The sequence below is a fragment of the Oryx dammah genome, unplaced genomic scaffold, assembly GCF_014754425.2.
Source record: "Oryx dammah isolate SB20612 unplaced genomic scaffold, SCBI_Odam_1.1 HiC_scaffold_10, whole genome shotgun sequence".
Taxonomy (NCBI): Eukaryota; Metazoa; Chordata; class Mammalia; order Artiodactyla; family Bovidae; genus Oryx; species Oryx dammah.
The window spans coordinates 65,848,298-65,992,476 of record NW_024070194.1 but is presented as its reverse complement, the minus strand read 5'-3'; the positions used below and the strand labels follow the sequence as shown (position 1 = coordinate 65,992,476).

At 44.4% G+C, this 144,179-nt stretch overlaps 1 protein-coding gene and 1 pseudogene across 1 annotated transcript; both read right to left on the bottom strand.

Annotated features, from left to right (window-relative positions):
* Positions 1–42,402: 42,402 nt before the first annotated feature.
* Positions 42,403–45,043, bottom strand: LOC120869263 (annotated as a pseudogene).
* A 5,305-nt stretch (positions 45,044–50,348) lies between these two features.
* On the bottom strand, positions 50,349–139,586 carry CCDC3 (coiled-coil domain containing 3). Its single transcript, XM_040248466.1, has 3 exons — positions 139,198–139,586; positions 135,214–135,388; positions 50,349–52,163 (listed from the first exon to the last, which is right to left on the bottom strand). Exons 1-3 carry the CDS (start codon positions 139,569–139,571, stop codon positions 51,888–51,890), a joined length of 825 nt encoding a protein of 274 aa, XP_040104400.1. The 5' UTR covers positions 139,572–139,586; the 3' UTR covers positions 50,349–51,887.
* Positions 139,587–144,179: the final 4,593 nt, after the last annotated feature.

Sequence of the window (144,179 nt, the reverse complement as noted above, 5' to 3'; positions counted from 1 at the left end):
ATCCAGATTCTACAATATCCAGTTAGCCCCAGGAAAGCTCGCAATCGTTTTCGAGTCTTGGGGGAGGGCAACTGGAGGATTCCTTGCACTCGATCAGAGGACATCCTCCTGGACCCGTGTGTAATCTGAACTCCCAGGTAAGTGACCTTTGTCTCGACCATCTGTGCCTTAGCATGGGAGACTTTATATCCCCTTTCTGCCAAGAAGTTTAGAATCTGAATTGAATGTTGTTGGGCACTTTTCTCTTCTGGAGAGAAGATTAGTAGATCATCTATGTATTGTAATATTTTTCCATTAGGTCCCAGGTCCAGATCTAGGAGATCCCGGCTAAGGGCCTGTCCAAACAGGTGGGCTTCCCATAGTTTTTGGTCCCTCTCTATTGAAGGTGTAATGGGTTCCTCAGTAGTAACCAGGAGCTGTAGAGCTCTAGGGGCTGAAAAACTTTTCATCACAAGGGTGGTCCCCAGTTTAATGAGTATATCTCTTCCCAATAAGGGAGTAGGACACTTAGGGAGCATCAGAAACTGGTGGGAAAATATTTGTCCATCCCAGCAACAAAGAAGTGCTCGGGTGAATCTTTTAGTAGTTGCTTTTCCTGTAGAACCCAAAATGGTACAGGTTTGGGAGGAGAAGGCTCCGGAGTAGGAAATGAAGACAGAGTAGGTAGCCCCTGTGTCAACTAAGAAATTCTCGGACCTACCTGCCACATCCAGTTGCACCCTTGGCTCCAGCCCCGTGATGGTTATCTGTGACAGGTGGGCTGGCTGGAGTGGGCCGCTTCAGTCCTCTTGAACCATCGTGAGGGTAGGATTGGTGCTTGACCTTGAGGCCCTTGGGTCCCGAGGGCTTAGTGCCACCCAATGTCCCAGTTGATGGCATTTGTGGCTTGTCGAAGTTTGGACACTCTTTGGCCCAATGCCCCGCCTATCTACAGATCAGGCATTTGTCTCATGCCTTGTCCTTCAAGGACTCGGGGTTTGCCATGGGCCTTCTCTGGAGGGCGGCCAGCATCTGGGCATGCCTTGTCTCTTTCTCTCCTTCTCCTGGGCCTTGGCCTCCTTCTCCTGTTCTGTTATAAAAGGTATTGGTGGCTGTCTGGACCATCTCATCTAAAGAGGCAGCGGGGTCCTGCTGTTGTAGCTGTTGTAACTTAATTCTGATGTTTGATGCACATTGGGACAGGAATTTTTCCTTTAAAATCACCTGTCCCTCATAAGAGTCTAAGTCTAGATTGGTAAACTTTTGGAGTGCCTCTTTTAGCCTTTCCAAAAAGGCAATGGGGTTCTCATTGGGCTCCTGAGTTACTGCTGAGACTGGGCACAGTCCCACAAGTAATAGGCTTCCTTCTGTTTCCATAGGTAGACTTCCTTAGGGGTGAGTCTTTCTGAAGCTTATCCTACCCAGAACTGTTACAACCTGAGAGCCAGGCGTCCCCGGGTCAGAGTGCAGATCCCGAGGCAGGCTGAGGCATGACAGCCTCCTAGAGATCGAATTCCCAGGCAGGTCGAGGTGTGACGGCCTCCCGAGAATTGGGTCCCTGGGCAGGTCAAGGCGTGATGACCTCCTGGGACCCCCAGGACTAGTGGATCCCCGAGCAGGTTGGGGCGTGACAACCTTTCAAGGACCAGATCCCTAGGCAGGTCAAGGCGTGATGACCTCCTGGGACCCCCGTACTGGAGTTGGGCATCCTCAAGATCTCCAGTGTGACCAGTGCTGGGTAGAATTAAGGGGTTTGTAACTCATTGCTGGTTTGCCCACCATGGACGGGAAGAGATATGATGTAAGCTCATCCTACCTAGTACTGTTGCAACCTGAGAGCCAGGCGTCCCAGGTCAGGGTGAAGATCCCGGGGCAGGTCGAGGCGTGACGGCCTCCCAAGAATTGGGTCCCTGGGCAGGTTGAGGCGTGACGACCTCCTGGGACCCCTGGGACTAGCGGATCCCCAAGCAGGTTGAGGCGTGACAACCTTTCGAGGACCTGATCCCTAGGCAGATCAAGGCGTGATGACCTCCTGGGACCCCTGGACTGGAGTTTGGGTGTCCCCAAGGTCTCCAGTGTAACCAATACTGGGCAGGATTAGGGGGTTGGATATTATAGAGTATTCCCTCCCAAGGCCAGCTATTTTCTGGTTGTCTCTCCAGAAGATTGTAGAGGCAACCTTGTGGGTCTGGATGGGGCTCAGGCAAAGAGCATGAAACAGGAGGGAAGGGGGCAGAGCACAACTTTTGAAAGAATGACATAGCACAAGGGGATAATGTAAACCAATTAAAACCAACTGGGTCCAAGATGAAAAGTAAAATTCAAGTACTTAATCCCCAATGTATAAGCCAACAGACACACCCAGAGGTGGCAGGACAGCTCCAAGGCATGGTCAAAAGAGGGAGGAGTGGGTGGTTCCCGAATGGTAGGGATGATCCTCCCACTCATTAGCATATGAATTCCATCACAAAACCTAGCCAGGCCTAATTCAGCCCTTGCCCTTGGCATGATCCTAACAAATCCACCTCTTATTGCTTTGTCTCTCAATGAATTTTTGCAATGAGACATCAGGGCCTGAGTTTCATTAGTTTTGGCGGAGCTTGAGTCCTGGGAGAGAGCTGAAGGGCAGGAGGAAAAAGTGGGAGAAAACGTGCCAAGGAATCCCCTTCATAGCCCGCTGGAAAATTTGCTAAATATCTGACCGGTGCTCACAGTTTCATTGGTCTGATCCTTGGCACAGAGAAGAGAAAGGACAGGAGAACCCCCACCGGCTTGTGTAACAGCTACTGGGGCTCAGCAGACAGCGCCTTTGGGACATGCTGAGGAGCAGCCTCTCCAGAGTCCCTCAGTTGTGCCCCCTGCCGCCTGCCTGTTCGCAGGAGGTTTGAGGGAACAAGAAACAAGAGATTGTAAAGGAATTAAGATTTCCTCAGGCATGTCCCTCCAGCGAGGACCTCTTACCTTAACCAGAGGTCTTCTGGGATCTGAGACTGGGCCACGTGAGCTTTCTGCCGAGTTTGTTTTTCGCTGTCCCAGTTTCCAGCACGATGGGCCTTCCCCTGTGCTGGATTTTCTTCACATTCCACCTCTACTGCGGGAGCTTCGCTGAGTTGGGCTCGTGCTGTGCCTGGCCTCTTCCTTGTGGAGGTTGTTTCAGCCAGGTTACATCCGAGTCACGGCACCATATATGTCAGGCAAGTGTATGTTCCTCGGTTCTCTGTCTCATCACAACAAAGATTTGGAGCGACTGACATGAAAGCCCTTGGCGCGTCACAGCTCTCAGGTCTTGGACAAACTGTGTTATAGCTCTTAGGCAAATCAGTGTTACAGCTCTGTTTTATTTAGAAGATAGCAGGAGAATCCATCCTTGAAGCATGAGGGCATGCCAACCTAAAGACTTGAAGAGAAGAGAGTAGAGGAGAGAGAGAGAGGGAGAGAGAGCGCACGCTTTGGCTCTTCCTTTTATATGTTTTTGCCTCCACCTGGGCCTGCCCTATGCAAATTGGGCTTAGCCAGGAGTGCTGTTTGTTCTACCTGAAGTCTTCACTCTGGTCCTCGGACCTTCCTTTGACTTTCCTTGTTTTTTAGCCTCTGCCATTTTGGACTCTGTTTCCCTGTTCTACCTACCTAACACTTATTATTTTATATTTGCTTTTCTTACCTTTGCTTTTGGTGCCAAACTGAGAAAATTATTGCCAAGACCAGTGTCAAGGAGCTTACTCCCTATCATTTCTTCTAGGAGTTTTATGGTTTCAGGTCTTACATTCAAATTTTTGACGTACTTTGAGTTTATTTTGGTGTATGGTATAAGATAGTGATCCAGTTTTATTCTTTTGCCTGTTGGTTGTCCTGTTTTCCTGACATTGTATTTTGAAGAGACGATCCTTTCCCTGCTATATACACACGGTTCCTTTGGCATAAATTAATTGACCGAATATGCACATGTTTATTCCTGGGGTCTCTGTTCTCTTCCATTGACCTGTGTGTCTGCTTTTATGCTGATACCATATTGTTTTATTACTGTAACTTTGTAATATAGTTTGCAATCAGGAAGCATAATGCCTCCAGGTTTGTTCCTGCTCCAGTTCCTTTGACTGTTTGGGTCTTTGTGGTTCCATACAAATGTTAGAATCCTTTGTTCTATTTTTGTGAAAAATGCCATTGTACGGATTGCACTGAACTTGTAGCTTGCTTTGAATGGTCAAACATTTTAATAATAATTATTATTTCCATCCAGCATCACAGAATATCTTCCCATTTATTTGTGTCTGTATTTTCTTCTATCAATGTCTTACATATTTCAGTGTACAATGCTTTTGCCTCCTTGGTTAAATTTATTCCTAGGCATTTTATTCTTTTTGATGCAATTGTAATTGACATTGCTTTCTTAATTTTTCTTTCTAATAGTTTATTATTTATGTAAAAAAAAAAAACCAGATTTTTGTATGTGAATTTTGTATCCTGCAACTTTACTGAATTCATTTACTAGTTCTAATAGTTTTTTAGTAGCACCTTTAGAATTTTCTACATATGGTATCATGTTATCTGCAAACTATGACAGTTTTGTTTCTTCCTTCCCAATTTGGATTCCTTTCATTTCTTGTCTGATTGCTGTGGTGAGGACTTCCAGTACTATGCTGGATAAAGGTGCAAAAGTGGACATCCTTCTTCCCGATCTTGGAGGAAATGCTTTCTGTGTTTCACCACTGAGAATGTTGTTGGCCATAGGTTTGTTATTATGTTGAGGTATGTTCCCTCTGCACCCACTTTGTTAATAGGTTTTAATGTAATGGATGTTGAATTTTGTCAGAAGCTTTTTCTGAGGCTATTGAGATGATCATATGATTTTCTTCAGTTTGTTAATAGTGTCACATTGACTGAGTTGCAGATACTGATCCATCCTTGCATCCCTGGAACAAATCCCATTTGATCATAGTGTAGGATTATTTTAATGTATTTTTGAAAAGGTTAAAATCATTGGCTGAGGACCTACTAAAGGTCAGGCATGTGGGAGGTTCTTTACATACATGACCTCATGGGCTCGATGCAGTGCTCTGGGCAGCTCTTATTATTTACATCTCATAGGTTTCTGTTCCAGAACTATCTGACCCCAAAGCCTTGCCCTTTCTGTTAATCTAGTCTGCCTCCTGCTAGAATTAAGGCCAGACTGTCACTATGCAGGGCTACTAGGAAAGTCACATTTCTGAAAGTAAAGATGACACATCTCCCATTGTCACTATTAATATCATTCTGATAGTTTTTGTAAAAAGGTAGAAAGACTACAGTAATGGAGTGAGCAAGCCCCTGAGGTCCTGGGCAAAAGCCTCAGCTCTGAAATTTACTATTTGTATGACTCTGATAATAACAGCAGTCATGGACTAAATTGTGTCCCACACCCCATTTCACAAATTCATATGTTGAAGCTCTGATGGGTTCTTTGGGAGGTAATTAGGACCAAGTGAGGTCAAGGATGGGCACCTTAATCTGATGGGATTAATGGCTTATAGGAGACACTAGAGAGCTCTCTATCACCCTGTGCAGGCACAGAGCTAAGGGCATGTGAGGACACAGTGAGGAGGTCAGCAAGAGAGCCTGCGCCAGAAAGTGAATCTTTTGGCACCTTCTAGTGTCCTTAACTGTGAGAAGGTAAGTTTCAGTTGTCTGAGGCACTCAGTCTATGGTATACTGCTATGTCCTTCCAAACAGACTGATAGAAGAGCCAACACCATCATAAGCATTTTGTAAACATCAGCTGTTCCGTGTACACCTCTGAGGAAAACACTGCATTTCATCATCTACATAATACGGTTGTGGTGCTGGAGAAGACTCTCGAGAGTCCCTTGGCCTGCAAGGAGATCAAACCAGTCAATCCTATAGGAAATCAACCCTGAATATTCATTGGAAGGACTGACGCTGAAGCTGAACCTCCAACAGTTTGGCCACCTGATGTGAAGAGCCAACTCATTGGAAAAGACCCTGATGCTGGGAAAGACTGAAGACAGGAAGAGAAGGAGGGGACAGAGGGTAAGATGGTTGGATGGAGTCATCAACTCAATGGACATGAGTTTGAGCAAACTCCAGGAGACAGTGCAGGACAGGGAACCTGGCGTGCTGCAGTCCATGGGGTCACAAAGAGTTGGACACAACAGCAACTGAGCAACAACAATAACATGATACAACTGAGAAACCTAAAGCTTAGAGAGGCCAGAGACCTTGGTAGTGAAAAGTAATTCAGGCACCAAAAAATAAGTGCACATATCAATGGAAAGAAGATCAGTAGTTTCCCTGTGCCAAGACAAAGGAGACTGCCTGCAAAGGGACACAGAGAAACTTTGGTGGGGGTTATAGAAATAATCTATATTTTGTTTTATATCAGAGTGGAGTTCCATGGTTATATATATTTGTCAGAACTCATTGGACTATATAGCTAAAATGGGCACATTTTATTATATGTGATTTATAACTCAGTAAAGATGATTGGAAAATCTTTAAGGAAAATAAAAGATTCTTATTGTTAAAAGAAAAAAAAAGATAACTAAAGTCAGATCACTTGGGTCTGAATCCCAGCATCATTACAGATTCGTTGTGTAATTCTGATCAAGTTACTTGATCTCTCTGGGTCTCTCAGCCTCTAGCTCCTCATCTGTTAAATGGAGATAAAATGTTCTCTTAATATATATTTGAAGACTGTCATAAAAATATTTTGCACTATTTATACATTCATCCAACAAATGTATGATGATCACCTTCTACATGTCATGCACTGTTCTAGGTGGGAAGGATGGACCCAGCCTTCTGGGTGGTATTGTTGTTCAGCTGCTGAATCACGTCTGACTCTTTGTGACCCCATGGACTGCAGCACGCCAACCTTCCCTATCCTTCACTACCTTCCAGAGTTTGCTCAGACTCATGTCCATCGAGTTGTTGATGCCATCCAACCGTCTCATCCTCTGTCACCCCCTTGTCTTGCCGTGATCTTTCCTGGCATTGGGGTCTTTTCCAGTGAGTCAGCTCTTTGCATCAGGTGGCCAAAGTATTGGTGCTTCTGCTTCAGCATGACTCCTTCCAATGCATATTCAGGGTTGGTTTCCTTTAGGATTGACTAATTTTGTCTCTTTGCTGTCCAAGGCCATATACAAAATAGACGGGGTTCCTGTCCTCCTGGAGCTAATTTTCCAGTGAGGATGGGGAGACCATTGACAAATTAAAATAATATAACTGTGGATAGAAATGGAAATATGTTATGAATTAGTATAGACAAAGTAATGCAGTTAGCTAGGGAATAAATTAGAGAGTGTACCCAAGGAAAGGGTGCTGAACCAAGGGGTGACTGAACCAAATTTTAAGGTGGAGTAGGAGGAAGTGGAGGAGGAGGCCATGCAGAGATCTGAAGCACAAGAACTCCAGGCAGAAAGAGTGACACGTGCAAAGGCCCTGAGGCTGGAATGACCTTGAGTAGTAAGGAATAAAAAGCTCAGAATGACTGGAGTGAAGTGAGCAAGCTGACAGCCAGGAGCAAGGAGTATGGTCTTAGGTCTGAGGATGGCAGTGATCAGTGGCTTTTCAGGGATTATGAAGGCCATGAGAAGCCATTGGAAGGTTTACAAAAGGGATTAAGAAAACCTGACTTCACCTTACAACAATCACTCTATGCTGTGGAAAATTAGCTGTAGAAGAAACAATTGTAGAAGAAAGGAACCTCATAGGAGGCTGTTGTAGCAGGACAGATGCTGAGGGCTTGGACTGTACAGGCTGGTGGCCTTGGACCATGATGGTGGCCTTGGAGAAGGAGAGAAGTGATGATTCTGGACATATATTGGTGATAAGCTCTTGCCAATGTATTGGATGAGGGAAAAGAGAGAAATAATATGCATCAAGAATGACTCCTGTGTTTTTGGCTTGTGCTACTGGGGCAGATGTTGGTGTCTCTTGCAGTAAGGGAAACTCAGGCAGAAAATTAAGAGTTCTGCTTTGGACTTGAAAATATGGACCTACACATTAGCCAACCACATGGAAATGGTATGTGTGTAGGTGGATCTGAGTCTGGAGCTCAGGGGCAAGTTGAAGTTAAAGATAGAAGGCAATGTCCATAGCAGTGTATTGTTACTGCATCTCCTTGAAACTGCAGTGGGCACCCTCTCTCCTATCTCCCTCCAAGGTCTAGTTCAGTGTCTCTAGGTGTCTACACGAAGCAAAGTCCAGGGACCAGGAAGGGAAGGCAAATATAGAGATGCTTCTCAATAGACACTGATAGCCAGTCACCACATTCCGGTGAATAACTCCCTTTCCTGCAGGATCATATGTATGTTCAGACTCCTTCTAACCCCCCGTTTTTCAGGTCGTATGTTAAAAGTCACCTTCTCAGAAAGACCTTCTCTAGCCTCGATATCTAAAATAGGCCTCCTCTCTTGGTTTCCGACCCTACTGCAGCCTTTCCTTACCCAGCACACCGTTAATTTCATTCCTATCATTCATTTATAATTATTAGTTTATGTTTTTTATTTCTCCCCTCCACTGTGGAAAGAATTAGACTGCATAATGGAAGGAGCCCTACATGTGTGGTCATCACTATCAGCCAGAACTCACACCATGCCTGGCACAAGATAGGTGCTCAATAAATGCTTGCTGAAGTGAATGAGCTGCTCTTGCCAGAGACGCCATGAGTGGATTAACTGATGCTCCAAGCATGGACCAGAGTAGCCATTACTCGAGATCATCAAACCCTCTGCCTAAGAGGAATGGGTTTGGTTTTGTTCATAATAAAAACATTTAACATGAGCTCTATCCTCTTAACAAAATAGTCATACTCATAGAAGCTGAGAGTAGAATGGTATTTGGCAGGAGCAGGGACATTTGTAAGTCATGTCTGACTCTTTGTGACCTCATAGACTGTAGCCTGCCAGGCTCATCTGTCTATGGGATTTCCCAGATAGGGATACTGAGGTGGGTTGGCATTTCCTTCTCCAGGGGATCTTCCCAACCCAGGAATTGAACCTGCATCTCCTGCATTGGAAGATGGATTCTTGACCACTGAGCCACCAGGAAAGCCCAAAAGGGACATGGGAAGTGGCTATTCAATGGGTATAAACTTCCAGTATGCAAGTTGAGTCAGGTCTAAGGAACTGCAGTATAAAGTCCACACAGGGAATAATCACCAGGTAGTGCAGAGGCAAATAGCATGGCGGAATCCCAAGACATACAGGCGTGGGTGCCACTGGCATCCATCAATGAGCAGGATGGCATATACACCCTTATCAGCAGGATCATGGCCCAGAGATGGATGGATCCACTGTAAGTCCCTGCTAAGCTCCTGAAACGGAAGATCTATGTAAGTGTTTTGAGTTATTCTCTTGAGATGTCAGGGCCAGCAAGCTGAAAACCCATGTGGCTGTTTGCCAGCTGCCAGGTTTAAAATCTAGTACCTTCCATGTAAAGTGAAACTGAGAAGATATTTAAAGGTTTCTAATCAAGAGCTGTCCCCTGCAGGGGAAGGCTATTTTTATGTTCCATGCCAACAAAGTGGAGAGTTCTGGGAATGCAGCATGTACCCAGCGTTTGGGAGAGGAATGGGAAGCTCAGTGCTAGCTCTTCTAAAAACAAGGCTGAAAATATCACAGAGCTCTGCTTCCTGGCAACATCTGTCCTCCAAATCTCTGGAGAGCTGGGAAGAAGGGACAGTGGGCCCAGCAAAGAAAATATGCAGTGAAGTGGCAGTAAAAGTTATAAAGGGAAGTTGAAACGATTGAGACTTCTGTTACTCTTAACTAAAGGGTATTCTTTTTTATTCAGTTGAAGTATTGTTGATTTACCATGTTGTGTTAGTTTCTGGTGTACAGAAAACTGATTCAGTTATATATATACACACAGATTTGTTTTCATATTCTTTTCTATTGTGATTTTTTTAAGGTATTGAATATAGTTCCCTGTGCTATACAGTAGGACCTCAGTGTTTATCTATTTCATATATAGTAGTTTGAATCTGCTAATTCCAAATTCTTATTTATCCCTCCCTCACCCCCTTTCATTGAGTTAGACAAGGCTGTGGTCCGTGGGATCAGATTGGCTAGTCGTCTGTGATTGTGGTTTCTGTCTATCTGCCCTCTGATGCCCTCTCTCAGTGCCTACCATCTTACTTGGGCTTCTCTCACCTGGGATGTGAGGTATCTCTTCACGGCTGCTCCAGCAAAGCACAGCCGCGCTCCTTACCTTGGACATGGGGTGGCTCCTCTCTCCGCTTACTCCTTGGAAGGAAAGTTATGACCAACCTAGGCAGCATATTAAAAAGCAGAGACATTACTTTGCCAATAAAGGTCTGTCTTGTCAAGGCTATGGTTTTTCCAGTGGTCCTGTATGGATGTTAGAGTTGGACTATAAAGAAAGCTGAGCACCGAAGAATTGATGCCTTTCAATTGTGGTGTTGGAGAAGACTCTTGAGAGTCCCTTGGACTGCAAGGAGATCCAACCAGTCCATCCTAAAGGAAATCAGTCCTGGGTGTTCAGTGGTAGGACTGACGTTGAAGCTGAAACTCCAGTACTTTGGCCGCCTGATGTGAAGAGCTGACTCATTTGAAAAGACCCTGATGTTGGGAAAGATTGAGAGCAACAGGAGAAGGGGATGGCAGAGGATGAGATGGTTGGATGGCATCACCGACTCAATGGACATGGGCTTGGGTGGACTCCGGGAGTTGGTAATGGACAGGGAGGCCTGGCGTGCTGCAGTCCATGGGGTCGCAAGAGTTGGACACGACTGAGCAACTGAACTGAACACCCCCTTTCCCCTTTGGTAATCATGTTTGTTCTCTATGTATGTGAGTCTATTTCTCTTTTGTAAATAAGTTTGTATCATATTTTATATTCCACATATAAGTGATATCATATGGTATTTGTCTTTCTCTGTCTGACTTGTCTTTACTATGATAATCTCTAGGTTCATCCACGTCGCTGCACATGGCATTATTTCATACTTTTATGGCTGAGTAGTATTCTATTTTATATGTGTACCACATCTTTATCCATTCGTCTCTTGATGGACATTTAGGTTGTTTCCATTTCTTGACTATTGTGAACAGTGCTGCTATGAACATAAGGGTGCATGTATATTTTCAAACTATCGTTTTCTCCAGATGGATGCCCTGGAGTAGGATTGCTACTTCATATGGCAACTCTATTTTTAGCTTTTTAAGGAACCTCCATACTGTTTTCTATAGTGGCTATACCAATTTACATTCCCACCAATAGCCTAGGAGGGTTCCTAAAGGGTATTCTTGGGAGAATTGATGCTTTCGAACTGTGGTGCTGGAGAAGACTCTTGAGAGTCCCTTGGACTGCAGGGAGAGGTGAGATGATTGATAGCATCACCCACTCAATGGACATGAGTTTGAACAAACTCCGGGGGATAGTGAAGGACAGGGAAGACTGGAGCTCTGTACTTCATGGGGCCACAAAGAGTCAGACATGACTTAGCAACTGAACAACAAAGTATTAATTTATGCATGTGAATTAGCCATTAGGGAGGCATGAAGGCAAAGGGAAAACCTGACCAAATTTCCATTTTTCTAGAGGAGGCCAGAGTTCATAGTGTGAAAGAAATCATGATCCATGCAGGGAAATGTTAGAATTTACTACTCTTTTGAAATATTGTTTATGCCTCTTTTTAGTCTGATGAGAAATTATCTCTTTCTCACTAAATAGTGTGATAAAATGCCAGAAACATCTGCATATATCAGTCACAGTATTTTGAAAGGAAAATCAGGAAAGGGAGGGCTTAGGACTTTGCAGCCTGAGTTTCCAGGAAAGAGGAGCTGGTGACCCTCCCGGCCCAAACCTTGCTGATATTTGATTGAGAGCCAGAAAATGGGAAGCAGTTGATGTGTACAAGTTGTTGTCTTGTTGGCACTGGTGTCTGACACCAAACTGGTAAAAATGAGAGTAGAACCTTTTCCTTGAGGTGTAAGAATAGTTATCTGTGAAATGTTGTGTGGTTATGTTTTCTTTGTTGTGCTTTGTGGGTTATAATTTTCCTTCTTCTCCCCACTACTACCTACAAAAGAAAAAAAAAAGAGAGAAAATAATTCCATCCTTGAAAGTCCCAGTGCAAAAGTAAAAATTAAAAATGGCCAAAAGTATTAATCAAAAGCATGTATAATCATGACCAACATGATTTTCAAAGTAGAAATAGGTTCTATGTGATGGGGGTTAGAGCTGTGGGAGAATCCTTTTGTTTTTTAGCTAAAAGCCAGTTGTAGCTCCCCTACCGTGAGGCCTCCCACCCCCACCGGTGACCCTGTTGCAGTCACTGGTGGGCCATCCATCACTGCGGGTAGATGGGGGTGGGGACGCTGCAGGCCCAGCTTCATCCTGCCTGCTGGGGTGGGTGATGGATGGGTGAGCATTATGGCAGGTGGGTGAGTGTTCTGTCATGATGGCAGGACAAATATTCTTCTCATCATCACCGAGGCTCATGATCAGCACAAGAAAAATTTGTGAGGATTTAAAAAAATTCTGTCTCTCAAACTGCTGTGTTTTCTTGTCAGCAGTTCCCGTGGTGTGTACAGATCTTAGCAAGCAGGCAGACTGGGTGGGTGTGAAGGCTTATGCCTCCAGGACACTGATAGGGGTTACCTGGAGGGGAGCCGTGAAAGCACTGGGCTGGCTCCCTCCCTGCATTCAACGTTTAGAAAGCTTTCACTTGGCCTTGGATTGGGTAACTCAGAGATTTACAATGATCTACATCTTCCAAAATAAAAACTTGGGTCTGAGTTATTAACTCCAAGTAAAAAACGGCCTTGGGGATCCATCTTAAGAAAGCCAGCTTTCAGTGCCGCTTGCAGACACAGGGTGGGTGTAGGCAGAACTGCTCCTTGGAGGAGATCCATGGACTTGAGCAAGTGTACAGAACCCATCTTCTTGATGTGTTTTCCAGGGCTATGTTGGAAAGAAAATATAAACATAAAAAGACTAGGTAGGTTGATTTTTAATTTTACTAATGGGGACATTAGTACAGAGAAGCTGAATAATCTTCACATTACTTACAAAAGAACAGTAATAAATCTCAGCACCGTGGGTTTGCCTCTCACAGTGAGGGCCTTCTGTTGGGGAAGCATTCTCTCCATCACTGGAAGTTTGCCTGCGGATCCTGAACAGCAGTGGAGAAGGCTACAGACTGAATATGTGTCCCCCCACCACACACACACCCAAATTCATTCATCAAAACTCTGATCCCCAGTGTGAAGATATTTGAAGATGATGCCTTGGGGAGGTGATTAGGTCATGGGGTTGGAGGCCTCATGAGGGAATTAGTAACCTTACAAGAAACTACACAGAGATCTTTCTTCCTCTCTGCTTGCTGTCATTTGAGGATTTGAGAAGATGATTACAGTCATCTGTAATCCAGGAAAAGGGCCCCCACCAGACACAAGATCTGTCAGAGCTTTGATCTTGAACTTCTGAGCTTCTAGAACTGTGAAAAGGAAGTTTCTTGTTGAAGCCTCCTTGTTGTTCAGTTGGTAACTCATGTCTGACTCTGTGACCCCATGGACTGCAGTACACCCAGCTCCTCTGTCCTCATCTGTGTCCCAGAGTTTGCTCAATTCATGTCCATTGACTTGGTGATGCCATCCAACCATCTCATCCTGAGCTGCCGCCTTCTCCTTTTGCCTTCCATCTTTCCCAGAATCAGGGTCTTTTCCAATGAATTGACTCTTCGCATCAGGTGGCCAAAGTATTGGAGCTTTAGCATCAGTCTTTCCAATGAATATTCAGGGTTGATTTCCTGTAGGATTGACTTGCCTGATCCCCTTGAAGTTCAAGAGACACTCTCAAGAGTCTTCTCTATCCATACATGACTACTGGAAAAACTATAGGCTTGACTATGTGGACCTTTGTTGCCAAAGTTGTTTCTCTGCTTTTTAATACACTATCTAGGTTTGTCATTGCTTTCCTTCCAAGGAGCAAGCATCTTTTAATTTCATGGCTGCAGTCACCATCTGCAGTGATTTCGGAGACCAAGAAAATAAAATCTGTCACCATTTCCACTTTTTCCCCTTCTATTTGCCGTGAAGTGATGGGAGCAGATGCCATGATCTTCGTTTTTTTAATGTTGCATTTCAAACCAGCTTTTTCACTGTCCTGTTTCACTCTAAAGAGGCTGTTTAGTTCCTCTTCACTTTCTGCCTTTAGAGTGGTATCATCTGCGTATCTGAGGTTATTGATATTTCTCCCAGCAATCTTGATTCCAGCTTGTGCTTCATCCAGCCTGACATTTCTCATGATGTACTCTGCATATAAGTGAAATAAGTAGGGTGACAGTATACAGCCTTGACGTACTCCTTTCCCAATTTGGAACCAGTCCATTGTTTCATGCCTGGTTCTAACTGTTGCTTCTTGAACTCAATACAGTTTTCTCAGGAGATAGGAAAGGTGGTCTGGTATTCCCATCTCTTTAAGAATTTTCCACAGTTTGTTATGATTCGCACAGTCAAAGGCCTTTAGTGTAGTCGGTGAAGCAGAAGTAGATGTTTTTCCTGGAACTCCTTTGCTTTCTGCATGATCCAACGAATGTTGACAATTTGATCTCTGGTTCCTCTGCCTCTTCGAAACCCAGTTTGTACAATCTGGCACTTCCTGATTCATATACTGCTGAAGCCTAGCTTGAAGGAATTTGAGTATAACCTTGATAGCATGTGAAATGAGTACAATTATATGGTAGTTTGAACATTCTTTGGCATTACCCTTCATTGGAATTGAAATGAAAACTGACCTTTTCTAGTCCTGTGGCCACTGCTGAGTTTTCCAAATTTGCTGGCATATTGAGTGCAGCACTTTAATAGCATCATTTTTTAGGATTTTAAGTAGCTCAACTGGAATTCCATCACATTCACTAGCTTTAATCATAATAATTCTTGCTAAGGCCCACTTGACTTCACACTCCAGATTGTGTGACTCTAGGTGAGTGACCACACGATCATGGTCAGACCTTTTTTGTATAGTACTTCTGTGTATTCTTACTACTTTTCTTAATCTCTTCTGTTTCTGTTAGGTCCTTACTATTTCTGTCCTTTATCATGCCCATCCTTGATTGAAATGTTCCCTTGATATCTCCAGTTTTCTTAAAGAGATCTCTAGTCTTTCCATTCTGTTGTTTTCCTCTATTTCTTTGCCGTGTTCTTATAAGAAGCCTTTGTTATCTGTCCTTGCTATTGTCTGGAGCTCTGCATTCAGTTTGGTATATCTTTCCTTCCTTCCTTTTCGTTGACTTCTCTTCTTTCCTCAGCTATTTGTGAGGCCTCCTCAGACAACCCCTTTGCCTTCTTGCATCTCTTTTTCTCTGGGATGGTTTTGGTCCCTGCCTCCTGTACAATGTTATGAACCTCCATCCATAGTTCTTCATGCTCTCTGTCTACAGATCTAATCACTTGAATCTATTTGTCACCTCCACTGTATAACCATGAGATTTGATTTGGGTCATACCTGAATGACCTAAATGACCTAGTGGTTTTTTTCCTACTTTCTTCAATTTGAGCCTGTTTTTGCAATAAGGAGCTCATGATCTGAGCCCTAGTCAGCTCCAGGTCTTATTTTTGCTGACTGTATAGAGCTTCTCCATCTTTGACTGCAAAGAATGTAATCAATCTGATTTCACTATTGACCATCTGGTGGTGTCCATGTGTAGTGTTGTTTGTTCTGTTGTTGGAAAAGGGTGTTTGCTATGACCAGCATGTTCTCTTGACAAAACTATGGTATTCTGCTATTATAGCCCCAAGTAAGAGAGGGCTGAAGGAAGGTCTTGATTATGGAGTTGGCCTCCAGAATCCTTAGTTCCCTTTCACCCTGGATTTGTGTGTGCTTTTACCTGGCTCTTACATAGATTTTTTTGTTGGATGTTGGACTACATCAAAGAGACAATAAAAGATTTATCAGTGCTTCTGTGACTTTCAGCTACTTTCAAGGTTACCAGTTGTCCTTCATAAAAATACTCAGCCGTAGAAATGGTGGAGACAGTAATTTAAAATATGTCAGTAGGACACAATAAAGACCATCTGGGACAAGCCCACAGCTAATATTATACTCAACAGTAGAAGCTGAAAGCTTTTCTTCTAAGATCAGAGAAAAGTATGCCCATTCTCACCACCTCTAACTAACATTACATTGGAAGTCATAGTCATGGCAATTAAGTAGAAAAAAAGAAAAGGTATCCAAAAAGGAAAATATGAAGTAAAATTATCTGTTTCCAGATGACTTGATCTTAAATATAGAAAACACAAAGACTTCACTAAAAACCTATTAGAACTAATAAATGAATTCAGTAAAGTTGCAGAATATAAATCAGCACATGAAATCCAGTTGTGTTTCCATATACTAACAACAAACTATCCAAAAAAGAAATTAAAAAAAAACTAGCACTTTACAATGGCATCAAGTACAACAGACTTCTTAGGAATATATTTAACTGAGGAGGTGAAAGATTAGTACCATGAGACATTGATGAAAAAATTAAAGAAAGCACAAATAGATGGAAAGATACCCCATGTATATGTGTTGGAAGAATTAATATTGTTAATGTGTCCATACTACCCAAAGCCACATACAGGTTCGATGCAGTTCCTATCAAAATTCCAATGGTACTTTCATAAAAATTTTAAAAAATCCTAAAGCTTGTTAAGGAACCACAAAAGTCCCCATGTAGCCAATGCAATCTTGAGCAAGCCAAACAAAGCTGGAGGCATCACTCTGGCTGATCCCCAGCTCCTGGTCTTTATGTCCTGTGTGTTGCCCTCCCTTTGGGTGTGTGCAGGGCCTGTGACTTCTCACCAGTGAAATATTGTAAAGGGATAGGATTGCACTTTCTTGATTAGGTTAGATGAGACTGTAGCTTACATCTTACTCAGGGGCTTCCTCTATTGCCCTCTTGGCTTGTATGCTTTGATGAAGTAAACAGCTGGAGCAGGCCACTTGGTACAGAACTGAGGGCAGTCAACAGCCAGCTAGGAACTAAGGGCCTCAGTTCATCAGCCTGTAAGAGACCGATCTTACCGTACCCACATGACCTTGGAAATAAGGTCAAGCCTTCAGATAAGACCCCAGCCCTGGCCAGTTCCTCAATTGCAGCCTCTTGACAGTCCCTGAAGCAGAGAAGCCAGCTAAGCCATGCCCAGACTCCTGCCCCATGGAAACTGCAAGACAATAAACATGTCTTACTTTGAGGCAATAAAGCAATGCACATGTATTAGCTCATAGTTTACTAAGTCATTAGTAGTTACACAGTTATTACTAGGTATATGGTACTTTGTTATCCAGCAGTGGGTAGCTAATGTATCAGTCTAAACTATTAATATTTGTATTTGGATTAATTTACTGATATTCAGAGGTGCTCCAAGTACCTCAATATCTTCTTACCCAGGGGGCTCCCTGAGATAGTTACTCCTAGAGTTGTTTAGTCGCTAAGTTGTACCTGACTCTTTAGTGACCCATGGACTGTAACCTGCCAGGCTCCACTGTCCATGAGATTTCCCAGGCAAGAATTCTGGAGTGGATTATTATTTCCTTCTCCAGGGGATCTTCATGAACCAAGGATCGAACCCATGTCTCCCGCACTGGCAGGCGGATTCCTCCCCACTGAGCCACCAGGGAAGCCCAATTACTCTTAAAGTACTTACTCTGAAGGCTAATAACTTATTTTACCCTCAGAGCAGGCAGTGAGCGTCTCAATTCTTGCCACATTTTATCATATGGAAGGTGTTTTGTTTTGCTTGGCTTGATTTGTTTTGTTTTTAAAGCCGATGTTGCTGCCCCATTCAGGTAAGAAGGAGGCAGATTGGCAGGCATCTTTTTATTTACAGCTCTCCAGTTGTTCCTAATGGGCTGCCAGGGTTGAGAACCATAGATCAGAGACAGATTATGTAATTGTCTGGCACTTCTTTGAATGGTAGTTTTTTCCCTGTTTCCAACATTTAAAGGTTCAGAAATATTGAAGTTCACTCTCAGAGTACCCAGCTACACAACTGAGAAATGTTTTTAATAAAAGAAAAAGACATTTCAGGGTCTGGTTTGAGTTTTCTCATTTTACTGGATAGGAAGAAATGAAATGCCAGGCCATCCAGTTCATGCATGGCCAGCTGGCAAATGGGGATTCATCACTTAGGGACACAGTGATGCAGCCAACTCATGATTCCTTAGTGGGGAGCAGGATTAATTGGAAAAACACAGATAATCAAAAAGTTTCATTTCAGTTTCTTGGTTCAGCCTAGTCTCTGAGCCTTTAGCAAAGGCTGAAGAAAGCAGACAAACTCACGGGGCTTTACCCCTTCACTGTCCTCAATCTCCACTGCCAAAGACAGCAAGTTCTATAGACATGAAGGGGATGGAAGCAGGGGTAAAGAGGCAGGAGAGGAGCCAGAAGCTTTTTAATCCCCTCCTTGGAGGAATGGTATCTGGATAACCCAGAAATGATTTACCAAGTAGGTATTTTCTTGCATGTTGGTTGTATAAGATTGGTGAGCAGATATAAGATGGAAAGCAACATACGCAAGGATGTTTTCTAAAGTCCAGGAGAGTTGAAAGCTAGTTGAAAGCTCTTCATACACAGAGCAGATAGCTTTGGACAATGGCAGTTCAGCTACTGTAGGGTGTTAGCCGTGGAAGAAACTGTCCTGGAGGTAAGAGTTTCCATGAGGCCAGCAGCTGACAGGACCTGGAACCCATGGAGTGATCCCCTTGGTCCCTGTGGTTGGCCAAGGCTGGAGTGAGAAGTTAGACCAGGATGTAGAGGAAGCGGAGGCAGCCTGGGTGATGAAGGCAGTCATCCTTTGCTTCTTTCTCTTCATGTCTCTGGTACTCACCATTCTGGGTACATGATTCTGTCTTCATCTCTTCATTTTACCCTCAGCATGCATTCAGTTAGTTTCACTTAGAAATCAGAGAGGGAAGCCTAGATGTTCATTAACAGATGAACGGCTAAAGAAGGTGTGGTACATATATACAGTGGAGTATACTACTCAGCCATAAAAAGGAGTGAATTTGAGTTCATTGAAATGAGGTGGATGAACCTAGAATCTGTTATAGAGGGAAGTAAGTCCGAAAGTAGAGAAGGAAATGGCAACTCACTCCATTACTCTTGCCTGGAAAATCCCATGGACGGAGGAGCCTGGTAGGCTGCAGTCCATGGGGTCGCTAAGAGTCAGACACGACTGAGTGACTTCACTTTCACTTTTCACTCTCATGCACTGGAGAAGGAAATGGCACCCCACTCCAGTGTTCTCGTCTGGAGAATCCCAGGGACAGGGGAGCCTGGTGGGCTGCCGTGTGTGGGGTTGCACGAGGTCGGACATGACTGAAGTGATTTAGCAGCAGCAGCAGCAAGTCAGAAGGAGAAAAACAGATATTATATATTAACGCATATATGTGGAATACAGAAAAATGGTACTGATGAACCCATCTGCAGGGCAGGAATCAAGACACAGACATAAGAGGATAGACTTGTGGCCCCAGCAGGGGCAGGAGAAGGTGAGATGAATCAGGAGAGGAGCACTGACGCACATACACCACCACGTGTGAAATAGCTGCTCTATAGCCCAGGGCGCTCAGCCCGGGGTCTGTGATGACCGAGAGGCGTGGGAGGAAGGCTCAGGAGGGAGGGGATATATGTATACTTACAGCTGATTCACGTTGTTATACTGCGGAAACCAACACAACGTTGTCAAGCCGTTATCCTCCAATTAAAAATAAATTTTAAAAAATAGATGTTGAACTGAGGGGAAAAACATTCAGAGATGAAGTCACAATAAGCCCTGCCCTCAGGGATCTCGCAAATTAGGGAAGGGAACAGAAACAAGAGCTAAACAGAAAGAAAGCTGGTCAAACCCTAGAATGGGATGCTATGGGATCACAGAAGGAGGGGCGATTGATTGCAGTTAGGGGGGTCAGGAAGGCTTCACAAACCAGGATCTAGTGATGCTTAGCTGTTTTGCAGTGTCCTTATAACACTACTGCAGTGTACTCTTAAACATGGCTAAGGTGGTAAACACTACGGGGTTCTTTTTTTAACCAAAGTTTTTATTTTATTTTATTATCTTTTTTGTGTGTTCTTTATTTTTTTTTTCTACTTACAATACTGTATTGGTTTTGCCATACATTGACATGAATCCACCACAGGTGTACATGAGTTCCCAATCCTGAACCCCCCTCCCACCACCCTCTCCATATCATCTCTCTGGGTCATCCCAGTGCACCAGCCCCAAGCATCCTGTATCCTGTATCAAACCTAGACTGGCAATTCGTTTCTTACATGATAGTATACATGTTTCAATGCCATTCTCCCAAATCATCCCACCCTCTCCCTCTCCCACAGAGTCCAAAAGTCTGTTCTATCTGTGTCTCTTTTGCTGTCTCGCATACAGGGTTATCATTATCATCTTTCTAAATTCCATATGTATGTGTTAGTATACTGTATTGGTGTTTTTCTCTCTGGCTTACTTCACTCTGTATAATCGGCTCCAGTTTCATCCACCTCATTAGAATGGATTCAAATGTATCTTTTTAATGGCTGAGTAATACTCCATTATGTATATGTATCACAGCTTTCTTATCCATTCGTCTGCTGATGGACATCTAGGTTGCTTCCATGATAAACAGTGCTGTGATGATCATTGGGGTACACGTATCTCTTTCAATTCTGGTTTCCTCAGTGTGTATGCCCAACAGTGGGATTGCTGGGTCATAAGGCAGTTCTATTTCCAGTTTTTTAAGGAATCTCCACACTGTTCTCCATAGTGGCTGTACTAGTTTGCATTCCCACCAGCAGTGTAAGAGGGTTCCTTTTTCTCCACACCCCCTCCAGCATTTATTGCTTGTAGACTTTTGGATCGCAGCCATTCTGACTGGTGTGAAATGGTACCTCATTGTGGTCTTGATTTGCATTTCTCTGATAATGAGTGATGTTGAGCATCTTTTTCTGTGTTTGTTAGCCATCCATATGTCTTCTTTGGAGAAATGCCTATTTAGTTCTTTGGCCCATTTTTTGATTGGGTCATTTATTTTTCTGGACTTGAGCTGCATAAGTTGCTTGTATATTTTTGAGATTAGTTGTCTGTCAGTTGCTTCATTTGCTATTATTTTATCCCATTCTGAAGGCTGTCTTTTCACCTTGCTTATAGTTTCCTTTGTTGTGCAGAAGCTTTTAATTTTAATTAGATCCCATTTGTTTATTTTTGCTTTTATTTCCAGTATTCTGGGAGGTGGATCATAAAGGATCCTGCTGTGGTTTATGTCGGAGACTGTTTCGCCTATGTTCTCCTCTAGGAGTTTTAGTTTCTGGTCTTACGTTTAGATCTTTAATCTATTTTGAGTTTATTTTTTGTGTATGGTGTTAGAAAGTGATCTAGTTTCATTCTTTTACAAGTGGTTGCCCAGTTTTCCCAGCACCACTTGTTAAAGAGAGTATCTTTACTCCATTGTATATTCTTGCCTCCTTTGTCGAAGATAAGGTGTCCATAGGTGTGTGGATTTATCTCTGGGCTTTCTATTTTGTTCCATTGATCTATATTTCTGTCTTTGTGCCAGTACCATACTGTCTTGTTGACTGTGGCTTTGTAGTAGAGCCTGAAGTCAGGCAGGTTGATTCCTCCAGTCCCATTCTTCTTTCTCAAGATTGCTTTGGCTATTCGAGGTTTTTTTGTATTTCCATACAAATTGTGAAATTATTTGTTCTAGCTCTGTGAAAAGTTTTTAAAATGATGCCTCACAAGACTTTCCAGTTGAGGTTAGACTGAATAACCTAAGGCTTCCCAATAGCTACCCACTTCCACACTATAAAATTTTGAAGAATTACAGCAGTTGCTATGGGAAATGAGAATCATGACAAACTTTGAGCAGATTCTGAAACTTGGATAAGGTTTTTTTTGAGACAGAGGCGACAGAGACCAGGGTAAAAAGCATGGGAGTAGTATAAAGCAGAGACATTGGGTGCTGAGTGAACTGGACCAGTGTGGCTTAGGATGAGGGGGTGTAAAGCAGGAAGAACTGAGATGTGGTGATTTCTTTTTATTGAAGTAAAGTTTATATAACAAAAAATTCACTATTTTAGCCATGATAAGGTGTAATTTTTTTCTTTAGTATATTCATAATGTTGTGTAAACAACACCATGATCTAATTCCAAAACAGTTTTACCACCCCAAAAGAAAACCATTTCCCACTCACCCCAGCCTCTGACAACCACTAATTTAATTTCTGCCCTTTTCATCCTCCTCTTCTGGGATTCTCACTGTGTGTGTGTTGGTAAGCTCAGTGGTGTCCTGCGGGCCTCTTAGGCACTGTTCATTTTTCTTCATTCCTTTTTATTTCTGTTTCTCAGACTGGATAATCTCACTTGACCCATTTGAAGTTCACTTATTATTTATTCTGTCTGTTGAAGTTGCCTGTCGAACCCCTGTAGTGAATTTCTCATTTCAGTTATTGTGTTTTTCCCTTCCAGCGTTTTCCTTTGGTACCTTTGTATGATTTCTCTTATTGATAGTCCCTATTTGGTAAAAGACTGTTGTTATGGATTCTGGTTTATTTACTGTTTATACACTTCTGCATTGCTTAAAAGGAGAAGCTTCAGGGTTTCCTCTTGACCTTCCCTGCCATCACAGTCTTAACTGTGAGGTTCAGGCGTCCAGTGTCAGGCCCCAAGAATGTCTGTTCCAACCACATACTGGGGAGCTGGGGAAATAACTGCAGAATGGGTTCACAGACCCGTGCGATTTACTGTGACATGGACTTGGGCCAGAACATCATTTGCAGTGGGACCCCAGCCCCTACAAGCATCCCCTCTGACTGATACTCAGTGCTGTCATCCAGTCCTATAAAGGCTTTAGGATTTCCCCTTCTCTGGGGCATATTTACACTAGTTAGTACCTGTGATTTTCTTCAGAATTCTGACCCCCTCTTTAGTCAAAGGACTTTATGAACTGTCTCAAGTCGTATAATCAGTTGAGGGACTGTTACTAACTCCTAAGGCAGAGACTCAAGGCAGGCCTCTGTTTGAGAAAGATATACACACACACACACACACATATATATCTAATATGTATATTTACATACACATATATATATATGTAGTAGGGTGATGAGAATAAAGGTTGTAATAGTGGGCATTTTATTTCATGGTTGTGATGGTGATAGTGTGGTGACTACAGATGAGCTACAGATGAATAATATAAATAAAGTAAGTGTTATTACAATATAAATTAGTAGGATTGTTATAGTTGGATTATACAATATAATGGCTATAATTCATCCTATATGGGCAATTGATGAGTAAGCTATGATTTTTCATAGTTTGGTTTGCCTTAGACTGCCTCAGTTCAGTTCAGTCGTTCAGCTGTGTCCGACTCTTTGCCACCCCAAAAATCGTAGCACACCAGGCCTCCCTGTACATCACCAACTCCCAGAGTTTACCCAAACTCATGTCCATCCAGCCATCTCATCCTCTGTTGTCCCTTTCTCCTCCTGCCCCCAATCACTCCCTGCATCAGGGTCTTTTCCAATGAGTCAACTCTTCGCATGAGGTGGCCAAAGTATTGGAGTTTCAGCTTCAGTCCTTCCAATGAACCCCCGGGACTGATCTCCTTTAGGATGGACTGGTTGGATCTCCTTGAGTCCAAGGGATTCTCAAGAGTCTTCTCCAACACCACAGTTCAAAAGCATCAATTCTTCAGCGCTCAGCTTTCTTCACAGTCCAACTCTCACATCCATACATGACCACTGGAAAAACCATAGTCTTGACTAGATGGACCTTTGTTGGCAAAGTAATCTCTCTGCTTTTGAATATGCTATCTAGGTTGGTCTTAACTTTCCTTCCAAGGAGTAAGCGTCTTTTGATTTCATGGCTGCAGTCACCATCTACAGTGATTTTGGAGCCCCCCAAAATAAAGTCTGATGCTATTTCCACTGTTTCTCCATCTATTTCCCATGAAGTGATGGGACCAGATGCCATGATCTTCATTTTCTGAATGTTGAGCTTTAAGCCAACTTTTTCACTCTCCTCTCACTTTCATCAAGAGGCTTTTTAGTTCTTCTTTACGTTCTGCCATAAGGGTGGTGTCATCTGCATATCTGAGGTTATTGATATTTCTCCTGGCAATCTTGATTCCAGCTTGTGCTTCCTACAGCCAAGCATTTCTCATGATGTACTCTGCATAAAAGTTAAATAAGCAGGGCCACAGTATACAGCTTTGAAGTACTCCTTTTCCTATTTGGAACCAGTCTGTTTGTTCCATGTCCAGTTCTAACTGTTGCTTCCTGACCTGCATATAGGTTTCTCAAGAGACAGGTCAGGTGGTGGTCTGGTATTCCCATCTCTTTCATGATTTTCCACAGTTTATTGTGCTCCACACAGTCAAAGGCTTTGGCATAGTCAATAAAGCAGAAATAGATGTTTTTCTGGAACTCTCTTGCTTTTTCCATGATCCAGGGGATGTTGGTAATTTGATCTCTGGTTCCTCTCCCTTTTCTAAAATTAGCTTGAACATCTGGAAGTTCACGGTTCACATATTGCTGAAGCCTGGCTTGGAGAATTTTGAGCATTACTTTACTAGTATGTGAGATGAGTGCAATTGTGCGGTAGTTTGAGCATTCTTTGGCATTGCCTTTCTTTGGGATTGGAATGAAAACTGACCTTTTCCAGTCCTGTGGCCACTGCTGAGTTTTCCAGATTTGCTGGCATATTGAGTGCAGCACTTTCACAGCATCATCTTTCAGGATTTGAAAGATCTCAACTGGAATTCCATCACCTCCACTAGCTTTGTTCGTAGTTATGCTTTCTAAGGCCCACTTGACTTCACATTCCAGGATGTCTGGCTCTAGGTGAGTGATCACACTATCATGATTATCTTGGTCGTGAAGATCTTTTTTGTACAGTTCTTCTGTGTATTCTTGCCACCTCTTCTTAATATCTTCTGCTTCTGTTAGGTCCATACCATTTCTGTCCTTTATCGAGCCCATCTTTGCATGAAATATTCCCTTGGTATCTCCAATTTTCTTGAAGAGATCTCTAGTCTTTCCCATCTGTTGTTTTCCTCTATTTCTTTGCATTGATTGCTGAAGAAGGCTTTCTTATCTCTCCATACTATTCTTCGGAACTCTGCATTCAGATGCTTATCTCTTTCCTTTTCTCCTTTGCTTTTTGCTTCTCTTCTTTTCACTGCTATCCTCCAATTAATAGTATGGATGTAAATATTAATAGTATGGATGTACATATTAATAGTAGTAAGTTTAATGGATGGTAAAATTCAGTGCAATACTGGTGTGAGTTTGTGTCCTGTTAATAAAACTGTCTGCTATTAATGAGAATTCAGATAGGGAATGGAGAGAGTCCTAGTTTTTGATTAGAGCTATTTCTATGACTTTTAATGCTGTTGGGGTAAAGATTTTTTATAGTTCACTGGCTGGAATATAATGGATTAACAAGAGCAGCTATTACAAATAATATTGATGTGGTGGCTTGTGTCAGAAAATATTTAATGGATGCTTCTATGGCTCATGGATTAAACTTTTTTGTTATGATGGGAATAATGGCAACTGTATTTATTTCAAATCCAATTCAGATAAGCAATCGGTGTGAGTTAGTTATTACAATTACGGTTCCTGATATAATGGTTACAATAATGATAAAGATGATAGGATTTATTAGTATGGGAAGGATATAAAACAGCATTTTTGGGGTATGGGCTGACTAGCTTATTCAGCTGACCTTACTACAGAATGTAGTGTTATGCAGTAGCAGGAAGAATTTTTGAATTCTTAAGGATAGGTTCAATTCCTGTGATTCTAGAAAATAGTTTAAACCTCTGTTATTTATTCTATCAAAGTAACTTGTGTCAGACGTGTTTCTTACATTGTAGGGGGATGCTTGCTGTTAGGATAGCTAATGAGATGTGTCATATGCACAGGGCTAGTGTTCCTTGTAGGAAGTTTTTTCAATTTGTTGAAAAGTTGATCATACCAGAGTCAAGGATTGTTGTTGTTGTTGTTCAGTTGCTCAGTCATGTCCGACTCTTTGCAGCCCCATGGACTGCAGCATGCCAGGCTTCCCTGTCCTTCACCATCTCCCAGAGCTTGCTCAAACTCATGTCCACTGAGTTGGTGTTGCCATCCAACCAGCTCATCCTCTGTCATCCGCTTCTCTTCTTGTCTTTAGTTTTTCCCAGCATCAGGGTCTTTTCAAATGAGTCAGCTCTTCGCATCAGGTGGCCAAAGTATTGGAACTTCAGCTTCAGCATCAGTCCTTCCAGTGAATATTCAGTGTTGATTTCTTTTAGGAGTGACTGATTTGATCTCTTTGCAGTCCAAGGGATTCTCAAGAGTCTTCTCCAACTCCACAGTTCAAAGGCATCAATTCTTTGGTGCTCAGCCTTCTTTATGCTCCAACCCTCACCTTACATCCATACATGACTACTGGAAAAACCTTAGCTTTGACTAAACAGACCTTTGTCAGCAAAGTAATGTCTCTGCTCTTTAGTACACTGTCTAGGTTTGTCATAGCTTTTCTTCCAAGGAGCAAGCATCTTTTAATTTCATGGCTGCAGTCACTGTCTACAGTGATTTTAGAGCCCAGTAAAATAAAGTCTCTCACTGTTTCCATTCAAAAAACTAAGAGCATGGCATCCAATCCTATCTATTTGCCATGAAGTGATAGGATTGGATGCCATGCTCTTAGTTTTTTGAATGTTGTTTCTTTTTGAAATTTTGTTTATTTATTTGGCTGTGCCAGGTCTTATTTGTGGCATGTGGGATCTAAATCCCTGTCCAGGGATCGAACTCAGGCCCCCTCATTGGGAGCACAGAGTCTTAGCCACTGGACCACAAGGGAAGTCCTGAATGTTGCATTTTAAGCCAGCTTTTTCACTCTCCTCTTTTACCTTCATCAAGAGGTTCTTTAGTTCCTCTTCACTTTCTGCCATAAAGGTGGTGTTATCTGCATTATCTGAGGTTACTGATATTTCTCCCAGCAATCTTGATTCCAGCTTGTGCTTCATCCAGCCTGGCATTTTGCATGATGTACTCTGCATATAAGTTCAATAAGCAGAGTGATAATATACAGCCTTGACGTACTCCTTTCCCAGTTTGGAACCAGTCCATTGTTGCATGCCTGGTTCTAACTGTTGCTTCTTGACCTGAATACAGGTTTCTCAGGAGGCAAGTAAGGTGGTCTGGTATTCTCATTTCCTGAAGAATTTTCCAGTTTGTTGTGATCCACATAGTCAAAGGCTTTAGTGTAGTCAGTGAAGCAGAAATAGATGTTTTTCTGGAATTCGTTTGCTTTTTCTATGATCCAGTGGATGTTGGTAATTTGATCTCTGGTTCCTCTGCCTTTTCCAAATCCATCTTGTATATCTGGATGTCCAGTTCTTGGTTCGCATACTGTTGCTGCCTAACTTGGAGGATTTTGAGCATGATCTTGCTAGCATGTGAAATGAGTGCAGTTGTGCAGTAGTTTGAACATTCTTTGGCACTGCCTTTCTTTGGGATTGGAATGAAAACTGACCTTTTCCAGTCCTGTGGCCACTGCTGAGTTTTCCAAATTTGCTGGCATATTGAGTGCAGCACTTTCACAGCATCATCTTTCAGGATTTGCTCTAGGTGAGTGATCACACCATTGTGGTTATCTGGGTCATTGAGATCTTTTTGTGTAGTTCTTCTGTGTATTCTTGCCACCTCTTCTTAATATGTTCTGCTTCTGTTAGGTCCGTACTGTTTCTCTCCTTTATTGTGCCCATCTTTGCATTAAATGTTCCCTTGGCATCTCTTAATTTTCTTTAAGAGATCTCTAGTCTTTCCCATTCTATTGCTTTCCTCTATTTCTTTGCATTGCTCACTTAAAGACTTCTTATCTCTCCTTGCTATTCTTTGGAACTCAAGGATAGGATGCTCGACTTCACTGTAAACAGTGTAAAACTGTTTTTACACTGAAAAAACTAGAACAATGGAAAAACTGTAAACAATAGTATTTTGATAATAAAGTTGGTTGTATATAGTTCTAGTGTGGGGGGCTGTGGAATTCTCCTAGAAAAATGATTATTTTGGAAAATTTTTTTAATGATGATGTTGGCATATTCTGTGAAGAAAAATATAGCGAATGGGCCTGCTGCGTATTCTATGTTGGAAACCCGATACAGCTTCAGGTTCTCCTTCTGTTAGGCTGAAGGGGGTTCAGGTAGTTTCTGCTAGAGTAGAGATAAGTCATATTATGACTAGGGGTCATGATGGGAAGATTATTCGTAAATGTCCTTGAGATGAGGGTTGAGAGCGTAAAGGATCCATGACTTTTATTTCGCTGTCTTTGGCTGTGCTGGATTCATTGCTGTGTGCGGGCTTTCTCGAGTTGCAGCGAGTGGGGGCTACTCTTCAGTGTGGTGTTTGGGCTTCTCCTTATGGTGGCTTCTGGAGCACAGCCCCTGGAGCACGCAGACTTCCGTAGTTGTGGTGCACAGGCTGAGTTGCTCTGCAGTATGTGCATCCTCCTGGACCAGGGATCTAGTCCATGTCCTCTGCATTGGCAGCGGATTCTTAAGCACTAAACCACCAGGGAAGTGCCAGGATACACTTATTAGAAGGACTGCTGAACCACCAGGGAAGTGCCAGGATACCCTTATTAGAAGGACTGCTGAACCACCAGGGAAGTGCCAGGATACCCTTATTAGAAGGCCTGATGAAGAAGAATCACTAGCTTTACTTCACGTGAAATTACTGGTGCTGTTGCTCATAGAGTTCCAATTAGTGCACATTTTGCATTGGAAGCTCTTCCGGATCAGTGTCTAGGCTCAAGCCTAGGCAGTTAGGCTTGACGTATCTGGTATAAGTATCAGTAATACGCCTCTAAATTTCTGTTAATTAGGGGATAAGGTACAGGCTGCCCACTCCAATATTCTTGCCTAGAGAATTCCATGGACAGAGGATCTTGGTGGGCTACAGTCATGGGGTCACAAAGAGTTGGACACGACTGAGTGACTGACAGTACTTTCACGAGATACAGGTCAGGGAATTTGTATGGTTAGAGCTAAGATTAGGGCTAAAGTGGGTGTGATAAATATGGAAATGGAAGATGTAGCTGGTCATGGTGCTCCCTTAATGAAAAATTTGACTACATCAGCAATAGGTCGTAATAGGCCACATGGTACAACATTATTTGGTCCATTTCAAAGTTGCATGTAGCCTAGAACTTTTCATTCGATTATGTGAGAAATCCTATGGCTAGAAGAATAGGGATAGCAAGTATTAAGTTTACTCATTATAAAGTAAACATTTATAAACTCATTATAAAAATTATGAACATTTTGTTAGGGAGAGGATTTGAACCTCTGGCTATAAAGTTTTAAACTTTGTGCAGTTACCCAGCTGTGCTTCTCTAACAAACTCTGTTCTTGGGTAAGGTTTTGTATATATTAATTAAATTAAGATTATATCATTAATTAGTTTTAAGACACTTTTTAAATGTAGACCTTATTTCTCATGTCCTTTCACACTGGGAAAAATATATAGTAGATAGAAAGTGACCTGGATTATTTTGGTCTGAGCTCAGGTTATGTAGGACTTTAATCATTTAACAAATGGATTTTTAATAGTATACTATTGGGAAGTCCTGGCCCAGCATTGAGATGGTTAATCATTTATGACAAATACATTGTTGATATGAACTCTAGAATAGGATTGCACTGCTATCCCTAGGGTAACTTGTTCCATTGATCAATTATTGGATCAATGAATGATATCGGGAGCCCAAGGGAGAGGAAGGGGATGAGGTCAATGAGCAACAGGATGGAGGAGGGAGGAGGAAGAGGAGGCAGCGACGAGATGGGCCCTGCTGCAGGAGCAGCCTCAGCAGCAGGTGGGAGGCTGCTGGGGGTGCTGGCGGTGGTCATTGCCTGGCGGCCTGGGGCAGAGTCAACGGTGGCTGCCGTGGCAGTGGCAGCAGCCATGCGGACTTGGGGCCAAGAGGAGCTGCTCCTCGAATAGCGTCTTTCCCAGGATCAGAGTCTTTTCCAGTGAGTCAGTTCTTCCCATCAATTGGCCAGAGTATTGGCGCTTCAGCTCCACTATCGGTCTATCCACTATCAGTGAATATTCAGGATTGATTTCCTTTAGGATTGACTGGTTTGATCTCCTTGCAGTCCAAGGGACTCTCGAGAGTCTTCTCCAGCACCATGATTTGAAGGCATCAGTTCTTAGGCACCCAAGCTTCTTTATGGTCCAACTGTCACATCTGTACACGACTACTGGGAAAACCAAAGCTTTGACTATATGGACCTTTGTCAGCAAAGTGGTATCTCGGCTTTTTAATATGCTGTCTAGGTTTGTCATAGCTTTCCTTCCAAGAAGTGAACGTCTTTTAAAAAATTTCATGATCGCAGTCACCATTTGCAGTGATTTAGGAGCCCAAGAAAATAAAGTCTGTCAGTTTCCACTTTTCCCCCTTCTATTTGCCATGAAGTGATGGGACTGGATGTCATGATCTTAGTTTTTTTGAATGTTGAATTTGAAGCCAGCTTTTTCGCCCTCTTCCATCACCCTCATCAAGAGGCTCTTTAGTTCCTCTTCACTTTCTGCCATTAGAGTGGTGGTATCTGCATATCTGAGGTTGTTGATATTTCTCCCAGCAATCTTGATTCCGGCTCGTGATTCATCCAGCCCGGAATTATCACATTAGCTTGGGACAGTTTAATACAGAGATGCTTCTTTAGACTCTAGTGTATCATTGGGCTTCCCTAGTACTCTGATGGTAAAGCATGCACCTTCAATGCAGGAAACCCGAGTTCAGTCGCAGGTCAGAAAGATCCCCTGGAGAATGAAATGGCAACCCACTCCAGTATTCTTGCCTGGAGAATCCCACGGACAGAGGAGCCAGGCAGACTATAGTCCATGGGGTCTCAGAGTCGGACACGATTGAGCAACTAACACACACATACAATATATCATTAATTAATTATGTATTCTGCTGTATAACCTACTGTTCTTGATGGTAGATTCATTTTGGAAAAATTCACTTATGTGTGTGATTTGGGAAATCATAGAACTATATACAGAGTATATTACTATATACAGAGTATATTAGAACATAGACTTTGGAGTCAGATGTATCTTCGTTCCCATACTTTATCATATATGATTCTTCATCTCTGACAATGGTAATATCTTGTTTTAAAGGATTGTTTTGAAATTTAAATCAGCTAACATATATCTTCAGTATAGTACCTGTTCAATAAATGTTATTAAATTTTGTTTACTAGAAATCAGTTTAGAGAGATATTCATCTAGAGTATTTGAACATTTTCTGCTGTCAAATGTTAGTATTCAAGATAAAAATAAACTTTGTATAGTTATGGAGTTGGTGGTAAAAAATGAAATGCCATTCTCATTTTCTTCCCATATCAGTCTTTTCATTAACAGACATGTGCTATTTAATACCGGCCACTAGGTACATGTGATTATTTAAAGTTTTAATGGACTATTTTATAGAGCAGTTTTAGGTTTACAGAAAAATTACACTGAAAATATAGAGTTTCCATGCACGCCTTCCCCCACAGTTACACAGTTACTTCATCTTACACTAGTTTGGTGCATTTGTTATCACTGATACACCAGTGTTTACAAGTTATTAACTGAAGTCCATAGTTTATATTCCAGTTGACTCTCTGTGTTGTATAGTTCTGTGGGTGAGACTGTCTTCTTTCACTTAGCAATGTATGTTTAAGGTTCTTGTGTGTCTCTCCATGGCTTGATAGCTCATTTATTGCTAAATAATACTCTGTTGTATGGATAACTTTTGATTTTAATTAACTAAAATCAAAGTTTACTTCCTCAGTAGTACCAGCAGCTACTTGTGGCTAGTGGCTACCAAACTGGAAAATGCAGATACAGCACATTTCTATCATCTCAAAAATTTCTACTGAAGAATGCTGGTATCAACCACAGTCCAATTCTCCAATTATCTTCACTGTCACAGAGAACTTACCTGTTAGCACAGCCTCAATGTGTCCTTAAGCCTACATTTTTAGTGCTTTGGCTTATGCTGCCAACCTAAACTTGACACAATTGAAAATCCTTTACTCCCCCAAAGAATTAGCCTTTCCAGATGCTGCCCATTATAATATGGTTTCCTATCAGGGGGGCATCTTTTACTCCATTCATACTGTCCCTAAAATCTGGAGTCATCTTTTTCTTTCTAATTTTTTCTCTACACCTTTTGAATATTTATCAAAGGTAAGCAGGTCTCAGAGCTAATAACTGGCGGAGTTTAGATCAGAAGGTAGAACTCCTTTTTCTAGTTCTTTCTTGGGATTGCCACTAGTTGGGGCTGCTTTTCCAATAATTTTAAAGTTGCAGTCACTTTTGAAGAGTGTGGTGTTGGAGAAGACTCTTGAGAGTCCCTTGGACTGCAAGGAGATCCAACCAGTCCATTCTGAAGGAGATCAACCCTGGGATTTCTTTGAAGGACTGATGTTGAAGCTGAAACTCCAGTACTTTGGCCACCTCATGCGAAGAGTTGACTCATTGGAAAAGACTCTGATGCTGGGAGGGATTGGGGGCAGGAGGAAAAGGGGACGACAGAGGATGAGATGGCTGAATGGCATCACTGACTCGATGGACATGAGTCTGAGTGAACTCCGGGAGTTGGTGATGGACAGGGAGGCCTGGCATGCTGCGATTCATGGGGTCGCAAATAGTCGGACATGACTGAGTGACTGAACTGAACTGATATGATTATGTACTATGTGATTTATATTATAAACCAAGACTGTAAAGGCTATAGCTATAGATTTAATAAGTAGTGAGGTATCATTCTTTTAAACATCAGAACTTGAAGGAATTTATCTTATTTCACTCTCTATAATTCAGTTATGATGGAAAATATTTTTTCCTCTATGTGTGACCCACTTTGCATAACAAAAATTAATTTCCCTCACTAATATTTGGCTGGTAAGGGTGAATAGAATTTAACTGAACATCGTTGCCATCCAAAATTCTGTATTTATGCTTGTATTCTGTTCAAATACTTTGTGAAGTCCAGTTTGGTTACCACGTGAACTTGTATCTTCTTAAACGCCCTTTAAATTACCATGTTAAAGTTTCTGGAGCTTGAAAAATGGAGAGCTTTGTTTCGGTCTCTTTGCGTTTCTTTCAGGGTAATCTGTACCTCTCCTTTGCTGAAAATAGCATACTGTGTATGGTCTTGATCTGACCTTCCCTGGATACCGGTTGTGCTGTGCTGTGCTTAGTCATTCAGTCATGTCTGACTCTTTGCAACCCCATGGACTCTAGCCCACCAGGCTCTTCTGTCCGTGGGGATTGTTGGTCAAGAATACTGAAGTGCGTTGCCATTCCCTCCTCCAGGGGATCTTCTCAATCCAGGGATCGAAACCAGGTCTCCTGCACTGCAGGCAGAATCTTTACCATCTGAGCCACCAGGGAAGCTCAAGAATACTGGAGTGGGTAGCTTATCCCTTTTCCAGGGGAACTTCCTGACCCAGGAATCAAACTGGGGTCTCCAGCATTGCAGGTGGACTCTTTACCAACTGAGCTACCCAGGGGGCCCATATATTGGTTCAGTTCAGTTCAGTCACTCAGTCATGTCCGACTCTTTGCAACCCCATGAATCGCAGCACGCCAGGCCTCCCTGTCCCATCACCATCTCCCAGAGTTCACTCAGACTCACATCCATCGAGTCGGTGATGCCATCCAGCCATCTCATCCTCTGTTGTCCCCTTCTCCTCCTGCCCCCAATCTCTCCCAGCATCAGAGTCTTTTCCAATGAGTCAACTCTTCGCATGATGTGGCCAAAGTACTGGAGTTTCAGCTTTAGCATCATTCCTTCCAAAGAACACTCAGGGCTGATCTCCTTCAGGATGGACTGGTTGGATCTTGTTGCAGTCCAAGTGACTCTCAAGAGTCTTCTCCAACACCACAGTTCAAAAGCATGCTCAAAAGTTCATTTTTATGGAGACATTCTGTTAAAGAGTACTAGTCTTGCATGTTTTAAGTACTGTATTTTTAAAAAAATCCTGAATTTTAACCTTCATTTTGAAATGGTTTCCCTATAATTACTACTCTTAAAACCCATGTTTTATATGTCAGTTTTTACATTAATTACTGTTTTGATTAAAACTGTCACCCTTTGCTCGAATGTAGCCTATCTTTAAATTTATTAAAAACTTTTTTAAAAGATATCAATAAATACACAAATAATATGTATTAATAAAAATATATCAATAATATATTTTGACTAGTAAGTCTAGATTTTAATGACTCAGAGGCTTTTCTGTTCTCCAAGGTCACCCCAACCAAAACCATCAACCTATATGAAAATTTTGTTATCCCTTGATGGTTTAATTAGTGTCTTGGGGTGAATTAATTAAAACTCCATAGGATCATCTCATCATATTTTGTTATACCTGACTCTTCATGGGAACGTCAGTTTCACTGATTGAAAGTAAAAGACAGTACATATTTTAGTTTATGAGCTAAATGAGTTAAATGAGCTGCTTATAAACAGTTTATTAGAATAAACTCATTGGACTTCCCTCATGATGCAGTGGATAAGAATCCACCTGCCAATGCAGGGGACATGGGTTTGATCCTGTTCTGGGAAGATTCCACATGCCATGAAGCAACTTTGCCCATGTGCCACAACTGCTGAGCCTGTGCTCTAGAGCCCACGAGCTACAACTACTGAGTCTACGTGGTGCAATTACTGCAGCCTGTGCTCCGCAACGAAGAGTAGCCCCTGCTCACTGCAATTAGAGAAAGCCCACACAAAGCAACAAAGACTCAACACAGCAAAAAATAAAATAAATAAAAAAATTTTTAAAGAACAAACTCATCTATGCTGCAAAATGGAGAGAAGAGGTGACAAGCCTCACATGCTTTTGAACTGTGGTGTTGGAGAAGACTCTTGAGAGTCACTTGGACTGCAACAAGATCCAACCAGTCCATCCTAAAGGAGATCAATCCTGGGTGTTCTTTGGAGGGCCTGATGTAGAAACTGAAACTCCAATACTTTGGCCATCTGATGTAAAGAGCTGACTCATTTGAAAAGACCCTGATGCTGGGAAAGATTGAGGGCAGGAGGAGAAGGGGACAACAGAGGATGAGATGGTTGGATGGCATCACCGACTCGATGGACATGGGTTTGGGTGGACTCTGGGAGTTGGTGATGGACAAGGAGGCCTGGTGTGCTGCAGTTCATGGGATTGCAAAGAATCGGACACAACAGAGTGGCTGAACTGAACTGAAGCTGATTTGGATGCTTTTTATTTCTTTTTCCTTGTGTGACAGCCTGGTTAGGATTTACAGTACTCATTTGAATAAAAGTGATCAGAGTGGGTATCCTCGTCTTATTCTTGATCTTGGAAGATAAACTTTCAACTTTCACCATTGAGTGTGATCTTAGCTGTGGGCTTGCCACATACAGCTTTTATTATGTTGAGTTTCAGTCACTCTATAGCCAGTTAATTGAGAGTTTCTATTTTTCTATTATGAATGGATGTTGAATTTTGTCCAGTACTGTTTTCTGCAGTACTGAGATGGTCATATTTATCTTTGATTCTGTTAACGTTGTATATCACATTGATTTGTGGGTATTGAACTATGCTTTTGTAGTCCCTGAAATAAATCCCACTTGATCATGCTTTGCCTCTGCTGCTAAGTCACTTCAGTCGTGTCCAACTCTGTGCAGCCCCATAGACGGCAGCCCATCAGGCTCCCCCGTCCCTGGGATTCTCCAGGCAAGAACACTGGAGTGGGTTGCCATTGCCCTCTCCAATGCATCAAAGTGAAAAGTGAAAGTGAAGTTGCTCAGTCGTGTCTGACTCTTAGCGAACCCGTGGACGGCAGCCTACCAGGCTCCTCCATCCATGGCATTCTCCAGGCAAGAGTACTGGAGTGGGGTGCCATTGCCTTCTCCCTGATCATGCTCTATGCTCCCATTAATGTGGTTGAATATTGAACATTGTTGAATTTTTAGAGGATTTTTGCTTGTATTTTCATGTGGGATAATGGCCTATAATTTTCTTGTACTATTTTTTCCGGTTTTGGTATCAGGGTAATTCTGGTCTAGTAGAATGTTTCCAAGAATTCGCTTCTGTTTTTTTTTTTTTAAAGAGTTTGAGAAAAATTGGTATTAGTTCTTAAATGTTTAGAAGAATACACCAACAAAGTCATCTGGTCTGGACTTGTTCAGAGGTTTTGATTACTGATGCAGTCTCCTTTCTAGTAATTGCTTTGTCCTATCTTCTAGTTCTTCATGATTCAGTCTCGGAAGGTTTTATGTTTCTATGAATACATGCACTTATTCTAAATTGTTTGATTTATTGGCATATAATTGTACATAACAGTCTCTTAAGGGAACTCCCTGGTGGTCCATTGGTTAGGACTCTGTACTGAACAGGTTTTCTATCCTTCATCAGGGAACTAAGATCCCACAAGCCACACAGCATAGCCAAAAGAAAAGTATTTTATGATCTCTGCATTTCTGTGATATTTGTTGTAAAATTTCATCTTTTATTTCTAATTATGAGTCCTCCCTTTTTCTCTTGGTGGGTATGGTTAAAGATTTGCATATTTCGTTTATCTTTTCAAAAACCAGGTTTTAGTTTAATTGATTGTTTGTCATTTTAATCTCCATTTTATTTATTTCTGTTCTGATCTTTGTTATTTCCTTCCTTTTACTAACCTTAGGCTTAGTTTGTTCTTTTTCTAAATTTCTTGAAGTGGAAAGTTGTTTACTGTACTGAGATGTTTCTTGTTTCTTAATGTAGGCATTTCTCACTTAATCTCTCCTATAACTGCTTTTGCTGCGTTTTCATTTGTCTCATGATGTTTTTGTTTCTCTTAATTTTTTTGATTCCTTGATTGTTCAGTAACATGTTGTTTAATCTCCACATATCTGTGAATTTTACAGTTTTTTTCTTATAATTGGTTTCTAGCCTCATACTTCTTTGGTTGGAAAAGATGCTTGATATAATTTCAGTCCTGTTAAATTTTTTGAGACTTGTTTTGTGTGATCTATCTCGAATAATATTCCATGTGTACTTGAAGAATGTGTATTCTGCTGCTGTTGGATGGAATGTTCTTAAATCTCTGCCAAGTTTATCTGGTCTAACATGTCAGTTACGTCTAATGTTTTCTTATTGATTTTCTCTCTAGATGATCTATCCATTGATGAAAGTGTAGTCAATAAATAGAAGTCCCTACTACTATAGTATTGCTGTTTCTCCCTTTAGGTCTGTTAATATTTGTTTGATATATTTAGGTTTTTCTAAGTTGAGTGCATAAGTAGTTGCAAATGTTATGTCCTGTTCTTGGATTGGCCCCTTTATAGTTACATGATGATCTTCTTTGACACTTATTACAAAATTTGTCTTAAGGTCTGTTTAACTATAGCTACCCTAGCTTTGGGGGTATATATTTTTATGAAATATTTTTTTTCCATCCCTTCACTTTTAATTTGTGTGTATAAACCTGAAATGAGTCTCTCATGGGTAACACATTGATGGTTCTTGGTTTTGGGTTTTTTTTTTTTACATCTATTCAGCCACTCTGTATATCTTTTTTTTTTTTTTTTTTTTTGAGAGTTCAGTTCATTTACATTTAATGCAATTACTTGTTGTTCAGTCACTCAGTCATGTCCGACTCTTTGCAGCCCCATGAAGTACAGCACAACAGCTTCCCTCCTTCACCATCTGGAGTTTCCTCAAACTCATGTCCATTGAGTCAGGATGCCAGCCAGCCATCTCATCCTGCACTGTCTTCTCCTGTTGCCCTTAGTCTTTCCCTGCATCAGGCTCTCTTCCAGTGAGTCAGCTCTTCCCATCAGGTGTCCAGGGTATTGGAGCTTCCACTTAACACCAGTCCTTCTAGTGAATATTCAGGGTTGATTTCCTTACGATTGACTGGTTTGATCTTCTGGCCATCCACGGGACTCTCAGGAGTCTTCTCCAGCATCACAGTTCGAAAGCATCAGTTCTTTGATGCTCAGCCTTTTTGATGGTCCACCTCTCACATTCATACATTACTACTGGAAGAACCATAACTTTGACTATACAGACCTTTGTCAGCAAAGTGACTTCTCTGCTTTTACTAATATGGATTTATTGACATTTTCTTAATTGTTTTCTGGCTGTTTTGTAATTCCTCTGTTCCTTTTTTCTTTTCTTGTTCTCCCCCTTTATGATTTGATGATTTTTCTGAGTGGTATGCATAGATTTCTTTATCTTTTGTCTATCTTTGGTAGAGTTTTGTATTATGGTTACCATGAGGCCTACATATAACATCTAAGAGTTATAACATTCTATTACAAGCTGATAACAACTTAAGTTTGAATTATTCTAAAATTCTATATTTTTACCATCTCCTCCCATCACATTTTATGTTTTTTATGTCATATTTGCAACATTTTATCTTTAGTATACTTTAACAAATTATTGTGGTTATAGTGGGTTTTATTTTTTTATATATATTTTTCTTTTTAACCTTTATACTGGCTTTATAGCCCAGCACTATTACAGCATTATATTATTCTGACTTTGATTATATATTTAACTTTATCAGCAAGATTTATGCATGTTTTCCTGCTACTAATTAGTACCATTTTTTTCAGCTTAAAGAAGTCTTTTTAACATTTCCTATAGGGTCAGTCTATTGGTGCTGAACTCCTTCAATTTTTGCTTAGCTGAAAAACTCGCTCTCCAGTTCTGAGGGGCAATTTAAATGCAGTTGATTTTTGTATATAGGTTTTGTATTCTGCAGCTTTACTGAACTTGTTTATTAGTTTTAATAGCTTTTTCTGGTTGAGTCTTCAGGGCTTTATATATGTAATAAGTTCTTCTTTAATTCTTAAGCACAGCTTTGCTGGGTAGATTATTCTTGGGTGGTAGGTTTTTTTTTTTTCTTTCAGGAGTTTGAATACACACTTCAGTCTCTTCTGGACTGCAAAGCTGCTAAAAAAAAATCTACTGGTAATTTTATGTGAGTTTCCTTGTATGTACCAAGTTGTTTTTCTCTTGCTGCTTTTAAGATTTTTCTCCTTGTCTTTTCTGATAATTTAATTATGATGTGTCTCAGTATGAGTCTGTTTTTGTATTCATCCTTTTTGAAAATCTGAGCTTCCTGGATCTGGACATGTTTCTTTCTCCAGGTTGGGGAAGTTTCAGCCATTATGTCTTTAAATTGGCTTTCTTTCCCTTTCTCCCTCTTTTCTCCTTCTTGTGCCCTTCTAAGTGTGTATAATGGTCTGTTTGATAGTGTCCCATAAGTCCCTTACGTTCTCTTGAGCTTCTGTCTTTTGCTCCTATGGTTTACTGTTCTATCTCAAGTTCACGTATCTTTTCTTATAATTGATCTAGTTGAACCCTCTATTGAGTTTTTTAGTTCAGTTAATTATATTCTATGTCTTGTGATCTTATTGGTACTTCTTAATATTTTCTTTCTCTTTGTTGTGATCTTATTGGTACTTCTTAATATTTTCTTTCTCTTTGTTGAAATTCTTTGTTCATGAAAGTGATGATGGAGCAGAGATGCTGCTGACCATGGTGAGCATCTTTGTGTCTGTTAACTGAACTCTCTGACAACTGCTGCTGCTGCTAAGTCACTTCAGTCGTGTCTGTTTTATTAAGACCTGTTTCTGGAGTTTTATCTTGTTCTCTAGTTTGGAACATATTCCTCTGTTTCTTCATTTTCCTTGACTCTGAGTTTGTTTCTTTCTGTGCATTAGATAAAGCAGCCTCCTCTCCCAGTCTTGCTCAAGTGGTTTGTGTAGGAAAGGAACCTTATCTATCAGGCTGGCTCACACTCTAACCTTTGTAATCGTCCAAGCCACCACCTGTGTTCCTAGTACATCCCGGTGGTTGAAGGTGTGCCCACTTGGCAGTGTTCCAAAGGCAGGGGCCACAGTCAGCACCTACATGAAGGCTGGTTAGAAGTTGATCCCTCAGGCAGCAGCAGCTGGGAAAGTATGCAGATAGGTGTCTTCTATGGAGAAATGGGAGGAGGGCGATTCTGCTTGTTCCCTCTGCTCTGGACCCAGGTGTATAGCTGGGTGTTCAGGGATATGCTCTTAAGCCTGTTAACACATTATTGACTGGGAAATTTTTGCAGAAACTAAGGCCTGTGGATGGCAATTTGTTATGTAAGTGAATGCTGAAACACCCACATTTGAATAAATATCATCTTCTTTTGCACTTAATGTATCTCTTTGAAACTTTGTACATGTCTTATTAAAGCATTCTGATATTTTATTAGTGTGAGAGGCAGTGTAGCAAGCGCTTCTGTGCAGGACAGAACATATATTACAAATGCATCCACAAATACACCGTGTTTCACTGTGCTTTCCACTGGAAAGAGCAGGCTCTACACTTTCTGGCAGCTTTTGTTTTTTAAGTGCTGTGGGTATTATTTCCTCTACAATATGTCCTTTTATTTTACCTGATAGTCGACAAGGTGGATCTTTGCAGGGGCTCTTTTAGAAATGCCACAAGAAGGACCAGGTGAGAGACTATACCACTGCATTCACCAGAATCAGTCAGTTCAGTTCAGTTGCTCAGTGATGTCCGACTCTTTGTGACCCATGGACTCTAGCATACCAGGCTTCTCTGTCCATCACCAACTCCTGGAGCTTGCTCAAACTCATGTCCATCAAGTCAGTGATGCCATCCAACCATCTCATCCTCTGTCATCCCCTTCTCCTCCTGCCTTCGATCTTTCCCAGCATCAGGGTCTTTTTCAGTGAGTCAGTTCTTTGCATCAGGTGGCCATAGTATTGGAACTTCTGCTTCAGCATCAGTCCTTCCAATGAATATTCAGGACCGATTTCCTTTACAATTGACTCCTTTGATCTCTTTGCAGTCCAAGGGACTCTCGAGAGTCTTCTCCAACACCACAATTGGAAAAACCAATACAGAATTGTAAAGTAAAATAAAAAAAAATAAAATAAAAGCATCAATTCTTCTGTGCTCAGCTTTCTTTATGGTCCAAATCTCACATCCATACATGACTACTGGAAAAACCATAGCTTTGACTAGACAGACCTTTGTTGGCATAGTAATGTCTCTGTTTTTTAATATGCTGTCTAAATTAGTCATAAATTTTTTTCCAAGGAGCAAATGCCTTAATTTCATGGCTGCAGTCACCATCTGCAGTGATTTCGGAGCCCAAGAAAATAAAGTCGGTCACTGTCCTTTGTTTCCCCATCTATTTGCCATGAAATGATGGGACCAGATGCCATGATCTTCGTTTTTTGAATGTTGAGTTTTCAGCCAGCTTTTTCACTCTTCTCTTTCACTTTCATTAAGAGGCTGTTTAGTTCCTCTTCACTTTCTGCCATAAGCGTGGTATCATTTGCATACCTGAGGTTACTGATATTTCTTCCAGAAATCTTGATTCCAGCTTGTGCTTCATCCAGCCCAGCATTTCTCATGATGTACTCTGCATATAAGTTAAATAAGCATATAAGTTATTTAACTGCATATAAGTTAAATAAGCCTTGATGTACTTCTTTCCCAGTTGGAACCAGTCTGTGGTTCCATGTCTGGTACTAACTGATGCTTCTTGATCTGCATATAAAGTTCTCAGGAGGCAGGTAAGGTGGTCTGGTATTCCCATCTCTTGAAGAATTTCCACAGTTTGCTGTGATCCACACAGTCAAAGGCTTTAGTGTAGTCAGTGAGGCAGAAGTAGATATTTTTCTGGAATTTGCCTGCTTTTTCTATGATCCAACATATGTTGGCAGTTTGATCTCTGGTACCTCTACCTTTTTTAAATCCAGCTTGAACATCTGGAGGTTCTTGGTTCACATACTGTTGAAGACTTCCTTGAAGAATTTTGCACATTACTTTGCTAGTTTGTGAGATGATTGCAATTGTGCAATAGCTTGAACATTCTTTGGCATTCAGCAGAATGGTCAGTGGCTACTGGTAACAAAAATTGCTTGTAAATCATTTTATTACATGTATTGAGGCTACAATAAATTTTAAATGCATCAAATAAACCAAAATTACTCAAATAGAAGCCCATTTTTGAGTTTTCCAGAAGATACTGAAGCTTGCCAGATATTAATCAGATCAATAACTCTTTTCATATATTTATTACACTCTAATATGTAAGTGGGCTTAGTTATCTGATGGCCAGTGTTCCTGTCTCCCTTTCCTGTAGATGGAGGTATTATGAATAGTTGTCACCATGTAGATTAGCCTTTTGTCTTTCCATATAAGAAGAATCACTATTCCTTTCTGTGTGTTGTGCTTAGTCACTCAATCATGTTCAACTCTTCGTGACCTCATGGACTGTAACCTGTCATGATCCTCTGTCCGTGGGATTTTTCCAGCAAGAATCCTGGAGTGGGTTACCATTTCCTTATCTAGGGTATCTTCCCGACCCATGATCAAACCCACCATCTCTTGTGTCTCCTGCATTGCAGCGGACTCTATCCTGCTGAGCCATCAGGGAAACCCTTCTGTAAGAATGTCATTTTTCCACTCTGTAGATTTTTAGATTTCACCTTTAATTTGGTTTAGTAGACCACGGTTCTCTCTTATAGTCCTACAAGCTCTGGATTTATTTTTCAACAGTATTTCAGATGTGGACACACTGTTGGAATAATTACTTTGGTAACCATGGTGCCATGAACCAAGATAAGGTTGCAGGACCGATAATATTGTTTCTTGTGGTTTCCTTCCTTCACCCATGTAAATCTCAAGGTTGCATATATATCTAATTTCACTTACACTAACCATCCTGACCAAACTTCCGTATTTTGTAAGTTTTCTGGATTATAGGTTTGGAATCTGAGTTGTCCTCTTCACCTTATCATTGCCTCATTTAGTGATAACTCTGTTTGGGTATATAGATCAATTGAAATTTTGGTAGAAAATAACCCCAAAGTGTTTTTTTTTTTCTTTTCTTTTCCGATTGAATTCAACAAGTATTTATTAAGTGCCTGTTACACACAAGATTTTGTTTCAGATACTTGGGACACAGCAGAGGATAAAACAATGGTCCCTGCCCTCGTGGAGCTCACAGTCTAGCATTTATGACCACTTCACCTGGATGCCGTGACCCGGGCAAGTCACTGCGCCTCTGTCCTCAGCCACCTGATGCAGGAGTAAGGAGGCCTGGCTCAGGCGCAGGTAACCAGCTGGCTGTGCTGGAGGTGCACAGGACACCTACCCCCAGCCCACCACCCAGACAGTTGACAGGGCTGGAAGCTGGCTTTCAATAATAAAGTACAGGGGCGCGGGGGGCCCAGGGACTGGAGCCCGTAGTCTGCTAGGCTGCTGTCTCGGGGCCTGGGCGTTGCTATACGAACTGCTGCTGCTGCTGCTGCTTGGTGGCCGCCTTGCTGGCAAGGTCCTTGGCCTTCTCTGTAGCTGCCAATGCCGTCTCCTTGGCCTTCTCCTGGGTTTCCTTGGCTGTTTCAAGAAGGGTTTTGGGAGGGACCTCACTTTGCAGCTTGGCCGAGATGTATTTAAAAGCCTTCACAGTCTAGGTCAGGTTGCTTTTGAACCATGTGAAACCAAATTCCTGGACAGCTCTGGAGACGCCAAATAAATAAGCTAGAGGAGACCCAGGCTTCCTGGCAGATTTCAGTCCAGCTGCTGTTATCAGAGTTCGCATAGTAAACACATCGTTCCTCCACCACCATCAGCTGGGCATGGTTGATGTAAAGGTGGTCATGGTCTGGCTTTTGTGGGTCCATAATGGAGTCCTCCAGGAGGTACTCCGAGTGAGCAACACTGGCGGGAAACAGTCGCTCGCTCAGCCCAGCGGGGCACCCTGTTCGTCTTGGTCAGGAGTCGTCCGGACAGGAGCTTCTGCTCAGAGGTCGCCTCTCGTTGCACTGTCTTCCGTCAAGACGTGTTTGCTACAGGGATTCGGGTACCACTGCCAGAAGGCAGCCAACACTGGTCCCAGGAGCTCCGGAGCACGCTCTAGCCCAGGAAATACTTGACCATCATCCCGGCCAGAGCGGGCTCAGCGCCCGGGCAGCAGCAGGGGTGCGGAGCGCACGCGGAGGCCGGGCTGGAGCTCGGCGCGCGGCCGCCGTGCAAGCAGCGGCTCGGTCGCTACAGCCACACCCAACCAGCCGCCGCCATGAGGAATTATCGGAATAACCCCAGCGTGTTTAATTCATGAAAGTCTGTCTTCAGAGAGTGGAGTTTCCAAGTTATTGTTAAAGTGAAGAAATGTCATTATTTGTTCAGACTTTCTTCTCGTCATAACCTTGGGAAAGATAGATGTTTCAAATAATGGATCCAGTGTGACTTTCTCATTTGTCCACCAAAATTATGAATTCAAGAAACTTCTTTAAAAGAAATTTCTTATGTCACTGTTGGTTACGTGAGTCCATTTTAAAGCTTTATCATACTTTTAAACGATTTTTCATTCTGTTGGTGATAAAAGTTTGAGAAGCAACTAACTCAAAAAAGCAGTTACCCAAAATCAATTCTGTCATTTCAGTAACACTTTGCAGGTTATTACATTCAGTCATTATATCTGACACACCTATAAAGTCTTATAATTTTCATGAAATGTCTTCAATCCACTCTTTTGCAGAAGCAAAGGAGCATTCTCCAGCACCGTGAGTTTCATTTTCACTTTCTGTGGCAGTTGGTCACTAAGGTTTTTTGTCTTTTTGTTGATCTAATGTTCAAATCATCTGAGTGCTAACTATACCTGAAGAACTGTCATTTTTTAAATTATTTTTTGTTGCACTGGATCTCCATTGCTATGTGCAGGCTTTCTCTAGTTGTGGAGAGCAGAGACGGGGAGCTGCTCTCTAGCTGCAGTGTGCGGCCTTCTCGTTGCGACGGCTTCTCTTTGCAGGCTCTAGGCGCATGGGCCCAGTAGTTGCAACACACGGGCTTAATTGCCATGTGACGTGGACTCTCCCCTGCATTGGCTAGCAGATTCTTAAGCACTGGACCACCAGAGAGGTCCTAAAGAACTGTCTTCTTCTGTCTTAGCCACTCAATTGTGTCCGACTCTTTGTGACCCCATGGACTGAAGCCTGCCAGGCTCCTCTGTCCATGGGGATTCTCCCGGCAAGAATACTGGAGTGGGTTGCCATTTCCTTCTCCAATCTTCTTCTCAGACACTAAGGTATATGTTGCTCAGACAATCAAGAGAAAGTATCTAAAACTGACTGAAAAATTCTTCACTCAAAATTTGGTGATGCATCATTTTTGAAAATTTTATAGTATTATTAACTTGCATGTATAATATACATAAGGTAGGAACAAAAACCTCACAGAGCAAAATGTGAATAATAACGACAGTCATAAGTTGTACAATGAAAAACATTTGGGTAACAGAAGATGTATTAATATGTCTCTGGTCAATAATGTGTTAAGAACTTCTTTGTTTGCTACATGAATGTAAGTCCTGTTTGCTCTCAGAACCAAGCAGCTTGGGCACCTATCCCTGAGGAGGCAGCCACAAAAGCTGGGGCACAGAGACATGTGTCCAGGCTCCTTCCAGGGAGATAACTAGCAACCTGGGACAGGCTGGAGGGAGAGGTGTCTGCTGGCTTCTCTGCCCTTAAGGGAGGATCACAGTCCACCCCTAGGTGCAGAATACATTAGAAGGCTGACCCTCAGGCAGAAGCTTTGTGCTTAGTTGCTCAGTCCTGTCCGACCCTTTGCGAACCCTGGCAGACTGTCCATGGGATTCTCCAGGCAAGAATACCAGAGTGGGTTGCCATGCCCTCCTCCAGAGGATCTTCCCAACCCAGGGATCGAACCCAGGTCTCCTGCATTTCAGATGGATTCTTTACCATCTGAACCACCAGGGAAGCCCAAGAATACTAGAGTGGGTAACAGAAGCTTTAGAAGTAGGCAAATAGACTCTTTTCAGGAAAGGACTGGGAGTCGAGCATTTCTGTATGACCTCTGTGTGCTAACCCCTTGGGGGAGGAGGGTGTCCAGTTTAAAACCGCCTCTGTTGTCCTCTCTGGCTTCTGAAGGCACGCCCAGGTGGCTGTCAGAGACAGCTGATCTGGGGACCCACCCGCTACCAGTAGCCACAGAGGCTAGGGTGCAGATGTGTGCACAGGTTTCTTTCAGGGAGGGCCTGGCAACTTGGAGCAGGTCAGACAGAGCAGGCAGGGGTGGTGCCTTTAGGAAGGATTGCAGTCAGCGCCTAGATAGGTGCTCAATTAGAGGCCTGACCCTCAAGCAGCAGCGTTTAAAGTACCCAAGTAGACCCCATCCAGAGAGAGACTGGGAGGTGGGCTTGATCTGCGCTGACCTTGAGGGGATTGCTGAGGTGAGTGCTTGTGCCTTTAACAAATGCTTCTTTGCTTCCCGTTGTCTGTGGAACTGGTGGATTCAAACCTCATTGTCTTTTAGAGCTAGGAACTTGTCTGGAGGCCTTTGGGTGGGAATCTTAAAACCTGGAGTTGTAGATATGGGGTCCAGACCCTTCATCCCTCAAGGAGAAACTGGTATTTGGCTATTCCGTTCCAATTGTAGGGCTCTGTGCCACCGCTGGGGTTTTAGCAAGAGCGTTTCTCAGCCTTTCCTACTCATTTCGACATAGGCATTATCTTGGTCCCTCATTTTGTAAGAGGTGCTTAACCAGTGAGTGAGTTTCGTCAGAGAGAGTTGCTCTGTGTAGCTGTCCATTTGGTGTTCACTGGAGGCAGGGAGTCCAGGAGCCTTCAGTGTCACCATCTTTAAAGACAGCCTCAATCCTTTCTAAACTGGTTCTGAATAGCCATTAAAAGGAATGAAATTGGGTCATTTTTAGTGATGTGGATGAAGCTAGAGTCTGTCATACAGAGTGAAGTAAGTCAGAAGAGAAAAACATTGTATTTTAACACATGTATATAGAATCAAGAAAATGGTACTGATGAACCTATTTGCAGGGTAAGAATAGAGACACAGACGTAGAGAATGGACTTTTGGACATGGAGGGAAAAGAGAGGGTGGGATGAAATGGGAGATTGGGACTGACATATACACACTACCATGTGTAAAACAGAAGCTAGTGGGGAGCTGCTGTATAGCAGAGGGAGCTCAGCTCGGTGCTCAGTGATGAGGGAGGTCCAGGAGGGAGGGGATATATATACACCTACAGCTGATTCACGTAGTTGTACAGTAGAACATCGTAAAGCAAGTATACTCCAATTAGGAAATACAGTTTAAAAGTCAGTATCTTTCAACACTAGAGTCACACTCTGGAACCACCAGGTGTTCACATTATGAGAAGCAGCATCAGGGAGACCGAGGACAGCAAAAGCAGGTTCCCGTCTCCCTGTCACCCCGGGCATGTGCTCTGGCAGTGGAGGGCTGGGTGGACGGTCCCTGCCATTTCACGTCTCCCTCTCCATGTCTTGCTCTCTGTTTCCTTCTCGCTCTCTGTCTCTTTTTTGGAGATATCAGCAGATAGGCAAAGAGCTGAATATATTTAAGTCAAAGAAGGTTCATGACATGCTATCGTTGTACCCCATTTGAGTATCTTAACAGCCAGATGAGCTATCTAGGTATTATTATCTTAATCAGTGAAAATACACTAAAGCTCAGAGTTGCCAAGTTTAGCAAAGAAAAATACAGGATGCCCAGTTAAACTTCAATAACAAATGAACAATGAATGAATTTTGTAGGGTAGGTCCTGTGCAATATTTGGGTCATACTGGTTCTAAAAATATTTTTGTTCACTTATAAAATACAGAATCCTATATTTTCCCTGAAAACCTAGTTCAAAGGCATTACTTGGCCTCAAGTCTTCTAGCTTCTGCGCCTTCACTAAGGCTCATGATATTGCACATATTTTGTATGCATTCATTCTGTTTACACATGAGCAGCTTATTTGTCTGCACTGCATGTATGTTTGACATGACTTTCAATTTGTTGTATAAAATTACTTAATAAAAAAGGCAACACACACATATGATGAGGGAACATTGGTGGAGCCAGGTTTTGAGAGGAGCAATATGGAATCAGGAGAAAGGATTTGACCCTGGCTGTGGGCCAGAGGGATGTGATGTTTCTTCCTTTGAGTTGGGAGGGAGGAGAGAAGGGAGGCAGACAAGATAGTGACACACTAGTGGGCTTCCCTGGTGGCTCAGAGGTTAAAGCATCTGCCTCCAATGCGGGAGACCTGGGTTCAATCCCTGGGTCGGGAAGATCCCCTGGAGAAGGAAATGGCAACCCACTCCAGTATTCTTGCCTGGAGAATCCCATGGACGGAGGAGCCTGGTAGGCTACAGTCCACGGGGTCGCAAAGAGTTGGACACGACTGAGTGACTTCACCTTACCTTACCTCACCTAGTGTGGATGAAGAATGTCCCTGGCCATATCAGTAAACAAGGGATGGTGTAGCCAATGGGCCAGCAGCCACTGCAGCAGCCGACTGTGCACCCTGAGGGGATTCAGGATAGAGAGAAATAGGATGCTGGCCCTAGACAGGTAAGATGCTTATCAAAGGAATGATTTCAGTGAGCCCAGACTCTTCTGTCTTCCTATACATAGATAAATGCTCAGTTCATTAACTTGACATGTCTGGTTTTTCCTTAACTAACAGTAATCTTTTGATGGTCTATTGGTTTTGTTTTTGCAAAAACTCATGTATTCTGGCTCCTCCCTTACCTCTTTGGAACAGTCCTTCAGAGCTACCTGAGAGGCACTTCCCAGGCTTAGGTCCTCAGCCTATCCACTGAATAAAACTTGAAGTCTCAAGTTCAGGTTGTGTGACCCTAGGAAGAAGAGGTGGAGAAGGCAATGGCACCCCACTCCAGCACTCTTGCCTGGAAAACCCCATGGATGGAGGAGCCTGGTGGGTTGCAGTCCATGGGGTCACTAAGAGTCGGACATGACTGAGCGACTTCACTTTCACTTTTCACTTTCATGCATCGGAGAAGGAAATGGCAACCCACTCCAGTATTCTTGCCTGGAGAATCCCAGGGACAGTGGAGCCTGGTGGGCTGCCGTCTATGGGACTGCACAGAGTTGGACACAACTGAAGTGACTTAGCAGCAGCAGCAGGAAGGGGAGGAAACACACTTCTGATGGACTATATTTTCATGGTAAATTTAGAGGAACAACCAACTACTGATTGTGAAAGAACAGTAGCTGGTTTAGAAAGGAGAATGGAAAAGAGCTGGGATATGGTACAGTGATTAGAAAGGTGATGAGAAGATCACGTGGAACCCCACCAGTCCTCTTCCTTCTGACATGCAGTGGGCCCTTCTGGTGAGTACTTTACACTCACAGTGAAGATTTGTATTATACCTATTGAGTGTGTATGGGCTCTCAGGCATCATGCTGAGCACCTTTAGGAGTAATTTCAACCTCTTGACAGCCTTTATGGCAGGAGTGAAGCCATCCCCATCCTGCAGGTGAGCACATGCAAACAAAGAAAGATGGACCTGGAGCCTGGACAGGCCACCTGTCCTAGTGTGTACCCTGGGCAATGGAATCTCGTGAAGCCCCAGATTCCTCCTGGAGAATGATAATCAGAATCACTATTGATGAAATTATTATCAATATTAAATGAGATGTGTGTGCAAGAGCCTAAACCATCATAGAATATGGACATTGCTGAGCTAACAACTGATCTGTAGTCGTGTGATAGGAGTTCACCTTCTCTCTTCCCCCAAGGAAGATGGAGACTTGCACCACAGAAGCAGGAATCCCTGTTAATTTCTGCTGCTGGGCAGGTAGCACAAAAGTGTGATGTGTGTTTAAATAAATGACGGGGAGGGGTGTGGGGGTGTGGGGGTGGTGTGCGACAGTGGCCCAGACCCGTAGTCCAGTGAGGGTTACCTTCAGACACAGCCTCACCCCAACACAAGGTATGGGCCATATGCCATGAGTCTGTGACTCCTGGGGACACGGGTTTAAAAGATGCTACAATCTATTGGCCTCCTGCTTATTATATGACTTTGGCAAAATCACACCAAGTGGAACCAAACCCCAGGGCTCAGAGGCCGTGCTGTGATAGGCTGGCTAACGTGTGTGAAGTTCTGAGCAGTTCTTGGGTTTTTCCTGCATGAACAGTTCCTACTCGTGCAATGAGCCAGTGGCAAGGGGGGCTGTAAGATGACAAGCGCAGCAGATAATGGGGACTTGGGGAGTTCCCATTGGCACAGATCAGAGTGCACTTTTGAAGGCACTGATTAATGAAGCTGCGTGTCCCTCATGAGGTGAGGCCAGGATCACACAGCTCGTCTGCAGGTGTGTGGGAAGATGGGAACCCAGGAGACAGCAAAGGTGGACTGCGCTCACTCCCCCCTTTCTCCCAGGTATGACCCGCAGGTGCTCACCCCAGAGCATGGAAATGGCCTTTCCAGGCTCATGCTGGAAATCCCGCAGTCTCCCTGCTCCAGAAGAAACACACATCACTTTGCTGCTGTGGCTGAACTACTGCTCATCTTTATTGAAAAGGCAGAACATAACGCATCTGAAGAGACCCAGCTTCCACAGTGCTCCAGACACTGGCTGTAAATCACCCATGTAAATCACTGTGAAACTGCAGAATGGAACGTCCCTGGGGAGAAGCAACCAGAAGATGCATCTCCTGTTGTACCAGACTGTGAAGACTACGACTAATAAAGTGCAGGCAGAAGCGTGGCAGTGAAGAGCCCTTGAGAAGTCCCCCTGCTGTGCAGACCGGGGCACCAACTTCTCCCCTGAGGCCATCGCCTGCCACCAAGGGACACAAGGCTCCTGCCCCAGACAGTCTCCAAGAGCAAGAAGGACATGATTTTTCTAAAGGCAGTGGATGGAAATCTGAGCATTTCCAGTGGAGAGGATGGCATTATCAGGCCCTCCTGTATCTGGGGTGGTTACGGGGCAGGGAAGGGAAAGTGGATGGTCTACAGGATTGTTAGCAGAGGATAACCAAGGGGTGGGTGACTACTTAATCACACACCTGGGATCTGATCACATGTGGGTAAGTCAAGGGCTCAAGTGTTAGCACTGCAAATAGTAAGTAAAAGATATACCTCTCTCTCTAAAGGTTTCTTCCCAAAGAAGGTGAAGTGATCGTACACAGAATCTACCGCGGTGAGAAGTTGGCCAACACACAAGCACTACTGCGGGGGTCTGTCTGGACAGTCCAGGTAGGGGGAAAGCATTTGTGTAAAGAAGCCAAGATCGGGAGGCCTGCAATAAGCCCTTTCATGAGCAGAGTGCAGACGGTAACAAGGCAAGGTCCCCAGGCCCCAGTAGGTAAAGAAATGTCTTTGCACAACAGAAGTTCACAGCATGTTGGGTCAGCTCACCTCGAATTCGGAGAAGTTGGAACCAAGCACCGAGCAAACAGTAAGTTCGAATTTAGCCGTGGAAGTTCAGGCTCTTCCAACTTAGAAATGTGCTGTGATGAAACACGACAGGCCCATAAAGGCAGTTCCCCTTTAGGTTAAAGTGGCCCACGGGAGTCCCCTGGGATGCTGGGCAGCTGCTGTTGGACAGCAGGTATTATTCACCCTGCTCAATTACCAGTTCCATGCCCTGACCTGTGATGGGCTCATTAAGTCTTAATGACACCAGAAGGTGCCACCACTTGCTTCTTAACCCTCCTCCAAGCTCAGGGTGGTCCTGCCACTCAGAACTGGGACCACACTGCCTTTCCTTGAAAATGGAGGCCGAACCCCTTGAGTCCTTCTGCCCCTAGAGAGATTCTGAAATGTTCTTTCCCTAATAAGTGCACTTCCCAGCTGCTCCTCGATGCCAGGGTCAGGCCCCAGGCATACGGGAGGGCAGGAATCGGGCAGCCACGGAGACAGGAGACTTGCCCTGTAAACCCAGTAGCCGCTACCAAATGCAGAGTAAAAACATCATCTACGAGGGTTCTTGAGCTATGTGCGTGTACAAGTCCCACCTCCCTTTCCGCTCCCTGGAAGGGGCCCCGCCTGCGACCAGGGGAGGCCGGTGCTCCATGCCCGCTAGCCCCGCAGGTAGGGGGCACCCGCGGGCTCGCGGCTCAGCGCATTGATGTGCGGGAGCACGCCCGCCGCTGCCGCCAGCTTCTCGCTCAGCTTGCGGTTCAGCAGCTCCAGGTGGCGCCCGTTCTTCCGCGCCTGCCGCAGGGACCGCTTGACCTTCTTCACCCGCTCCCGCAGCTGCCTGTTCCGCTTCTCCAGGGTAGCGACCTTCTGCTGCAGCTTCTTGACGTGGTCCTCCTCCTCAAACAGGGCCTTCTGCACCGAGGAACACATGAGCTGGGGAGGAAACGCGAGGTGTTGGGGGGCGGGGAGGGGGAGAGAGGCAGGTAAGTTTCAGAAACCTCCCCAGGTAAGCTTCCTGGGGTTGCCAGCCCCGAGGCACAGGCCTCCTGTCACTAATGGCCTGACCCCAGGACAAGGCCAGCCCTCATACCCACTTTTTGCTTCCCCCCTGTGGACCACACTGCAGAGCCCCGCTTTTGCTTTCTGTGTTGGGTACCTAGATAATTTTGCTGTAAAAAGATGCTCCATGGTTTGTCTTAAGTGCTTATCTATTTGCATCCTGTCTCTCCCCTGCTGGAGCAGTCTTCACCTTGTGCTCTTTCACCTGTACAGTTCAAATCTGCCTAGAACAGTTTTCAGGAAAGCCAAAGCTTGAGAATCACCTAGAGAAACTTGTTTCACAGAGGGCCTTCAGCATGTTTCCACCAAAGAGCTTTGCTGGCACCAAGGTGCAAATACCCTCATTCTGGAAATCTTTCTAGTTGCTGTGGGATGGACTGCAAGTGAGTGCCTCTTTTGAAAAATTGAGTTGTTTCTTACCTAAGCCCCTTTGGTTTCTTACAGGGAAAAAAAATTCTAAATTTTGTCACTCTAGCAAAAAGGACAGCTCTAGTGACCCAAAAGAACAAAACTTAAAACAGAAAAATGCACAGAGAATATGGATAGTCTAACGGTAATATACGATTCTCTCTTTAACATAGGAAAAGCTTAACCCTACTCTTAAGAGTAAATGCAAAAAGATCCACAATGGATTCATTTCTTTCAACAAAATGAAATTTTGATTTTACCCTTTGGTAAAGTCAGAGTCCATATTTGGGGAAATAGGCATTCACATATACTGCAGGTGGAGAGTAAACTTCTGTAAAAGACAATCTGGCTGTATCAAAATGAAAACTGCATATAGCCTTGATCTAGTCATTCTGAGGCTTCATCTGATAGAAACACTCCCACATGTGCAAAAATACATATTATATATCATCTAGAATAATGTGATAAATATCAAATAATATAGTAATTGTATTATATATAAACACACAGAGAAAACAACAAACACTGTTATAAGAAGGCTGAAGAATGATATTAGCATCGTGACCACGTAAGACATCCCTCTCCCCTGCCCCAACAAAAAAACTAGCATCTATCCATGAACAAAAGTGACTTTAGAACTGTGATTCACCAGGGGACCCAGGAGGAATCTTGCCCACCCATGCATCCCTGCACACCTCCTCCTGATTGCCTGCCCGTCTCTAGTATTCTGTTGTGTCCACAGAATATGGACACAACAATATGTCCCTGCATATGCAATTTGTATGTTTATAAGTGAAAATGTTAATACATTTTGTTAATCTTGAAGCATTAAAAAAGACACCAGTCCTGGCTATGGTCACTGCAATGGTCCATGAGTTTCACCAGACCCTCTCGGGCAAAGGACCTCAACAGATGTTTCTCCAAAGAAGACATACAGGTGGCCAACTGGTATGTGGAAGGTGCTGGACATCACTAATCATCAGGAAAATACAAATCACAACCACCATGAGCAGGCAAGCAAGGGAAGCTGTCTGTTCTCCCTCCCAACTTCTCACCAGGCCTCTGATCAGTTTCTATTGATTAAGGAGGCCAGGAACCCTGGTTGGTAACACACGTTGTGCGCTCAGTGTGTCCCCTTCTGGGGAGAGCTTCTGGGCACCCCTGGGCTCACTGAACACGTCACCCATGGGGAAGCAAAGAGGCCACCTGCATGCCCCGTTTTAGCATCACCACGTTTGGTAAATCTGCCTTTCTGGGGCCTCAGGACCCTTATTCAGGCAATGCTTCCCTCTCCCTCCCCTGAACTCTACTACTCTCTCTGTCCTCTCCTCCTGAGAGAGCAGGTCCAGCATTACCCCTCTCAGTCTGGGAGACCGGCCCGCTCTGGCCAGCAGTGGCATGAGAGGGCTCTCCTCACGCCATGTAGACCCTGGTCCAGTGGGTTCTCCCTGACCAGAGATTTATAACAGAGGTTCAGACCTCATCTTGTGTAGTAGATGGAAATTCAGTCCTTCCAACATTCTCACCAAGAAAAATCCCACCGGGAACAGGCTGGAGTGGCAGATTTCTATACATGGGTGTATGCATGGGTGAGACTCCCACCTGCAGGTTGGGGACCCACAGACAGCCTCCAAGTGGCTGGTTCCGGGGCTTGACCACCTCGGTGGGCAGTGGACAGGGTGCTTGCTCCCTCCTCCACTGGCCCTTTCTGGAAGCACGCAGGTTGGCTGAAGCAGCAATGTCCTTCGTTTCAGTCTTTTCTCTCCCTCCTCTCTTTACCTCTCCTCCCTTGGTTCTCACCCCTGCACATCCATCCCCTTTACCCTGAAGACTTCTTCCTTGTGTCTGTTTTATGATTGGTATCTTTGTGATGTAGTTTTGTCTGTCCAACTATTCCTGCCAGCCTTGTGAGCACAGTGGAGCTCTTCAGCCTTGAAACACAACCCACACTGCCTGAGACTCCAACTTGGGTTATATAGTGGGATTTTAAAGAAAAAAAAGAACAGACAAACACTTGCATCTTTCTTCTATGTAACTATTCTTCCTGGGCTCTCAGGAACTACCTGATTCATCTGTGGTCCCCCAGAGTAAGGGGGGAAAAGGGCCATTTTTTTAACGGATAAAGGTGTGTTACAAATATAGATAATGGAATATTATTCAGCCATAAAAAAATCATATTAATGCATATATGTGGGATTTAGAAAAAGGTACCGATGAACCTATTTGCAGGGCAGGAATACAAACAGAACAGACAAACTGACTTGTATACATATTATAAGTGCCTGGTGACCTGTGATGACCTAGACAGGTGGGGAAACATTGTATAACTATGGTGATCCACATTTGTAAAGCAGTTATCCCTCCAATAAAAAAAATAATAAATGTAAAGAATGGTGCACAAAGTTCCCAAGTTACACTCAGGTCTCGCTACGACTTCCTTGTCGCTCTCCTCTGTTCCCTTCACACACATGAGAAATATCATATTAACACATATATGTGAAATCTATAAAGATGGTATAGAGTCTCTTCTTTGGAAAACAGAAATAGGGAACCAATGTATACACACCAAGCAGGAAAAGAAGAGGTGCTTTGGGAGATTGGGATCAACATATATACACTATTAATACTGTATATAAGCTAGATAACTACTGAGCACCAACTGTATACCACAGGGACTCTGCTCTGACCTAAATGGGAAGGAACTCCAAAAGAGAGTGGAGATATATACACATATACCTGATCCACTTTGCTGTACAGCAGGAACTAATACGACATTGTAAGGTGACTCTACTCCAATATAAATTAATTGAAAACACAGGCTCTTGGCAGAATGTTAGTGTACCCCGGAGACAACACCCTTCACAGGCATCCCTCAGACCCAGGGGCCAGCTCTTCCCCATTCTTGTTTAGTCGCTCAGTCGTGGCCAACTCTCTGTGACCCCAAGGACAGGAGCACACCAGGCTTCCCTGTCATTCCCGACGCTAAAGACCACCCTGGCAATGGCCTGGAGAAACGAAGATGTAGCCCAGAAACAGCTAGAAGTGTGTGGGGGGATGGATAGAACGACTAGAGATCCTCGGTCAGTGTGTCACTCTTGATCACACGGCCTCCCTTTGACATGGGTAGGGTCCGAGTTGGAGCAGAAAGATGGAGGAGGACTCTCAGACCTTCCTATTGAGGAACTGTATCCATGTTACTGCCTACATGCATATGTACAGAATCCATATGCAACAGAGAATCACCTCTAGATACATGTTTATTCATTCCAGCAAGAAGCATTTATTACACCATGCCTGGTACTGCATGTTGCAAAATTCTTCCTGAATTATTCTGCCACTAAGCTCTGTATCTAATAAACAAAAAGACAGTACATTAAAAATTACTGTTTCATGGCTGAGAGGAGTCTTGCCTTTGCAGCTGTTTTCAATTTAAATAACCTAACCTATAAAGACAAAGTGTACTTTCTGAAATGTTAAAAATGAGGCAAGTCCCAAAGTGGTAACACTGATCAACAAGTTGCCTTTTTCATACTTCACTTCTGTTCTTAAGATTCAAAACAGAGGGGAAAAAGGAGGAAATTAAAACCAAGAACAGAGGTCAACAGACTATGGCTCATGGACCCAATGTGGCCTACCACCCATTTTTGTGAATAAAGTTTTATTGGAACACACTGCCACAGTCTTTTGTTTACACACAGTCTGTGGTTCCTTTCCTGCTACAGTGGCAGAGATGAGTTACAACACAGACTGTGTAATCCAAAAAGCCTAAAATTGTACCTGGCCCTTATAGGAGAAAATTCTGGAACCCTCGTCTTGAGCTCAAGGCAAACCAAGATGCAAAGGTAACAGTTGACAACTGGATGCATTTGGAGGGAAAACAGACAAGGAGTGTGGAGGAGTGCAACGGATGAAAATAGCATTGGGTCCCAGAGTCTGCCAAGACCCTCACTGCCCACCCCCCATCCTTTTCACACCACTTTCAAACACCAAAGTGCAAGCACTACTTTGGACAGCCAGCTCAAGTTCTCAGGGATTCTCTCAACAGACTGCTGCCGGTTTCACACCTCCAGATGGACGTCCACAAAACAGCTCTCTCCAAAATGGTTAACACACTGTTTCTAAAGTGATTCCCCGGGGACACTGGAAAGATAAGCTTTCTGGAACCTGCCACGCACTGCCCAGGAGCATCCACTCTCAGGGCGAGAGGCGCTCTGAAGTGGGTCACTGGTCACACAATTTGTCAGTTCCGCAAAGCTTACACTGCCTCGTGTCTTCTGACCCCGTCAAGGCCAGAGGCCAAGATGCCTCCTTTTTCTGGGTGAAGCAGGGAACTCCTGGGGGTGTTGATGGCGAGCCCACCAGGTTTCAACCCGAGTTCCCTCCAGTTCTCTCGGGCCCTGTCTCTCCATTCTACCATTGTTTTTAAACCTCTTGGAGTGGGACAAGGAGGGGAGCCGCGGAGCCAAGTCAAAGCAGAACGGCTTCCTAAAGGAGTCGACAGTAGTAATTTGGATGATACCCAGCGCTACCGAGAAAACTCCCAAGCCCGAGTGACATCAGGGCAGTTCTACCGCGGACTCTCTGGAGAAGCAACCTGAGGTTCCCATGACTCTGACTTGGCACCCGGTCCTCTGCTCCACCCCAAGTCAAATGCCGTTGTCCCCCTGTGCCAGGAGCCCAGGAGAAGGCAGAGCACACGCCCAGACAGGCTGCGTGGAGGACGGCGAGCAGAGGCGGGGGCAGAGCTGGAGGGGGGTGCTCTTCCCACGGGCGGCACTGGCTCCGGGGCTCCCCCGCCCCAGACATGCCGCAGGATCCGGCATCTCATGCTTCAGAACCAAGCAGCACTGGGACGGCATCCTGGCTGCCCATCTGACTGCGGGGCATCAATGCAGCTGCCTCAGCACCTCCCCCTCCTCATTCATACAAGAACAGTGACGTCTTTGAAGATGAAAGGTTAATAGGAACTTCCTTGGTAGACAAGTGGCTAAGACTCTATGCTCCCAGTGCAGGGGTTGGGGGGCCCGGTTTGATCCCTGGTCAGGGAACTAGATCCCAAATCCACAACTAAGACCTGGCGAAGCCAAATATTTTAAAAGTGAAATCAGATAATAGATGTAAAGCGTTTGACAGAGCACCTGACATACAGTAACCACAACATACGAATCTTTATGACTGTTACTCATCCCGACCTTTCCTGATTGATCTACTTCTCCACACGGGGCTCCTTCAATTATCCCTCAAGTTATCTATGCCTCTGCACTCCTGCTTAGGAAACCTCCACTAACTGCCCCACAAACCCTGAGACGGTTCTTATTCTCCAAGGGTTCAGGGTCACCTCCTCTGTGAAGCCTTCCCTGATTTCTCCAGAAAGAGCCAAGTCATCTTTCCCCAATTCTATTGTCAAGTTTATCACACTGTGAGTCTGACTCTCTGCTGGACAGTCAAAGCCACTCAAGGGCAAGGGCTCCATCTTTTCATTTCTGTATCTAGCACCTGGCATGGAGTACAGCCCTTAATGAATGAAGGGATGCAGGTTGAAACAGAATCAAGTTCAGTGATTTAAAAGTGGGCAACGAACAGAGAAGCAGGAACGACCTTTGGAAAGTGGGTACTGGGTTCCACGTGGCCCTTGTGAAGTCCTGTCCCAAGTCCATCTGACTCCCTGTTGCAGTAAGATCAGGAACTGGCTTGAAGGATCCCTGAAGTTCATGCATTTTCTTTTCTGATTCCCACCCAGGCCCAGCTGACCGGGTTGTCTTGGACATCCCATACCAAACCCACAAGAGTTGCAGGACATGATGGAGATGAGAAAAGACTGAATTTCCCAAGGGGAGTTGCTAGGTTATAGGAACCCAGGTAAACTGGGGAGATGGCGCACATTTCAGAAAGACTCCAGAAATGGTGGAAGAAGCGGACAGAGTCTTAAAAGGCCAGTGCTCAACTCCTGAATTGACCACAGTTAAAACTAGGAAAGATGGCGCTGCTTTGAGTCCATTCCCTGCCACCACAGAGAGGGAAGTTTACCAGTTCAGTCACAGAGAAAGCCAGAGCTCCCAATTAACGCACTTAGAAAGCACTGCCACAGTGAAATCCACATAATGCCCATCTCATGAGATGCTCACATGGGGACAAATGGAGGTGTTTTTTTTGGGCACATAAATTTCAGAAATTCTGCATATTATGTGTCCCTCTTTGATGTGATACACATTAACCTAATTAACCGTACTCACTGGTCTTGTATTAACTCAACCTCTATAACTACACCCTGTCTCTCTCAGCTGTGGCAGAACCCTCCCACAGGCAACAACAACCAATTTCAAGGGTGAGGGTTTCCCATCTCTTCAGGCCTGGAGGAGGCCAGACCCCTAGCTAGTCCACTCAGCTGTGAGCCAGGAAATACTACCCACTCAATTACATGCACGTGGACCTCACTGATGGGAACTGAACTTGTCTCGTTCTGCGGCATTCCAGTCTAGGTTCTCAGCTTCTTCTGGGGGAATCTGCATCTCTCCAGGGAGATCCACAAACATCATTTTCCACGGTGATGGAGGGATGACTGGGAAGCACGAGGTCACGGAACACTGATTCCAACCCCTGAGGCTTTTCTGGGCCTATCAAGGGAGATAAAGCTGAAATCACAGATCCTACGGTGAGAAGGCAGCTGGCAACTCTCCTTCAGTTCTGAGCACCTTCCATGGTGCAAGGAAGAAAAGATCCAGGGAAAGCAGGAAGAAGAGTGCGATTGTTTAGGTTCCAGAAACTCACTCCAGACAGTTGGCATCACGGTAGAAACAGGGGCACCTCCATCTAGTCCCAGTTCTGCCACCGATGAGTCAGTGACTGTGGTGAGTCATGGTCCTCCCTCAACCTCGGTCATAGCCTCAAAGACATCTTCCCAAGTCCCGCGCCTCTGAATGTTTGGTCAAAGCCTCCGTGGGCATTTCAGGCTCTCATTGGCCAGGGCTGGGGTTCTCTCCCATGAAAACAGTGGGAGGAAAACAGGCCCACGGTTGACTTGCCAAAGCAGGGATTCTCTTTGGGGGCATGGGTGCTGTTCCTGGTCACTGGGATCTCAAGGTTTATTTAAAGATCCGGCCGCTGGCCTTCTGTTGTACATGCTCCGCCTCCATGGCTTCTCAGGCTATGAGAGAGGAAGAAGGACAGGGCCTGCTGGTGTAGGCACCTCCCCTAGAACCCAGCAGTTGACAGACATGCTGCTACTGGGGATAGGGGCCAAGTTCATTCCTGCCACAGCCACTGATTAGCTCCTTAAGCTCCAGGCCTTGGGTCACTGCTGTTACCCAAGGAAACAGCACACCAAATTGAAGCTTCCACCTTGCCCTGTGGACCTCTGAACTCGGTCCTAGATGACCTAAAGGCAGCCCCTCTGATCTCAGGACATCTGGGTGAGGCTGCTGAGAGTGGGAAGGCTGGACCATGGACCACCAGGGTCCACCAGGGAGGGGGAAAACTGAGAGCAGAAACTAGCCCCAGCAAGCTGCCTGCTCTGTCCTGCTCTCCCTCCAAAGGCACCATCGTCCTGACCCACCTTGGATTGAGGCTCATCTCCCTGGGGCCTTTCATACCCACAGGTTTTGAGCATTCAGTGTGTAGCCCTTCTCCTAGAAGGAAAGGGCAGTTAAGGACCAGGCTCTACTTTTCCTCCCGATGCCTGGTGTGTTTTCCTGGCATCATCAGTACTGGCTAAAAAAATCCAAAGGGTTCCTGCCACCCGCCCAGCCCAACTGGGGAATGTGACAGAGATTTATAAGCTGTGAGCGCACTCCTGTTTACTTCCCAGAGACTGATGACTTGTCCACACGCCACATCCAGGGCCTGACTCAGCCCAGGGTCTGTTTGCTCCGGAGAATTTATCAAACCCAGATACAGGCTTTTCTGCTACTGAACCAAGACAGATAGCCTGGGAGCCGCCTGTCCTTAAAGGGGCAGAACTGGGGATGGGATTTAGTGAGAGTCAGCTTCAAATCTGGCTCAGGCTGCCTGGCTGTTTCTCCTTTCAGAAAGTAGAGATTCGGCTAATGGTGAGACTGCATGGAGGCATGTGGGAAGCATCTACTAGGTGCTGACCATTATAATTACATACAGGCTCAGTCCCTAACCTCATGTCCCAGCATCAGTATTTTAATAGGTAAAAATATTACTGGAAAATCCTTAAACCATAGATAACAAACAGATACTCAAGCATAGTGATGTGTCTCTGCCAGCTTTCAACCATCCTTCTAGCTTGGTATGTGGCACAAGTCCTTGCAAACTTGAAAGGTTCAATAACATGGCCAGGGCACATTTTACATGTGAAAGGCATTATAGGATCCTACCCACTCTGCATGGTTATGGCCAGACTCTATGACAAATGAAAAAGAAATACTAGCTGTGAGGAGAAAAATTTAAATATGCCTTAATTATTGTCCCATTATACAAACAGCCAGTTATTCCTAGCCACTTCTTTAACAATTTGCTGTTCCATCTTCCTGAAATGCTGTTCCATGACTGGATAGCAGGTTACTTCTCATTCTTCTGATTCCTGTGGCACCTTCTCAGATGTCTTTCCTTGCCACCCTGTAAGTAACCTCTCCTAATGACTATTGGCACCCTGCTCGTATCCCTAGTAGCACGAGCAGATGGCTAAATAATGGTTAATCTCTTTCTTCCACCAACTATGAAACAGGGGCTCTGTGTCTCACTCTTAACTGCTATTACCCCCTAGTGCCTAATACAGTGCCTGGCATACAGTAAGTGCACAAAAGAGTGTTGACTGAAATAATGAATTACAAAACTATTACATGCTAAGTATTTTAAAAATTGGAAACTAATAAAAACAGAAAAAAAAAAGTCACCGCTAAAAGTGACTTCTTTTACTGGTGTGATTTTTTTTAACCCGGTTATAAATTACCCTGTATTTTCAATTTGGCTTTCTCAAGCTTTCATTTCATAAAAGCCTTATAGTCTGAGAGTTCCATTATTCTGATGGCTGAACCTATTTCACTGTAAGATTACTCTTTAATTTATTTAGACACGTTCCTTTAGTTGGGCACACAGGCTGTTTTTATACATTGTGCTATTGTAAATAATGTTCCAGAAAATAAAACGCCACATTTTTCTTCATTGGGATTATTTCTTTAGGGTTGACACTTGAAAGTGGGATTATTAGGTAATTAGACTGGAAGCACAGCACATTTATAAGAATTTTGCTCTGTGTTGCTAAGTTGTTTTCCAAAAGTATTATACTGATTTAAGGTTTACTTTTTCATATTCCTTTTTTTAAAAAATTTACCTAGAATCTACTTGGGTATATGGTATGATGTGAGTACATAAATACAGTTTTTTTTTCAAACAGCAAATGAATGATTCTTCCACATTTTATTAAATACTCTTCCCTGAGGACTTCCCTGCTGGCTCAGTAGCTAAGACTCCACGCTCCCTGTGCAGGGGGGCCCAGGTTTGATCCCTGGTCAGGGAACTAGATGCCACATGCTGCAGCTAAAGATCCTGCATGCCACAACTAAGACCCAGTGCAGCCTAATAAATATTTTTTAAAAACTACTCCTCCCTTTCCCATAGATTGTGGTACCTCCTTTCTCAGGATTCTGACTTAGACACTAAGATCTGATTGGACCAACTTTGTCCTGTTCAGCTATGGGGTAGTACACCAATCTCATGGGGCTTTTGTATTAAAAGTATATTACAAGATATGATCTTCCTTTTCAAAAATTTCTTGGACAAACTTTTAAAATCCAGAAGGATTCTATACGGATCTTAAAACATACTATGAACCCATACAGCTCTAAACATATTTTGAATAGATCAAAAACTACTGACTATTATTATCTAACTTTAAAAATTGCTTCAAAGTATATGCTTTTCTGATGCGTCTTCCTGCCCATTGTTTTTTCCTTAAATAAACCCTTGATTCAACACTGTCTTATTCCTATTCAGGGAATAAAACCATGAAAGTTTATGTTTCATTCTGGATTTAACCTATAAAAGTTATATGTTCCCTTCTTCTCATTCAGTTCAGTCGCTCAGTTGTGCCCAACTCTTTGCGACCCCATGAATCACAGCACACCAGGCCTCCCTGTCCATCACCAACTCCCGGAGTTCACTCAGACTCACGTCTGTCGAGTCAGTGATGCCATCCAGCCATCTCATCCTCGGTCGTCCCCTTCTCCTCCTGCCCCCAATCCCTCCCAGCATCAGAGTCTTTTCCAATGAGTCAACTCTTCACATGAGGTGGCCAAAGTTCTGGAGTTTCACCTTTAGCATCATTCCTTCCAAAGAACACCCAGGACTGATCTCCTTCAGAATGGAGTGGTTGGACCTACTTTCAGTCCAAGGGACTCTCAAGAGTCTTCTCCAACACCACAGTTGAAAAGCATCAATTCTTCGGCGCTCAGCTTTCTTCACAGTCCAACTCTCACATCCATACATGACCGCTGGAAAAACCATAGCCTTGACTAGACGGACCTTTGTTGGCAAAGTAATGTCTCTGCTTTTGAATATACTATCTAGGTTGGTCTTAACTTTCCTTCCAAGGAGTAAGCGTCTTTTAATTTCATGGCTGCAGTCACCATCTGCAGTGATTTTGAAGCCCCCCAAAATAAAGTCTGACACTTTTCCACTGTTTCCCCATCTATTTCCCATGAAGTGATGGGACCAGATGCCATGATCTTCGTTTTCTGAATGTTGAGCTTTAAGCCAACTTTTTCACTCTCCTCTTTCACTTTCATCAAGAGGCTCTTTAGTTCCTCTTCACTTTCTGTCATCTGCATATCTGAGGTTCTTGATATTTCTCCCAGCAATCTTGATTCCAGCTTGTGCTTCTTCCAGCCCAGCATTTCTCATGATGTACTCTGCCTATAAGTTAAATAAGCAGGGTGACAGTATACAGCCTTGACGTACTCCTTTTCCTATTTGGAACCAGTCTGTTGTTCCATGTCCAGTTCTAACTGTTGCTTCCTGACCTGCATATAGGTTTTTCAAGAGACAAGTCAGATGGTCTGGTATTCCCATCTCTTTCAGAATTTTCCACAGTTTATTGTGATCCATACAGTCTATCCATCTGGAAAAATATGCACAGATGTTCCTAATGGGGATAAGGAAGGATGGTCATAGAATTGTTTATAAGACTGACAAAATAGGAACAACTTTCATGCCCGTCAGTAAGCGAAGGGCTAAATAAACTACAGCCTGCCCACCTGATGAAATGCAATCAAAGGGATAAAAATCTCCAGCATATATTGTCAAGTAGGAACCACCCTCCCTGGTTGCAGACCCATTCATATATTACGATATTATTTATACCACACACATATTAAAAAACTCACAAAACTTGTTTTTATCAGAGTCCGCATACATGCTTGTGAAACCCTGTCAGAGGTTTGGAAGTTCATCTCCAGGGAGGGTCATGGGACTCAAAAGTGTTTTTACCTGTAGTATTCAAATACTCTATTCATGTATGTTTCACTCGTAGAATGAGAAATCAGTACATGATTTTAAAGTCATACAGTCTTCAAAGGGATGATCAGCTCTTGGGTGCACAGGTGGTCAGCAATACTTAGCCCCATGGAGCACCCGGGGCATCGGCCTCCCGGGGATGTGCTGTGACCGAGTCCTGGCCCCGCAGGACTCACAGAGACGCTGCAGTTGCCATTTCAGGTAAGAAAAGCCATGTTCTGGAAAGGGTCGGAGGAGCTTGATCAGAGTCAGACCAGCAGCCAGGGCATGGGTGACACTTCCCAACTCCAGTTACGAAGGAGCAGTTGCCAAACACGTGACCAACTGGGGACATAAGAGAGAACCTGTCAGAACTAGCTCACGGCCTCAGAGGGGCTGTCACATACCCGTGTCCCAAGATCCCCACGCTTGGGACTTGCTGGTCTCTAGATTCTGGTGCTGCAAACAGAACAATAACCACTCTTTATCACTTCATGGGAAATAGGTGGGGAAACAGTGGAAACAGTGTCAGACTTTATTTTGGGGGGGCTTCAAAATCACTGCAGATGGTGATTGTAGCCATGAAATTCAAAGACACTTACTCCTTGGAAGAAAAGTTAAGACCAACCTAGATAGCATATTGAAAAGCAGAGACATTACTTTGCCAACAAAGGTCCGTCTAATCAAGGCTATGGTTTTTCCAGTGGTCATGTATGGATGTGAGAGTTGGACTGTGAAGAAAGCTGAGCGCCGAAGAATTGATGCTTTTCAACTGTGGTGTTGGAGAAGACTCTTGAGAGTCCCTTGGACTGCAAGGAGATCCAACCAGTCCATTCTGAAGGAGATCAGTCCTGGGTGTTCTTTGGAGGGAATGATGCTGAAGCTGAAACTGCAGTACTTTGGCCACCTCATGCAAAGAGTTGACTCATTGGGAAAAGACTCTGATGCTGGGAGGGATTGGGGGCAGGAGGGGAAGGGGACGACAGAGGATGAGATGGCTGGATGGCATCACTGACTCGACGGATCTGAGTCTGAGTGAACTCCGGGAGTTGGTGATGGACAGGGAGGCCTGGAGTGCTGCAATTCACGGGGTCGCAAAGAGTCGGACACGACTGAGCGACTGAACTGAACTGAACTGACTGATCCAGCATCCATGTGCCAGGCACCATACTACCACCAGTTTTGGATGTGTTCTCTTATTAAATTCTGACATTTGACCCCCAAGGTAGGTTGCACTATTTGTCCCATTTTAGAGACCAGAAAAAGAAGCTCAGACTGTGGAAGCAACTTGCCTAAAGCCCACACTCTGGTCTCTTCAAGCCCTTTGCTCTTAAGCTCTGTAACAGAGCTCTTCAAATAAGGAGATTTGCAAACCAATAGCTCAAGAGGTTTCCTGGGGCCTGGCTTTCCTCTCTGGCCTTCCCTGACCCTCAGCCTCATACATAAGGCCACTTTCCCTGAACCACCACCTTCCAACTACTCCCCTATTGCACCCCCCCCCCCCCCAAAATTGGGCAAACTACACATGATGACATTTGCTGGTGACACCGTGGTTTCAGTTACCAAAGAAGAAAACTGAAGACCAGCAATCCAGGTGCCTACCTCCTCCTCCCTGTTCCTAATCCTTCTAGCAAGCAGTCAGTCTGGATATTCAATTTAAAATGAGTTAAGGAAGCAACTTTAGTGAAGAAGGACGTCAGCGTGGCTTTTAAAATCTCACAGTTAATGAACATCAAATTCCACTCTAGTCCCTGAGAAGGTGACCTTTTGACGCATAAACTTTACACATCCTCTGTGGCCAGAGCTGCCTTTGTGCTGGGATCCTGTCCCCAGGGCTGGGCGTGCATGTCTGCTGTGAGGTCAGCCCAGAGCGGGCAGCCAGCCCCCCATTCACCCTCTGATAGAGCTGGAAGGCAGGAAGCCCTGCCCACTGATAGACTAGACTGATCAGGGGAAAAGCCAGGCCTTATTCTTTATTTCAAATAATTTTTTAAATTGTGGTAATGTACACAGAGGGCGTCCCTGGTGGCTCAGTGATAAAGAATCCACCTGCAATGCAGAAGGGTTGGGAAGATCCCCTGGAGGAGGGCAAGGCAACCCACTCCAGTATTCTTGCCTGGAGAATCCCATGGACAGAGGAGCCTGGTGGGCTATGATCGTAGGGTCAGAAAGAGTCGGACACGACTTAGCAACTGAACAATGACAACATACACAGAACACAAAATGTACCTTCACATAGCCAAGTTTATGTGCGCAGCTCCACGGCATCAAGGGCACTGATGGCCCATGGTCATCCATCTCCAGGCCTCAGCTCTAGGCTCCCTACGGGTTTCCACCCCACCCTGCCTTCCCCGACATCTGTTCCGCTTCTGCCCTCACACACTGGCCTCCACTTCTCCAGGTGGTGGTCGCTTTCTGCAGAGGCACCATGCTAGGGGATGAAGCCCCACTTCAACTACCCACATGGCACAGGCTCCCGAGGGCCACTCTGACAGCCTCTGGGGCTCCTTGCAGACTCAGGCTGGACCTCCCTGCCTGGAAGCCTCAGGATCTGCCCCTTGGACAGCCCAGGATCCACCCCTTCGCTCTCCAGGCTTCTCCGTGTCAGGAGATGCTTCAGAAAAAAGTTACAATCCCACACCTCCTTGGGCAGCCAGGTGGTCCTGGGCAGGTGGCCAAACCTCAAGGAGCCCACACACGCTTCTACAAAATAGGCCCCATATCTAACTGCCAGGGTGGATGTGAGGACTGAAGAAGAGCCGTGTCAAGGGCCTGGCAGCAGGAAAGCTCTGTTAGATGCCGACACTCTCCTCCCATGGGATGGTGCCAGCTCCCACTGCTAACTACCCCAGTGCCCTCTGTCTCTACCACACTCCTTCTCATCCTCACTTCCTCTTCCCACCACACCCCCGTCCACCCGCTCCTCACTCTCTGCCATCGACTAGAATCCAGAGAGTTTGTATTATCCCACCACGTGGTAGAAAGAGAGAGGCTGGCCCTCCATTGTCTGAACACCAAGGAGCCTCTGTTTCTAACATCTTCTCTTGGCTGAGTCTGGCAGAAAAAAATGCCCGCTTAAAAAGAGATGTCTCCTCTCAAGCAGGGAATGTACAGAGAGAGATGGTTCCCTAAATGCCAGTTTACAAGCCTGGAGGGGGAGCCCAGAGCCTCCTGGGCTCAGAAAACACACTCTTCTCCTGATGCTTACCAAATGTTCAATCCACAGATACAAGACATCCCTTCCTTCCCTTCCCCTTTGTGAGTGAGAGAAGAAAGACAATCCCTTTTAGATATGAAGAATAAATCACTCATTTCCAAAAGTCACTGTGCAGGGGGAAGAGACCATCTGTAGGCTTTGAAAGTCTTAAACACAGGAAAAAAACTGAGTAGACAAACCAGACTGGAATGGGCTTCCACAGACATCCCCCGGGCCTGTCTGTACCTTTAATCTCCTAGAAGAGAGAGTAATCTGATTGTTCCTCTGCTTGGGAAGTACATGCCAGGACACTTGGATTACATCGCTTCTCTGCCCAGAAACCTTCAAAGGCAGCCAGAGCCCACCAGGAGGTGGTCCTCATTTAGTTTGCTGACTTGTCATCATGAAGCACTAAATTACAGGCGCCCTGAACTAGTCTCACTGTTCCCTGAACAAACTCCAGTCATCACTTCTAGACTCTATTCTTGATGCTTTCTTTACCTGGCCTGTCTCAGGCCACCATCTCTCAGGCCAGACTCTGATGCCACCTTCACAAAGCCTTTCCTATCCCTCTACTGCATGGAATCTACCCTCCTTGGCCTCCCATGGTGCTTGGAACCTCCCTTTTTGCATTCCTCTTGCAGAGGCAAGAATTAAAACCAACTTCATGAAATCTTATAATAGTTCAAAGATGGGTCCACCCTAGAGATACATCATGGTCGTGTACATACTTGTCTTCACCTCCATGCTTGATGATGCAACTTTGAAGGCAACACCTGTGTCTGCCTCCTGGTCTCCATCACTCAGCACCCCTGCTCCATGCCTGGAACTCTTCCGGTACTCAGTAAACATCAGTCTACTAAGCTTTGCAAGTTGATGACACTTCTCTAAGCATACAGCCTGTAGATACAACCTCCTCTCCATGTGGATCTTTGCAAATGTAGATAAGGAAACTGAACCCAGCAATGCACACATCCCGGCAGAATGGCTGCACTCTGCAGTGAAACCAAGGGAAAGTAGAGTTTTCTCTCTGTGATAGATTGGTGACACACTAGGTCTGGCCTGAGATTCATCCCTGCGTTCAGTTCTGTACCCTGAAGGAGACAGGTCTCAGAAGAGGCAGAATTCTTATCTCAATTCCTGCTTGAGGCATCTGGTGTTAATAGCTTCTAAGCTATGCACATTTCCAGGTGAAGCTCTGAGTTTTCAGAGCCCTTCCCCATCTCTCAGGAAACTGTAGGGCAAAGAGCTATTCCCTATTTCCTTCTCTGTCTTGAAACCACCTCACTATAGAGTGTGATTTAAGACACAGAAAGCACTGCATTAGGCTGCAGACTTTCAAGCACCAATGAGCTCATTAGGTTCTTCGGCTCTGTTTCAGGAAATGCTATGCCTGTGGGTTGAAGCAGAAATCCTAGAATGCCTCCCGAAGGGAAAATTCATTGCCGAAACAATTGATAACTGTTGCCATGGCAGCGAAACCTGTCATGTTTTACTCAGCCTAACCATATCTAAACCCTGATGTTCTGAGAACAGGTGAAGTGGAACAGCCAAGTGTGATCTCCACAGGGGCCTGGGGTAAGATCCATTTTCCCGCTCTCAACCCGCTGTGCCTCTGTGTGGACCTCTAAACTCCCTGACTTCTCCCTCTGAGTGTCACTGCAGGGACACAGCTTTTAAACTGGGGGATGCCGGCTACAGCTTCTGCTTTTCTACCATGTTCTTTGTGCATATGTGTATCCGTGTGAGGCTCCCAAAAATATGTGGTCAGTGTGGGTCTCCTGAGTGTGGGGGACCATGGAGAAGAGCAGGAAGGAACAGGCAAAGCGGAGTTGGAGATTTTTAAGGGAGACTTGCAGTTCCCCAAGGTGGGGACCGGATGTGACATGATGAACAGCCCCTGGGTATCACTGAGCACAGGGGGAGAGGATGCAGTAAGTCTGAAGTTCTAGAAGCTTCTGTGTGCTGAAGGAGAGGGAGCCACCCATACCACTCATGGGTGAAGGTAGGTTTGGTGAGCACAGATGGTCTGAATGAAACACAGGGTCCCAGGAGAACCCATCTGGGGAGCAAGAGACCTTGGTCAGAGCAGTGGGTCTCCATCAGGAAGCAGGAAGTGGGAAGGCGATTCCAAAAAGGAGAGTGAGCAGCAAGGCCTGCAGAGATGCCTTGAAATGCCAAGAAATCCCGCTAGTGGGAGGGCTGTTAAGGTCACCAAATGAGGCTGTCCTCTTCACTTGGCTTATGTTTGGCTTATGTTTGGCAAAATAGGTGACCGACCTTAGTCAAAAAGCCATCCAGATGGCCTTTCCTCTCTTTCAAGTCCTTGAGGGCCCACTATGAATCAGGAGTAATTTCAAAACTCAGCTACACTGAACCACATGTTTTGAGCTCCTGCAGGCAACCTCTTGCCCAGTAAAGGCAAATGCCTCTGACAAGTGGCCTCCAAGGAAGAATATCCCTGACATCCAGCTCACTTGATTTTCCAGCACAGCTACCCACCACAAAGGCAAGAATACCTATGTGCCTTGTAGCAGAATATGACATAAACACTTTCAACTCTTGCTTCCGGAGTCGCACAGAATAAAGCCCTTTCCTCTTCTCCAAGGTAACATGCCAAAGGTTTATATCAATGCTACACAAGTTCAAGCCTTCTTTAAGTCCTCTCCATCCGAGAGTATTCTCGTATTACACTTTTCAAGACCCCTTGTGGTCTGACTCTGCATCTCAAGAAGCCCTCCAATACATCCAGCCATCCATCCATCCATCATGTGATATCCTGAGCAGAGAGCACTGTGCTTAAGAGGTGTTCTAACCAGGGCTGTTAAAGCCCAAAACTTATGTAGGAGGCAAGAAGGAGAAGGGAGAGGAAGAGGTGGGACTCTCATAAGGAAGTTCACTAGGGTAGAATAGGCTGTGGAGGCCTTCACAGGCTATAGAAGGAGAATCTGCAGGTACGGTTGGGTGTTTGTGCTGCTGTGCAAATAGGTTGGGCAGTGATAGAGAAGGTCAGCTGGGCATGGTGACGCATCTGTTCCAGTCCTGGGTGGGGTCTATGACACTGGGCAGGGCAGAAACAGGTGGACCGTCAGGAGTAGAAACCAAAACAAGAACAGCAATTCCTACCAATCCTTTCTATGGACCAGGGAGCACAGTATGAAGACAGCTGTGAATAAGCGATGGTAGGCTGGTCTCTACTCCACACACTGGGCTGTGTGTAACTAGTAGTGGTCATTAATTTCTGAATCCAGGAAATTGACATAACCCTAAGATCCACTGAACAGAATACCAAAACCATGTACTTGAAGCCATTAATATATCTTTCTTGTATACCAAGAACTGTGGCTGAATGGAACCGAAGGATGGCAGGCAACAGTAGCCTTAGCTATGAGGTCCAGTGAAAGGAAGGCGGGACAGATATGATGCCCTCTCCAGGGTGCCTCATTGGTGCTGTACCGGAGTGGAGATCTAGCAGAACTCTTTTCAAGACTGTGATGTGAATGCCTCCTGGAATTCTGTACCTGCCCAAACTCTCTCTGCTCTACATCCTGTTTTTCTATTAATGTGGACACAAAGATCAAATCACATGTAAGACACAGAAAATGATAAATAGCAAGATGGTACAACTAAATTCAACTTATTAAATATGAATGAACTAAGCAGTAATTAAAAGGACAGAGATGACCTAACTGGAAGGAAAAGTAAGACCCAACTACATGCTATTTACAAGAAATGAAGTTTAAATAAAAAGACACAACTAGGTTGAAAGCAAAAAGGTAGAAACTGATATATCATGGAAATATACAGCACAAGAAATCTGGTGTGGCCACTCTGATATCAAGCAAAGTAGATTTCAGCATGTGGTGTCCATTACTCGAGATAATAGAGGATATTTTACCAAGGGTCAACTCATCAGGAAAGCATTATAGTCATACATATTTTTATCCCTAAAACAAAAAGTGTAGGAAATAAACTCTGGGAACATTTCTTTAATGGTGTGGGGCATTAGAAAGATAAATAAGATATAGTCACTACCTTCAAATGACTTCCATCTTGTAAATAAACAAGTATTTAAAGATTTTCAGAGTCCAGTATTAGCAACAGAGAAAGACACTCCAATAGCCTGGTCTTCCAATCAATCAGCTGATGTGATATTTTCCAGCTCCACCCAGAAAAGGAATCTTTTTTTATTGTGGAAATTTCCAAACACATCAAAGCAGAGGTGAATACGGTAAATCTCCATGTACCATCACCACCCACTGTCAGGAATTCCCAGCATATCCACTGGCCCTTCCCCAACTATTTTTTAAGAGTATTTTACCGGAAATCCCACATAGCACATCATCTAACCTGGAAATACTTTTGTAGGGTTCTCTAGTAGCTAAGAACATTTTTGAAAGCATAATCACCATGTCCTTATCACACTTAATAATACCTTAATATCAACTAATACCAGTACTATTGCTTTATGGATGTCTTTTGTGTATGGGGTTTGTTCAAATCATGATCCAAGTAAGGCCCTTGTGCTGCATTTGGTTGTTACACCTCCTGAGTCTCTTGTACCATAATAATCCTCTTTTTCTTTTTACATTATTGATTTCTTAAGAGAAACTGGTGGCTTATGCAACTGAATAACAAAAAAAAGAGCCATATTTTATGTAAACAAAGATCTCTGCTAGAGATAATTATTACCACCACATAAATAAAAAATATTATAGAAGTTTAGGAGTGAATTCTCTAATACATACTGTCTGTTCCAAAACATTCTGAAGAGATGGCTTCTCATTCCCCAGGGAATTTGCTCAATCTTTTTTTTTTTTTTTTTAATGTTTGCCTTATAGCTTCTTTTTTTTATTTTTTTTATTTTTTTTACTTTACAATTCTGTATTGGTTTTGCCATACATTGACATGAATCTACCACAGGTGTACATGCGTTCCCAAACATGAACCCCCCTCCCACCCCCCTCCCCACAACATCTCTCTGGGTCATCCCCGTGTACCAGCCCCAAGCGTGTCATATCCTGCATAGGACATAGACTGGCAATTCGATTCTTACGTGATATTATACATGTTTCAATGCCATTCTCCCAAATCATCTCACCCTCTCCCTCTCCCACTGAGTCCAAAAGTCCGCTATACACATCTGTGTCTTTTTTGCTGTCCTGCATACAGGGTCATCATTGCCATCTTTCTAAATTCCATATATATGTGTTAGTATACTGTATTGGTGTTTTTCTTTCTGGCTTACTTCACTCTGTATAATCGGCTCCAGTTTCATCCATCTCATCAGAACTGATTCAAATGTATTCTTTTTAACGGCTGAGTAATACTCCATTGTGTATATGTACCACAGCTTTCTTATCCATTCATCTGCTGATGGACATCTAGGTTGTTTCCATGTCCTGGCTATTATAAACAGTGCTGCGATGAACATTGGGGTACATGTGCCTCTTTCAATTCTGGTTTCCTCCGTGTGTACGCCCAGCAGTGGGATTGCTGGGTCATAAGGCAGTTCTATTTGCAATTTTTTAAGGAATCTCCACACTGTTCTCCATAGTGGCTGTACTAGTTTGCATTCCCACCAACAGTGTAGGAGGGTTCCCTTTTCTCCACACCCTCTCCAGCATTTATTGCTTGCAGATTTTTGGATTGCAGACATTCTGACTGGTGTGAAGTGGTACCTCATTGTGGTTTTGATTTGCATTTCTCTGATAATGAGTGATGTTGAGCATCTTTTCATGTGTTTGTTAGCCATCCGTATGTCTTCTTTGGAGAAATGTCTATTTAGTTCTTTGGCCCATTTTTTGATTGGGTCGTTTATTTTTCTGGAATTGTCGCTCAATCTTTTTTAAGCCAGTTTGAACCCCATCAGAAATCCACAGATTCTATTAAAATCATCAGGAGCAAGACTTCAATTTCAAGTGAAATTCAATCCGCATTTCAAAAGTACTAACTAGACTTGCAGGTTCTATCAACCTCAAAGTACACACATATATCCACAAAAGTCACTAAAATGGAGAAAAACTTCAGAGGACCCCCTGGGCCTGAAGGAGATGAATGCTGCCTGCCAAATCGTAAGTAACTATCTAATTCTTTTCTAACTTCTAGGCTTGCCAGGGCACGTGGAAGATGTCAAGGAATGCAGGTGTACACACCCAGGGCCTCAGCATGTTCAAACACAGTCAAGCAAATGGCATCGCACCACTGTCCAAATAAGACTTAATACTGACGCACTCTGAGTTTAGAGGAGGTGCTCACGACCGGCCCGGCCCAAGGCTTCCTTGGACTCTCTTAGAGAGCTTGGAAGCCTACCATCTTGGGAAGAAAAATTCAGAAAACCACAGGCAGAGAAGCACTAAAATAAAGAATGCAACAACAGGAAAGAAAGAGAAAGCATTAAACGACTCTTCTTTGTAACTGACATCCTCGGTAGGACATACTGAGGAGCTGAAGAAGTGAAAGTCAAAGTTTCAGTTGCTCAGTCATGTCCGACCCTTTGCGACCCCACAGACTGTTGCCCGCCGCGCTCTTCTGTCCATGGGATTGCCCAGGCAAGAATACCGCAGTGGGTTGTCATCCCTTTTCTAGAGGGTCTTCCCTACCCAGGGATGGAACCCGGGTCTCCTGCATTGCAGGCAGATTCTTTACCATCTGAGTCACCAGCAAGCAACACCAGTTTATCATTAGTGATTCACCTTCCTGCCCATGGGCAAGGCTATACTCAGTCACCAAAAGGAAAGTGGTCTCTTCAAGAAGGGAGATGGAGTCGCCGCAGTAATCTCCCCCTGGAGCTGCTTTTAGGGGTGTGACTTACCTCTCATCCAAACCACCCAGGCTTCCAGCCTGCCCCAAGCCTCGTTGCAGGAAGGGACTCTGCACACAGGTGCCCTGGTGGAGTAGAAGTACTCTAGGAACTCTATCCTCTGACCACCACCCCACCCCTGGATGTATCAACCCTCCCCACATAACAGGTTCTGATGTGGCAAGAAGGCTCTTGTTCTGCTGAAGATACACCTAGTCCCCCAACATCCAGAGTGAGAGGACGGACAGATCTCAATCACGGCTCATTGGCAAGACCAGCTTTGCAAGCACCTGGTTGACCCCTGGTGGAGGTAAGTGTGATGGTTAACCTGATGTGTCAACTTGACTGGGCTAAGGGGTGCCCAGAGAGCTGGTGAAACATTGCTGTGCGTGACTGAGGGTGTTTTTGGAAGAGATGAGCATTTAGTTGGTAGACTAAGTAAATAAGACCTCCCTTCCAGGGAGGCATCCAATTGGCATCATCCAATCCCTTGAGGGCCCGAACAGAACAACAAGGGGGAGGAAGGGTGAATTCTCCCTCGGCTTGAGCTGGGATGTCCCTCCTCTCCTACCCCCCTACACATCAGCACTCCTGGTTCTCGGGCCCTCAGACTCAGAGTGAGACTTACACCTTTGGACCCCTGGTTCTCAGGCCTTTGGGTTTGGAACCACACCACTGTCTTTCCTGGACCAGGACAGCTTGCAGATAGAAGGGATGGCTCACACCATCTGCCAAGAGGTCTTTCTATATTTCTATATTTATCCTCTTGGTTCTGTTTCTCTGATACAGTGAAAATCCAGGCCAACAGGGGCCATCAGACTAAAAGAGGACTCAGAAATGCAACAGAACGCTGCCTAAACAGGACCTCTGCTCAACACTGAGGTTTTTTTTTTTTTTTTTGGTGGGGGGGCACCCTGTCATGACAGAGAAAACACTCGACCTGCCTCTGCCTCTTCTTAAGGCCACTAAAATCGAGGTGCAAAGGCAGTGAGGGACTCTGATGAAGGACTGTCACAGAAACAGAGCTTGTGAGCATCAGGTAAGATGATGCTCCTTCTTCAATCCCTCTATCATTTTCCCTGGAAAGCCCAGTCCTTCCTTGTACTGATGGGTGATGCCCACACACCCCTGTGCAGGTTAGAGTCATGAGGAAATGAAGACCACGTTGCCCCTTTCTGCCATGTATCTTCCCCATCACTGTCCACCACATGCCACCTAACATCACGGTTACACACTCACCCATCATGGTGGCCCAGGACTGGTATTCACTCCTTTCCACCGGTCCAAAGACCAACGTGCCTCAAGACTGATCCCCTTAGGACCATCCAACATCACTTGATCCTGAGCCGGTAACCTTTACCTCTCAAGGCTGTTTCATTGTGCTTAAAATGAAAGTCCTGATGCCAATCTGATAGAACTGGGAATCACATCATGCACAAATATGTATATGTAAGGTCTTCATAAACTATAAGATGCCACACAGAAGCAAGAGAAGAATCGGGGTGAGAGAAGTAAGGTCCTATTCTGCAAGGCACAAAGACAGAAAAGCTAGGATGAAAAAGAATCTTCTGGGCTTGCTCTGGCCACTGAAATTTCTTTTTATAAGTAGATGAAAAGTGAAGGGTATTAGAAGGCAGTTAGCTAACATAAAATGGGAAGGAAATGATGATTAACAGCTATGTTTTCAAATAAAAGTACTGTTCCTGTATCTATGTGTTATAATGAGAGATGCTAACTTGGGAGTAAGTCATGGTGATTTTCCTCCCTGGTTTTTTCTTTCATAATTGCACAGTTGGAACAGAATTCCAGATGTCATCAAGCTCACACTCCAGACAGAATCTCAGCCAAATCATTTTCATCAAATAGGTTTCCAGTTCCTTCTTTACAATCTCTTTCTCCTAGAAAGCTTTTTAGGTTTCTCTGTGAAGGGTCTAACATTTCTCACTTTCTTTTCTATTCAGTGATAATGGGTCACCAATTTGCAATGTGCCCTGAGAAAGTATATGTGTCACAAAAGCAATCTGCAGACATTTAGCAGAGTGATGAGCATAATCAGGTATTATTTTGAGGGAAAGCATTACCCGTTTTATGTTGTCAAATATTGTAAACAATGGAAAATGCTCTTTTCCCATGACTTAGATAAAAGTTCCCCTCAATCTGTGAACATTTCTCTGTACTAAGAAAGAAGTGGAGTGTAAGTCACTCAGTTGTGTCTGAGTCTTTGCAACCCCATGGACTGCAACCCACCAGGCTCCTCTGTCCATGGAATTCTCCAGGCAAGAATACTGGAGTGGGTTGCCATTTCCTTCTCCAGGGAGTCTTCCTGGCCCAGGGATCGAACCTGTGTCTCCTGAGTTGACAGGCGGATTCTTTACCATCTGAGCCCAGAGGTTAATTTGACATTACAGGGATGGGATGCTGTTTTGACATGTGCAGTAGAATTATCTTTCTGCACAGCTGACAGGTAGTGGCTGCTACTATTGGGTTAACAGCTGACACCATGTTCTGCAGCAACTGTTCTCAAATGGGGGCGATTTGAAGCCCCAGGGGACATCTGACAGTATTTGCAGACATTTTTGTCTGTCATGACGTAGGAGATAATGCTACTGCCATCAGTGGATAGAGGCCAGGAATGCTGCCAAACCTCCATAATGCACAGGACAGCCCCCCGTGACAGAGCAGCCCGTGTCCGTCCCCTAATGTCAACAGTGCTAAGGCTGCAGAAAGCCCGTTCTGGAAGGAGAGCTAGAGCAGACAGCCAAGGCGGGGCCTGTGATGATGGGGTGTCAGGGGGAACTCCAGTGACACGCGTCTGCCCCAGGTTCTGGTCCAGACCTGACTCTACACAGGGAGGGGCACAAACCCACTTAAAGCTCTGACGAGTGTACTGTGTCCACAGACCTACGTGAGTGAGGTCCACTCCTAAGTACAACAAGTATCAACTTTCTTAGGCAGATATGGTGAAATGGGAAAAAGCCAGAAGTCCTAAACTGTCTGCATTTCAAGAATTAGGTCCTCGGCTTATGTTTCCTCTGTGGGGGTTTCTTACTCTGGGAGACCCCCACCCCACAAAGGGTCTGTGAGTAGCATTCAGAGACTCTGTGGATTTGGGTGGGAAAACATATTGCATATTTATTTTCACTATTTTCTAACTGAAATATAGCATTTTGCTCTATTCTGCATTCAGTCAACAAGCCACAGCAGTATTAGCAACATCTGACATTCAGTCACTGGTGGAAATTAGACATGTTCCTCTCACCTTAGATCTCAATAAATTACTGATGCTCATCATAACCTGAAATTATAAACGTTATGAGGCCTGCACCTAGTTTTTATTCTGTAAGGTGTCAATAATAAAGCATGTGTATTTCGATATCACAAACTTGGTTTTTATATTCTGATAACCTCCTTACATAAAACTTGTTGCCTTTGTAACCCTGGGCATCTTATTTTATGCATTAAAAAATATTATTCTGAAAAGGGGTCTGCACACCATCACCAGACTGTCAGAGAGCTGTCTGGCACAGAGAAGGTTAAGAATCCCTGTTGGGGGACTTCCCCTGTGGTGTTAACATTTAGATCCTGTGCTCCCAATGCAGGGGGCCCAGATTCTATCCCTGGTCAGGCAACTAGATCCCGCGTGCAGCAACAAAAGATTCTGCATGCAGCAACAAAGATTCCATATGCCACAGCTAAGATCCACCACGCTAATTAAAAAAAAAAAAAGTTTCCCTCTTGGTGACACAGAGAACAGACTTATGGTTGCCAAGGGGGAGGCTGGGGAAGGAAGAAATGGGAACTGGGGATCAGCAGAGGCAAACTGTTATGTACAGGATGGATAAACAACAAGGTCCTACTGTACAGCAGAGGGAACTATACTCAATATCCCATAATAAAGCATAATGGAAAACAATATATACACACACATGCATAACCGAATCACTCTGCTGTACAGAAGAAATTAACACAACTGTAAATCCACTCTGCTCCAGTAAAAAGAATCCCTGTCGGAGAGGGACAGAGGACGATTCAGAAGAAGCCCGTTCACAGCTGGCTGCCAAGGCTAAAGGAGAGCTGGTGGTCTGTGGAAAGCAAGTCCATTTTGGCCTGGCTTGGAAGGAAGGCCAACCTGGGCCCTCTGGACAATGGTCACGGCCTGGACCTTGGCCTGCTGGAGGCCCATGCAACTTCACACCGGGGTGCCACCTGGACCCGTGAAGGCAAACAGTCCACCCAGGCCTGTTATCACTCAAAACATTGGCCCCTTCCACCTCCCATCCTTGGCCCTGCTCTTGTTACCATCTTGTCTGTGTTCTGATGCTTGGATCCAGGCTCCCCACAGCCTCCCTTCCTCCCATATCCCTGGAACTTGGTGGAGCAGAAAATAAACCCTCAAACATCTTCACCTTACGGGGAGAATCCTCCTCCCATCTGCCTGCTAAGCTGAGGCCTGGCATGTCCCCAGGAACACAGCTTCCCAGTCCCTCAGGCTGCAGGGCTGGGAGGAGGGACTGGCTTTTTCCTCCCCCAACAATGGCATTTCTGAACTAATTCTCCTCCACTCACATGTAATAACCTGGAGCTTTCAGACTCAGGCCATCTGACTGCATCACCATCCCCAGCTCATCGTTTGTCATCCGCTGGCCTTCTAACCACCAGCCTACACTCCTGAATGTTTTCAGCCCAGTCTTCTCTCCTCGCAGGAACCATGTGGATAATGTTCCTTCCATCTTGCTTCCAGGGACCTTCGTCCACACTGGGCTTTGGCCACTTTCTCCGATGGATGTCCCCAGTGCCGGGTAATCACCTGTAACCACCTGCACCCACTCTGACCACAGCTTCCTAGAGGCAGTGTAGGTACAATGCAGAAAGCTTGGGCTTTGACGCTAAACTATCTGGGTTCAGAATTCCAGCTCTGTACTGAACAAGTTACTTAATTTTTCCAAGCTTGGAAAGTGTGAAGTCTTTTCTCATATGGTTGCGGGGAGAGTTAAATGAGTTAGTTTCTACCAAGAATCTAGAATGATGCCTGGCACATGTACAGGGTTATTTACACCTTGGCTTCCACTATCATCCTTCCAGATTGTTCATACCCTCCCTTCCTTTCTTGGTCCTTGACTCCCTGAGGTTTCTCATCTCCTGATTGCTCCTTTTCTCCAAAAGTATCCATTTATTTCTGAAATCACCACCCTCCCTATCCAGCCACCCTGCCTCCCATGGTTGCTTCATAAATATTTGCTTAATGGATGAATGAATCAATGAGCTGTAACTCCAACTATGTTCTCATACTTTCAAACCCCCTGCCTTTTAATAAATACACCAACAATATACCAGCCCCAGATCTAACCAGAGATCTGTCTTCTCTCCTTCTCCCCCACAAGATGTTGACTGTTTCCATGGAAACTCAGCATCTCAACTTCAACCCTGCCCAGCTCTTCTTTTACTTTTAAAATTAATTTATTTTAATTGGAGGCTAATTACTTTACAGTATTGTAGTGGTTTTTGCCATACATTGACATGAATCAGCCACAGGTGTACATGTATCCCTCATCCCGAACCCTCCTCCCACCTCCCTCCCCATCCCATACCTCAGGGTTGTCCCAGGGAATCAGCTTTGAGCACCCTCTCTCATGCATTGAACCTGGACTGGCGATCTATTTCACATATGGTAATATACATGTTTCAATGCTATTCTCTCAAATCACCCCACCCTCACCTTCTCCCACAGAGTCCAAAAGTCTGTTCTTTATATCTGTGTCTCTTTTGCTGTTTCAGGTATAGGGTCATCATTACCACCTTTCTAAATTTCATATATATGCATTAATATACTGTATTGGTGTTTTTCTTTCTGACTTACTTCACTCTGTATAATAGGCTGCAGTTATCCACCTCATTAGAACTGATTTAAATGTATTCTTTTTAATGGCTGAGTAATACTCCATTGTGTATATGTACCACAGCTTTCTTATCCATTCATCTGCCAATGGACATCTAGGTTGCTTCCAAGTCCTGGCTATTATAAACAGTGCTGTGATGAACATTGGGTTACACATGTCTCTTTCAATTCTGGTTTCCTCGGTGTGTATGCCCAGCAGTGGGATTGCTGGGTCATATGGCAGTTCTATTTCCAGTTTGTTAAGGAATCTCCACACTGTTCTGCACAGTGGCTGTGCTAGTTTGCGTTCCTACCAAGAGTGTAAGAGGGTTCTCTCTTCTCCACACCCTCTCCACCAGCTCTCTCATGTGTCACAAAAGTCAGCTCTCTCCCCCATCAATCACAACAGCGATGCCAGCCTTCAGCACTCTCCTCAAAGCCACCCTCTCCTACCACCTGCTTTTTCAGTCCTGGCAGGTGACTTTGCTTTCTGCTTTATAGAGAAATAAACGCTTCCAGGGGTGGGTGTGTGTATGAGAAATGAGAGAGAAACAAAGAAATGAAAGGGGGTAGAATAAAGGCTCCTCAACTTTCTTCTCTGTTCTTTAAACATATCTGCAACTTCTAATCTCCCTGTTACAATAGAAAAGCTGCCCTTCTTTCAGTTCAGTTCAGTCACTCAGTCGTGTCCGACTCTTTGCAACCCCATAGATCGCAGCACGCCAGGCCTCCCTGTCCATCACCAACTCCCGGAGTTCACCCAGACTCGCATCCATCGAGTCAGTGATGCCATCCAGCCATCTCATCCTCTGTCGTCCCCTTCTCCTCCTGCCCCTAATCCTCCCAGCATCAAAGTCTTTTCCAATGAGTCAACTCTTCGCATGAGGTGGCCAAAGTACTGGAGTTTCAGCTTCAGCATCATTCCTTCCAAAGAAAACCCAGGGCTGATCTCCTTCAGAATGGACTGGTTGGACCTCCTTGCAGTCCAAGGGACTCTCAAGAGTCTTCTCCAACACCACAGTTCAAAAGCATCAATTCTTCGGCACTTAGCCTTCTTCACAGTCCAACTCTCACATCCATACATGACCACAGGAAAAACCATAGCCTTGACTAGACGAACCTTAGTTGGCAAAGTAATGTCTCTGCTTTTGCATATGCTATCTAGGCTGCTCATAACTTTTCTTCCAAGGAGTAAGCGTCTTTTAACTTCATGACTGCAATCAAGTAAGCTAAATTCCTACTCCAGTGCTCAACATCCATCCAGTCCATTCAACTACAGCTCTTAAGCTGCCTGAGAAGAAAGCTTTATATTTTATAGTGAAGATTACTAGTATGTAATAAATGATGAAAATGGATCCATCCTGTCCAGATATCAGCTGGCCTGTAAGAATAAACTACATTTGGGGATGGTCAGTTCTCTCACATGGGGCCAAACTAGAGATGCTAACCAACTCATGATAATTATCTAAAAGAAAGATGAAATCAAAGCATAAGCAAACCAATTAAGAACAACCAAAATTGGGACTTCCCTGGCATCCCAGTGGTTAAGACTCTGTGCACAAGGCATAGGTTCAATTCCTGGTCAGGTAACTAAGATCCCTAATGCCGCTCAGTGTGGCCAAAAAGGGCTTCCCTGGTAGCTCAGCTGGTGAAGAATCCACCTGCAATGCAGGAAACCCTGGTTCGATTCCTGGGTCAGGAAGATCTTCTGGAGAAGGGCAGGTGCCTTGTCTTTTCTTTCTGTGTTGTTGCTTTTGTAACTGAAATAGTCTAATGTATTTTAAGCTATTTTCTTTTCCCTGTAAAACATCTGGCCACTCCTATCACTTCTTGGCCTTCCCTGGTGGCTCGGATGGTAAAAATCTGCCTGCAACGCGGGAGACCTGGGCTCGATCCCTGGGTTGGGAAGATCCCCTGGAGGAGGGTGTGGCAACCCACTCCAGTATTCTTGCCTGGGAAATCCCATGAACAGAGGAGCCTGGCGGGCCACAGTCCATGGAGTCACAAAGAGTCAGACATGACTGAGCAACTAAGCACAGCACAGTGGCCAAAAAGAGGAAAAAAAAAAAAGACTGACCAAAATCAGTAACTTTTTACAGCCCCCCATGATGTAATAAAAATCTTAACTAATTAGCAAACCCAAAGAATCTCCTTGAAATAAAGACTGTTAGGTGCTAGCCTAATTCATCAAAGTGAGACTGGAGGCCTTTAAACATAGGACAGACCTGGCTCAGATGGACCAAATGCCCATTCCAGGGCCTTCCCTGTCTCCAATTTTACTTCTGTGTTAATGTATCAGACCTAAATGTCTGAAAACAGGCTGATTTTTCCGACAAAGCACAGGACCCTGCTGGCAGATGTTTTACAGGGAAAAGAAAATAGCTTAAAATACATTAGACTATTTCAGTTACAGAAGCAACAACACAGAAAGAAAAACCAAGGCATCTGGAAAAAGTAATTGAAAGAATTTGTTCCCCTTAAGCCAAGCCCCAGTACACTGCTTCTCCTGGGAATGAGATTTTACAGTTGAGAAAACTGCTACATTCCAAATATATTCCTGGTACCCAGGAGACTGTAATGGATTTAAAACCACATGGTCCTTTGAGAGTTACACTAGTAATATCCATGTTAGGAACGAGCTTAGGTGTCTGTAGAAATCACAGTAGGGTCTGAGTGGTTCCCTAGTCACAAGATGGCAGGGCTAAGAATTGGATGTGGCTGAAGGAAGCCAGGCCACATACATATTGGGCTGTCCAAACAGTAAGTTCGGGTTTTTGTACCATCTCACGGAAAAACTGGAACTTTTTGACCAACCCAATACATGATGGAGGGGAGGGGCCACCTTCACCCCAGACTGCGTCCTTCTTTCTTTTCTTTCTTTCTCTCTCTGCTTGTATCTAATCTCTTCCTAGAACAGATCTTCCTCAACCTTGATGTGAAGGTCACTGTTGGACAGGGTGTGACCCTCTCAGATCCCAGGTTCATAGGCCTTAGGTCACTGGGAGCATGAAATACACCTCTGGTGACCAACTGAAGGTCTGGTCAGAACTCGACTTCTTGTCGTTAGGCCAGTTCATTCGTATCCTGTGGCATTACAAGGGTACACAGGAAGCAGTGGGCTGGGAGTGGACTGCAACAGCACATTTGATTTTTAGGGCTCCTGGGAAGGAAGACTCTTGCTTATTTAAACAGCCAAACAGCCAAACATCACTGCCAGTGGTGCCTCAATATCAGGTCTCTCTTTTCCTCACTAACAGAGTCCTATTAAAGTGAAAGTGAAAGTCACTCAGTCATGTCCAACTCTTTGCGACCCCAGACTATACAGTCCATGGAATTCTCCAGGCCAGAATACTGGAGTGGGTAGCCTTTCCCTTCTCCAGGGGATCTTCCCAACCCAGGGACTGAACCCAGGTCTCCCGCATTGCAGGCGGATTCTTTACCAGCTCACCCACAAGGGAAGCCCTACAGAGTCCTATAAGAAGTGTGCAACCACACACATGGCTGCCCAGATGGGAACCGACGTACCTTAGCCTACCTTGAGCCAAGTGTGGCCATGTGAACAAGCCTCTGACCACAGGATACGTGTAGAAGTGGTAGGTAGAGTAGCATAACGTACAACTCTGGGGAGTGCTTCATAATAGAAAAATCCATGTCCTTCTTTTATCTCTCCATCACCTTCCCACTGGCTGGAATGCAGGTGTGATGGCTGGAGCTGGAATGGACATCTTGGGGCATGAATTAAGTAAAGTCACAGAGGCCACGCACAGGGAAGTAACCAGACGTTAAGACCAGATCCCAAGGCTTTCCATTCCAGCCTAGCCTGCCTAACTGACTTTCACACGAGTGAGAAACAAACTTCTACCTGAGCCTGTTGGATTCTCTGATCTTTGACCCAAACGTAATCCTAAGGAATATATGTCAAGTTATATAACATGACAGGCTGGTTGTCTTGCTTACTGGGAAAGAAGTTGTAATAACAGTCTCATGGTTCTAACTCAGTGGAAGTAATAACCTGGCAGGACTCTTTGAGGAGGTCACGTCAGATTCTTGGACAAAAGACTCTTTCCTTAATACCAATATATCTGGGTTTTCTGACCAGAGGAAAGTGTGGCCATGGGCTTCTCTGGCTGGAGATCACTATGGGTGCAGCCTGTCAAGCAGCAGGTGCTGACATAAGCCCACGGTTATATACACGTGGTGGTCATGCAGGCCCATCAAAATGGCGGGACAGTGGGCTAGGCATCGCACCATACCTGTTCCCGAGTATTCCTGAGGGGCGCACACCTGTGCTCTCTCCTAGCTACTACGATCCCTCACCCTTATATACCAACACACCCTGAGCTCCCGTGGCTGTCTCCTCTCCAGGACGGCCCTCTTCCCTCACCCACAGTTCTCCTGAAGACACAGATTCAGCCCCATCCCCTCTTGGAAGCCGGTCCTTTCTTGATCCTGCTCTCACCTGCACACTGACTAACCCAAGGGCTCCCCATGACAGGTCAGAGCTTGAACATACTTACTGAATGAATGAATAAATATAATCACTAAGGCTTCAGGTCTGAGAGTTAAAGCTAACAGGAAATTCCCTCCAAAGCACCACCCCCTCACCCCGCCTCGAGAAGTCAAGAAGGAGCGCCTATTTAAAAGAAAGCCAGCCTGAATCGTCACTGCTCCGTCCATAGGACTGTTGCACCTATTTAAAAAAAAAAGAGGGAACACTGCCTGCTGGAATGCTAAGCAAGACTCTGAGGGAGAAATTCATCCATCACCCTTTCAGATGCAGGCCATCATGCTCGAGGTCAGCCCAGGAGCGAACAGCAGAATGAGGCGAATTGTTCTCTATTAAAACGAACAACATGAAATGCTTTAACACCCTGGGGTTGGTGAACCCCAGAGAAACGTGTATTTGATTGCCATCTTTTCTCCTTATCCTGGATTTTCTGGCTAAATCTCCTGTATGCCACTGGAATAGGGAACATAGACATTTCTCAATTTTCCACCTCGTCACCCACATCTGAAACCCACACAAGAATCTGCATACCCCAAGCAGAGCGCACAACACAAGCAGTCTCCCCTGGGGGAGGTGTCAGGTCACGACTGTTTCTTCAGAGCTGAGAGCGAGACCCTCTGGAAGGACGGTTCTGACTCCATTTAATGCCCAACTGGAGCAATTATGACCAGGGTCACCACAGGTGGGGCAGGGCGTGTGGGGGGCATAGATGGCTAGGATTCCTCGGCCACACAAAGCCTGAGTGATCTGTGGTTGCGCTTATGCACAGTTGCTTGGCTTATTAAAGGCCAAGGAGCTGCTGAAACAATCCATCAACAAGTACTTAGTGAGAACTGGGAGAAATAAAGACAGTTGAAACCCTGTACCAGCCAGCAAGGAATGTTAGTCTTCATGCCAGATTCTTAGCCTGGAGGTCACGACCCAATCACAGTGGGTTATGAAATCAATTGAGCGGGTCTCTACCTGCGTTTGTAAATAAATCAGGACAGAATAGAAAGTATCAGGGCAGCACTTCCATAACTCTGTGAAACTTCTGTCTTGGTTCTAAAGTGTTCTTTGTGAGAGCTCCAGCCAAAAACATGTGGGAGCCACTGCCTGAATGAATGATGGCTGGGAATTCACGGGAATTCCTCTTTCCTGTTTCAGTGTATACGCCCTGGTGGAGTTCCACTCCCATCTGCACAACCCCTGACACTGTTCTTTGGGTGAGTTCAAAGAAGCCATGATTATATCCTTTTGATAGATCAGGGATGCAGGTGCAAAATATATTAATAAAATGACTCCTGGTGGCCACACAGAGGACACAACTAAAATGACTGTGCCCAAAAGAAAAGAGGCCAAAAGGCAGGCTTGTTTCTCCCCAAACCTCCTGTGGAGCCAAACAATGAACAGCCACAAATAGCCAGTGGGTGCCAGTTAGAATGGATGCTCCAAGAGGCAAAGGTTTCTACAGCTCACTGCTCAACCTTCAGTCCTGGAAACAGTCCCAAGCACAAAGCTGGCCATCAATAAATATCAGTTGAATGAATCAGTCAACAAAAGAATGAATTAGGACAAAATCACAATGTACCAACAAACCCAACAAAGCAATCATACTTCACTGAGGTGCAATAAAGATGTTCAGCCAGACTTAGAGAACTCGCTGCGTTAGAACCAAAATGACTGAATGCCAGCTTGAAATGTATTGATGGCATCATCTGGACTAAACTGCCCTGGCCTGGGGCATCCCTTCACCCCCGAGTTCCCTCCAGCCTTTCTAGCTACACCTTCTTCTTCCCTCTCAGCTTATGTTGAAACTTCTTCAGCAAGAATGCTCAAGGAAATTCTCCCATGCGTGGACTATCTTATGATTTGGTGCCCATTGCTTCTTCAGTGTCCTTGGCCTGAAATGCTGGTCTTCTTTGAGAGCCCAGCCACATCTTCCCATTGTCCTTTAAGTCCCAGGTCAGGTATGACCGCCTCAAAACATGCCCTTAACCCCAGCATCTACAGAGTAAACCAAACTCTCATCTGTGCCATCTGTGTACTGCGTACAACTCCAGTACAGCTGCCGTTTGCTAACATCCTGCTGCAATTTACCTGCTTATGTGTTTTACTCCCCAACCAGATTGTGAGCCCCCTGAGGTCTACCAAGGCTCATATCCAGTGAGTGTTTATTGGGGGCAAAAATGAATACATGAATGAATGAATGAGTAAACCAGTCAGTGCCCCTGGAGCCCTCCTGCTCAGCCTTAGCCCATCTCATCCTATTCCCATAAATTACAAGGAAATTTAAAAGATTAAAATATATAAACATGCAAATCAAATAGTGTACAGCCTGAAGCAAAAGGAAAACAGAAAGTCAAAGGCTGGTGGTGCTGTCACAGGCAGAGCACCGGGAAGTCAGTGGGCTATGCCCCTGGCACTGCCCATCTGAACATGCGCTGGGCACATCCTCCCTGGAGTCCTGCTGCTCACTCGCTTCAGAGACACGCTGAGAGAGTGGCTCGCTCGGGCTTAACCCTGGGAAACTGGGACTCTGGGGCTGGGGAAGAGCCCAGAGGGCTCGTGGGCACTCAGCCATGGGGTGCCGACCCAAGAGGAAGGACCTCTCACAGGGGAAGAGGAAAATAGGGGAAGTCACTAAGAGGGTTCAGGGTGGGGATGGCGATCTTTTGTGATAAAAGGCCAGTGAATAGGTATTTTTGCCTTGTGAGGCCCTCAGCCTGGAACACCATTCATCTAGACCATTCCAGCCCAGAAACAACTACACACAGTCCCCAACACCAACCAGGGCTGTGAGCCAGTTTACACACACTGATATACAAATTTCTTACCATTCTTGTGTCACAGAAGTTTTTGTTTTAACACCTAAAAATGTGAAAACCACGGGACTTCCCTCTTAGTCCTGGAAGGACTCTGTGCTCCCAATGCAGGGAGCCTGGGTTTGATCCCTGCTCAGGGAAATAGATCCCACACTCCACAACTAAGAAGTTTGCATGCCACAGTGAAAAGATCCCACATGCCACGACTGAGACCCGGCACAGGCAGATAAATAAGTAGATAAAAAATAATTTTTAAAAAAGTGTAAAAACCATACCTAGCTCAGGAGCCACACAGAGATAGACAGTGGGCCAGAAGTGACCAGCTGAAGCCAGAGGCCCAAAGTTTGCCAACCTCTAGCCTAGTGTAGAGAAATCATGCTATGTAATGTCTGAAAATCTCCACTCAGAAAGCAAATACTGACACGTATGTGTATAACCGAATCACTTTGCTGTATACCTGAAACTAACACAGCATTATAAATCAACTGTGTGCTGGGCTTAGTCATGTCAGTCCTGTCTGACTCTTTGTGACCCCATGCACTCTAGCCTGCCAGGCTTCTCTGTCCATAGGATGCTCCAGGCAAAAACACTGGAGTGGGTTGCCGGGCCTTCTTCCAGGAGATCTGCCCAACCCAGAGAGCAAACCCAGGTCTCCCACACTGCAGATGGGTTCTTTACCATCTGAGCCACCAGGGAAGACCAAGAATACTGGAGTGGGTAGCCCATCCCTTCTCCAGGGGATGTTCCCAACCCAGGAATCGAACCAGGGTCTCTTGCATTTTAGGCGGATTCTTTACAGCTGAGCTACCAAGGAAGTGAAAATTTAAGAAAACAAATACTATATTAGTTTCCTCAGAATGCTCATGATCTGAGCTATGCCAAATATCAGTATTTCTAGAATTTGGATATTTTAAGTCCGAACAAACACCATGTTCATAAAAGACTTCATCCAATTCAAATGCTTTTTGATTTTGGATGATCTTACTGTTTCCTTCCATGATACAGGTTATTGAATGGGCCATTTAATAGATACTTGCCCAATTATAATCCAGTACTCTAAAAAATGAGTTTTGTCCATGACAACAAGTAAGGGACCCAGTCACAATGTGTGTGTCACCTGGGAGACTCCCAGGAGAGCCCTGCAAAGTCCATTGCCATCAGCCCTTCCATTTTTACTGTCTGGATTAACCACATAGACCTCACCAGCTGTCACTCACAGCCCGGCACAACGCAACCACCACACACCACCCACAACATCAAACTGTTCTTTAATTTTTTGATGACTCATCATTTATTTTTAAACATTTAGAGTAAGTCTATTATTGTCCATACACATCTGGTATTTAGGCTCTTCAGTTGATATATCGAATGCAGCTATGAGTCCCCAAATTGTTTACAGAATCCCTGTCAGATTCTGTTAAAAACTAAGCTCTGTTAATTCAAATAAAAAATAACTCACTTTCCAAGGACACATCTGCTAGACAATTTGCAGAAATCCACTTAACGAAATCCTACCACTTGCCTGCTGATGGGGATTCCATCCTGCCCCGACCCCATCTACTCCATCCATCACTTGATTCCCGTCTGAAAACACCACCTGTCTGAGGCCAAGCCCAGTTATTTCCAAGCCACGGTTATTACAGGGCAGGATGTTGGAAGCGATGAGAGGGAGAAAAGTTCCAAACGAGCCCTGTGGATCGTCTGGCTTATAAACAAGATGCAGATTCAATAACTTTACCCTTATTTCCCTGACTTGTGACCACTACGTGTTGCTCTTCTGCCAAACCACCAGCCCCACGGTCAGAAGGAAAAACTCCCTCACTCCACCATTCTGCACTTTTTGAGATTACATTGAGCTGTCCCAAAAGCTCAGGATGATACTCATTAGGCCAGTTTTTCCATCAAGCATGTCTATGGAGAAAATATGGTGAAGACGGACACCAATGGGCCCTCCACCTCACAGAGTCAGGGAGTTAGCAGCAGACCCAGTGGCAGAGCTGAAATCCACTCCTTGTTCCCTCTTCCTGCCCACAGAAGCCTGATTCTGTTCGCCTTCCTCCTGGTCTTGGACTCAGAGAATAGGCCCTTTCCAGCTCTCAGTGGATTAGGATCCAGGACGTGGATCTTGAGTCTAAGGTCAGATTGGACACTAGTAACGGGAATCACACTTGTTTCACCACAGTCTAAGCCTGGGGCTTTTGGTGGTGGCTTAATTATCATGGGCTGTTAAAATGAATTAAAGAGCTAAGTGTAAGGCCAGACAATGTAAAACTCTTAGAGGAAAACATAGGCAAAATATTCTTTGACATAAATCACAGCAAGATCTTTTATGATGCTAAAGCAGAAACTCCAGTACTTTGGCCACCTCATGTGAAGAGTTGACTCACTGGAAAAGACTCTGATGCTGGGAGGGATTAGGGGCAGGAGGAGAAGGGGACCACAGAGGATGAGATGGCTGGATGGCATCACTGACTCGATGGACGTGAATCTGAGTGAACTCTGGGAGTTGGTGATGGACAGGGAGGCCTGGCGTGCTGCGATTCATGGGGTCGCAAAGAGTCAGACACAACTGAGTAACTGAACTGAACTGAACAGCAAGATCTTTTATGATGCACCTTCTAGAATAAACAAAATAAAAACAAAAGTAAACAGATGGGACCTAATTAAACTTAAAAGCTCTGGCACAGCAAAGGAAATCATAAACAAGACAAAAAGACAACCTTCAGAATGGGAGGTTCAACTGCCAAGGGATTAATCTCCAAAATATACAAATAGCTCATGCAGTTCAATATCAAAAAACAATCCAATCTAAAAATGGGCAGAAGATCTAAATAGACATTTCTCCAAAGAAGACATCCAGATGGGCAACAGGCAAATGAAAAGATGCTCAACATCACTAATTATTAGAGAAATGCAAATCAAAACTACAATGAGGGGCCACCTCCCACCAGTCAGAAAGCCATCATCACAACATCTACAAACAATAAATGCTAGAGCGTGGAGAGAAGGGAATCTTCCTACACTATTGGTGGGAATGTAAACTGATATAGCCACTATGGAGAACAGTATGGAGGTTCCTTAAATAAATAAATAAATAAATAAATAAAACTACCACATGACCCAGCAATCCCACTCCTGGGCATTTACCTGGACAAAATCAAAATTCAAAGAGATATGAACCCCAGTGTTCGGTGCAGCACCATATACAATAGCCTGGACATGGAAGCAACCTAAATGTCCATCAGCAGAGGAGTGGATCAAGAAGGTGTGGTGCATATAGACAATGGAGTAGTATTCAGCCATAAAAGGGAATGAAACTGGGTCATTTGGAAAGACTTGGATGGATTTAGAGACTGTCATACAGAGGGAAGTAAGTCAGAAAAACAAACATTATATATTAATGCATGTATGTGAAATCTAGAAAAATGGTATACACAGCCTTTACTTGCAAAGCAGAAAGAGACACACAGAAGCAGAGAACAAACACATGGATACCAAGAGGGTGGGATGAACTGGGAGATTGGGATTGACATACATACACTATTGATACTATGTTTAAAACAGGTAACTAATGAGAACCTACTGTATAAGACAGGGAACTCCACTCGAGGCTCTGTGGTGACCTTAATGGGAAGAAATCCGAAGGAGAGGGGATATATATACATATAGCCGATTCACTTTGCTGTACAGCAGAATCTAACACATTATTGTAAATTAAACATTTTAATTAAACTTTATTTTAAAAATAATAAAGCAATTCTGGCTAAGGAAACAACAAACACCTCTTCTCAATGAAGCTTTAGTCAAGCTGCTTTGAGGCCTGGTGGAGAAGAGGATCTTGTGCTGAAAACACTCCAGCTTCTAGCACAAACGATCTTACCCTGCATCCCATTAAAGGACATGAACCAACTCTAATGAGGCTTCTAGCAGCCTGTGGACACGTCCCTGGGTGGACCCAATGCCCTATAAGTTCTGATCAGAAAAGACTCAAAGCTGCCAAAAGAATTTACCATTTGTCTCTGTCAACAGCCTGAGAGGACCTTGATCTCCCTCTTCTTAAAGCATTTATTAAAAAAAAAAATCTCTTGCAATTTTAAATCCTTCTTCTGTTCCTTTGAGATGTACTGGGTTGGCCAAAAAATTTGCTTGGGTTTTATGAAAGAAAAACTGAAACTAACTTTTTGGCCAACCCAATATATGTATCTCCTATTACTAAGGAGTGTCTTTCTCAAGGATCTGAGAGCCATTCCCTTCTAATGCAATCATCAGGAGCACCCTGGTCTCCCAGGCTCTGTGGGACACTAGGAACCTAGCTTCCACCAGTACCATGTAGCAAATCCATGTGGCCTCATGGATGTAGGCTGCTGATTAAGCAGCCTACTTTCTGAGATTTTCCCTGCCTACACTCAAGCCCCCTACTCATTCTTGTCTTAAAACACCCAGCTACCTCTACCTGGATCAGAGTTGAGTCCAGTTCTATGTATACACAAGTCTCTCTCTCCTACTGTCATAATACTGAATGAAATCTGTCTTTCCCACCTTTAACTCATAGCAGGCTTTGTTTTTCTTTACCTGAAACATAAGGAAAGTCTGCTAAAGGGCTGCTAGTAGGATTCCAATCACCCAAGACTATGAAGGAATTTGGGGAGAAATTTCCATTTGGGATACAGCAGTTGTGTGAGGAGGTGATTTCTAGGGTTGCAACCTTGCGCCAGGAGGGAACAAACTCAAAGACTATGCTGAGAGCCAAGGGAGCCAGGACCTCGACAGCCTGAGCCTCTGATGACACTAGATATTGACCCTGGACCCATGTGGCCCTGGGATTCTTATTGTAGGACATGACTAAGCATCCTACTGTTTAGGCTGCTTTGCATGTGATCCTGAAGCCAAACACATCCTAACTGATTCAGCCCACAGGATGAAGAGCTGCCCAGAGGATGTGGCAGATATATAGTAGTGTCCAAGAAGCATTAGTGATTGTGACCACTGTAAAACAAACGCAACCCAGAACTCCAATAGGGAAGAAGGATCTCCGGCCCATGAAACTGACAAGTCCAAGCCTGAGTTTTGGTTCTGGACTCAGCTATGGTGATAAGACCATCAGAAGCCTCTTCCATCTCCTCTGCTTTCCCTGGCGTCAATCTCATCCTCGGCAGGTCCATCCCATGTCACAGTGAAGACGCCAACAGCATCAGGTGTACATTCCTCCAACTGGCAACCCCAAAAGGAAAGCGGAGCCTCTGTCCTTACAGTTCCAGCAAAGACCTGGAGCCAATGGCCTGTTTCTTAGACACTGACCATGGCCAACAGATGTGAGTTCTACTGGGCCAGGCCTTCCTCACAGGGGGCCATCAGTTCAATGAGAAAGGGTGGCCATAGGGAAAGTTGGGGTGCCACTGCCAAAAGCAAGAAGATGGCTGAGACAGCAGCTGTCCACAAATGGTGGGAGTGAAATTAAATCTAGGACTCTGATAACTGTCCTCCAACAACGACTGCCCCAATTCATTGTGACCTAAGGAGGGCACTCCTCCCACCTCACCCACATTATCACTTATTACTTTACAAGCTACAAAGACTATGCTTTATTATTCCTGAGCACAGTGCCTGGCTTACAATAAACACTACTTACCCAAGTGTTCCATCGTTTGCATATAGAGGGGTCAGGGTAACCCAAGGACCAGCTCGTAGCAAGCCATCTCCATGGACTTAGTATCTCCTCTACTCAAACAAGAGAACATCAGAGCTGAAAGACACCTTAGAAACCTTCTAGGCCAAACCTCTCAGATTATGGTTGGAAAAAACCTGCACACTAGAGAGGGTTGGAGGTGTGGCCTCAATCACTGACATGAATTCGAGTAAACTCCGGAAATTGGTAATGGACAGGGAGGCCTGGCGTGCTGCGGTTCATGGGGTCGCAAAGAGTCGGACACAACTGAGCGACTGAACTGAACTGAACCAGAGAGGGTTGGAGGTGTGGCCTGGATCTCAAGGCTGGTCAGGGTCAAGGTCAGGGCTGGGGCCTCTTTGCAGCCCAGTGTTTACCACTACCTCATGTGGCACCCAAAGCACTTACAGGTGAGACACAGGAAAATTAAAATGTTCCCTCCTGTCTTAACAGTTTCCTCAGCATAACTGTACTATCCTTGAGGGTAAAAAGCAATGAAAAGGAGAGACACAAGATTTTTTAATCTCTGTTGTGCTTTTATCCTCCAATTCCACAGACCTTTGGGATTACTTATTTTTTAGTGTTTATCTTGCATGTGTTTGGAAAGAGTGCAGGAGAAGAGCCAGAATAAAGAAAGGCTGGGGCAAGAAAGATCACTGGAAGCCAGAAGGACGTGTCTGGGTCCTGGTGACTCCGAGGATGGAAATTCCCTGCCCCTGGGTTCAAGGCTTATCTGTTTATTGGCCAGAGAAGACAGCTGCCAGACATGGGAGGATTTATAATGTGACATTCCAGCCTTGATCTCTGTGGAACAAACAGGCCAAAGCCCATAGTACTCAGTGTCACCCAGTACTTTTGTACTGGGCTCCAGATCCGTCCCACCACAATGACAAATGAGGCAGAATTGAAACACAGGGTGGGGAAGGGGATGCTGGGCCGTGGGGAAAGAAGAGAGTTGTAGGAAGGACCCCAGGCCCTGAAGGGGGCAAGGCTGCACAACCCTCCCCAGGCCCAAGGGTCTGGAGACGTCACCACCTTACCAGAACTACTCTGCAGGCCAAACTCGGCCAGCCAGATCCCAACTTGGGATTTCGGTCCCAACACCCAGAAGCAGCCCTACTGAAAAAAAAAAAAAAATGCCAAACAGGATGGTACACGGCAAGTTCTCCAGCGGGTACAAAGCTCTGCACACAAACACAGGGAGCTCTGGGGGGACTTCAGACTCAGCCTCACAGTTTAGGTTGGTCTGTTTAGAATGTGCTGTTTCAGTGGGAAAAAGGTAGGCAGGAGGTAGAACAGACGCGCCTAACAGCAGGGAAGAGCCCAGAAATAGCACCAATATCCCCTTTAGCAATATGGATCCCCTCGAAAGTGCTGTCAGAGAGCATCACCATCCTGAAACCGCTCCAGGGGTCTGCAGAGAAGCATGGGCTTGGGACCCCCCCACACACTCAAGCCCTGGCCCAGACTGCCCTCACCAGCTCAGTGACTTCACCCCACCCTGTCTCTGCTTCCATGCCTATGACATGAAGGTCCTAAGAGTATACACATTGCAGGGCTGTTGTGGAATCCTAGTGTCTCCAGAGCCTGCCGTGACTGTTCCCAAAAATGTGTCATGAAAGGACACAGCAGGTGGATCGACTCCTTGCTGAAAACCAGTATTTTCTTCAAAGCCAAAGAAGAATCAGAAGGGCATGAGAAATGCAGAGAGGGCAGAAGCTTCCAGCAGCCTTAAATAATCCACACAACAGTTTATGTGGCAAACATATTCACAGAAAGGACTCTTGTGAGCCTTAGAAAAGATGCTGCATACATAATTGGGCTGTTTTTTCTGCTGCTTCTTTCTCAAGGCTCTGGGACTACCCTATACAACCAGCCCAGTTTGAGCCCACTGTTTGCTCAGAAGCCTGGAGAACTCAGGACAAAGAAGGGCTTTGCATGAGGAAGTTAACAGAAGCACTTAGGCTCATGGTGCTGGGGATGCACTAAGGACTTCTCACCCCCAAGAAACCAGCTGAAATCAGTACAGTTACCACTTCAACCTTCGGTGGTCCAGGTTTGCACTACAAACCCCCCAACGAGGCTTCCAAATAGTTACTTTTGGTCTCAGCTTCAAAGAAAATACTCAGGTCACCTCAAGGAAGACCCCCTTTTTGAGAGACATGAGAGAAAATGTCAGCCTCTGAGAAAGGAAGAAATGATCATTTGGATCAGTGGATACTAAGTGTCAGATCAGAGACTGGCAAACATCAGAGTTTAGTAGCCCGATGATATATAATGGAACGTAGCTTCCTGAGATTCAGAGTCAAACTTGATACAAGGCCAAGAAGAGTGAAAACAGAAACTGCTGTTTTTCACACCAGAGGAAGAACTCCAAAATTTCTCCCTGCCTTCTCTGGCTTCCCTGAAGTCAAAGGATTTGATATGACAAGTTCTACTGGCAGATGGACACCCTCCCTTCAAAGTGATTTGCTTTAGATCTAGGAAAAATACCTAATGATCAGCAACCCCCTCGAATCTCTTCAAACTATAAGGAGTAATCAACGAGTTAACGTAAATAAGCATTCCCTTTTAGAACCGTTCCTTCCTTTCTGCTTCTAAAGACAGGTAATTTTGCAGTTGTCCCCTATTACATTGAAAATGCCATATCAAGTGACTGGCACAAAAATCTAAGACCCAAATAACATAAAACACCATCAGATACAACAGGGACCTTTCTAAAATCATACACTGTGAAAATGAACTCCAAAATCATTCAGGATACAGAGTACATTTTTTCCTGAGTAATGTATCAAACATGGTCTTACGAAGACTATTTTTAGTTCTAGTTAAAAGCTTCAAGAAGCCAAGTTTTTTCTTTTCCTTTTTTTCTTGGCTAGGATTGCCATAGCTTTTATATGGTTTCTTACAAGTGTACGTGTGTGCTTTTCATAAAGAGATATTTAAACTTACACACACAGATACATAACACAATTTTCCAGCTCCATTCTCCCCCCATCAAGAGTAATGGAATCTAAGCTTTTTATTTGGTTAAGAGACCTCCAGCTGTGTTAAGAATACTTCTGCAGTTAAATACCATTTTCAACTAGTGAAAGAAAATAGCTGTGGGAAAGAGGAGACTTCTGAGACTGGAATTCATTAACACGTTGGACAATAGTATTTTTCCTTTCTTTAGAAAGCTGCTCCAACTCCTCCCAAGATAAAGACGATGACCAAATATAGACCAACTGCTCACTCTGGCTCCTCTTTGGTTCTCTGCACCAACTTGATTTTTTCTCTCTTGTTTACCCTGCATCTCTCTTCTTTTATCTCTTATCAAACAATACCATTCACAATACTACTTTTTATTGATATAGCATGCAGGCTCATCAAAAACACATATGCAGTACAGTAAGCCTAAATCCTTCCTCCTTCCTATTAACATACAATGTTGTTAAAAGTTCCTCCCTTTTCCACGTGGCCATTGCTTCAGGAAGGGTTGTCCTAGGAGGTGGGTCCTTATTGGGCCAAGTTAAATAAGGTACAGGTATGTGACACTCCCTGGTGGCTCAGAGGTTAAAGTGTCTGCCTCCAATGTGGGAGACCTGGGTTCAATCCCTGGGTCGGGAAGATCCCCTGGAAAAGGAAACAGCAATCCACTCCAGTATTCTTGCCTGGAGAATCCCATGGATGGAGAAGCCTAGTAGGTTACAGTCCATGGGGTCGCAAAGAGTCGGACATGACTCAGCGATTTCACCGCACCTTATGTGACACTCTTCTAGCCAATGACATGTGAGAGAAAGTCTGCCAGGTTGTGGGGAAGGAGAAATTGTTCATGAGAATAATTTTATTTGTTCTCAACAAAAGCTAGGCAGGAAAAGAAATGTCTCCCTGTTTTGGATCCTGTGGGACCTGGAGTGGGTGCCTTGAGCTGCTGCAGCAGCCTTCTTGCCACCATGAGGGAAGCTAGTCTGAGGACACAGAGAGTCACCCGGAGGGGACTGAGAGCCCTGACTGTACTGTTTCTGCAGTTGCCATACTTTTTGCTTTCTTGCCTCATGTGATAATACCTTTCCTCATTGTTTCAAATTATCTGGGTACAGATTTCTCTCTTACTTGCAGCCAAAGGCATCTGTAATTGTAAATTAAGGGAATAAGACAAAAGGAATAAGAGAAGAAGTGACTAACCTAGAATCACGAATCACACTGCTAGAAAACGTCCTAAAGAACATGCAGGCACTAAGGGACTCCAGTTCATACACAAAGGCTGAACACAAGTGCTGAGAGAAAGACTTCCAAACACCGTTGCTATAAATTATACGTACGCACACTTCACCGTCACACGTGCAGTCTCTGTCTCTCTCATACACACTGAGCACAACCAATCTTGAAATTATGGTTAGCAAGTTCATTAGCGCTCAATATATATTTCTGTCTCCTATCCCCAAAGATTGTTGGATTTTGAGAGAGAGAGATTACAGGTGTAAGTCACTACACCTGTGATGGATGGCATCATCGACTCAATGGACATTAGTTTGAGCAAATCCTGGGAGACAGTGAAGGACAGGGAAGCCTGGCGTGCTTCAGTTCACGGTCGCAAAGAACTGGATACGAGAGAGACTGAACAGCAACAAGTCACTGAAAGTGTCAGAAGGCGCATGGAAAGGCAGGATTGTTTAAAATTAAACTACAAATACGGAAAGGAGTAAGTCAGGGCTGTATATTGTCACCCTGCTTATTTAACTTCTATGCAGAGTACATCATGAGAAACGCTGGGCTGGATGAAGCACAAGCTAGAATCAAGACTGCCGGGAGAAATATCAATAACCTCAGATATGCAGATGACACCACCCTTATGGCAGAAAGTGAAGAGGAACTAAAAAGCCTCTTGATGAAAGTGAAAGAGGAGAGTGAAAAAGTTGGCTTAAAGCTCAACATTCAGAAAAATAAGATCATGGCATTTGGTCCCATCACTTCATGGGAAATAGATGGGGAAACAGTGGAAGCAGTGTCAGACTTTATTTTTTTGGGCTCCAAAATCACTGCAGATGGTGACTGCAGCCATGAAATTATAAGACACTTACTCCTTGAAAGAAAAGTTATGACCAACCTAGATAGCATATTGAAAAGCAGAGACATTATGTTGCCAACAAAGGTCCGTCTAGTCAAGGCTATGGTTTTTCCAGTGGTCATGTATGGATGTGAGAGTTGGACTATAAAGAAAGCTGAGCACCGAAGAATTGATGCTTTTGAACTGTGGTGTTGGAGAAGACTCTTGAGAGTCCCTTGGACTGCACGGAGATCCAACCAGTCCATTCTGAAGGAGATCAGCCCTGGGATTTCTTTGGAAGGAATGATGCTAAAGCTGAAACTCCAGTACTTTAGCCACCTCATACAAAGAGCTGACTCATTGGAAAAGACTCTGATGCTGGCAGGGATTGGGGGCAGGGGGAGAAGGGGACGACAGAGGATGAGATGGCTGGATGGCATCACTGACTCGATGGACGTAAATTTGAGTGAACTCCGGGAGTTGGTGATGGACAGGGAGGCCTGGCATGCTGCGATTCATGGGGTGGCAAAGAGTTGGACACGATTGAGTGACCGAACTGAACATGTAAACATATATTACCATATGGAAAATAGATAGCTGATAAGAATCTCCTGTAGGACTCAGAGAACTCAAACTGAGGCTCTGTAACAACCTAGAGGGTGGGATGGGGAGGGAGGTGGAAGGGAGGTTCAAGAGGGAGGGGACATAGGCGTCCCTATGGCTGATTCTTGTGGATGTTTGGCAAAAACCAACACAGTACTGTAAAGCAATTATCCTTCTATTAAAAATTTAAAAATTAATAAAAATGAGGAATTCCAGCATGAAGTTTCCTTTAAAAACTAAAAAGAGAACTAGCATATGATCCAGCAATCCCACTCCCAGGCATATACCCAGAGAAAACCATAATCCAAAGGGTACATGCACCCGAATGCTCACAGCAGCACTGTTTACAATAACCAAGGCAAAGGAAACGTCCACTGACAAAGGAATGGATAGGGGAAAACACACACACACACAAGAATATTATTTAGACATAAAGAATGAAATAATATCATCTGCAGCAATACAGATGGACCTAGAGATTATCATACTAATTGAAGTAAGTCTGAGAGAAAGAAAAATATATGACATTCACATGTAGAATCTAATCTTTTAAAAAAAGAACAAGTGAACTGACTTACAAAACAGAAATAAATTTTGTTTTGTTAGTCAGGCCTCCCACCTTGCTTAGACTCTCTGCAGGGCCTCCTTCAGAGAGTCTGGTATCAAAAACAAACTATAGTTACCAAAGGGGAAACATGGGGAGGAGGGATAAATCAAGAGCTTGGGATGAACACACACTACTGTATATAAGACAGATAATCGACAAGAAGCTACTGCATATCACAGGGAACTCTACTCAATATCCTGGGATAACCTATATGAGAAAAGAATGAATATATACATGTGTATACACACACACACACACACACACACATATATATATATATATATATATATAAAACTGAATCACTTCACTCTACACCTGAAAAGCAACATTGCAGATGAACAAAGAAAATTAAAAATAAAAAAAAAATTTTTAATAGAAGTGAGGAACTCTAGAAATCAACTTGGTTTGGGGTGAATAGCACAGCAGAGGGAAAAGTAGGGTGTTGTAGTAGAAAAAACCCCAACTTTGAGAGGGGACAGACCTGCACATTACAAATCCCAACACTGCAACTGACTTCTGTGACCAGGCAGCCTTGTCCTCTAAGCCTGGTCCCTTCACTGTGAGGTGGGGGTCACACCTGGCTTTTGGAATTGTTGTGAGGAATAAAGAAGATCAGAGGAACAACGACAGGAGCCCTTACTACATGCCAGGTGCTCAGCCCGGGATGGGGGGAGACAAAGCAAAGCCCGCGGCCTGTTTCATTTCTTGAAGACCTGAAGTCTCTCTTGCTAATACACAGTCAGATGGATCACAGGGGAAGGAGACCAGATGAGACCGGCTCTTGGGGATGCAGGTAAAGAAGATCCTAGCACCTTGCCAACCCCAGCCCCCACTGTGAGTCCAGGGATGGGGCCACTACAGTCGCCCACCCTACAGGGTAAGTCACCATGCTAAATGAAGAGGAAGGAGGCCCTGCAGGGAGTCTAAGCAAGGTGGGAGGCCTGACTAACAGAAGAAGGGGGAGAGGCAACCTGGCCTCATGCTTGAGTCCTTGGGGAATGTCATTGGTTCTCATCTGTCTGGACTGGCACTGGCCAGCTCTGGGAAGTATGGGGAGGTGACCATGGTCTTCTGATATGGAAGTCTCCTTCCAGAGGTCAGAGGCTGCAATTATCTGCTGGGTTCCCAGGACCACCAGAAGGCTGCTATTGCCCCAGCATCAGTGAGGAGGGATGAGTTTCCCCCCCATTCACGGCAGAGTACCCAATTTCCAGTTCACTTAGGGCTTCCTGGTAAACTAGCCCCAGTCGCACATCCCCAATGCCCTTGCACGTATAACCCCAGCTGTTCCCCTAGGGGCATTATGTAGCTCTTTAGAAAAGCACTAGACCAGACATTTGGGGACCTGAACTACTTTCCTACCCACTAACAACCTCTGTGACTTTGAGTAGGTCACTGGCCTCCACGTTCTCATCTATAATGACGTCTGTGGTTGTGCAGATGAAACAAGAAATAAAAGCACCCCAAGACCGGGCAGCAGTGCAGAAAGGTCCAACATGGTCAAGGACATGGTCAATAGCCCCTTTAATGGTAGGAGATTTACCAGAAAACGGACAGGGCGTCATGAATCTGTGGACCCCACAATGAAATATGTTGGACAGGAAAGACCTGCTGGGTATACTGAGAAAAACCTTGTCTCATGCAGAAACCATGGCCAGGCTTTCAAACGTCCTGTCTGGTGTTTCCATTTATGAGACAAGCAGCTTTCAGAGCCTGGCCAAGCCAGCTGGCATGGCCCATGCGAGGCATGACCAACAGAGCACAGGAACAGAGGGCAGCTCAGCGCAGGCCAGAGGTCTCCGCTGCCACGAGCGCCAAGCCTGTCGGCAGGGACGGGCCACACACCTCTCCTCCTGCTTTCCCCTCAAAGTGTGTTTTTATAGCTGTTATCTCTATCAGCAGAGGGGAGGGAGCCGCCTGATGATAGCCTGATACAGGGAAGGGACAGCAATCATACAGAACTTGGAAATTACTCATGTGGCCATCTGATCCAAACCTGGCCTCAGAACATCCCACAGAAGGGGAGGGTGGGGTGGGGTGGAAAGGGAAGTACAACCTGGCTGGAGCGCTGCCGAGGTGCTGCAAAGCACGGGGCTGAGGGCCAAGTGAGCTCTGACTGTGAGCCACGGTGGCGCCAGGGGCCAAGCTCACAATGAGGAAGACCCAAGGTGGGCTGTGCCCCAGGGCCAACAGGACACCCCCATCTTTCTAGAAGAAAGGAAGAGTGGGTGACAGGGTCAAGAAGAGGCCTGGTTTTTCCCAGTGATATGATCTCCATCCTTAATCCCAAAAAAGAAACTGGAGGGTATTTATGAGAGTTCTCCTGCGGCCCAGAGATGCCCTGTGTTCTGTTCATTTCCTCTCTGCCTGGAGGCCTGTCCTTCAAGGTCGGATGAGGACACTCTCTCACCACCTCCTCCAAGGGTAGGAACCAACCTTATGTGGAGCAAGACGTGTTTTCTGCCAGGCACACAGTTAGAAAACTGGGCTGACTCAACCCATCAGAATGGAGGGCAGCGAGGGGGTGGGGGGTGGCGCAGGAGGGTGGGACAGGATGGACCCAGCTTCTCAAGATAGACCTAACAATCCCCTGCCTTCCTGGAAACTTCTTAGAACCCAAATCAAAGGCAGGGGGTGGAAGGAGAGGATGGGGGCATGGGAGGAGAAGATGAAAGAATAATCACAGTAAGAACCACAGAACCAGTAATCATCCCTTACTCTAAGTGTATTAAGTATATAAATGTGAGTTAATACATTTAATACCTTACAACCTGATAAGGTAGGGTCAATTATTATCCTATTTTTATTTTTTTATGAAGAAACTAATCCCACAGCTGATACTATAGTTCACTTTGATTCCAGGTGTTTGAAAAATACCCCAAGGCCTCCTAGACATGAGATAATTGTCACTCCAAGTAGCCAAGTAAAAAAGGGTGGCATGTCTGAGAAATGCCACTCCAGGGGGCAAAAGCTTTTTTTTCTTTTCTTTTTGAGCTGCGCTTTGCGGCATGCTGAACCTTAGTTTCCTGACCAGGGGTTAAACCAATGCCCTCTGCAGTGGAAGCACTGGGTCCTAACCACTAGACCACCAGGAAGTCCCAGGAGAGCTTTACCGAGAGTGTAGGGAGGAGAAGCAGACGCAGCTCTCGCACCCTTCACACTGACCCACAAGCAGAGGCCCCCAGCTCTCTGAGCAGCTGGGTCCTTGATGCCCCATTCTACAAGGGGGCTCCCACCTTCCTAGGTCACTGCCCACCTGGGTGGGGGCGTTCTCTGAGGTGTCACCCCCCGGGGCACAACCAGATTCTTGAATTCCATCCAGGGATGAAGGTTGATGGCCAGCTCTAGATCTCCTCAAAGAGCTCCAGGAATGTGCTTCCCCCAGTTAACAGGTGACAGGGACTTTTCTGGTGGTCCGGGGCTAAGACTCAGTGCTCCCAATACAGGGGGCCCAGGCTTGACCCCTAGATCCCACATGCTGCTACTGAGAATTTACAAGTTGTCCCACATGCTGCAGCTAAGACCCGGAACAGCCAAATAAACAAGTAAATAAATATCTAAAAATTAAAAGAACCAACAGTCGACAGTTACCATATTTTGCACACCTGTCAGGTGGCGCCAGTGGTAAAGAAGCCACCTGCCAATGCAGGAGAGAGAAGAGACTCGGGTTCAATACCTGGGTCGGGAAGATCCCCTGGACAAAGGCACAGCAGCCCACTCCAGTATTCTTGCCTGGAACATTCCATGGACAGAGCCTGGCGGGCTACAGTCCATGCGGTCACAGAGTCGGACAGTTGGACAGGACATGACTTAGCATGCACTGTGTGTAAAGGACTTGCAGTAGCTGGTGTTTTATATGCGTTATCTCCTGAAATTCTCATCTCTTCTGGGTAAGTCATGCCTACCCTGTACACAACCCCACGACAAATGAGGTCTCTGGGTCCCCCTGCAGTGAAGGCATTCCCAAAGGTCGAACACCTGGTGAGGCCAGGGGTCAAGTCTGTCCCTGACTGACTGCACTCGAATCAACGTGCATGGCCTCCATTCTTAGGTTTACACTGTTGGAACGCTGTGGACTTGGACCCCGCCATCCACATTGTCTCACCAAGGCCCTGACCCAGCAGGGAGCAGAGATAACTCTCCACCATAAATGTCCTCCACCGGAGCCTACCAGGCCTCCATCCCCCTCATCACAGAGGGCATCCCCCATCTCAGAGGGCATCCCCCCTCATCTTGGAGGGCATCCCCCCATCTCAGAGGGCATTCCCCTCACCTAAGAAGGTGTCTCCCCTCATCTTGGAGGGCATCCCCCATCTCAGAGGGTGTCCCCCCCTCATCTTGGAGGGCATGGTGAAGAAGATGCTGGCCGCCCCTTCCACCCACCTTGCACCCACAAACACAAATGCTCTCCAGGCCTCCCCATACCCTCCAATGGAAACCAAGCAAGGCTCCTTCAAACCCAGTCCCCAGCCCAAGTTCTGAACAGATAGGAAGCCTTCCATGTTCTCCTCAATTCCCCCAACCCCTGCTGGACACAGGTCAGCTTTGTAATAGAAAAGGAAGAGTTTGAGATTCATGAGAAAAGTTGAAAGTGAAAAAATCCACAAAGTCAATTCGCCCCTGGTTGTGTTCCCAACTAGAAGAAGAATGACACTCAACAGCCCCTCCCGTGAGCCAGGGGGACTCAGTCTCCCTGCTTTGTGGGCCAGGCCAGGCCTGTAGCTGGGGGCTCTCAGAAAGCAGCTGCCCACCCACTGATGTTAGTGGGACTGGTCCTGCTAACACCCTTCTGTGGTCAGCACCCTCGGTCACACAAGGGGTGCCGCTGGCAGGTGACAAGAGATGGACACACTGTATTTAACCAGCAACTCTTCCAAAAGAGCCTCAAAGCGTTTCACTCATCATCCTTTAATCATGTTGCCAAGGGTGGCAGAGTTAAGCCACCCCCAGTTTGCAGGTGCTAGACTTCATGTCCCCAGGTTTCAGTGAGTTGGTCTGAGCCAGGCTAGAAATTCAGGACACAGCAAAGCCTGGGCCTGCGACACACCCTTCCACACTGTACCCTACTGTCAAAAGATGAGAGCTGAGAGCCCCTGCAGGAGTAAGATGGCTGCTGTTTGCATCTAAGCTCCCAGCCCTTCCCAGACGGGGCTCAGACCCTGGAGCAGAGCCACCTCAACCCGCCATAAGCACAGGCTCAGTGAGAAGCAACCGCCATGTCTCTCTGGAGACTGGGGTCTCTGCCCACTTTCCTCCCCAGATGGATGGGCGGAAAGAGGAGTAGAGGCAGCAGCACACGGGAGGCAAGAGTGGCAGCAGAAGCTCACAGAACAGCAGGAGTGACGGAAGTGGGGTCTTAGAGCTGGCGCTTGAGCATTCCTCCTGCCATTCACTGAGCACGGGCTGAGCCCTGCGTATTACGCTGCAAGGGTGGAGAAGGCACAATCCTTGCAGACGTTTCTCCAAAGAAGACACACAGATGACCAAACACATGAACAGATGCTCAACGTCACTAATTATTAGAGAAATGCAGATCAAAACTACAGTGAGGCATCACCTCACACCAGTCAGATGCTGCTGCTAAGTCGCTTCAGTAGTGTCCGACTCTGTGCGACCCCAGAGACGGCAGCCCACCAGGCTCCCCCGTCCCTGGGATTCTCCAGGCAAGAACACTGGAGTGGGTTGCCATTTCCTTCAATGCATGAAAGTGAAAAGTGAAAGTGAAGTCGCTCAGTTGTGCCCGACTCGTAGTGACCCCATGGACTGCAGCCCACCAGGCTCCTCCATCCCTGGGATTTTCCAGACAAGAGTACTGCCATCATCAAAAAATCTACAAATGATAAATGCTGAAGAGGGTGTGGAGAAAGGGAACCATCTTAAACCGTTGGTGGGAATGTAAACTGGTACAGCGAATACGGAGAACAGGATGGAGGTGTCTTAAAAAACTAAAAATAGAACTACCATATGATCCTGCAATCCCAATCCTGGGCATATACCAGAGAAAAGCATAATTCAAAAAAGAAACACACACCCCAGTGTTCACTGCAGCACTACTTACAACAGCCAGGACATGGAAGCAACCTAAATGTCCATCAACGAAGGAATGGATAAAGCATATATGATACATATATACAATGGAATATTGATCAGCCATAAAAAGGAATGAAATTGCGCCATGTGCAGAGACACGGATGGACCTCGAGTCTGTCATACAGAGTAAAGTAAGTCAGAAAGAGAAAAACAAATATTATATATTAACGCATATTTGTGTAATCTAGAAAAATGGTATAGGTGAACTTATTTGTAAAGCAAAAATAGAAACAGACTCAGAGAACAAATGTATGGCTACCAAGGGGGAAAGGGGTGGAATGGATTGAGAGATGAGGACGGACGCACCTACTATACTATGTATGAAATACGTAACTAATGAGAACTACTGTATAGCACAGGGAACTCCACTCAGTGCTCTGTGGTGACCTAAATGGGAAGGAAATCCCCAAAAGAGGGGATATATGTATACATATAACTGATTAACTTTGCTGTACAGCAGAAACTAACACAGCATTGTAAAGCAACTATACTCCAATTAAACAAAAAGACACAGTCCCTATGCTCAGAGTATCTGGTGTCATGGAGAAGCAGAGGGTGAGGAGTGGCAGATATGGGGAGCAGAAGTAGCCAAGAATTCTAAGTGAATTACACCACACGAGGCTGACGTCAAGACGAGAATCCAAGCCACAAGGAAAGGTATGTTATAGAATTTACTTTTCTACCTCTGATCTGAACCTACTTTTAACTTATGGTCTTATGATATAGATAAAAACAGATGCATGCACCTCTAAGTATGTCCTGTCCCATTGGCAAAATAACTAAATCCTCGCTGAAAGTCCAGTAAGCCTAGTGGGGAGGGAGTGGGTGAGCTGACAGGACCCAGGGAAGTCTCAGGCAGTGAAGCCACTCCGAAAGGTACTCTGATGGTGGATACATGCCATTACGCATCTGTACAAATGCACAGAACGCATATCACCAAGGGCAAACTTTAAGGTAAACTGTGGACTCCATGATCATCATGTCAGGGTAGGTTCGTCAACTGCAACACAGGTAGCATCTGGAGAAAGACGTGATGATGGGGGGAGGCCCTGCATGCGTTGAGGCAGCGGGTGGATGGAAAATCTATCTTCCTCTCAATTTTGCAGTGAATCTGAGAATGTTCTAAAATGTATTTTTTTAAATTCAATAAGACCACTGGATCATAATATTGACAGGTATCTTAGTTCAGTCCAGCTGCTATAACAAAGTACTATAGACTGGGTGGCTTGTAAATTAAAAAAAAAAATCAGAAATTTACTCCTCACAGTTCTCGAGGCTAAGAAGTCCAAGAACAGACATTGGCAGGTTTGGGGTCAGGTGAGTGCAGCTTTTGGGTGGGTAAGCAGCCATGTCCACACCTGGGGGGCAAGGGAGCTCACTGAGGTCTTCTCCATAATCCCTCTCATAAGGCTCCGGCCTCACGACCCCATCACAGCCTCCCAACTCCATCGCACTGGGGATCCGCTCGACGTCTGAATGGTGAGGGGGGACACACACATTCAGTCCGTGGCTGTAAGAGCTCCGGGCATCCAGCCAGCCTGCCCACCCTGAGCCCTCTCTCTCCCCCTGCCCTCTCCATGGCAGCAACCAAACCCACGCTCCCCCCGCCCCCGCCCCCGGAAGGAGAACTGCACGCCAGAGCAAGACAGTACACAGCACGGCCAGCCATGGGAGCCTCCATGGTCACCCTCTGGGGTCCAAGACTTAAGGAGACATCCGCTTGGAAGCTCAGATTCCTCAGTCTGCAAACTCCGCCTTCACACACCATCCTGAAAGTTCAATTAGGCCAAATGCGAACTATTGGGGGATTTACCAAACTCTAAGGCTTCTATTCACTCCCTAGCCACTTCTTAATCTGTGCCAAACTCTTTGCAAACAGTGAAGGTGAAGGTGAAAGTCCCTCAGTCATGTCCGACTCTTTGTGACAGTCCATGGAATCCTCCAGGCCAGAATACTGGAGTGGGTAGCTTTTCCCTTTTCCAGGGGATCTTCCCAACCCAGGGATTGAACCCAGGTCTCCCATATTGCAGGCGGATTCTCTATCAGCTGAGCCACAAGGGAAGCCCTGCTCCAGTATTCTGGCCTGGAGAATTCCATGGACTGTATAATCCTTGGGCTGCAAAGAATTGGACACAACTGAGCGACTTTCACTTTCTCTGTATACAGAGCCCATGTAAATCTTAAAACAGGGCTGCTCAAAGAGATCATCATTCCAGTTTCACAGATAAAGCAGCTGAGGCTCAGAAGGTAAACATCTCGCCTACAGTCACAGCACCAGTTTAGAGCAGTACTAGGATCAGCCCCAGGGTCTGCCCCAGGCCAACACTCAAGACAGTACCCACCACGTCAAGTGTCCATAGAAGGGACTTCTCTGGTGGTCCAGTGGCTAAGACTTTGTGCTCCAAATGCAGGGTTTGATCCCTGGTTAGGGAACTAGATCCCATATACCATAACTAAGAGTTTGCATGCCGCAACAAAGACCCGCTATCCCATGAGCTGCAACGAAGACCAGGTGCAGGTCTTCACCAGGTCATATTTATTTATATATATAATTTTTATATTTTAAAAATTATTTTTTTAAGTGTCCATAGGAGAGTAAGCAGCGCCCTTGACATATTTCCTCAGTGCCCTAAATGCCTGTAGATAACAGCACTGATGAAGTTTTTCAAAGGAAAAGACCAGACCTGCCGCCTCTGCAGAGGCAGCGAGCTGATCACAGTGCTGACAATGACAGCACCTCGAGATCATTTCCTTGGACAGGTCTCTCCAGAAAGCATTCAATTCCAGCTGTGAGAGCAACATATTTGCCATGTGAATTAGCTAAGGGGAGAAGAAATGACCTTTGCTTAAAGCTTTTGGTTCATTGGTATTTCTCATAACACAGAATCCAAGCCCTCACAGGGCTGTTCCAATCACCCCTTCTTCTTCTTCTAAGTCACGTCAGTCGTGTCCAACTCTGAGCGACCCCATAGACAGCAGCCCACCAGGCTCCCGTCCTTGGGATTCCCCAGGCAAGAACACTGGAGTGGGGTTGCCATTTCCTTCCTCAATGCATGAAAGTGAAAAGTGAAAGTGAAGTTGCTCAGTCATGTCCAACTCTTTGCAACCCCATGGACTGTAGCTTACCAGGCTCCTCCGTCCATGGGATTTCCCAGGCAAGAGTACTGGAGTGGGGTGCCATTGCCTTCTCCAAATCACCCTTTAGGGGTTTCCTAAACTAGTAAAGACTTACTGCTGACTTATGGTTTATTAATATTCAGTTGTTAACAGTTCAGTTCAGTCACTCAGTTGTGTCCGACTCTTTGCGACCCCATGAATTGCAGCACGCCAGGCCTCCCTGTCCATCACCAGCTCCCGGAGTTCACTCAGACTCACATCCATCAAGTCAGTGATGCCATCCAGCCATCTCATCCTCTGTCATCCCCTTCTCCTCCTGCCCCCAATCCCTCTCAGCATCAAAGTCTTTTCCAATGAGTCAATTCTTCACATGAGGTGGCCAAAGTACTGGAGTTTCAGCTTTAGCATCATTCCTTCCAAAGAAATCCCAGGGTTGATCTCCTTCAGAATGGACTGGTTGGATCTCCTTGCAGTCCAAGGGACTCTCAAGAGTCTTCTCCAACACCACAGTTCAAAAGCATCAATTCTTCGGCACTCAGCCTTCCTCACAGTCCAACTCTCACAGATACATATTAAGTTCCTATTGTTCACAAAAATAATTGGATTTAAGAGAGAGGATTCCTTTTCATTAGCAACTTACGACCTGATTTAAGACAGATAAAAGCTTATAAAAGACACATTTGGAATAAAGCAGGTTTAATCGTCCTCGAGAACAACTGGACAGAGGAATGAACTACGCCCCGGATGTAGGCATGGCCAGTGTCTGGATGGTATCAACTGTGTGATCTGAGTGACCCAATGTAACATCCAGAAAAGCTACTTTCCCATTCTTCCAAGAGTGGCCTGTTCTACTCATTTTTTTTTCTCAACTGAAGTATAGTTGATTTACAACACTGTACTAGTTTCACATTTATAACATAGTGATTCAGCATTTTTATAGATTATACTCCATTTAAATTATTATAAAATGTTGGCAATATTCCCTGTGTGCTGTACATTACATCCTTGTAAATTATTTTAATTTTTTTAAACTTATTTTTAATATTTTTATTTTTTTGCCACACCACAAGGCATTGAATCTTAGTTCCCCTACTAAGGATCAAACCCATGCCCTCTGCATTGGAAGTGGGGAGTCTGGACCACCAGAGTATTCCAGTTGTATCTTATTTTATACCTACTTGTTTATACCTCTTAATCTCCTTCCTCTATCATGTCTTTCCCCTGTTCTCTTGACTTTTTTTTAGAATTAAAGGATCTAAAGCTTTAAAACGTAAATGTTTATGGAAAGGCAATAAGGAATGCCTCTAATCTTCTTTCCCACTTTACTTTCAATTAGCCTCTAGGATCAGCTCTAAGTATCTAGGAGAGCCCTGGAGTGAAACCACACAGGTCAGCAAAGGACAGGTAACGGAAAAGAAACCTCTAAGGTCTGGAGAGTGGGACTTTGAGAAGGAGGTAAGGTGGAAGCTTGGATACCAGGTAGGGAGCCAGCCTAGGTCCACAGGGAGAACTCAAAAACAAAAGGACAAACATCCCACAGAGACTAACCCTGGTCTTCAATGCAACCACAGCCATTTCCCAGAAAACTGAGAAACTGACGCTACTCTCTGGCCACAGGATGAGGAAATAGAGGGTGGAAAGGACACTCTTCTCAAAGCAAATAAATAGAAATGATTTAGAGAGCACCTACAGGGTGTGCAAGAATGTCCTTCCCTTATTTTTTATATGTGTGTGTGTGTGTGTGTGTCTGCATGCACGCATTGGTTGACTTCCTTTGACCTATATTTCAGACCATTTTGCTTTAGTACAAAGCTGTGACAGAGGCGTCACACTTTTGGAACCCTAAGCTAGCTTCTACTAATATTTTAATAGTTTTATCATTGAAATCATAGTTATTATATTTAAAGTCAAAATAGCATCATTAGGCCACATGCTAAGAACTATAGCTGGGGGCAGGTCTTTGTTTTCCAATAAAATTCTTCCATGATGTTGCATTAAGGGGTTGATGATACGACTTTCAGCTCCTTTCCAGCACTGACATTCTTCTCCCTAGGTCTGTGCAGAGGAGATGGACTGGCCTTGAATGCACTCCAGGGACACCAGGCCCCAGAGCATGCTGGTAGCATCTGGGTTTGCCTTGGCCCCCACGAAAAGCAGGGCTCTGCCAGGTGTCATAGCTGATTTAACTGAAAGAAAGATGAAAACCAGCCATGGGAACTGAAGCTTGACAGTATCCCTGAGGGTCTGATGAGCGAGAACCAGAGCAGTATGGACGACACTGGAGAAATCTCTGGCCAAAGATTCCCAGGCAGTGTTTGTCCTAACCACCCTGACCCATCCCTGGAACGCAAAACCGTGGTGCATGCTGAGACAGGTGAGAGCTGAAGCTGCTGGTCAGCTCTCAGGGAGGGGTGCTGCAGAATCAGAGTCTACAGGGAAGAGGGCGGGTAGGGAAGGAAGAAAGGACAAAGGCAAAGATATATCCCCCCTTCCCAAGAGAAGGCTGCATGAGATAAGATGTCCATGGGGAGAGTTCAGATGGTGACAGATTTTTTGCTTCTAAGACAAGAAGGTGTATAAATGATCATCCTGTCTTATTTAAAAACCACAGTGTGATGGCCAGAATCTTCTAGATCTCTCCTGCCCTTTGTAAAGCCTCTAAGTGACAGTCCACACTTTCAGCCTCCATGTCCATAGGGGAACAAAGAAACATTGAGAAAGAATTTAATGCAAAAAGCAACTGCAGGAGACTTTGGGAACAGACATCAAAACGTCCATTTCCTAGCCTCCAAGACTCCTGGAATGCTTTACTTCACTGCTTCCTCAATACAGAGCATATTTCCATAGCAACTCCCTGAGAACTGGCTGTTTCTCAGGCTCAGGAGGAGGCTGGCTTGGGGATCTTCCTCTTTCGGGGCACAGAAGCCCCTTTAATGAGAATCAGACCCCTAATTGGTCCCCCCTCCTTTCCTTTTCAGGATGTGTATGCTGAGACACTCTGGAATAGTTTGGGGACTAAACATTATGCAAGAAAAGAAATTAAAAATTAATAGAGAAATGTGGCCACTCAGTGACGCCTCTTCAACAAACCAGGATGAGAGGGCTTCCATGGTGGTCCAATGACTGGGACTCCACGCTCCCAATGCAGGGTGTCAGAGACCCCTCCCTGCTCAGGGTGCTGGATCCCACATGCCACAGCTAAGAGTTTGTATGAGGCAACCAAGACCCAGTGCAGCCAAATAAATAAAGCAAAAAATTTAAAAAACAGAGCGAGGACATTCTCCTGCTGATTTTGACTTCTTGGCAAAAGCGCGTATCTCCCATCTATGAGGCTGTCCATAGGATCAGAGTACTAACTATTCACAAAGGTCTGGGTACTAATTATTCACAAAGGTCTGAGTTTAATTACAGCTAAGTTCCATACCACTGTGACCATTTCCCTGATGGAGAAACTGAGTCATGGTAAGATCATGTGGTTACTGATGAGATAAAAATGAGTACTCGCCTAGCATGGATCAAAATCTTACAGCTATGCAGCACGAGTCACAACAGCCAAGCTGTGAAAATAACCTAAATGTCTATTAAGAGATGAATGGATAAAGAAGACGTGGTGCATATATACAACAGAATATTACTCAGCCATAAAGAAGAATGAAATGATGCTATTTCTAACCACATGGATGGGCCTAGAGATTATCATACTAAGTGAAGCAGATTAGAAAGAGAAAGACAAACACTATATGATATTACATATATGTGGAATCTAAAATATAACACAAATGGGGAATTCCCTGACAGTCCAGTCATTAGGACTCCACACTCTCACTGCTGGAGGCCTGGGTTCAATCTCTGGTTAGGGAACAAAGATTCTACAAGCCGTGAGGCATGGCCTCCAAAAATAAATTGTGCTGTGTTGTGCTTAGTTGCTCAGTCATGTCTGACTCTTTGCAACGCCATGGACTGCAGCCCGACAGGCTCCTCTGTCCTTGGGGATTCTCCAGGCCAGAATATTGGAGTGGGTTGCCATGCCCTCGTCCACGGGGTCTTCCTAACCCAGGGATCGAACCCAGGTTTCCCGCATTGCAAGTAGATTCTTTACCGTCTGAGCCACCAGGGAAGCCCAAGAATACTGGAGTTGGTGGCCTATCCCTTCTCCAGGGGAAAAATCAGTTAATTAAAAATAAATTTTAAAAAATTTAAAATATGACACAAGTGAATTTATTTACAGAACAGAAAGACTTAGAGAACAGGCTTGTGGTTGTTGAGGGGCGGGGTAGAGGGATGGACAGGGAGTTTGGGATTAGCAGATGCAAACTATTATATAGAGAGTGGATAAACAACAAGGTCCCACAGTATGGCACAGAGAACTATAGTCAATATCCTGTGATAAACCATAGTAGAAAAGAATATGAAAAAGAATGGGTATATATACACGTATATGCATAACTGAATCACTTCACTGTACAGCAGGGATTAACACAACATTGACAATCGACTACACTTCAATAAAATGTTTAAAAACCCTACAGCTACGGTCACATACTACAATAGGGATGAACCTGGAAGACACTATGCCAAGTGAAATAAGGCCGTCACAGAACAAACAATGCATGATTCTATTCATTTAAGGTATCTAAAGCAGCCAAACTCATAGAAACAAAAAGCAGAATGGTGGCTGCCAGTGGCTTGATCTAGAGTTTCAGTTTGTGCCAAGCGAAAAAGTTTTAGAAATCTGCTTACACAACACGCATATAGTTAACGTGCACTGTACACCTATTTGTTGAGGGCAGATTCCATGTTACGTGTTTTTTAATCACAATTTTAAAAATCTTTAGCTATGAGCCACTTAACAGTTTTGTCTCTGATCCATGCTAGTGCTGCAGCAAAGAAGAGCCTGAAGACCAATCAAGGAAAATGTCTCTAGCCGTAGCTGTAGTAAGAAGAAATGACAAACATGCGCAAAGCTTCGAGTGGACATTTCACCAAAGAGGCCATTCACACAGCAAACATGCGGATGAAACGATGACCAACACCAACAGTCATCAGGAAAACACAAATCTAAACCACAGTGAAAAGGCAGCCCGCAGAATGGGAGAAACGACTGGCATTTCATGTACCTGATAATAATCTGGTATCTAAAATATGTAAGAAACTGTTACAACTCAAGACTAAAAAGATATCTGAATTTAAAACTTGGCAAGACACCTGGATGGGAGGGGAGTTTGGGGGAGAATGGTACATGTATATGTATGGACGAGTCCCTTTGCTGTCCACCTGAAACTATCACAACATTGTTTATCAGCTATACTCCAATACAAAATTAAAAGTTTAATTTAAAAAAATGAAAGTTAAGCAAGGTGGGTGGGACGCTAAAGACTTGAATAGATATTTCTCCAGAGAAGCTACACAAATGGCCAATAAGCACATAAGAAGATGCAAAAATCATCAGTCCTCAGCGAAATGAAAAAATCAAAACTACAGTGTAAGACCACTTCACTTCCAGTAGGATGGCGAGAATCCATAAAACAAATACAAGTATCGGCAAAGATGTAGAGAAACCAGAACCCTCATACACTGCTGGTGGGAAGGTAAAATGATGCAGCTGCTTTGAAAAGCAGTTTGGCAGTTCCTCAAAAGCCTAAATGCAGAATTACCATATGACCTAGCAATTCAATTCCTAGGAAAATACCCCAAAGAAAACATGCATAGGCAGAAATACTTGATAAATGTTGTGAGAAACATTGTTTATAATAAGCAAAAGTGGAAAAAATAAAATGCAGTATACACATACAACAGAATGTAATTTAGCCATACAAAGGAAAGAAGCACCGATTCATATTACAACATGCATCAACCCTGGAAATACTATGCTGAGTGAAAGAAGCCAGTCACAAAGGGCCATATATTATCATTATTTCATTTATATGATGGGCCTAGAATGGGAAAATCCATAGAGCAGAAGATCAGTGGTTGCCAGGGGCTGGGAAGACACCTGAATTGGGAGTGACTGGTAATGGGCCCTACATTACCAGGGATGAAATGCTTTGGAAATACAGATAATGATGATGGTTGACCCTATATGGGAATATACTAAAACTCACTGAATTATATACCTTAAAACGGAGAGTTTAATAGAATGTGAATTATATCTCAAAAAAAGTAAACAGTGAGAGCACATCCATCAGAATGGCTCAAATAAAAAGTTGTGATAAAAGCAAATGCTGGGGATCTAATTAAAATTAAAAGCTTCTGCACAACAAAGGAAACTATAAGCAAGGTGAAAAGACAGCCTTCGGAATGGGGGAAAATAATAGCAAATGAAGCAACTGACAAACAACTAATCTCGAAAATATACAAGCAACTTATGCAGCTCAAGTCCAGAAAAATAAATGACCCAATCAAGAAATGGGCCAAAGAACTAAATAGGCATTTCTCCAAAGAAGACATATGGATGGCTAACAAACACATGAGAAGATACTCAACATCACTCATTATCAGAGAAATGCAAATCAAAACCACAATGAGGTACCATTTCACACCAGTCAGAATGGCTGCGATCCAAAAGTCTACAAGCAATAAATGCTGGAGAGGGTGTGGAGAAAAGGGAACTCTCTTACACTGTTGGTGGGAATGCAAACTAGTACAGCCACTATGGAGAACAGTGTGGAGATTCCTTAAAAAACTGCAAACAGAACTGCCTTATGACCCAGCAATCCCACTACTGGGCATACACACCAAGGAAACCAGAATTGAAAGAGACACGTGTACCCCAATGTTCATCACAGCACTGTTTATAATAGCCAGGACATGGAAGCAACCTAGATGTCCCTCAGCAGACAAATGGATAAGAAAGCTGTGGTACATTTACACAATGGAGTATTACTCAGCCATTAAAAAGAATACATTTGAATCAGTTCTAATGAGGTGGATGAAACTGGAGCCGATTATACAGAGTGAAGTAAGCCAGAAAGAAAAACACCAATACAGTATACTAACAAATATATATGGAGTTTAGAAAGATGGTAATGATAACCCTCTATGTGAGACAGCAAAAGAGACACAGATGGATAGAACGGACTTTTAGACTCGGTGGGAGAGGGCGAGGGTGGGATGATTTGGGAGAATGGCATTGAAACACATATACTATCAGGTAAGAAATGAATCGCCACTCTGTGTTTGATACAGGATACAGGAGGCTTGGGGCTGGTGCACGGGGATGATCCAGAGAGATGATATGGGGTGGGAAGTGGGAGGAGGGTTCAGGATTGGGAACTCATGTACACCCATGGCTGATTCATGTCAATGTATGGCAAAACCAATACAGTATTGTAAAGCAAAATAAAGTAAAAATAAAAATTAAAAATAACAAAACAAAAAATAATAATAAAAATTAAAAAATTAGAATGGAAGAAAAGTTTTTGAGCATTCACCCCAATAAATGTATACTTATCTGTGCAGTTAATTTTACATGCTGTATATTAATACATATTGATAAGTATCATAAAAATCTAAGTAAATAAATGTAGTAATTACATATTAAACAACAGTAAATTTAAAAAAAAAGCAAATGCTGGCAACTATGCAAAAAATTTGATCACTGATAAACTGTTGGTTGGAATGTAAATGATTCTGCCACTTTGGAAAAGAGTTTGCAAGCTTCTTTTAAAATGACAAGTGTTTCTTTTAAAGTGACAAATGACCCAGCCTATGACACTCCTGGGCATCTACTGTAGAGAAATGGAAACTTCTGTCCACATAAAATTCTACACACCAGTGTTCAGAGCAGCTTTTCCATTACAGCTCATAACTGAAAACTACCCAATGTCCTTCAGTGGTGAAAGATTAATCAAATGATGGTCCATCCATCACACAGAACGTTACTCAGCAAAAAAAGAACAAAAAGAAGTCAGATTAACCTCAGGGAGATTACTCTGAGTGAAGGAAGATAATCTTAAAAGGTTCCACAATCAGTATAGCTCTACTTATGAAACCACCGAAATAACAAAACTCTGGAGACAGAGAACAGGTGAGTGGCTGCCAAAGTTTGGGATAGGCAGCAGAGAAGGCGGCGCTGTGAGGAGGAGCACGAGGGAGACTGGGGTGACAGGGTGGCTCTGTGCCGTGACTGTGCTGGTGGTGACTGGAAGCTGCAAACACACGAGTGCATGAGTAAGTGGCAGCATCTGAATCAGCTCTGTGCATGGTTCCCATGTCATCACCCGGATTTGCTATCGCCCTAGTTACCCAAGATGCTCAGTGGGGAAGAAGGGGCAGAGGGGTGCCAAAGACTTCGCTCCATTTCTTTGCAACTGCCAGTCAATCTATATTTATTCCAAAATAAGAAGTTTGTGGGTGTTTTTTTAATAACTACATAGGGTATTAGCCAATGTTTAAAAGTAACGGCTTATCTGCAAACCAGAAAGAGACAGACAAGAGAACAGCCGGATGGATACCAAGAGGAGAATGAGGGGTGGGGATGAACTGGGAGACTGGAATTGACGCATATACACTCTTGATACTATGCATAAAATAGATCACTAATGACAATGTACTGTATAACTAAGGGAACACTAGTCAGTGCTCTCTGGTGACCGAAATGGGAAGGAAACCCAAAAAAAGAAGGGATATATGTATACACATAGCTGATTCACTTTGCTGTACAGCAGAAACTAACCCAATGTGGTGAAGCAATTGTACTCAAATAAAAATTAACTTTAAGAGAGGCAACAGCTGTGTTTCAATAAAGCTTATAGTTCAAGGCAGAAGAAGAGACAATAACCCTAACCCTGACAGCTACAAACCATCACCTCTCCAAATTGTCAGAGAACTTCTTCTAGTGTGAACTGCACATATTTGACAAAAAATCAAGAGCTTCTGGCATGGACCCACTAACTCACATGACCTCACACTCACCCCCTAGCCCCTCGCATGCAGCTCTTGCTGTCCTAACACACCCTCATCCTCATCTCTGGGCTTCCCTTCATGCTCTTCCCTGTCTAAACTCATCTCCCCCGGTATCCAAATACTTCCCCAGCAGCTGTATCCATCTTTCCATGGGGTTCGTTATCTCTACCTAGATGCCCCAGTTCAGACCCCAGGTTGTCTTCCTCCACTATACTCTCCATAACACGTGACAGTGCTGAGGACGTAGGAAGCACCCCAAGATCACTGCAGATGGACTAAAGGGCGTCCTGCCTCAAGACCTTCAATTCTCACTCTCGTGAGCTACGTGATGCAGAGTGGGCACATACAGGCACATGAAAGTCAAGACATAGTGTTCCACACGTAACCCCTACTGTGTATTTTTTAAATACTTTTGCAGGAAATGTGGTATTTAGCCAACACCTTGGGGGTGGCTGAGGCCCTACAAGATGAGGAAAAAGACAAAAAAACAGCTTTTAAAACTGGGCGTAGGGACTTCCCTGGTGGTCCCGTGGTTGAGATTCCCTCTTCCAATGTAGGGCGTTATGGCGTGCAGGGTAGTAGTATCTCACATGCCTCATGCCCAATAAAGCCAGAGCAGAAACAACATAAGCAATGTTTGCTACAAATTCAATAGAGACTTTAAAAATGGACCACATCAAAAAAAAAAAATCTTAAAAAAAAAGTGGGGAAAGAAAAGTAGACTGCGATCAGCGAACAGCTTGAAGGACACAGGAAGAGCCCCTCTTCCAAATGTACCCTGAACCAGCCGTTCCTCTCCAGCACCACCGCGGCCCCCAGCCCCAGCCTGCATCACTCACAGCACACCACCCCTCCGCGGCTCCCCAAAGCACAAAGCTCTAAACCTCATACGTTTGCTTAGAAAGCTCTGAATGGTCTGACTCCTGCTCACCTCTACAAATTCATCTCATTTCATCCTTCCCCACCAATAATGCCCGCTTCACACCTTTCCATCCCTCAAGCATGTCAAGCAAGGTCTAGGTTGCACAATGGCACTGGCTTGTTCTTCTCCCTGGAATGCTTTGCCACCCGATCTTTGTATGGCCAGCCCTATGTCATTCAGAGTTCAGTGCAGGTTTTATCTCCTCAGCCTAGTTACTAGTTCCTCCTTGTCCATCACCACCCTCTCTTAATTCTTTGCCAAGCACCTCATCATCTCACATTTTTCTTATCGACTGATATATTGACTGTCTCTTCCTCATCCCACCACAGTGTAAGTTCCAGGAGGGCAGGGAACTCTTTTCTCTGTTTTTCCTTTTTTACTCCCAGTGCCTGACATACAGCAGGTACATAATAAATATGTGTATGGCAAAGGTCTGAATAAATGAATGAATGAAAAAGCACCACTCTGCCTACTGCACAGCCCTGACTCTCTCTGGTACATGAATGATCCATCACTGGCAATCTAGGAGCTTCCCTGGTGGTCCAGGGGCTAAGACTCTGCGCTCCCAACGCAGAGGGCCCAGGTTCAATCCCTGGTAGGGGATTTACGTTCCACATGCTGCAACAAAGATGGAAGAGCCCACGTGCCACAACTAGACCCAGAGTAGCCCAATGAATTTTTAAAAATAAAATTAACAAAAAGACCTGTCAGGTTTTTAAAAATGGCAATCTAAAAGTTACCAGCATTCAATTAGAGGATAAGTTGGTAACATGACCCTTGATACCTCAAAAGGACTCTGAAAACAGTAAACCACTGACTCCTGAACGACATGGAGGTTAATCCATATATAATACAGTTGGCCCTCTGCATCCATGGTTCCCCTGTATCCTCAGACTCAACCAATCACGAATCGTGTGGTACTCTACTTACTACTGAAGAATATCTACATATAAATGGACCTGTGCCAGTCAAACCTGTGTTGTTCAAGGGTCAACTGTATTACAGATCATCAGCAAGGTCCAGATCAAGCCTCCTCGCTTCTCTAGAATCTTTCTAGAATAATCAGAGCCTCACTGACCACCTCCTTTCTCCGACTTCCTAAAGCTTTTACTGCTTACACCATTCATGCGCTACTTCCCAACCCCCTTCTGTATGTTGGTACCCCTGCCTACCATGAGAGGGACTGTGAGGTTCTGGGAATACAACCACCAATAAGGAGTTTACCTTCCAGGTGGGGGATATAGAGAGTAAACCAGTCTTTTCATAAATCATTACTTAATGGTTTTTGTAACAAGTGCCACACACACATAAAAACAAGTGTGCACTAACAGCACAATCAAAGAACAAAACCAGACCAGCGGCACAAAAGAAGGACAGCAGGTAGGAAGTGGGTCAGGGACATGGCAATCCATGAGAAGAAAGTCTCTCACCTTTGGAGAGACCAGGGAGGCGGCAGCGTGGAGACCAGAAACAACGTGAACTTGAGGTCGGGAGACACTGGTCTCACATCCAGACCATCACTGTCCACCCACAGCCCTTGATTTGTCTGGGTGAAAGTTGACTCAACTGTGATCATTAGAACAGAACCAAGCTCGATGTTGACAGAACCCTTAGAGAAATAAAATATAACCCTGTCATTTTCCAGAGGTGAAATTATTTCATTTCAAAGAACAAGAATATTTATTGAGCATATATTAATTACATTTTAAGCATAAAAATCCATTGAGGTGAATGGATTTGCCCTATATTAGCATGAGTTAGCGGAGAAGGCAAAGGCACCCCACTCCAGTACTATTTCTTGGAGAATCCCATGGACGGAGGAGCCTGGTGGGCTGCAGTCCATGGGGTCGCAAAGAGTCGGACATGACTGAGCGACTTTACTTTCACTTTTCACTTTCATGCATTGGAGAAGGAAATGGCAACCCACTCCAGTGTTCTTGCCTGGAGAATCCCAGGGACGGGGGAGCCTGGTGGGCTGCCGTCTATGGGGTCACACAGAGTCGGACACGACTGAAGCGACTTAGCAGCAGCAGCAGCATGAGTTAGTGGGCACAGTCTCCCTTCACTGAGCTGGTCGAGAGCAGTGATTCTCAAAGTCTGCAGATTCTTGGGGGATCCTGAGTTCCTTTCAGGGGAGCCCATGAAACCAAAACTATTTTCAGAACAACACTAAGATGTCAGGGTCACTGTGTTGACATTTGCACTGCTGCTGCAAAGCAAAAGTGAGTAAAACTAATGGCACCTAGTACAAATCAAGGCAGAGCTGCCAAGTAATACTAATAGTCATTACATTGTTTAGTGCCTGATGTGGGCAGAAAAGAAAAAGGCAGTCCACAAGGTCCGTGATGAGTTTCCCTGGAGGTCCAGTGGTGAAGGGTCCATCTGCCAATGCAGGTGACACAGTTTGATCCTTGGTCTGGGAAGATCCCGCATGCTCTAAGAGGCAACTAAGCCCGAACTACTGAGGCTGCACTTGAGAGCCCACAGACCGCAACTACTGAAGCCTGCACGCCTGTGCTCTACAAGAGAGGCCACCACCAGGAGAAGCCCGCACACTGCAACTGCAGAATAGCCCCGCTTGCCACATCTGAAGAAATCCGAAGCACACAAAGCACCCTGAGTGCTCAAAGTACAACGGCTGTCTCAAGGCAAAGCACCTCCATGACTGAGTTCTGAGATGAACTAGCAGCATTCTTTGTGAAAGACTATTTTTACTTGAAAGGATGAATGACAGATAAACTCTAGATTTGAGTATTTGATAGAAACTTTCTTGAAAATGAATAAAGGAGGCCTGTCATGTTAAGGAAAAATAACAGATTTTTTTTGCCACTGATAAAACGAGTTTTCAAGCAAAAAGTAGAATTTTAGAAAACTTGCCACTGCATGCTTGACATTTTCCCACTACTTCAAGACTTTCCTGATGAGATCAATGGTGATATTGATGAAATGGATTTTTTAATACTGTATAATTAAAAGTCTCAACATTTTCAACATCTCTAAAACTTATGGTCAATTCATCATGTTACAAAATCATGCATGGATTTTAAAAACCCATTCAAAGGGCAAGAAAGACTATTGGATTTTCATGTAGGAATACAACAAAATTCACTGATAAGGTTTCAGATTCTGCACCATAGCTATTAAGAAACTACCACTTTTCGAGTTTTGATGTAGTATCAAAGAAGAATAAATACAGAAAAAGTCCTTAACTTACACTTAACAAGTGCACAAATACTCATTAAATTGACCTTATACTCCTCCATGCCTAAGGGATATCTTTGTTCTTGAACAAATAACATGTAAATTAGACTGTCTAGGCAAAGTTCCAGGGACATTTTAAACCAAGTACTTTTGCACTTTATGGAAGATGTGGATGAACTGAGTTATGATTTTCTTGACCCATTTGGGCTCAAATTTCACTTTAAAAATGACAGATCCTCTTTCCCATCCCTATTTGCTTCCTCCCCCATTCTTTTTTTAAAATTAATTTATTTAATTGGAGGCTAATTACTTTATAATATTGTAGTGGTTTTTGACATACACTGACATGAATCAGCCATGGGTGTACATGTGTTCCCCATCCTGAATCCCGCTCCCACCTCCCTCGCCATCACATCCCTCAGGGTTATCCGAGTGCAGCAGCCCTGAGCACCCTGTCTCATGCATCAAACCTGGACTGGCGAAATATTTCACATATAACAATATTCTCTGGTGGCTCAGATGGTAAAGCGTCTGTCTACAATGCAGGAGACCCGGGTTCGAGCCTTGGGTTGGGAAGATCCCCTGGGGAAGGAAATGGCAATCCACTCCAGTACTATTGCCTGGAAAATCCCATGGACAGAGAAGCCTTGTAGGCTACAGTCTATGGGGTCGCAGAGTTGGACACAACTGAGTGACTTCACTATCACTATCCTCCCCCCATTCTTATTTGCTTTTGATCATCAGAAAATAAATACCATTCTTTGTCTCCCCATAATACATTCCATGCAAGATTGACCAGATGTTCTCAACAGGCCCAGTTAAACAGAAACATCAACTTCCAGTAAGTCAAGATGAAGGAAACTGAATGGAGCCTATGACTCCTAGTGATTATGTTAAAATCTGTGCACATAATGCACAAAGCAACTACCTGAAGACTCTGAAAACTAAACAGCTAGAGGCAATGGGACCTGAATCAAAGTGGGCTGAATCACTATGCAGCAGGAGCTCGACAAGAAATCTCTTTCTGTCTAGATCAAGAAAAGGAGCCCCAGTGTGCTAGAGAGTACGGAGGACGTCCCTGGCTTTCTTTGTCTGTTTTCCTCACCCAGCTTTGTACCACAGCCAACTCTAGTCTCAGATCTGCCCTGCCACGGTAGCACAGCCAGAACAGACACCCTAAATGGTCCCTTCTGTTAAAGAAACTGAATGAGTAGAGAACCTTCCAACAAAAGAAGACTTCAGGTACAGATTATCCACTGATAAGATTTCACCAAACTGTTATGGACTGAACTGTGTCTCTCCAAAATTCATTTGTTGGAGCCCTAATCCCCAGCACTTCAGAATATGGCTGTATCTGGAGATACGGCCTTTAAAGCAGCCATCAGGTTAAAAGGAGCCTGTTAGGGTGAGCCCCATCCAAGCTGATTGGTATCCTTATGAGAAGGGGAAATCAGTACAAATGGAGAGACACTAAGGACACTTATATGCAGAGGGATGACCAGGTGAGGAGGCAGAAAGAGGGGAGCCACCTCCAAGCCACAGACGCCCCAGAGGAGCTCAACTCTGCCAGCACCCTGATCATGGACTCCTGGCCTCCAGGACTGAGAGAGAACAAATGTCTCTTGTTGAAGCCACCCACTATGTGATATTTTTTTTGTCCACAGAAGACTAATCCACCAACATTTAATGGGAAACAAACACCACCAATTCTACACAATCTCATCCACAGAACAGGAAAGAACACTTTCCAACCCATTTTGGAAGGCTAATACTATCCGCATGCCCTTTTTTTAATTAAAAGAAAACTACAAACAAATATCTCTCATGAACATAAGTGTAAAAAAATTCTCAGCAAAATATTAGCAAATAAAGTCCATCAATACCTGAAAATAGGATTTATCTTGAGAATATAAGGGTGGTTCAGAATTCGACATTCAATGTCATGTACTTAATTACAAACTGAAGAAGAAAGATGTCATGATAATCTCAGATGCTGAAAGAGTTTCTCACAAAATTTAACTTCAATTTACAATTAAAATTCTCACCAAATCAGAAATATAAGAAAACTTCCTTAACCTGCTAACAGGTGCTGACACAAAAACTAATGATACCATGCTTAAGATAGGTCATTCATGTTCATCAGCCTCTGCAACCTCACACAGGAAGTCCTAGCCAGTGCAGTAAAGAAACAAATCCATACAGACTTGAAAGGGAGAAATAAAACTCCTTCTCTCCTTGAGGGTATATCATTTGGATCAAAGAGGATATCAAAAGGGAATTTTTAAAATCTTGAAAAATTAAAATGAAGATACAACATACCAAAACTTAATGGATATAGTAAAAGCAGTACTAAGAGAAAAGTTTATAGTGATAAATGCCCATATTATAAGAGATCTCTAATAAACAACCTAACTTTATACCTCAAGGAACTACAAAAGAACTAAACCCAAAGTTAGCAGAAGGAAGGAAATAATAAAGATCAGAGAAGAAATAAACCAAATAGAGACTAGAAAATAACAGAAAAGAATTGTAAGTTGATTTTTTGAAAGAAATAAACAAAATCAATAAAGCCTCATGTTTACACCTGTGGCTGATTCATGTCAATGTATGGCAAAAACCACTACAATACTGCAAAGTAATTAGCCTTCAATTTAAATAAATAAATAAATAAAAACCTTACCTAAACTAAGAAGGAAAAAGAGAAAACTGAAATAAAAACAGAAATGAAAGTGACATTATAACAGCTACCTAAAAAGTAAAGAAGCATAATCATAAGGGACTATGATGAACAATTACAAATTGGAAAACTTAGAAGAAATAGATAAATTTTGAGAAACATACAACGTGTTAAGACTAAAACAAAAAAACAGAAAAACTCAACACACCAGTAACGAAGAAATTCAATCAGTAATTTTAAAAACTCCCCAAAGTGAAAAGCCTAGGACCAATTGGATTCAAAGTTGAATTCTACCAATATTCAAACAAGAATGAACACCAGTGCTTCTTAAACTCTTCCAAAAAGTAAAATTAGAGGAAATATATCCAAACTCATTTAATGACAGCAGCCTCACCAGATATCATAGCTGGACAAAGACACTGCAAGAATAGGAAACTACAGACCAATACCTCTGATAAACATAGGTGTAAAACTCCTCAATAACACTAGCACACCGGATTCAAATATGTATCAGAAAGATTAAACACCATGACCAGTGGTGTTCCCAACTTCCCCTGGGAAGGAAAGCTGGTTTCACATACACAAATCAATGTAATATACAGCACATTCACAAAATGAAATATTTAAACCACATGATCATCTCAGTACACAGAAAAAAAAACACTTGACAAAATCCAACACCCATTCATGATAAAAACTGAATAAAATAAATATAAAAGAAATTTCGTCAACACAATAAAGGCCATTTATGAAAAGCCCATGGCTAACATCATAATCAGTGGGGAAAACTGAAGGCTTTCCTACTCATGCCAGTTCTACTAAACATAATACTGGAAGTACTGGCAAAAAAAAAAAAAAAAAAGATATAAAAGGCATTTAAATTGGAACAAAGGAAGGAAAACTATCTCTGTTTGCAGATGTCATGATTCTATATGTAGAAAACCCTGAAGACTACACACACACCCCACAAATTTAGAATACATGATCCAGTAAAGCCTCAGGATATAAATCAACCTGACAAAAAAAAAAAAAACCCAAAGCAGTTGTATTTGTTTCCACCAACAACAATCTATCTGAAAAGGAAATGAGTAAACAATCCTATCGATGATGGCACCTAAGAGAACAAAATACCTAGGAACAAATTTAACCAAGGAAGTAAACGATCTATGCACTGAAAACTTTATAAGATTGATGAGAAAGACAAAAATCAATAGGGAAAGGTCCCATATTTATGGACTGGAAGAACTAATATTGCTAAAAATGCCCATATTACGCGCAGTGATCTAGAGATCCAAAACAATGGCTATTAAATTTCAGTGGCATTTTTCATAGAAATGGAAAAAACAATTCAAAAAATTGTGTAGAACTGCAAAAGATTCTGAATAGCCAAAGCAATCTTTTTTTGTTTGTTTTTTTACCACCCATGTGTATTAACTTTATTTAGTGATAAAGAGGCCCAGAGAGTTCAGTGACTTGCACAAGCAGGTCATGGAACCAGGGTGCAAAACCGTTAGGTGCTTAACCAGGTTGTCCTTTTTTCCCCACCTCTTTCTTTTTCCTTTTTTTAAGAAATTAATTTATTTTAATTGGAGGCTAATTACTTTACAATATTGTAGTGGTTTTTGCCACACATTGACATGGATCGGCCACGGGTGTACATGTGTCTCCCACCTCCCTCCCCATCCCATCCCTCTGGGTTGTCCCAGTGCACCAGCTTTGAGTGCCCTGTTTGATGCATCAAACCTGGACTGGTGATCTATTTCACATATGGTAATATACGTGTTTCAATGCTGTTCTCTCAAATCATCCCACTCTCGCCTTCTCTCAAATCATCCCACTCTCGCCTTCTCCTGCAGAGTCCAAAAGTCTGTTCTTTATATCTGTGTCTCTTTTGCTGTCTCACATATAGGGTCATCATTACCATCTTTCTAAATTCCATACATATGTGTTAATATACTGTATTGGTGTTTTTCTTTCTGACTTACTTCACTCTGTATAATACGCTCCAGTTTCATCCACCTCATTAGAACTGATTGAAGTGTTCTTCTTAATAGCTGAGTAATATTCTGTTGTGTATATGTATCATAGCTTTCTTATCCATTCGTCGGCCGATGGACACCTAGGTTGCTTCCATGTCCTAGCTATTGTAAACAGTGCTGTGATGAACACTGGGGTACATGTGTCTCTCAATTCTGGTTTCCTCGGTGTATATGATCAGCACTATGATTGCTGGGTTGTATTAACCAAAGCAATCTTAAAAAAAGAACAAAGCTGGAGGCATCACTGTTCCTGATTTCAAGTTATAGTAAAAGGTATAGTAATTAAAACAGTATGGTACAGACCTAAAAACAAAGACCAGAGGAACAGAATTGAGAGCCTAGAAATAAATCCACACAGTTACAGTCAAATAATCTACAGTAAAATGCCAAGAACATAAAATGGGGAAGATTCATTTCTTTAACAAATTATGTTGGTAAAACTGGATTCACATAAAGATAAATGAAATTTGACCCTTATTTCACTCTATATGGGGCTTCCCTGTTGGCTCAGACAGTAAAGAATCTGCTGTAATGCAGGGGACCCAGGTTTGATCCCTCAGTTGGGAAGATTCCCTGGAGAAGGGAATGGTTAACCATTTCATTATTCTTGCCTGGAGAATCCCTATGGACAGAGAATCCTGGTGGGCTACAGTCCACGGGGTTCACAAAGAGTGGGACACAACTAAGTAACTAACACTTTCACTTTCACATTTATACACAAACTAACTCAATGTAAAGACTTACAGGTAAGACCTGAAACTAGAAAACAGAAAAAGAAATTGCTTCTGGATGCTGGTTTGAGCAATTATTTTCTAGATAGGACCCCAAAAGCACAGGCAACAGAAGCAAAAACTGATAAATTGGATTACACCAAAATAAAAAGCTCCTGTGCAGCAAAGGAAACAATAAAATAAAAGGGCGACATATTGCCTGGGAGAAAATAATTTGAAAGCCATCTATCTGGTCCAAAATATACAAGGAAGTCTTACAAATAAATAGTAAACCATCTGATTGCTTAAAAATAGGTGAAGGTTCTGAACAGACATACAAATGACTAGCTAACCAAGGACATGCAAACCAAAGCCACAGTGGGGTACCACCTCATGCCTGTCACTCTGGGTGTGAGTGTGTGAGTCACTCAGGCATGTCTGACTCTGTGTGACCCCACGGACTGTAGCCCACCAGGCTTCTCTCTCTCCATGAAATTCTCCAGGCAAGAATAATGAAGTGGGTAGCTGTTTCCTGCTCCAGGGGATCTTTCCGACCCAGGGATTGAACCTGGGTATCCTACATCACAGGCAGATTCTTTACTGTCTTTAGCCAGGGAAGCCTGTTACTATGGCTACGATCCAAAAAATGAAAGATAACATGTTAGCAAGGATATGGAGAAAGGAGAACATTTGTACATCGTTGATGGGAATGGCAACTGGTGCAGTCATTATGGGCAAAAGTCCAAATGCAGGGTCCTCAGAATATTAAAAATAGAACTATCATCCAGAAAACCCTCTTCTGAGTACATAAGAAAATAACATCAGTATGTCAAGAAATAAGTACCATATTCACTGATTCATTCATCACAATAGCCAAGACGTGGAAACAACCTGTATCCATCTCACAAATGAAGAAAAATGTGGCATATGTATTAATACATACAAGAAATATTATTCAGCCACAGGAAAGAAGGAAATTCTGCCATTTGTGATAACACAGATTAACCTTGAGAACATCACAATCAGTGATACGAGTCAGGAAAAGACAAATACTATTTGGTTGCACTTATATGTAGAATTTTTCTTAAAACCCACACTGAGATAGCACCACACACTTATTAGAATATCCATTTTTTTTAAACTGACAATACCGAGTACTAATGAGAATGAAGAACAACTGGAAAACTCATACAAGGCTAATGCAAAGACAAAATAAGAAAGCCTGCATTTCAGTCTCTTCACCACTTACTAGCTGGATGATCTTGTGCAACCTACTTAACTGCCCTAAATCTCAGTTTCCTCATCTGTAAAACAGACATACTGACACTTCCAACATTAACATGCCTCACAGTGTTTCTGAGAAGTCTAACTGAAATGTAAATACTTCTAAAAATTGGGCCAACTATACAAAGATTATGACTTCCCTGGTGGCTCAGACGGTAAAGCATCTGCCTACAATGCAGGAGACCTGAATTCAATCCCTGGGTCGCGAAGATCCTCTGGAGAAGGAAATGGCACCCCACTCCAGTACTCTTGCCTGGAAAATCCCATGGACGGAGAAGCCTGGTAGGCTACAGTCCAGGGGGTCGCAAAGAGTTGGACACGACTGAGCGACTTCACTTTCACTTTCATGCAAAGATTAAAGTATCATCTCTAATTTTAAAAAATGCTTTAGCCATTAAAAGCAAACTATAGACATATACCACAGACAAATCTCAAGTGTATCCTGCTATATAAAAGAAGACAAATTTAAAAACGAAAAGCAACATAATGATTCTATTCACATGACATTCTGGAAAATGCAAAACTAGTTGGAGAACCCTTTAGAAGTCCCCAGGATTTGAGGTTGGGGAAGGGTCTGACCACACAGTGGCAGCACAGGGCAGGGTTTCACCAGTGAGGGACGTTTTCTATATTGTGGTTGTAGTTGCAATTGTTCAACCATGTGTATCTGTCAAAACATAACTGTATATGAAAAAGTGAATTTTACTGTGTGGAATTAAATATTAATTTAGAGAACAGAAATAGAGAAAGAAAGAGGGGCCCCTGCTTTCTAAGGCCTCAGAGCTCTTTGAATGAAAGAGAATTCGTTCAACAAATGCATGAGACACCACAAAAATGTACCACATGTGCAACAAGGAACAGAATAGATATTCCTGCCCTCAAGTAGTCTAGTCTATTTGGGAAGACAGCATCTCATGAGTAGGAAAACAGGGACCAAGAGGCTTTGACCAGGATGGCTGCCATTTAAAAAAAAAAAAAAAAACCCTCCCTCAACAATTTTGCCCCTTCACCTGCAGCCTCAATGGTGTTCAACCCATACCTGAACACCCTGAAGGAGCTGCCCTCTCTCCTCCACGCCACAACCTAGATTCTGCTCTCTCCCTCTACTGAACTGTTCTCTCCACCAGTGGAATAAGGTGCTTACTTTTAGCCCTCCTCTTACCTGACTTCTCAAGAGCTCTTGGTTGTCAATCACTCATCCTTCTGCACACATTCTGTGCTGTTCACTCTCCAGGTTTTTTCTTGGCTGTCTCTGCCCTTTCACCACTGTTAGCATTTCACAAGGCTCAGACCTACCTGAGGGCTTCGACTCTCACTCTAAGTCCTCTCCCTTGGAAATCTCATCCGAATTCAGTTTCAGCTGACACCTGGTTATCACTTAGTCCCAAAGGCACATCCTCCACTCAGAGCTCTTCTCAAACCTCCAAACACAGATTCAACCACCTACTCAAGCTCTCATATGGACAGCTCAAGGGCACCTCAACTCAACATGTCCAACACTGGACTCAGGAATTCCCCTCCAAACCTGTCCTATCCCATTTATCCTGGCATGTGTTAGTCCTGGCATGCAGTCAGCCAGGAACACAGGAGTCATCTTTGTCCCTCCCACATAGTTTACCAGCCAAACCCAAACCGCCATGACATCTACTGATTTTATACCTCTCAAGTTTGCCTACATTGCACCATCCCCTCTACCTTCACCCGAGCCCAACATCTAAGCTGGCTGCTTTCAAACAAGCACTGCCTCTTCTTACCGTATCATCTGGATCCCCTCCAATATATTTCCCACTTCTGCCACTTTGGTTTTTTTTTTTAAATATGGATTTGCTCCCATCACCTGTTGCTTTTAAACATCAGAGGTGTCCCATTACTGTTAGAACAAAGCCCAATCCTCACCAGAAACTATCAATCACCACATGGTCTGGCCCTACTTAGAGCTCTTGCCACATCCTTCTCACTCACTCCCTTTCCTCCAGCTACTGGGGATTTCTTTGATTATCTCAAAGGCACCATAGATCCTGCTACCACATGGCCTTTGCACAAATTCTTCACCTCTCTGGATTTCTCTCATTATCCCAATACTCCAACATTAACTAGGGTATCTCCTCTTCCATCAGATTTTAGCTCCAGTATAATTCAGGAGAAAAAGCCTTCATTATCCCTAAGTCTCGGTCAGACATCCTGATTATTTCCTCTTTCCCTTGAAGCATTTATTTCTATTTTAAATTCTAAAGTCATTAATGTGGTCTTTTGATTGTGTTCACCACCAGCACTAGGACTATAAACTTCGTGAGATCAGAGACTTTGTATTTTTCTCAACATTGAAACTCTGGAATCTAACACAGCAGCTGCCTTGTGGCAGTCACTTAACAGTCACTTGCTAAAGACTGGACTCAACAGTTCCACAAAATGACGTGTGTACTGATATGATGTCATACATGTCCACACTCCATGTAATATCTATGGACTAGAAACAGTGTAACTACCTGTCCACAGGGGACTTGATTAAATACACAGCAAGGCACTAATACAATGGAATACAACGCAGCTGTTTACACCAACTTACACGTCTAGATATAGCAACTGACATGTCTGCTTACTCGTACCCACTTGTGAACAAAGCAGGGCACAACCACATGTGCACACTGCAGCGCCACTGGAAGCAAGTGTGTTAGTCACACAGTCGTGTGCGACTCTGTGACCCCATGGACTGAAGCCCGCCAGGCTCCTCTGTCCATGGGATTCTCCAGGCAGGAATATAGGACTGGGCTGCCATGCCCTTAAAGAAGACAGTGAATCTTGACTGAATTGTTTGTTGGGGGAGAATGCTCATTGGAAGCTTACAAGAAACTATTAACAGTGGTTATTCGTTTGGAGGGTAGGGGGGAACTGGGTGGATGGGTGTCAGAGGTGGGAGAAAAAACTCTACTGACTACCATTTTATACTTTCAGATTTGGGAACCCACATGAGCATGGTTTATAACTCAGTACATGAATTTTTAAGTGCTCTGTGTCCAGAACCCAGTAAAGACTGTTGAATGAATTACAACACACGTGAGAGCGTCCCCATCACCTGTTCCCCTCTCCACCACCTACCCTGTCACCGCTGCTCCCACCGCCACTGCCCTGGGAAGACACAGGAAGCTTTTTAAAAGCGGCATCATCTTTAAGTTTTAAAGCCACACTTTCTAACTATCCATTTATAGTCATAAACCCGTCCATCACTCTTTACAACTGACAAAGTGCTTTCAAACCTATGATCTAATTGGGTCCTCAGACAACCTGAGACAGTTTACATGTTTTGAAAGTGAAAGTCATTCAGTCGTGTCCGACTCTTTGCGACCCCAGGAACTATACAGTTCATGGAATTCCCCAGGCCAGGATATTGGAGAGGATAGCCTTTCCCGTCTCCAGGGGATTTGCCAACCCAAGGATCGAACCCAGGTCTCCTGCACTGCAGAGGGATTCTTTACTAGTTGAGCCACAAGGGAAGCCCAAGAATACTGGAGTGGGTAGCCTATCCCTTCTCCAGCAGATCTTCCTGACCCAGGAATCAAACTGGGGTCTCCTGCATTGCAGGTAGATTTTTTTTTTCACCAACTGAGCTATCAGGGAAGGAGAAAACTGAAGTTGTGGGAAATTAAGGGTTCTGCCTGAGGTCACGCCTCTGAAAATGGCACAGCCAATCCTGATTGCCTGATGAGGATGGTACCTCCCTCACCATCCTTCTCAACTCTAAAAAGGGAAAAAAGAAAGATGACAGGAGGTCTTCCACAGATTTTGTGTCAGTCCCATGACACTCTAGGTCAGATTGATCTATGTGTGGGTCAGTCTGGGTTGCAGTCCCAGGGGACAAGACTTGCTGAGAGAGGAAAACAGCCAACTTTTGTTTTGATTGTTACACTCACCCAGCAGGGAAGAAAAAAGGAAAGGAAAATGTTCTTGGCTGGCGTGGAGAGAACCCTGCCAGAAAATGGGATGGATGCTCTAACTTGCCAAAGACATCCCCGGAGGCCCCATTAACACCATGATACTGAACCAGAGAGATGCTGAACACTTAGAAGTGCTGCTGATTCCCTGGCAACTTTTGAAAGCAAGCTTGTTTCCACTGACTGAAGCAAGGGTGGCGGGGGCAGGGGGATGTCTAAGGATGGAACTAGAGAATGGGAGAATTTGGCTGCTGAAGATGGAGTGGCAGGTTGTCCTGGATATGTATCACAAGAAGTTTCCCTACATCCGATTTTCCTCTGGTTCTGTTTCTTAACCTCCGGACTGACCCTAGAGTCCCAGATTCACGCGACGCTGCAAGAGAATGAGGAGGAGGAGATGCACCCTTCACGACCACGATCTAAACACACTACTCGAGCGGACTGGGGACTTAGAGAAGAGCAGCAGCAACAGTGGAAATGATGAGAACTCATCAGTGTGCCCCCGGAATTCATCGTCACCTAAGACACAGCATGGGATACCGGGAAACTGTGTAACGTGCACCATCCAGGGCCATTCATAATGGTCTCGGAACAAATGAAGGGTTCACATGTTCCCATCAGCAAGAGTCTAACTGGAATAAAAAGGTGATCCAAACAAGCTCCTCTGACCCCGTCTAAGATGGAAGACCCATCACCTTAGGAAAAACAGACTGTTTGTGTCATAACATGATTTATTTACCCTGCATAGGAGAGAAAGCAGGATACTCACCTTCACACAGAAAAAGCAGAGAGGACTTCCCTGGTGGCACAGTGGATAGGAATCCATCTGCCAAAGCAGGGACATTGGTTCGATCCCTGGTCCAGGAAGATTCCACAAGCTGCAGATCAGCTAGGCCTGTGTGCCAAAACTAGTGAGCCCACAACTACTGAAGCCATGTGCTCAGAGCCTGTGCTCTGCGACGAGGGAAGCTACTGCAGTAAGAAGCCTATGCACTGCAGCAGAGAGGAGCCCTTGCTTGCCATAACTAGAGAAAGCCCTCACAGCAACAAAGATCCAGCGCAACTGAACATAAGTTTTTGGTTTTTTTTAAGGCAGATAATTTTTAGTTTTAGTTATTTTTTTTTCCAAGAAAGCAGCAAGTAACTGTCCATAACTCTTCATCTAATTCTGACACCCTCAATTCACAACGATTTTAATCACTGCAGAGAAAGTAAAAATTTCTCAAGGAATATCATAAAATATAAATGCTAGCACCTTAGCTTATTTTAAACCTAAATGCTCAAATGAACTAGCTAATTTAAGTCAGCTCTGATGTGGTACCTTTCAAAGTGGGCAGAAGAAGGAGCCAAGATGTGATACATACAAAGTCCATCAACACCTCAATTTGGCTCTGCAGCAGCTCAGCAACCTGGAACAATTAATTCTCTTTCCCCAAAAGCTTCTGACTCCGCACAAACACACATACCCACCCTCTGTTATCTAAGAGACCAGGATGATGAAAGGGAAAAGGAATTCTCCCCAAGATCAACATCTGACTACCCAAAATAGGACTGCCTTCACATTAAAACAATTCTCCACAGTCCCATTGTTCTATTTTTTTCAAATGATGGAAAATCTAATTGCAGTGAAATGTTAATAGCTTCATTGTGTGACCACAGGGCTAATCAGTTATATATCTAAAGAGTTTGGGGCTCAGCTGTGAGGTATTTTTGGATCAACATCTGATCCCTTGACATCAGTGTACTATTACCAAGGATTTAGTACATGAAGCAAAAATCCCACAAAACAGAGAACCACAGGACCAAGACTAAAAAGGACTTAATTTGAACATGCTACGGTCTGATCCAGGCTGAGGATTTATACTTGGTGGGTCCAGTTCAATGTGGAGTGGGCGCTGGCGCAGATTAAGAGTTGGGTAGGAAAAAAAAAAAGAGTGGGGCAAGGGGAAAGAAAGGTGCTTAGATCCATGTGGGGAGTGAGATATATGACAAGCACTCAGAAAATTTTGGCAAATCTTGAGGAGGGGTCAGGGAGCTGAGAACTGTCAGTAGGGCAGGCCTAAGGAAGGAACCCTGGATAAAGTATGGAAAGGAAGAATTAACACTTTTCCGCAGTTGGATGCACTCGCCCGCGATGAGAACAGTTTCTCTGCAAAGAACGTGAAGAAAGCCTCCAGGTGCCATGGAGCCCTGGGCAGGAGGTTTGGAAGAACAAGACCACTCCCCTAGGCCAACCCACCAGACAAGAGAAAGACAGCACCCCCACCAAGGGCACCACAGATGGGGGAAAGAAGGAAACCACCTAATACGTTCACTGACCCACATCAGAACTGTCTCCTGAGGTCTGTCACGTGGCCCTATAAACATCTTGGTGGGAGACTGGGAGCGATGGGCCACGGCCTCCCTGCTCCCCTGGCTCAGTTGCAACAATGCCACTGCTTGGAGAAAGCGACAGTCCTCGAAATATCCCCACAACTCAGGCATCTGCCTCAGACTGAAAGATGCCTTTTCCATCTTCATGCCCAGAGTGATCTGGATCCTTCTGTTCCATGGGAACTAGATCCTGCCACTAAGGGTTTGCATGCTGCAACTGAAGATCCTGCCTGCTGCAAGGAAGACCGAAGACCCCACATGCCACAACTAAGACCCAGCAGGGCCAAGTAAAATCATACATAAGTATTTGAAATCAACAGCAGAAGTAGTCATAACAGCTCGATGTATTGAGTGCTTACTCTCAAACACCTCACTAAAGGCTTTACCTACTGACATTCCCTACATAGTTAAATCACGTCGCGTCCGCCCTAAGATACAGATGTTACTATTGCTTCCAATTTACAGAAGAGGAAACTGAGGCACAGCATGCCAACCCTCGGCCCATCTTGTCCCCTCACTTTGTGAGGAACCTCATGCCACACAGTACAACCTGAGGACTCCAGAGTTTATGAGCAGTGTTTGTTAACTTCTGGGAGGGCTGTGAAGAGGGTGAAAAATACTTCTTGATCTGGACTTTGGAAGAGGACTCTTGACTCCCTTGCTCACAGTATTCACATGAGTCATAGCTATATTATTTTGCTGTAGCAAAAGGTATAGCCAATTCTTACCCTAGTGTCTTCTTGGACCTCCCAGTCAGTGGAGAAAGTCGCCAGCTGCTGCCCTTGTGAACAGTTTGAAAACTGGAAAAGGCTAGAAAACATCCTTCTGTTCTCTTGAGTGTCTGGAAAGATGGCATCTTGGAAATTGACTCCATGAGGCAAGAGGTTATAGTTCTCATCCATCCTAATGGAAAAAAAGGAGGCAAGAGCTGTAGACTGGATACCCATGGGGTGTACCATTTTGAATCGAGAGTCAACAGAAGACTGTGACAGTGTTGCCAGCTATACAATGTCTTTTTTTTGTTTTTAAGTAGAGTTTAATTACAATGTTGTGCTAATTTCTGCTGTAAAGTGACTGAGTTATACATATACATATGTTTTTTAACATCTTTTCCATTATGGTTTATCCCAGGAGATTGGATATGCTTCCCTATGCTAAGGTAGGACCTTGTTGTTTATTCCAAATGTAACAGTTTGCATCTGCTAACCCCAAACACCCAGTCCATCCATCTCCCTCCCTCCATTCTCCTTGGCAACCACACGTTTATTCTCTGTATCCATGAGTCTGTTTCTGTTTTGTAAAGAAGTTCATTTGTGCCATATTTTAGATTCCACATATAAGTGATATAATATGGTATTTATTCTTCTCTTTGTGACTCACTCCGCTTAGTATAATTATCTCTAGTTCCATCCATGTTGCTGCAAATGGCATTATTTCTTTCTTGTTATACGTACCACATTTTCTTGAATCATTCAACTATCAAGGGACATTTAGGCTGTTTCCATATCTTGGCTGTTGGGAATAGTGCTGCTGTGAACATGGGGGTGCATGTATGTTCCTGAATTACAGTTTTGTCCGGGGATATGCCCACGAGGGGGACTGCTGGATCATATGGTGGTCCTATGAACTTTCTGAGGATGCCCCATACTGTTTTCCATAGTGGCTACCCCAACTTACATTCCCACCAACAGTGTAGGAGGGTTCCCTTTTCTCCACACTCTCTCCAACATTTGCTCTTTGTTCTGTTTTTGATGATAGCCATTCTGCCTGATAGGAGATGGTACCTGGCTGTAGCTTTGATTTGCATTTCTCTAAGAATTAGTGAAGCTGAGTATATTTTCATGTGTCTACTGCATGTCTTCTTTGGAGAAATGTCTGTTAAGGTTTTCTGCCCACTTTTTGATTGGGTTTTTTTGTTGTTGTTGAGTTGTATGGTCTATATATTTGAAATTAAGCCCTGGTCTATTGCATCATTTGCAAATATTTTCTCCCATTCTTTAGGTTGTCCTTTTTTTTTTTATGGTTTTCTATGCTGTGCAGAAGCTTGTAAGTTTGATCAGGTCCCCTTTGTTCATATTTGGTTTTATTTCTATTACCTTGGGAGACTGACCTAAGAAAACATAGGTCCAATTTATGTCAGAGAACATTTTGCCCATGCTCTCTTCTAGGAGTTTTATGGCGTCATGTCTTACGTTTAAGACTTTAAACCATTGTGAGATACTTTTGTGCAGTGTGAGGGTGCATCCTAACTTCACTGATTTACATGCAGCTTCCGATTACACATCTACGGGGCTTGCATTAGAGGAGTCCCTCTTGCTGTTGTTTCTCTACCTCACACTGTGTGTGTCTATCCTTAAGTTTTTCAAAACATGTGAGTTGGGGGATGGCTGTGTGTGAACCTAAACATTTGTGTATCTCCCAAGCCGCCTTCCTTCTCCTAGTGGAGTGCTCCTTGTTTCCTGGGCAAAGGAAAGCCAATTGCAATGACCCAAGATTCAAGTCCTACCACTGCTACTTATCTCCTGTTTGACACACAAACTTCTTAAATTCTCTAAGCTTAAGTGCACCATCTATTAAACGAGGATGACAACAGCATCCTTATTTTTTTTAATGGTGGTGTAAGGAGTGCACTTTTTTAAAAGTATTTGGCACAGAGTAAGCACAGTATAAAACTTAACATTTTTACAGAACCCTGCATAAAGTACCTGTTGGCAAGATAGAGAAGTCAAGAGAAGGAAAAGGAGAGATGGAAGCTGCACTCCAGCTCAAAGTAGGCATTTAGGGGTGCACCAGGGAGTGTCCACTGCCACTTTCTCCTGTGACACCGACCGCAATCTGTTCTCCTCTCCGAGGGGCCCAGAATAACAGAGGAATGATGTACATGTGGTTGGTAACACACATCAAGGCAACACAGGCCTGTGAAATAGAAATCTTGTCAGACTACCTTTTGACTCTGTATCTCTGCCCTAACGTTTTATAAATATGTCAGAGAAAAAGAGGAAAGAGCTGGCTGACCACCAGAGAGCCAGCGTACAAAACTGTATTTCATTATAAAATCGGAAAAGAAAATAATGTCTTCTTAAGTACTCTGGCTCTTTTTACTTTGGAAAATAAAGTTTCATTGTGGAATAGTTTTAGAGCTGGTTTCCCTAAATAAAGACATGTAAAAATCTAAGAAGGTACTATCTCACTCCTTGCCAGCTTTATTTAGAAACTGTACTTCTCCGGTATTTTTTTTTTAATTCAACTTAATCTGGCTAAACCACCCAAGCGAACACAAAGCACGCCATGTATTCTAAACTTAGATATTCTGGCTTTAATATGGAAAACATGTGTTACCGCGAGCTTATGGACGCCCCTCTGTGGAACCTTCTGTCTTCTTTCTCAGTGATGTGAAATCTCAAGAGCTAAAAGTTAGTCTCCAGACCAAGGTCATGGCCATTCCAAATACCCTTAATGCTATGCCACATACTGGGAAGATGGGACTTATTTCAATCACTATCCGTTAGATTGCATTTTGAGGTTCCTCCCAGTTCCTCTGTTTCAGCCTCCTCCTCCAACTGGAGAGAACCGATGCATTAGGGTTCCACCTGCTGTTTTGTATGGCAAACTTCAGTTGAACCCATAACCTGAACCTTTATCTACATGCATTTCGTCGTGAGCACATGACAAACTTTCGTGGAACTTCACAAGATTCCAGGAGTCTCCCAACAGACAGGGCCTGGTCTAATTCACCTCTCTGTTCTTCAAAGCCCTGTGAGCACCTTCCCAATCCCTTAACGCCCCCGCCCCCAGGCCCTTCCTCTACCAACTTGGGCTATCTGGAAGAGCCTGGCCCGGAGGCCTGCTGGCAGCTGATGTGAGCTAATCCGAGTGGAACACGAGGACAGCTGGGCTGCATTCCACGCGGCCCCATCTTGGCGTTTAGGCAGGTGTGCAGAGCTGAGCACCCACACGCTCCTCATCTGGCCTGCACCAGGTGTTCCGCAGCAGCTACTAGGCTCTAATCTCAACCAGCCTCGTTTGGCACGTTATGAAGGTGAGGCTCTTGACAAGGTCAGGAACTTGCTCAAAGTGACAGGAAGAACGCAGCCAGAATTCCAACAACCGTCTGATTCCAAAGGTGTTTGGATTGGTTTTGACCACTGTCCATCCCAAACGACTCCCACGGCATCCACTTTAAAATATAGCTTTCCTCCTCTAAGGATTCCACCTCAATTAGGGTTCCACTTTCTTATTTCAAACTCCAGGAGACGCCATCGCCTGAACTCTTACAGGCATCTCATCTGCACCATAGACCAACTTGCATGGAACTCAACCAGACAGGGCTCCTGTCCCATTGCCCTTCATACTCCTCAGAGCGCTGTGACCAGGGCCTTCCTCCCCCATCACCCCCTGCATAAACCTCTGCTATTGGGAACAGGCTGTTTGTTACTGGAAACCACCTTGAGCTTTGGCCTGAAACACTCTTCCCTGGTCAAGCACGGGAGCCATCCCTGTTTTTCCAACAGTCTTAGCCAGAGGCATCCAGGATCTCTAGACTCAACATGAGGGGCACCAAAGAGCAGAAAACGGAAGGAGACCAGGGCAGCATTTAACATCGCCCGGACCGGATTCTGGAGGAGTTCCTGAGCCTGCTGGGGATAAAGGTACCTCTGCTGGCCATGCCAAGTGGCCGAAGGGATGGTATGGGCGGGAGGTGGCAGGCTCACCTGAGGAAGAAGAAATAGGAGTAATCCTGGACCACGGTGTGGGAATGACAGGAGAAGTAGCCCAGGCCGGTGAGGTTGAGCCTGGAGCCCGCGGGCACCTCGAGCATGCTGCCCCAAGCCTGGTCGCACAGCATCTCGATCTCAGCGGAGTAGAAGAGCCCCGCGTCGCTGGCCTCATACTGCCAGGGCAGGTAGTTGTACAGGCCGTGCACCTCCTCGTGCAGCGCCAGCACCTTGGCGTACACGATGATCTCGGCCAGCTCGGCTCGGCAGCCCTCGCTCAGGGGTCTCCACTCGGAGGGCAGCTGGCAGCCGCGGGCGGCCCCCAGCCCGCCGGCCAGGCAGAGCGCGGCGAACAGCAGCGGGCGCAGCATGCCGGCGGCTGGGGCGGGCGGCAGGAGCCGCCGGGTGGGCGCCGCGCCCCAGGCGCGCTACCCGGGGCGCATGGCCGGGTGGGGGGAGGCCCGCGGCGGCAGAGAGAGCGTCGGGGAGCCCGAAGTGCCGGGCCCCACCAGCGGGAGCGCAGCCCGGGGCGCTCGGCTCCGCGCACCGCTGCGGAACTCAGCGCGCTGCTCCCTCCTCCGCCGGGATCCCCCTGCCGGGCCCCGCTTGGGAGGCTTTTAAAAGGGCACGGGGAGGGCCGGCCGCCGCCGCCTCCTGCCCCCCGTGGCTGGGGCGTGGGCGGCAGCGGGAGGGGCGGAGGCGGGAAGCCGTCCAGGGGCGCGCTGGGGAGACAGCGCAGTCGGCGCTGGACCGGGAGCCCCCGGGCCGAGCTCGGTGTTTGCGCCAGCGCGGAGATCCGCGGCCGAAAAGTCAGTGTGGGGAGCGGCGGCCCAGCCCTCTTCCAGCGCCCTGCGCACCGACCAGGTGAAAGCTTTCAGGCACAAACCGCGCTCCAGACATGGCCTTCTTAGAATGATTGCCGTCAATTGCCATGAGTACTCAGCATACGTTTTTGCATTTTCTGAGTAGTTCATTTACACTCAAATGGCACAGAAATCTAACTTAACCGTCGCAGAGTTTACCTTGGAAATTCTGTGTGATCTAAAAAACTTTTCTGAATCTCTCTCTCCCTTTCCCTCTTATGTTTTAATGATGCTCTTAGGAAAGCCTTCAACATCTGAAAAGCCAAAGCCACATTGCTTGAATTTTCCTACAGCTACATGGTCTCATGATTGACCTCATTCCTACTTTCAGATTCTGAACTCCCTACACCTGAGAAATAGGTTCAGAAGTTCCAAAGAGCTTTCCACGAGTCAATGAGTGACTCTGAAGAGACCAAAACTCCACAGTTAAATCTTTATTTCTAAACTAGGCAGTTCCTTTTATCTCCCAATTGTCTTAATTATTCTTCATGTAGTAAGAAAAAAAAAGATTATTTGTAAGTATAAATATTTTATATAGTCAAAACATCATATATATGAAATAGCATGGATATAATATACATATCACTGTACATATGTCATACATATTATATTTACAATAAGTTGATAAGCAAAACTGCTGTAAAATGGAAGGCTCTTTGTTCTGCAAGCATCTTATTAACCAGGCTTTCTGCAAGTTTAAGTCTTAGAACTCAGCCAGAGTCTTCTCTGACTGAAAAGAAAAGTTCTTAGGGAATTCGGAAAGGAGAAAAGTGGGGAGGGAGGAAGAGAGAAAATCCCAAGGCCTCACATCCTGTGACAACCAGATCTTCCTGTGATCCCCAAGTCTTCAGTTAGGACAGTTAAATTCATGCATGCTTCTTGTGACAGGGCAGAAATCCAGCTGGCGTGAGGCAGGGACTCAGAGAAGAGGCCATGAGCAGCATGGTCTCAGGGAACCAGAAGACCCTGGGAAGGCTTTGGGCTTGCCTTGAAGTGAAATGGCCAGGACTCCAGACTGTGTGGCCCAGCTTCCGAGGGAATGAAGGCTAAAGATCCATAAGGTCCCACCAATCCAGAATCCAACGGGTGACTCAACGGACAGATGTGTGCTTAATCGCTCAGTCGTGTCCTACTCTTTGCGACCTCAGGGACTGTAGCCTCCCAGGCGCTTCTGTTCATGGGATTCTCCAGGCAAGAGTACTGGAGTGGGTTGCCATGCCCTCCTCCAGGGGATCTTCCCAACCCAGAGATCGAACCCAGATCTCCCACATGGCAGGCAGATTCTTTACCGTCTGAGCCACCAGGGAAGCGGTGACTCAATGGACCAGATTCTTATTCCTACAAGATCATCTGTGTTGGAAGAGGAAAGAAGTAAGGATAAGAACTCCTTACGGACAATAACTAACCTCTACATAGCTGGAAGTCAGCCTGGAGCCTCAATTAATTCTGTAGAAAACAGTTATATTGAGGGAAGCAAGTGGACAGTAGTCCCGCTGGTATATGACTCCTCCCGACAACCCCGCTACCACCACGGGAGATGATAGAGTTAAGCTTTTCCCACAGGGAGAAATGGCATTTGAGGATGGCATCAGACATCCTACGTTAGGACTGCCTGCTTGTCTCTCCTTCAATATACGAGTTAAAACGTTTCAGAACGTCTTAGTCTGTTCAGGGTGCCATGGCAAAATACCACAGCCTGAGGGGCTTAAGCAACAGACAGTTATTTCCCACAGTGCTGGAGGCTGGAAGTCCAAGATCAGGGTGTCAATGGGACTGGCTCCAGGCTAGTAAACAGCCCCTCTCCTCTGCGTCCCCACATGGCCTGTCTTCTTTGTACATGTAGAGAGACAGAAATGTCTGGCCTTCTAAGGACACCAGGCCTATCAGATTAGACCACACTCTTGTGACCTCATTTAACCTTAATCACTTCCATAAAGGTGCTATCTCCAAATACAATCTCATTGGGGGTTAAAACTTGAACAGAAGAATTCAGGGCAGGGAGGAGGGGATGTGAGCAAGGGACAGAATTCAATCCATAACGGTCATTTAGCAGGTGTTCTGCAGGTTTGTAGAGAAAGAGGGGATATAAAATGGTTTATATTTCTGGCACACTAACTTAGAGCAAGCATTGCCAAATTATAATATTAACAATAACAACTGCTAACATTTATTCACCACTTACCACGGGCCAAGCACTATTGTAACATATTACCTATGTTATAGTAATGAGTGCTCCAAACACTCAAAATGGGCACTGCTATCATCCTCAGTTTAGAGACGGGGACTTAGGTATGGAGAGGTTAATTGACTTACCCAGGATCACATGGCCAGAAAGGAACTGAGCCAGGATTCAAACACCAGCATCAGATTTCAGAGTTCATGTTCTTAACTACATCATTAAAATATGGACAAAACAAGCAATGTTTTAAAGGCACAGGTGGGCCCTTTATCAAGAAACAAGTAGAGGGGACTTCCCTGGTGGTCTGTGCCTAAGCCTCCATGCTCCAAATTCAGGGAACCCAGGTTCAATCCCTGATCCAGGAACTAGATCCCACATGTCACAACTAAAACCGGGCACAGCCAAATAAATAACTGAATATTTAAAAAGAAGCTGAGTATATAAATAATAATAACCTTCGCAGAATCACCAGTGATGGCTAAGTGAGGGAGTAACCGAACTAACATTAATTTTGTTTTCACCAGCAGCCCTGCTCTATTTTAAGTTGTTAAGTTTATTTTAAGTTAGTGCTGTAACTTATGCAGATAAGAGAATAAGGAAGTTTTTCTTTAAATTGTATCTAGTGCTTCAGAGGGCTGGAAAAAGTTTTTCTGTTTCTACAGACCTGAAGACCCTGATTATTCTTTCCATTTAGATGAACAAATAAGTAAACATCAGTATGTGCAGCTGATGTCTCTCTTGTTGTATAAACTGGACAGAATCAAAACTCTTCCAGTGCTACCCAGAATGCATTTTCCGGATGCAGGGGCCTGTGAGGGTTGTCCTTCTCCTGGATTCTTCACAGACACATCAGTCATGCTTTGCTTCTCTGGAAGGTCTGGCAGAGTGCCTCCCTGATTGGGGTTGTACACCTGGAGCCCTGGACATATGTGAACATCCCCTGGTGAGTAGCTCCCCTTTGGGGACCAAGATCTCCAAAGAAGCAGAGCTCAAGGAAGCCAGGATGGGAAGCAAAAATTCTACAACTGGGTTGTGGGTTCAGTAGTGAAACAAGCCGCTTCCACCCCTTGATTACAAGACCGGTATGTTCTGGCTGAGGGGGAAGATAGCACCATTATGCTTCAAATATACACTGTATCCTTCACAGCTTGTACAGTACCCTTTAAGACTGCACCCCACCCTTTCAGGATGTTGACTCCCACCTGACACACTGGAGTCTTCATTAGCTGCCACATTGTCTCAGTAAGCTTTCAAAATTTGCCCAGTTGTTTCTAGGTGATGGCATCCTCGGTAAAACCAGCTAATTCCACGGCCAAGAGCACATTGCTGTAGTCCCTTTGCCATCAAAGAAGAGATGCTATGAAAATCACTGATCAGGAGCAATGCTACAGGAAGTACCACGACGCTGGAAAATGGGTTCTGTGGGTTCTGTGGACAGAGTTCCTGGAAGAAGCACTGTGGGGCAGGAAAGGCAGATGTACACCTAGAAGGTATCCACTCCAGCGAGGACACGTCTCTGCTCCCTCCAAGATGCAAGAGGTTCAGTGTAGTCACTTCAGTCATTTCAGTCACTCGGTCGTGACTCACTCTTTGCAACCTCATGGACTGCAGTACGCCAGGCTTCCCTGTTCATCACCAACTCCCAGAGCTTGCTCAAACTCATGTCCATTGAGTCAGAGATGCCATCCAAACATCTCATCCTCTGTCATCCCCTTCTCCTCCTGCCTTCAATCCTTCCCAGCATGAGGGTCTTTTCAAATGAGTCAGTTCTTTACATCAGGTGGCCAAAGTATTGGAGCTTCAGCATCATTTCTTCCAATGAATATTCAGGACTGATTTCCTTTAGAATTGACTGGTTTCATCTCTTTGCAATCCAAGGGACTCTCAAGAGTCTTCTGCAACACCACAGTTGAAAAGCATCAGTTCTTTGGTGTTTA

What these genes read in the sequence shown, in the direction of transcription:
- CCDC3 (XM_040248466.1), bottom strand. Translation starts at nt 139,571, where the DNA reads ATGCTGCGCCCGCTGCTGTTCGCCGCGCTCTGCCTGGCCGGCGGGCTG. An exon ending in TCCTATTTCTTCTTCCTCAG is followed by an intron (nt 135,389 to 139,197) that starts GTGAGCCTGCCA and finishes TTTTTCCATTAG; the next exon opens with GATGGATGAGAACTATAACC. An exon ending in AGGTCCAAGAAGACACTAGG is followed by an intron (nt 52,164 to 135,213) that starts GTAAGAATTGGC and finishes TTTCCTCCCCAG; the next exon opens with CTCATGTGTTCCTCGGTGCA.